Consider the following 119,872-nt stretch of genomic DNA (forward strand, 5'->3'; position numbering starts at 1 on the left):
AAACACTTGGTGCTATATCAGATGAAGAGGTCGGACTATTTAAATTTTTAATTACTTGTTGAGCGGCATAAAATAGGTAGGAGCAGATTAGTTTCTTCAATTCTTATTTAATTAGATAACACCAACACTTGATTCGTACTAAATAGTATATCCGGCGGTTTGCTAAGCTAAACCCTATAATACTAACTATCCACCTTAAGCACCAGAGATTTTTTAGTGTGCGGATAACACTGCACATCAAGTCAAGTATAATAATAAAATGGGTAAATATTAGTTTACTACCTTCAAGTCTCATGGTTTTCAACATTTGGTACATGAAGTTTTTTTTGTCTCAGAGTCATATCTAAAATGTTAATTTTGGGATAGTCTCATACATCCGTTAGTCTGTCTGTTAAGTCTCTCGTTAACTAATGACGTGACACCCATGTGGACAATGATTGGTCACCACGTGTCATTAAAGGGGTGCAGGTGGAAATTTAAAATTCAAAAAAAAAAAAACCCACCCATCTTCTACCTCCCCGAACCCTCCATCCTCTCCTCTGCAATCCGTACCCTTCTTTCTCTTCCCTACAACCCGCACTACCTTCCCTCATCTCCTCTGATCCATAGCCTGCCTCAGCTCCCTCAGCCACCACCGTAACCACCGCAGCGGCATCAACAACAAAACCACCATTAGCAGGATAAACTGCCCTGTTACAGCCAAAGCACCACCAACAACAAGATGAAGGGGTTGTTCAAGTCCAAGCCCATAACCCCCGCCGACATAGTTTGGTACACCCGAGATCTCCTTGTCTATGCTTTGCACACTCCCGATTCTCGTGAAAGCAAACGCGAGGAAAAAGTACATATTTTCCTTCCATTGTTGATTTTGTCAATCAAAATCAATTCAATTCGATCCGATTGAAATTTTGATCAGATTCTTCCTTGCTTCTATATTCTATTATCTTAAAACATTGAGAAAATTGGGATCAATTGTGTTTTCCATAAGCAAGTGGACCCCTTCTTAACCTATACATTTTTATAAATATTTACCTAGCATGCATGGCCTATTTCATGATTTGAATTTGATTTATATTATGCCTTCGTAGATTTCTATATTTATGATTTAAGAAAAATTAAGAATGATTTAAATTACTTTTACGAAGGTTATTACTTATCGAACTACATTCCATTAAAGGTGATGAATTATGGATTTACATATATGAATTCTTTGGCTTTCGATTATGATTTATATTATGGATTCATGAGATGACACTTTGAGTTTGGTGAGCTCTGGTTTTGATACGAGATTTTGAGACATGTTTTTAGTACTTATCTAGTGGGTTATCATACGGCACATCCGCACACCACAGGTATAGATGTCTATGGTCATAGGACACAGATGATGGAGAAGTGAGATATGATATATTATATACTCCTACCTTCACTAGCCACGGCTAGTGTCGGTGTGGATGTTATGCTATTTGATTCAGCTTTACCTACGGGTGATGGACAAGTATTGCCTTCGTGCGACTATGATACCTCTAGTTGAGTACTTCACATATATGATTTACAAATGTTTATAAATGTTTTTCACATCATGCTAGGGTTTTCATAAAACCTACTATATAGTATCATATATGTTTCCAAAATAGGGGGTTAGTATGTTTTGAAATAAACTAGTTTTTGTATTACTAGTATTATTGTTATAAACTTTGGTCCACTCACATTTTCTGTTTTCGCACCCCCTCAGGAGTTAGATTCGAGGCACATGATCCTAGTGTCAAGACATTCCCACTTAGGCATCTTCGAGCCTCTTCTGTGTGAATCTCATTCCTTGGTTCGTACCTTTCTATAGTAGTTCTTTCACATTATTCTTCCTTAGTTGTATGCTCTGAACACGATTTTTCTTTGGTTTAATCTGTTTTAATTACCTATTTTAGTCATATGCGTGTTTAAAATGGCTTCGTCACCCTCGGGTGTCGGCCAACATGTGCATACCCTGATATTTGGGGATATCGGGGTTGGGGCATGTCACAGGTGGTTTTTTTTTTTTTTTGAATTTTTAATTTCTATGTGGATCCTTAATGACACGTGGTGCCTAATTATTATCCACATGGGCACTACGTCATCAGTTAACGAGAAACTTAACAGCCAGACTAACGAATGTATGACTGTTCTAAAATTAACACTTTAGGTATGACTATGAGACGAAAAAAGCTTCATGTACCAAATGTTGAAAATCACGAAACTTGAGAGTAGTAAACTGAGATTTACCCTAATAAAATTGGTTGGAATCTTAAAAATAAAATTTCAACCAATTATATTATGACAGTGAATCCATCAACATTGTTCCGAATTTTCTTCTTTTGAGAAATCCTGGTAAAACCTTTGCTACATTAATCAGTTTCTTTGATTTCTTATTACATTCTTTCAGATGGGCTGAAAGGACGAAGAGAAGAAGTGGGTGCGAAGTTGAGTTGTTGGCATGCTACAGAGTACAGATGAATGATTTCAGTTCAGCAGAAAACTCAAGTATTCGTACAAAGTATTCGAAAATGATCCATCTTCAACCTATGTTGTTTGACGAAACCAATACTTGCGAAGTTTTCGTACTTTGATGCTCGAAGTTTTTTCGTTTGAAGTGGAAATGACAATGCTTACTAGCAGGAAGCCTTTCTGGTCGTTATTTTCTTCCCATTTCTTTCATGGTGTATAAAATTTGTGCTCTCTTTGGTGTGGACCGTGGTGCCTCTGCGGGTGGAAGCACAACGTCTCTAACCACATGGTAATGCAAGGTACATTGGCAATAAGGTGGAGAGGCCAAAGATACTATAAATTGCAATACAAGGCATTATATTCCCCTCACTTGTGGCTATACTTAGCCAAGCACGTGGAAGAGAATGGGATCAAATATTTATCTTGACATAAAGTTTAATATACTCTCGATATGGAGAAATTCTTGTGTATGATCGTTCGTGTCACGTTACTTGACCGCTTGCATTAGGCATTTACCCATTTTGATGGGACCAAATGCAAAGATCTCTCTTACGTGAGTCTTGGACGAACGTATGACATGACAGCATGTACTCATGCCGAAAAACTCCTCAATATTGAACAAGGGTAAGTTGTTATTCAATATACCTTAATATATCTTTTAGTTATTCAATTTGAAAACTACAAAAAACGAGATTGTGCAGAAAGAGAAACTTAATCATTTACTTATCTCTCTTACACATCTTTGTTATGCTCTTGTAGTACGTTTCTAATTCATTTCGCCTTTGTCGTCTATTTCATTTTTATTTTGCTTAACTCTCTTTAAATTTAAAATTTTCTAAAGCCTTCCAAGGTAAAGTTTTTATTGAGGCTCAGTTATTTGCATCTCATCCTCCATTTTTATACATATGCATTCAATCAGATCAATAAATATCATACTTTTGCTAAAATAAAATAAAAACTCCTAAGCCAAATGTACCCAAGTTTACCATTTAATTAATCCAACGGCTAAAACTTGATAGGGTGGGGATTTCAATTTTTTTGTTTTTTTCTTTTGGGAAATGAATTTCAAATTGGTTTTTGGGTCCGATATCGGCAAATCAAAAATTGGTCCAATGCGGTTCTTCCCTTTTCCCCCAAAAACTAAAACCCTCGACCTTTTGAAGCATGAAATTTAAATCTCTGCTTTGGGCTGTAATTTCTTTGCCTTGATTTGTAACTACGAAGAATGAATCAAGAGTTCCTTTTCTGCAGAAATTTTCCTATCGCCATGGATAGCAGTACTGAGGTGGAGATTTGCCGTCTGCTGAAGTAAGAAAACTTATCCAAGCTCCTATGGTTTGTCTATATCCCTTCGAAATTCTAGGTTTTAATTTCTCCAACTGAAATTGTTCATCGTCAACCTTCAACATGATGCAACTCTACAATTTGAAGACCCTCCGATTGGTTGGTTCAGTATTTTCTTGTGCATTTGCATCCAAACCTAAAAGATTTGTTCTTGCTGATCCAAAACCCTCAAAACTTTGTCTTCCAAATCAGATGCTTTGCAGACCCTTCACCTCAGAAATCTCAGAAACCCACCAGGATTTCAAAGTCAATTACCTCAAAAACACATGTGGGTTGTCCCCAGAAGGTGCAATTTCAGTATCCAAAAGGGTGAAGCTGGAATCTCCAAAAAAGGCAGATTCTGTTTTAGCCCTTGTCAGAAACCATGGACTATCTCAAACCCAGATATCAAAGGTCGTTAGGTCACGTCCGCAGATTCTTTCCGCCAATCTGGAGAAAATCCTTTTGCCAAAGCTTGAGTTTTTCAGTTCTCTCGGGGTTTCGAGGGTGGACCTTGCAAAAACTCTGGCTTATAATCCACATCTTCTGGCAATCAGTTTGGCAAACAGGATTATGCCCACTTATGATTTCCTTAGGAGTATCCTTTCAGAGAAAAATGTCGTTGCTCTTTTCAAGCGCTACTCAAGGATTTTCACGGAAACTCGATTCAAGAATGTGATACCAAATATTGAGCTTTTGAGAGAATCAGGTATGAGGCCACGAGGTATCTCCTTAGTGCTAACATATTGCACTCCCGTTTGATGGTGCGTCCTGAACAACTTGGTCAACTTGTGGCTGAGGTTAAGGACATGGGATTCAATCTGAAAAAAACGACTTCAGTGAATGCACTGCGTGCACTGTGTGGTAAGAATAAGTTGGTATGCAATAGATGTCGTGAAGCTTTGAAAAGGTGGGGTTGGTCTGATGACGATATTCTCTCTGCGTTCAAGAAGAATCCGCATTGTATGATTGTGTCTGAGCAGAAGCTAATGCAAGCAATGGATCTTTTAGTGAACAAGATGGGATGGTCCTCAAAAATGATTGCCAAATACCCGGTGGTACTCACTTTGAGTTTGGAGAGGAGACTTATCCCGAGGTGTTCGGTAGTTAAAGTTTTGTTGTTGAAAGGTTTGATGAATGACAACTTGAATTTGGGTTCGGTGCTGAAACCTACGGATAAGCAGTTCTTGGAGATGTTTGTGAAGAGATATCTTGGCAAAGTACCTCGATTGTTGAGTGTGTATCAAGGAAAGGTGAATATCCAGGATGCATGATCTTGGTACGTTGAATTTGTCCTTCAAGTAAGGTTTAATTTGTATTCAACGTCTTACTAAAATTTTGTAGGAATCTAATTCATGGCCTCTCTGTTTTGAGTTAGATCAATAAATGCTTTCTTCGTAGTGTTGTCAATCTCTTTCTGTTTGTTGTCCCTGATTTTGGTTAGCCTTGAAAGTTGATTGTGTCGATGTGCAGATGTCTTAGCTTTTATTAGGGTGCAATGTTGTCACTCCTTTATCCCCTGCTCCGTTACTAATAGAAACTCCTGACAATGTGTACGGCTGCTTTGTAATCATTTTCTCGTGTTATTCTTAATGGCGACGCGATTTCTGCAATGCTTTTAGAACTGGGATCTTCAGAGCTCAGGTGGCAAAAAACCCAGTTCTGGTGGGGATGTAATGGATGGTGTTTTTGGAACTTCAATCTTTGGGTGAATCTATTTACATGGCCCATTGAGTTTTTCTGATCTCAAGGGATTTGGAAAGAGACTGACTGCCTACTAACAACAATTCCCAGTTTTCCTTAAAAACTACCCCTTTCTTTTTACCTGAAGCTATCAACACGGAGAGCGTTGCAGCCGGAAAAGGGACTGCCGGGTATTTGCGCACGTCTGGAGTCTGGACCGTGTGCCTTCTGTATTTGTACATAATTTTAGCTTAACTAAGGTAGTTGGTTTCTGCAGTGTCTGTTTGAACCAATTATCCAAGCAATTAGTATGCCAACAAGCAAGCAACCAAGGTAAACGCTTAAGGAGGGATGCAGTGTAACAGTGTTTAGTAATTTTTACGTAATGCTGTTGAAAATGTTTTTACTAATTAGTTTTGCAGAGAAATATTGACTTGCATTTGTACCTTTTTCCCTAACAATCATGGCGGTGAATGGTGATGAGGGTTTGATCTGGGGGTGAAGGTGGTGACTCCATTTCTATACAAGCGATTGTCGACAGTAAATTAATTTAAACCACGGGAATGAGTATTTGAACTTGAATGCAGAGGAGGGAGCAGACTATTCCAGTCAACTTGACTAAGCTAAAGCTTACATATATTGTTGGTTATTAAATTGAATAAATCAAAAGAGAATCAAAAGACAAAAAGGAAACATGGGTGTGCGTAAGTGACAATATACACCCATATTTTTAACGGACTATACCAGTCTACGAGTCTCGTTTGGTACGTCAGGCAATACTGACTATTTCAATCGAACATACTAATTTGTACATCTTATAGTAATGACTAATTAATCGGCGTACTAACTATATCATCAAACGTTTGGTGATATCTCAGATTAAGAGGTCGGACTATAATTAAATTTTTAATTACTTGTCTAGCAGTATAGGATCAGATTAGCTTATCCAATTCTTATTTAATCAAACGACACCAAACATTGAATTCATACTAAATAGTATATCCGTGTCTAATACGGTTTGCCAAACGAGACCCTATAACACTATCCATCTTAAGCACGAGAGATTTTATAATGTGCGGTGAACAATGAGACGTCGTTAGGTATAGATAGATAGCCGTAAAGGAATTGAAAGCGCCAGAAAAACCCTACACCTAGAACCCGCAAGGGTTTTGGTCCCTTTGGTTCTGCCATCAGAAGCCAGAAATTGGTTCATCATCAACATCTAACATGGTACTGTTCTCCAATTTCAAGCACCTCAGGTTGGTTTCGTCACAATTTTTTTATACATTTGCATCCAAACCCAAAAGATTTGTCTCTTTCGATCCCAACCCCTCAAACTTTTCTCTTCCAAATCAGTTGCTTTACAGACCCTTCGCATCAAAAATCTCAGAAACCCAACACCATTTCACAGTCAATTACCTCATAAACTCATGTGGGTTGTCCCCAGAAGGTGCAGTTTCAGCATTCAAGATGTTCAAGTTGCGATCTTCAGAAAATGCAGACTCTGTTTTGGCACTTTTGAGAAACCATGGACTCTCTGAGACCCAAATCTCAAAGGTTTTCAGGTCAGCCCCAAAAATTCTTCAACTCGATCCTCAGAAAATCCTTCTGCCCAAGATTGAGTTTTTCAGCTCTCTGGGAATTTCAAGGGAGGATCTTGCAAAAGCTGTGGCTCGTAAACCAAACCTCTTGGTAATGAGCTTGCAAAACCGGATTATGCCCACTTATGATTTTCTCAGGAGTATGCTGCTTTCTGAGAAAAATGTTGTTACAGTGATCAAGCGCTCCTCGTGGATTTTTGTCGAAGGCCACCGCAAGCATTTGGTGCGAAATGTCGGGCTTTTGAGGGAACTAGGTATGCCCCAAACATGTATTGCTTTCTTGCTAACTCACTGCAGTTCTGTTTTGATGCTAAATCCTGAAAAACTTGGTAAACTTGTGGGGGAAGTTAAGGAAATGGGAATCAATGTGGAAAATACAACCTTCGCAAGTGCACTAGATACTTTGTGTGGTAACAATAAGTTGGTGTGGAATAGAAGTCGCGAAGCTTATAAGAAATGGGGTTGGTCTGAGGACGATGTTCTTTCTGCTTTTAAGCGGTGCCCAACTTGTATGATTATGTCGGAGCAGAAGCTAATGCAATCGATGGATTTTTTAGTGAACAAGATAAGATGGTCGTCAGGAATGATTGCCAAGTACCCTGTGGTCATGAACTTGAGTTTGGAGAGGAGACTTATCCCGAGGTGTTCGGTTGTTAAAGTTTTGTTGTTGAAAGGTTTGATAAATGAGAACTTCAATTTGGGTTCAGTGGTGATACCTGCGGAGAAACAGTTCTTGGAGACGTTTGTGAACAGATATCTTGGCAAAGTACCTCAATTGTTGAGCGTGTATCAAGGGAAGGTCGATATCCAGGATGCTTGATCATGGTCGAATTTTTCCTTAAAGTAAGGTTTATTTTGTATCCAACATCTTACTAAAATTATGCTAGAAGTAAATTCATTTGGCCTAGCTTTTGGGTAGGTTTATACATGCTTTCTTCATAGTATCGTCAATCTTTCTGGTTGTTGTCCCTCACTTTGGTTAGCATTGGAAACTTGAAAGTTGATTTCGTGGAATGCACAGATTTTTGGCTTCCATCAGAGTTTGATATAGTCTATTCATAAATCCCCTGGAGATTTTCTAATCTAGAGAGCAAGAGAGGTCATGGGTCAATTTTACTTAAATTGTTGTTCAATGTCTTAAGCCATGAGAAAATAATAAGTCCGTGAAAACAATTTTGCTGATGTTATTGCAGGCACTTAATTATTTGTGATTTTTTTCTGGTATATGTGGAGGAGAATAGACATCCAGCGCCACATTTGTTAGTGTGATTCTTCAAATCACCAAACAGACACTCACTTTCAGGACTGCCCTAGTACTTGCCTACATTTCACACCAAATGGACAGTGCGGTGTCGAAGTTGTTATGGAAGATCAAGGTCCCTTCAAAGGTTACCAATTATATGTGGAAGGCCCTCTCAAGTGCTCTTCCATACAAACCCAACCCTGATCATGTTACTTATTGGATGCTTGGTTTTTTAAGCTGATGAAGGATTTCAACCCTACAACATCTATGAAGATGCACTTTCAAGTCAACTTGGGAGTGATTTGGATTTGGATTCAAACTTAAGCCATGTCAATGGAGAAAGTAATTCCAAGACGATTATTGATTGCCTCAACGATGTGTAGTTTATGGAGGATCATCATAGCAGAAATTAGGCGACTGTGCCTACATTTTTGAGTGTTCGCTGTAACAGGAACGCCCTCAAAGCTGCTGCAGTGGCGTATATGAGGGTGTGTCAACGTCGGGCTTCGCAGCTTCCCCCTCTCTTGTGCTGGCTGGTAGTTTCTTTTAGGTAACCCCCTGTTGCATGTATGCTATGCCGTCCATTTGTTAAATTTGTTATATAATTTGTTGCTTGTGTGTAATAGTAATTTAAACTTTGTATTCGTTCAAAACACACATATGCATGTATATAGTAGAATAATAAAATTTTGTTAGGTCTTGAATGAAATTCGATAATTAACTGGTCTAATTCGAATTCTTCGTTGCTTATTCGATATGATTCGACAAGTGAGATTCGATAATCCAAATACATTCGATATGATTCTACTACGCTGCCCGCTCTTTGTGGTTGTATCAGTATCTTGCAAGTATGGTTATGAATTTGACTCTCACACCGGCCTAAGTTGAACTTGGCGTATAATCTTACGCAGATAGGCCGCCGTGCATCACCAGTCGAGCCATCCATGACCGGAATTCTCTTTCCCACATCAGTGTATACAAAGGAATAACATGCCTTTGTTTTTTGGCAACCCACATTGGTGGGTGTGATCCATTATCTTCCTTTAATTCCTTGTTTCGTTCATGTCGATAGGGGGTGGGGAACTTCAGTGCAGCAAGTTATATGCAACAATGTCTCTTTCTCTTCGCGTGTCAACCAATCATATGAGGAGAGATATAGAAACAATGTTGCATACGCTGCGGGCAAGTTTTTCTGCCACATTGAACGTATGCACCGCATTGCATTCTGCTCACAGAAAGATTGATACACATCGATCGCCACATCATGCAACATTCTAGCATCTTTTTGTCCCAACACTTTCATGGAATCAAAATGGCGTCTTGTTTACATTCTACTTCTTTTTTCAGGAGGTAAATTACATGGAAGCTATCAACACTAACAAAGTTCTAACAGCCGGAAAGGGGACTGCCGGGTATTTGCTCGCATCTCTACGGCGTGTGTGCCTTCTATATTTATACATAATTGTAGCAAAACTAAGGATGTAGCTGAGGGGCTTTTCAAGCATCAAGGAGCAGCACAAACGGGTTCTGCAATGTCTGTAAAACCAAATATTCAAACAATTACTATGCCAACAGTTAAGCACGAAAGGTAAACGCATAAGCTTAGTCGGAGAGTATTAATAGCGTCGATTGTAGTATAATCAGATCTTGCACAACAGCGAATCGGACTTGCATATGAAGCTTCACTCTTCAAAGTAGTTCTAGAAGATCATGAATTTTCGCAAGACAGCCAAAAAGTTTCGAGGTAGAAAGATAATAAATCCATTTTGCAACAAGCAACAGGGTGTAAACCTGCCATAACTGTTGCATTGGAGTTGGGAGTTTCATCATCTAAGATCTTTGGCATTCTAAAGTTCTATCTCTCAGTTCTAAATCGATTCGACATTCATGACATATGCAGGTTAGGTACGAAAGCAGGAACACACAAGAAATAATCCGTAAAATCTCGAAGAAAGTTTTAATCTTCCGGGACAGATTGGCCATACCTCCAAATAATCTTCAGCTGGTTGAGGTTGGACAGGCATTGTTTGATGGAGGAACAGTCGGAGTAGAAGCAGAGTCCGCATTTCTTTGGTTTGTATCACTTTCCAAATTCGGTTGTGAAATACACGGTAATGTGTTGTTCTCATCAACCCCATGATCATACAGCAACCCCCTGAAAACATGGCCGCTTATTTTCACCGTCGCCTGATACGCTAACTCAGCTTCGCCGTTACTGATCGCGGTGACTCTGTGGCACCGGAAAACTGCAGGGGCACGAACTTTATCCGGCAACGAGCGTTTGATATTTGCATCTGCAAATCAACACAAAACCAAGTTTGCCTTTGCCTCTCAGTTCAACAGAACAAAAGTTAGAAACAATTTTAATCAATAATTTAAGAAAAAGTAAAGGAAAAGGCGAGTAGAAGCTGTACTTGCATTCTGTGATGGAACAGCAACTCTTGGTCTTTTGGCAACAGAAGAAGATCCAGAAGAACCTGCAGGCGAACCATGTTTATGATTTAATTTTTAAATTTCTTAAACTAATTTTTTTAGATGAAAAGATTTATAATTTATTGTAATTTTTCCTTGATCACTGAATACAAATGTGATCTTTCAAAACCTTCTCCGCCGCCGCTACCACCGCCAACGCCAGGAACAGCAACTGTGACCATATTCTGACGCTCGCGCCGCCTGGACGCCGGTACCCACGTGCTCTTCACGTGAGTAGAGCAGTGATAGCCGTGTCCTCTGCAGCAAGTCCTGCACCTCCTGTACTCACACCCCTTCTTTGCCCTGTTTCCGCAGTCCTTGCAAGCCTTCATATTGGAGCTCTTGCCACCACCGGCGCCGTCTCTGTCATTATTGCCATGACAGTCCACAACCTGTTCATGCTGCTGAGCGCCACCATGGTTTTGGTTTCCAAAGTTGAGCATGTCCTGCTTCGAAGAGTTGGGGTCTTGGCACTTCCTGAGTCCCCAGAAGTGGGAAGTGTCAGAGTTGCCCTCGGCTATTGGTGCGTGTGGGGTGGCGGTGAGAAGAGGGAAGATTCCAAGGCCGACGCCGAGAGCGGCGGAGGACGGCAGAGGGAGGGCTGTGTGGTGTTCGGAGGAAATGGGTTGATGTTGTTGGTGGTGCAAGGAAGTTGGAGTTGGGGCAATGAGGAGGATATCTCTGAGTCCCAACATGGTTTCATAGGATTTTGATTTGATTTGCAAAGGGAGGGGGAGAGAGATGGATGGAGCTTTGAAGAGACTGCTTCTGCAACAGAATATGAACTCCCACTTCAAATAGTATGTTATTATCATTTTAATTCGCCAATGATATTTTAACACATGTCTTATTGATTTAAATAATAATATATGTGTTAATTAATTTTTCTCAGGTTTAAAAAAAGGGATAATTTGATTGCGGTCCCTAATCCTTAACATTATTTGATTAAAACCTTAATAGTATTCAAAGTTTGATCAAGGTCCCTTGACTTTGTACACCTCATTATATTACTATTAATATTTATATTTTTATAGTTTTGACATTAATTGTTTGATATTTTATGAGATTTATAATCCTATAAATTTAAAATCCCTCATTATAATACTATTAGAAACGGTTACAATAAAAAAATTCAAACATTTTAATTGAATAAATGGATAAAAACTATGTAAAAATAAGAAATAATAAATGGCAAAAGAATGTATCCATAGTGTTAAAAAAATTGGTACATTTCACATATAACAAAGTGGTACATTAATAAAGAAGAATGGGTACATTATAAATAAATTAGGGTACAAATAAAAAATTAAAAATTATGAGTACAAATGAATTTTTAAAAATATAGATGCTAAAAGAAATTAATAAATGGGTACAAAATAAAACTAAAAAGAAAATACTACAAATTTAAAAAAAAAATGTTGCAAATTAAAAGTGGGTACAAACTAAAAATATAAATTTATGATACAAAGTTTAGGCATAAAACATAAATATACCATATGTAATTTTTCTATCATTGATTAAATATACAATGTCACGTAATGGTATACACATGGGTACAATCACAAATAAAACTTTAAAAAATATGGGCACAAAAAGAAACTAATATATGGGTACAAATTAAAAATGAAAAGAAAATTGGTACAAATTAAAAAATATTTGCAAATTAAAAATTGGTAACTAAAAATAAAAATATATGATAAAAAATTTAACCATAAATATAAATATACTAATTGTAACATTTTTAACAATAAAGGAATATATTTAAAAATAAAAATATTTTATTATTCAAATAATTAATGATGTTATTAATACCCAAGGACCTTGATCAAAAATTAAAAATAAATAGGATTTTAATCAATGGAGTAATCAATTGAAAATTGAAAATTGTACTCAAAATTTTTAATTTTTTATTTGTACCCTAATTTATTTATAATGTACCCATTCTTCTTTATTAATGTACCACTTTGTTATATGTGAAATGTACCAATTTTTTTAACACTATGGATACATTCTTTTGCCATTTATTATTTCTTATTTTTACATAGTTTTTATCCATTTATTCAATTAAAATGTTTGAATTTTTTTATTGTAACCGTTTCTAATAGTATTATAATGAGGGATTTTAAATTTATAGGATTATAAATCTCATAAAATATCAAACAATTAATGTCAAAACTATAAAAATAAAAATATTAATAGTAATATAATGAGGTGTACAAAGTCAAGGGACCTTAATCAAACTTTGAATACTATTAAGGTTTTAATCAAATAATGTTAAGGATTAGGGACCGCAATCAAATTATCCCATAAAAAATAATAAAACACGTAGCATTTTTTAATTAGGCTAAATTAGAAAATGAATATATAAAGCACTCACTAGTGGATTTTTATCATGTCCGGACCTTAATGTCCGAAGTTTAAGGATCAGAGAATCTGGTCCATTCATTTGTGTAAAAGAGAGATCGGAGCCCTTTGTGTAAAAGAGAGATCGGAGCCCTTTGTGTTATGTGAAGTAAGCAAGCAGAATGAGTTAATAAGGACCCTCGGATTCAATCTTAAGTGGTCTGGATTGACTAATTTTTAGGCTTTGGACAGTGAGATCCGGAGAGGATCTCTGTCGTTCACTAGTGAATAACTAAGTATTATTTATCGTATAATATTACCATGATTTTCTCCAAATAACTTAAGGATTTGAATTTGCAGAATTAGTGTGGTTAGATAATCTTAACTTAGGTCATTAAAAAAAAACTGCTTATTTCCTAATATGTAAAAGGTCATTCGTCATTAACGGTAAAACATAGTTTGACATATATATCAATAAATCATTTATATTCTCATAAAATTAAAAATTAAAATAAAAAAAAGCTCGTATAATATATTTCAATCTGTGCTTTGTATGAGAAACAAAAATACTTTCCCATCTCAAAATCCTACTCTAATCTTACATATAAATTAAATAGTTAGGAATAAAAAAATTCTTGTGAGGTCTCCTAGAGTAGGAAGATACTAGAGGTGTTCGTTGCCCTTCAGACTATTCTGGACTAAATTAGGTTTAAAAATTAAATTAGATTAATTTAGTAAAGTTTTCAATACAGTATCGTACTAAAAATCTGGATAATTAACCAAATAAGCAAGCAAGTAAAAGGGCAACCGAAAACAGTATAAGGAAAGAGGAAGATAATAAATGACATTAATTGATCCATATTTCTACCCTGCTTACTTAGTTTTATGGAACCCAGATCCTCTCCCGATTTTAAAAAATAGAGCCCAATGATTAAATGATCCGAATCGTTGAAATTTAATTAACGATTATAATTATTATAATTTTTAAAAAATAAATTTGTAACTATTTGATCAAATTTTAATAGTCCAAATCATTATCTTCAGACTCCATTTTTTAAGATCCGAAAAGTATCTGGGTTCAGTTTTAAGGTCAGCTGCAGCGCGTTTTGGTGGGGCTGTGCTGTCTCTGATATAGTGCGCATTATGCGCGCCAACGCTCTGCAGTTTTTACTACTGCCACCTATTTTCCTTTTCAACCTTTTTATATTTTACTTTTGAGTTTTGTTACAATAATATTCTATCACCCAATAATACGAGTTATTTTCTTTAAATCCAAGTGTTTCCAAGATTTTATGTACAATATATAGTCTTTGATTTTATAGAAAATTAATATTTTAAGTTTGGCATGAATTACCATCAATGTTATCGGTATTACCTCACCTTAACAACTTATTAGTATGTTTTGGATTTTGCAACAAAATACTTTGTAATTTTTTTTTAACAAATAATATTTTCTACGTTAAGAGATAGGAGATTAGACTAAGCCTCACAATAAATAAGCAATAATGTGGTTTCAATTTACCTTTGACAAGAGTCAAATCTAAGACATTTCACTTATAAGTAAAGTTGAATACTACTAGACCGTAATGCTAAGTGGTAACTGATATAAATTGAAACATCTCATATATAAGTTGAATTATTATTACATCATATTTTGGACATTGCTATTCCATTTTTATTTCCTACATACTCTGTTAATTTTTGTCATATAATATTCTTCAACTCATTCGTTCCGACAGCTCAAAATTAAAAAAGTGTATACAAATTATAAATATATGTGTAGATAATACCATCTTACATTTTCAATGTATTACTTTATTTTCAAATCCTTTTGCCTTTTGAAAAAAAAAAAATTGCTTACTTTTATGTGTAAAATAGCTATTTTTATTATTTTATAGGAGGAGGCTGAGTGGGTTAGGCAGTAGAGATGTGGACCGACCTACCCTAGCCTACATAGGTCAAGTGTAGATTTGTAGGGGTCTAGGCACTAGGGTGGTAGGTAGCTTAGGCAGAGATTGGGCTAGGTTGATAATGATGGGCTATAATAAAAGCAATTTTTCTTTTCATTTTTGGTAAAATTATTTGGTGGCTTGGTGCTGCATTATAAGACTGTGTGTCTTAATATAATCCGGTAATTATTACGCAATGAACTTGCATTATGAGTACTTATTTTTACCATTTTATCTTCTAAGCTAGGCATTATGAACAGGGGTGTGATATTCATATACCTCATTTTACTTCTCACACACCTTTTTAATTTTCGATCGTCGGATCGGATGAATCGAAGAAGATCAACGGACAGAAATTATCAAGGGGTGTGTGAGAAGTAAAATAGGATGTGTAGATAGCACACCCTATGAACAACGCTTGGCTATTTAAGAATGAGTAAGAATTCTTACTCAAATTTTTGTGTTCGAATCATAGAGCTTTATATTTATAACTATAACTGTTGATTTTAGGAATCACTTTATAAAGATCACTCTGCAAAAAAAAAAAAAAATTAAAACTAAGATCGTTTAGTCAATCTATTGTAGCACATACATAGACGGTTCATAATGCTTTTATTAATTTCGTTCATCTATTTTTACACAGTTCGATGACTTAATGACCTTAAATTAATTATTTTTTGCAGATATGATATTTTTAAAGTAATTTATAATATAAACGGTTATGATCACAAACACAAAGTTCTATAAATCAATAACGAACAATTTTAAGTAGGAATTCTTTATCTTCCATCATCCACCAAGTATTCTCCAAATTCTTATTTCGCAAACCAAACATTTTCTTTCTTTATTATTCCTTAAATGTTAGATAATTAGGCATTTCCAAGTGTGACGGAAAATTAACTTCAATGTAAAGTGAATTGAAAATTTTGAGTTCTATAAGAATAATTTTAATTATTGAGTCCAACTGAACTCATGAGTTCAAATCCAGCACAATCAATGAGAAATAGATTAGCCAATAGTAGAGTAGATATAAGTTAAATATATGAATTTGAACCACCAATAAATTGGCTATTCTAACAACTTTTTTGAAAACTAGTTATTTTCTTTCTCTAAAAAAAGTTGGTCATTTATTGCACTAAAAATATGGAATCGTTATTGGCACTCTAAACTCTCATTTTTTCATTCTAAACTTTTTATAATTAAAATAAAAAATACACTAATAAGGAGTGCAAAATGAGAGTTTTAAAGTGTTAATAACAATTTTCTAAAAATAAACCACGAGTATAAATTTTGCAATAGAATAATCAATACATTAAACTCAATTACACGAGGTAAAGATCTCGCATATTTCATGTTTATTGGTTAGCGAAGTTTGCTTTATCTATTTGTTCTTATGTAGTTTGGATGGAGGATCCCCCGACTTAATTCATGATGTCCGCCTCCAAGATCTTGATTGTTTTCAGTAAATTATCATCTCAACTAAAAAAATATACTAAACTTAGAGCTCAATTAGAAAGTGTTTTTAATGACAAGAAACACTTTTTTTTTTTAAAGATACTTTTGAAATCAATTTTTGGTAAAAATGCTAGTTAATCACGGAAAAATACTTGAAATGCTTTGAAAACCCAAAACTATTTTATTTAAAAGTGTTTTCGGTTATTTAAAAGCACTTATCAAACGAGCTCTTAATGTACCTAATTCTTATATGTAAAAATCAAGCTCACATAAATCATTGTAGGAGGCCTTGAACTGGAACAGTGATTATTTGGTTAAGCTATAATAATAACTATAGGCCGCGTGATTTATTCAAATGGTTTTCTCACTTTTAGGTCATTATGCACAATCTCTATTATGCTTGATAGCATGAATAATCCCACACAAAAGCCAATTGGAACTCTTGTTTTTTATTTTATTTATAATTTTATGTAATTTTATTTTTTTAAAAGGACTAGCTGGTGGCTTCGCCACAAAGCAAATTCTTTCGGCAGCCAGAAAGACACACATAGGCATTTCAGTGATGAAAAAAACAAATGTGTTATGACGTGGTAGATTTACACAAACTGATGAAACATTAAACACAACTTTTTTTTGTAAAAAATTTGATTGTTGCGTTTTTTTTAAATCTTTTGCTTGTGGAAGAAGAAAAAAGCTATAATTTGGAACTACATTAATTATTTAAGTTGATAAGACAAAATTGACACATCCCGACCCAGAATGTCCACTAGGACTCCGAATTGAGCTGTGTTGGCCGACATAAAAAAGGTGACGAAGCCATAAAGTGTGATGATGATGAAAATGTGAATAAATTTGAACCTAAGAGTGCCTAAATACCAGAGTGCGCTGGTGAGCGGGCATGAACCCATTCACACGTGATATAGAGTATAAGTAAAGTACAGTAAGGTAAGATAATGATTATACCAACATAAGAAGCCACCTGTACTGGGGAATGTTACGAATCCTCGTCGATACAAAAACTTTGCTACTAAAACCTGAAGGGATGCAAAATAGAAAATGTGAGTGGGCGAAAACAAAGCTTTTCATAAATTATTCACTTATCAAAAGTAATAACCCATCGCCGTAAAACCTGTATAAGTTCCCAGAAAATTGAATACATATCTATAACAAAACCATGCTCGGAATAGTAACATCCATATGTATGCCATGCTCAATATCTCAACATAATGAAATAAGTACACCAGTTGAAATAAATCCATGATGAGTGACATGTCATCCAGATCCACCTTTTGTGGCCTGTATGGCTGACCTATAGCTCATCAAATATCCTTGCACACAAGTCGGAACCACCTCTAGTGGTCTGTATGACAGGTTGGGTGTAAATAAGTACGCTCAAGTGTTACGATCACGTGAAGGCTTTGCGAAGTGTCGTAAGTCACCTACGAGTCGGAACCACCTAGTGTGGTCTATACGACAAGACTGTGCACCTAACTTGGATCTAAGGTGAGCATATGGTGCGGGAGGTGAACATCACGTGAAGGACTGTGCCCTAACCATGGGCGGGAGCACTAACATTGGGGTGCACGTTTGTAAGCTCTCAATACATCTAACTTGGCATGAATGACTCATAGGCAACCTGTACGACAGTGTCGGAATTGCTTAAAACATAAATGTAGCCATGCCATAACTCAATCATTTCAACTAATACCATAATGAAATCTGAAATTCAACCATATCATAGTATTTCCAAATATCTACATACATATATAGATATATACATACATATATATATATATATATATATATATATGGCATAAAACATATAAGCTGTAATGCCCCATTTCGAACTATTACTTTCAGGAATAATTATCTGTGATAAGCCCAACTAAGCACTAGTTTAATTAACTACCATTACTTACTATTTTTCACTTCAATTCCTCGATTCCTCACAAATTGATTTATGACCAACATTTAACCACTAAAACATAAGATTAAATATCACACTTTCCACCAATGTCCTTCACCTTGTTCAATACCCCAAACAAGGCTTTTGTCTCAATTATTTAATCTCACTTATTGTATGGCTGGATCTAACGTCTCATTAGACTGCCTACGTACCCTAAACAGGGATCAAGCCATTCGTAGTTCGCATTTATAAAATTCAACCTAAATCCAAATATCTTCATTTAATCCAACATATACTACAATTGTATCAATGTTCAAACCACAACAGTTAGGTCTCAAAAGCATAATTAGATTAACGAAATTCATATAAAAACACAATGTCGGCTCCTTGGTCGTGCGCCACAGCACCAGTAGCCGCGGGTGGCGGTCAGCCGTCCCAGCTCGTCGGAAAACTCAACTATTTCTAAAAATTCTCAAAAATTACAGAAATGAAGATCTCAAAGAGTAGAGCAACATTTATACCTGCGGCCAAAGCCAATTTGGCCGGAAAACACCTCAAACTGGCCACAAACCGCCGAAAACCCTTGTTTTGGGTGTGATTTGATTCGACCTCCAAATTCACTCCAACGCCTCAAACATAGCTTGGGCTTTGGTCATGGGGTGGAGAGAAGCCTAGTGGTGGTGGTGGTGATCGAAATTACATTCGAATTTGGGTGGATTGCCACCATGAACAGTCGCACCCTCATACGGGTGTACACTATTTCGAGGCTAAATTCTCTCAAATTTGGGGTGTAATAGATAGAGGGAGGGTCCTAAAGTGTTTCCCAGGTGGTTATGTGGTTTAGATTGTCGGAAAAATGGTGGAAAATCGCCAAAAAGGGGAAGATCCGGGTCGGGTCTAACGGTTATACGGGTCAGCCCCATTTCCTCATTTTCTTCCTCCCTCCCTTCCCCTCCTTGCTCTCCCAACTATTGGTCAGTTTCCCTCATTTCTTCTTCCTGATAAGGCAGTAGCCTTCTCCGCTACTCTTATCCGACTGCCCAATCTCTTTTTTCCTCCTTCTATTTCACTAGCTACACCCACATATATCATAAAAACCATTTTCGTAATAATAATTAAATATAGTGTAAGATAATTAATATAGTGATTCGTTCTAAATACTTTCGGGTTTGTAACTCAACAAAACTTTAACCGTAACTCCAAATTCACTTCTACTTGTACCTACACGTCCGTAAGATCGAGCTCTATCCAAACATGTCAAGAAACATGACAAAATATACGAGAATCACATACGTCCTCGAAAAATCACACTTTGCCCCTAGGGTATTTTCGTAATTTCACGTATTAAAATTATAAAACCACAACTTTCAGGGACGGACTGTTACAAAAATTCTATTTAAAAAAAAATACTAACATGCTACAAAAATGTACAGAAAAATATATTTAATTTAGGAGAGATTAGGTTCTCATCCCTCCTTTTTCTATTGCATTGATTAAAACCTTATTTCTTTTTAATATTTTATTAAGGTCCCTAGCTTTTAATAAACGTCATTATTTCAATTATTTATTATTTACATATCAACATAATTAAATTTTATTTCCAAAATATATTCATTTAGTGTTAGAAACATTACATTTGGTATATTTATATTTATGGTTAAACTTCGTATCATGTATTTCTATTTTTAGTTTGTACCATTTTTAATTGGCAACCCTTTTTCAATTTGTACCAATTTTATTTTTATTTTTAATTTGTACCCATATATTAATTTTATTTTGTGCCCATATTTTTAAAATTTTTATTTATACTATAATTTATTTCTAATGTACCCATTTTTCTTCATAAATGTACCACTTTGTTATATGTAAAATATACCTTTTTTTATGTAAAATGTGCCCATTTTTTTAATGTGAAATCTACTTATTTATTTATTTATTTGGAAACTTTAACAAAAAGCTCTCAGTACTGTTCACTTTAACGAAAAACCACATTTTTACACTAAAAAGTCAATCATGGTACTATTCACTTTACCCTTATTTTGTCCTTATCGTTAAAACTCAAAGTTTTCAATCATTTTAATTAGTTTTCCTTTATTTAGTACATATTTTATAATAAAATGTACCCTTTTCCAATTTTTTTGAACACTATGGGTACATCCGTTTGACATTTATTATTTCAAAGTTATATTGTTACCTATTTTTATCTATTTATTCAATTTGAGTATTTTCTTTTCATTGTAATCGTTTTTAATTTATATGAGATTTTAAATCCTATAACATTTTAAGTAGTTAATAATAATATCAAACATATGAAAATACATATTATTAGAAATAATGAGATATATAAAGTCAAGGGATGAATACCATAAGATTTTTACTAAAAAATATTAATGACTAGTGTCACATTCCGGCCCGGGACGGATCACTTCCCGGGCCCGTTCCACCACCTTAGCACGATATTGTCTGCTTTGGGTTTACCATTCCCTCACGGTTTTGTTTTGGGGAACTCACGAGCAACTTCCCAGTGAGTCACCCATCCTGGGAATGCTCTGGCATTCTTCTCGTTTAACTTCGGAGTTCCTACGGAACCCGAAGCCAGTGAGCTCCTAAAAAGCCTCATGCTAGGTAGAGATATGAATATACATATAAGGCTTACATGATCCACTCTCCTGGGCGATGTAGGATGTTACAATCCACCCCCTTAAGGCCCTGATGTCCTCGTCAGCACACTTCCGGCTAAGGATTGGCTCTAATACCAAATTATCACATCCCGACCCTGGCCCCCACAGCATCCTGGGCTCGACTCCGCCGTATCGCAATATTGTCCACTTTGAGCCCTGATCATGCCCTCACAGTTTTGTTTCTGGGAACTCACGCAAGCAGAACTTCCTAGTGGGTCACCCATCCTGGGAATGCTCTGGCCTCCTTCTCGCTTAACTTTGGAGTTCCTACGGAACCCGAAGCCAATAAACTCCCAAAAGGGCTCGTGCTAGGTAGAGATGAGAATATACATATAAAACTTACATGATCCACTCTCATGGACGATGTGGGATGTTACAACTAGGGTCTGGATCTAAAGTCTCCCTATAATTTATAAAAAATATTAAAAACAAAATTGACAAAAAAAAAAAAAAAAAAAAACCCAAAACGTATTTGTGCAAGTAACTCTAATTACTAGGACCCTAAAGTGCAAACCACAATCCAACTTTCAAGTATCAATCATGTCAAATGTCCCACCGAGCTACTCTTGGACATTCTTTTGCCAACACAATCCTCTTCAGATCTTTTTGGTGATGATCTTACAAATTTATGAATAGTATTTGTTCATCGTATATCGTGTGGTCAATGTTAGAAACTGTGTTTAATTTTAAATAAATTTATTTAAAATAATTTCTGACCTTATAATATACAATGAACGGCTCACAAAAATGATCTGACGAGGATCCGGATACATTCTTTTGCACTCCATATCCCAAGGATTTTATATCATGCATGTGTGTTTAGCAATCATAGTATACACCCAAGTTTTTCTTTTTCTGTTTTTAGCAACAACCATAACGAATGTGATATAAAAGCATGATAAATCACAACATAAGCCCGTGTTTTTTTTTTGTTTTTGATACCCTGCCATTCCGAATGAGAAAGAAAAGCCGTGCAAAATCACGACACATCATAATTTTACATTGGGATATGATATCCACACACCCATTTTTACTTCTTCCACACCTTTTTAGTTTTCGGCCGTCGGATCGGATGAATTGAAGAAGATCAACGGACAGAAATTAATAAGGGGTGTGTGAGAAGTCAAAAAGGATGTGTGGATAGCACATCCCTTTTACCTTTTTTCCTCATCAAGCACCTTTTTTTTTTTTAAACTTTAACGAAAAGCTCTTGGTATTGTTATTTTAACAAAAAATCACATTTTTACACTAAAAAAATCAATCATGATATTATTCACTTTACTTTTTATTTTGTCTTTATCGTTAAAACTCAAAATTTTCAAGTTATTTTCATTAGTTTTTATTTTTTTAATCATTTCTTCAGCACCCCAAATTGAGCATGGGCCTGGACCCAATAATTTAAACTCGGGCCAACCCATCGACAAGCACGATACCGTTGTGCAATATGCAACATTTTGGATCTATCACATATCACCATATATAGATGATGAGTCATCAAAACGTTTTTTAGGGCAAGTACGATATTCATTAGTGCGAAAACTATGTGTATATATCGGAGGATAGGGTGCATATCAATGGGCCTCAATAAAAATTTTGCTAGGAATTTCAACCCGATCGAAGGAAAAAAGAACATCCCGCATCAATCAAATTACATACTTGTACTATCCTAAAAAGAACAAGATCTGAAATTACATATGGAGCTTCCTCAAACCAAATATGTTGTGATGTTCTAATGTCAATCCCAATTTTGCTAATCTATGAGCCACTTTGTTTGCCTCCCTGCAAGAATAAGAAAGTTTCGTGTGGGGATAGAACACATAAAAAAGCGGGCATCCTTCACAACGTGCCCCACTGAAGAAGGATCATCAGCCTCCTCCTCGCCCCCGTTCTTGCCTGCAAGCTAAGCAAACAATTAATGCATCAACAACCAGTTTCCAGAATAGATGGCCATAAGGCTCTATTCTAACAGCCTCACATATGTCCTTAAAAGTGCCACTTTTCCCAGTTTATATTAAATGAACCTCCTACTGATTAGAATTTGTACATGAAGCACTACCATGGTTCAGAGTTGTTACCAAGAATCTATCATATGATGCCTGCTCCAACCATCCTCCACCAGAAGTAAGCTACACCGTATCATCAATTTCTCCACGGTATCTTCCTCTAGAACAGTTAATGAATCAGATGGTTGCCTCCGTGATGGATGACCCTGCAGTATCCAGATAATAAAAATCAATTATTATTCAACCACAAATAAAGTAACAGTTTGTTAGTCACTCAAAATAGAAATAGCACGTTAGATCTCCCCAATTTACAGAAAGAGTGAACTTGAACTTGCCACTACAGCACTTCAAAGTTATAAGTATCACAAGCAGACGATAGTGCCTTACTAGCTCCGCTGTCATACATTTTGCCGGTTGACTATTCCAACCATCCAATATTCTGGCCTTCCAATCTATTGATGATCTAGTCTATGTTGAGCAGCCTTAACAGATGCAAGCTGAAAGCCACTGGAAAAACAGAAAGGATCCTCACATATATGCATTTAACTTAGATTAGTTTTAAGTAGAAACTACATTCATTTCGGACAAAGTACCTGTCTTCGTGCAGCCCTCGTTCCCCGCTTGATCATGCTGAAATGGCCAGGAACGTGTCCCTCAAACTTCTTAAAATCTGTAGATACAGTAAACATGAGACCATACATTGCTAAGATTAAAGGCTTGGACTGTTCGCAGACCTTATCCAAAGTTAACTAAATATGTATGTATATACAATTACATAAATACACGCACAGACACAAATTACACAAGGATGCATACATATAATTGATAATCTATACTTCTACTCACTCTGAATGCAATATCCATACTTACAACCTCTCAATCGAAATCTAACGGTTGACGTCTACATCCTGGTAGAGAGAACGTTTCTTTTTTGGAAAATTATCAGTTATTGGATGAAGGCTGGAGAACAAAAACATTTGTACTCATTGGTGAAATGTAAATCATGATTAGGAGGACCAGTAGATATGTACCAACTTATAGGCAGGTTCATAATATTCTGACTATATATATAAGTTACGTTCAAAATACGAGGACCTGTAATTAATCTTGAATGTAACATAGATTGCATTGCCATGACCAAAGATAAATTAGACACAGTGCTGAATTACAAGAATAATCAATTAACAATGTACTACGGGCAATTTGATTGTCGTAAAAGGAGTGTTTGGATGAGGGATTTGAAAGTGCCGAGGGCTTTAGGCTAAATTAGTTAAAATTCACTACAAAATATTAGATGGAAGGATATGAAAGACTAGATGCAATGCATCGAGAAGGATTTGTAAATGACAGCTTGAAAGGAGACATTTAAAAATACTTTGTTTGTGTGCAATGATCATGTAGTGCGTTTCAATATCTATGTCTACTGCTTTGTAGATGAAGTCCCTCATCCAAACAGAGTGAGAGAACTAGGAGTTTTAGCATACACAAGTCACAAGTCATGTGTTATCTGTCGACGTGATAACAAAAGTCCCTCACCTCCACTATAAGGGCTTGTGACATCATTATGTGTGCATTATCAGATTCATTGCCCTTCTGTCTATGATAACCTCTGGGAAGACTATGAAGACCCTGACAACAGAATATCTACGCATCAAAATCCAAAAAGCCCCATAAGCGAAGCATTTTCAAAATTTCAGACTATATGAGCACAAGCATTGCAGGTGATCCGGAACGATGTGTCAAAACCTGTTAGCGACGTCTACATTAAACTCCTGAAAACAATGGTCGTATTGTAGGGTCCTCACGGAACAACCTTGATATAACAAACAAGTAAGGCAGACTGTGCTGCCCTTCAATAGAATACCAAGTATCCTTACATACATGCATCTATCTTAGATTAGTTTATGTAGAAAGTATATTCATTTTGGACAAAGTACCTGTCGATTGATCTATCAATAAAGTTAGCAGCATGTGCTGCCCTTCAAGAACAAATTCCCTGGTTGATCCTGCTGAAATGGCCAGAATAAGTTACTTTCAAAATACGAGGACCTGTAAATAATCTTGAATGTAACATAGATCTATCAATTAAAAGGCAAAAGAATACCTAAGTTACAAGACTAATCAATTAACAATATACCACAGGCAATATGATTCTCTTAAACATAAAGTTGGGATGAGAGATTTGAAAGTGTCAAGGGCTTAGGGCTAAATTAGTTGGAGGGATATGAAAGACTAGATGCAATGCATTAAGAGGGATTTGTAATGACTGCTTGAAAGGAGACATTTATAAATACTTTGTTTATGTGTGTAATGATCATGTAGTGCATTTTAAATGTCTATATCCTTCATCCAAACATAGGGTGAGAGAACTAGGAGTTTTAGCATACACAACTCACTGACATAGGACAATACAAATTAAGGCAAAACAAACAGATGTCAAAATCCAAAATGCCTTACTTCTTTGAGTCATTATGTGTGCATTATGCCCTTATCAGACCCCTTGCTTTTTTGTTTATGAAAACTCTGGGAAGACTATGAAGATCGTGAGGAAAGAATATCTCCGCATAGAAATCCAAAAAGCCCCATAAGCGAAGCATTTCCAAATTTCTGAGTATACGAGCACAAGCATTGCAGGTGATCCTGAACCATGTGGCAAAACCTGTTTGCGATGTCTACATTAAACTCCTCAAAACAACGCCCGTATTGTAGGATTCTCACAGAACAACTTGAAATAACCAAGAAGTATGGCAGACTTCCATAACGAGTGGAGATATAGAGCTCATGGTTCAGATTGATGCCTTGCATTGGTCCTTCGGAAACCCTGAAATAAAATTAGAAAAGGAATCTTGTGACTTATTGCTCTTTTCTTAATTTATTCATATTTGTCCAGCCAATCAAAGTGGTAACAAGTTAGAAACCTTGATTCTAAGTTCCAAATGTAGAATATCAAAGTACCTTGATTCTAAGCGAAGCATTTTCAAAATTTCAGACTATATGAGCACAAGCATTGCAGGTAATCCGGAACGATGTGTCAAAACCTGTTAGCGACGTCTACATTAAACTCCTGAAAACAATGGTCGTATTGTAGGGTCCTCACAGAACAACCTTGATATAACAAACAAGTAAGACAGATTGTGCTGCCCTTCAATAGAATACCAAGTATCCTTACATATATGCACATATCTTAGATTAGTTAATGTATAAAGTATATTCCTTTCGGACAAAGTACCTGTCGATTGATCTATTAATAAAGTTAGCAGCATGTGCTGCCCTTCAAGAACAAATTCCCTGGTTGATCCTGCTGAAATGGCCAGAATAAGTTACTTTCAAAATACGAGGACCTGTAAATAATCTTGAATGTAACATAGATCTATCAATTAAAAGGCAAAAGAATACCAAAGTTACAAGACTAATCAATTAACAATATACCACAGGCAATATGATTCTCTTAAACGTAAAGTTGGGATGAGAGATTTGAAAGTGTCAAGGGCTTAAGGCTAAATTAGTTGGAGGGATATGAAATAAAATTAGAAAAGGAATCTTGTGACTTATTGCTCTTTTCTTAATTTATTCATATTTGTCCAGCCAATCAAAGTGGTAACAAGTTAGAAACCTTGATTCTAAGTTCCAAATGTAGAATATCAAAGCTCATAAGAATTAGAAACAAAGAGAAGATTTCAGAGAGTTTTACCTTCACTGGTTTTCTCCAACTCCCATTATTTCCATGTCAAATGGGGAAAAATCGTGTTTAATCCTTTCTTCTCATCGCTATTGAATGTCGATGTCAACTCGAGCTCAACCCTTTTCCATACCTCATCTAGAAAAGATGGTCCTGATTCAAAGATGAAGAAATAATGATTTATAAAGCGATCTTAATTACTTGTGCAAGTTTGACAATCTGGACCTTTTCCTTTTGTTATGATTCACGCATATAATCCATCGACAATGATCATGAAACAAGAAAAGAAAAGGAAACGTAAGTTACACTCCAGTATTCAACAACTTACGATGGAATCTGTAAGAGTGCAGCAGCCAGCCAAATTCACACGTTGTTTTTGTGCAGAAACATATCGGCACCTATGTAAAGATGACAGATGCAATGAAAGATGAGTAAGCATTCCACCGTATTCAAACCACAACAGTAAGAGGAAAAAAAAAAACATCATCAAGGAGTTACCTCGTCCTGTGCAGGAGAATCATATTGGTGTCATAGCTAGCCAGAGCACCCAATAACTTACTTGGAGTTACCTCGTCCTGTGCAGGAGTTACCTTGATTGATTCTCGTTTGATTGCTTCAGTCCAAATGCTAGAAATAAAATAAGGTGTTTATGAGGATTAAAGGGTGTGCAAATATCACTTCCCCAGATTTATGATCCAACTATTCGGAAGCTGGCCAGCTTCTCAAGAACGCTTTCTCCTCCGAATCAGCAGTGCCATACAGAGAGAAATCCAAAGAAGGAAACGACTCCCATATAGGAGTTTTATGCAGAAACTGGGGCAGCCTAATACTGGCAACGTGGATGCAAACCTACTTTCTCTTCTGATGTCTAGAAACTTCAATTAACCTCAGGACATGAGCTCCATGCTTTCTTCAATGCTTTCACAAGGTCTAGAAGATCTGCGTGTTTTCTTCGTTGCTTTCAGGAGTCTGGGGAACCTGCAAGTTCTCTTCATTGTTTGCAAACCAAGTTCTGGAGGGCCTCTGGCTTCTCGCCCGTTCTTGCCTGCGAGCTAAGCAAAAAAATTAATGCATCAACAACCAGTTTCCAGAATGCATGACCATAAGGCTGTATTCTAACAGCCTCACTTATTTCCTGGCTATAACATAAGTCAATAATTTCCTTTCCGGAATGAAATAAACTTAAAAGTGCCACTTTTCCCAGTTTATATTTAATGAACCTCCTCCTACTGTTTAGAATTTGTACATGAAGCGCTATCATGGTTCAGAGTTGTTACCAAGAAAATTTCTATCATATGACGCCTGCTCCAACCATCCTCGACCAGAAGTGAGCTACACCGTATCATCAATTTCTCCACAGCATCTTCCTCTAGAACAGTTAATGAATCAAATGGTTGCCTCCATGATGGACGACCCTGCATCATCCAGATAATAATAATACATTATTATTCAACCACAAATAAAGTAACAATTTGTTAGTCACTCAAAATAGAAATAGCACGTTAGATCTCCCCAATTTACAGAAGGAGTGAACTTGAACTTGCCACTACAGCATTTGAAAGTTATAAGTATCACAAGCAGACAATAGCGCCTTACTAGCTCCGCTGTCGTACATTTTGCCGGTTGACTATTCCAACCATCCAATATTCCGGCCTTCCAATCTATTGATGATCTAGTCTATGTTGAGCAGCCTTAACAGATGCAAGCTGAAAGCCACTGGAAAAACAGAAAGGATCCTCACATATATGCGTTTAACTTAGATTAGTTTTAAGTAGAAACTACATTCATTTCGGACAAAGTACCTGTCTTCGTGCAGCCCTCGAGAACAAATTCCCTGCTTGATCATGCTGAAATGGCCAGGAACGTGTCCTTCAAACTTCTTAAAATCTGTAGATACAGTAAACATGAGACCATACATTGCTAAGATTAAAGGCTTGGACTGTTCGCAGACCTTATCCAAAGTTAACTAAATATGTATGTATATACAATTACATAAATACACGCACAGACACAAATTACACAAGGATGCATACATATAATCGATAATCTATACTTCTACTCACTCTGAATGCAATATCCATACTTACAACCTCTCAATCGAAATCTAACGGTTGACATCTACATCCTGGTAGAGAGAACGTTTCTTTTTTGGAAAATTATCAGTTATTGGATGAAGGCTGGCGAACAAAAACATTTATACTTCAAAAGAATACCTAAGTTACAAGACTAATCAATTAACAATATACCACAGGCAATATGATTCTCTTAAACGTAAAGTTGGGATGAGAGATTTGAAAGTGTCAAGGGCTTAAGGCTAAATTAGTTGGAGGGATATGAAAGACTAGATGCAATGCATTTAGAGGGATTTGTAAATGACTGCTTGAAGGGAGACATTTATAAATACTTTGTTTATGTGTGTAATGATCATGTAGTGCATTTTAAATGTCTATATCCTTCATCCAAACATAGGGTGAGAGAACTAGGAGTTTTAGCATACACAACTCACTGACATAGGACAATACAAATTAAGGCAAAACAAACAGTGTCAAAATCCAAAATGCCTTACTTCTTTGAGTCATTATGTGTGCATTATGCCCTTATCAGACTCCTTGCTTTTTTGTTTATGAAAACTCTGGGAAGACTATGAACATCGTGAGGAAAGAATATCTCCGCATAGAAATCCAAAAAGCCCCATAAGCGAAGCATTTCCAAATTTCTGAGTATACGAGCACAAGCATTGCAGGTGATCCTGAACCATGTGGCAAAACCTGTTTGCGACGTCTACATTAAACTCCTAAAAACAATGCCCGTATTGTAGGATTCTCACAGAACAACCTTGAAATAACCAAGAAGTATGGCAGACTTCCATAACGAGCGGAGATATAGAGCTCATGGTTCAGATTGATGCCTTGCATTGGACCTTCGGAAACCCTGAAATAAAATTAGAAAAGGAATCTTGTGACTTATTGCTCTTTTCTTAATTTATTCATATTTGTCCAGCCAATCAAAGTGGTAACAAGTTAGAAACCTTGATTCTAAGTTCCAAATGTAGAATATCAAAGCTCATAAGAATTAGAAACAAAGAGAAGATTTCAGAGAGTTTTACCTTCACTGGTTTTCTCCAACTCCCATTATTTCCATGTCAAATGGGGAAAAATCGTGTTTAATCCTTTCTTCTCATCGCTATTGAATGTCGATGTCAACTCGAGCTCAACCCTTTTCCATACCTCATCTAGAAAAGACGGTCCTGATTCAAAGATGAAGAAATAATGATTTATAAAGTGATCTTAATTACTTGTGCAAGTTTGACAATCTGGACCTTTTCCTTTTGTTATGATTCACGCATATAATCCATCGATAATGATCATGAAACAAGAAAAGAAAAGGAAACGTAAGTTACACTCCAGTATTCAACAACTTACGATGGAATCTGTAAGAGTGCAGCAGCCAGCCAAATTCACACGTTGTTTTTGTGCAGAAACATATCGGCACCTATGTAAAGATGACAGATGCAATGAAAGATGAGTAAGCATTCCACCGTATTCAAACCACAACAGTAAGAGGAAAAAAAAACATCATCAAGGAGTTACCTCGTCCTGTGCAGGAGAATCATATTGGTGTCATAGCTAGCCAGAGCACCCAATAACTTACTTGGTATTGTACGAAGTAATTTATGTAAGCAAACACTTGTTGCTATTGGATGATATTGTCCTGAAATTTAATTGATTGATTAATTAAACACAGTATAGCTGACAGTAAACAATTGAAGTGAAACTTTTACAGAATCTGAATCTCGTGTGTACGTACCTGACATTGACTTGAGATCTCAATTGATGATGACTTGCTTGCCTATCTTGATGCAAGGAATGTGAGCTATCTTGCTCCACTCTTCTCCCGTCTTCTCCTGACACCTCTTCATCAGAGAAGGACAGTTGTAGATGCGCAAACAAGAGAGCGATGCCAGCAAATCCTCTTTTGGCAGGAATTTGAGACTATCACACTCGTAAATTTGGAGCTCTTGAAGAGAAGTGAGGTGTTGAATTCCCTTTCCCTCCAAAGATTTCAGACTCGTAAATTTGGATGATAGCGTCCTGAAATTTAAACAAGTATGTTTTTTAATGGTGGTATAGTTGAGTTAAACAGTTGAAAAGTTAAAACTGATTGATTAATTAAACACTATATATAGATGACAGCAAACAATTGAAGTGAAACTTTTACATGATCTGAATCTTGTATGTTATTCTATGAAAAATGGTGCTATGTACGTACCTGACTTTGAGTTGAGATCTCAAATGATGACTTGGTCGCCTATCTCGATGCAAGGAATGTGAGCTATCTTGCTCCACTCTTCTCCTGTCTTCTCCTCACACCCGTAATACATGTGTTACACGCGAGATATTGACAAAACCCTCATTAATTATTTCCTCACTAACAAGGCGATAATTTTGCCAGGATCATACATCCAAGAATATGACAACCTGAGTACAAACGATTTGATTATTTTTGCATCCCAAATACCACATATCCTATGATTTCATCCAAAAACAGTTCAGAATATTCATCTAAAGAACTTAGTTATGAACAGAGGAGATCCACATGATTTTACGATGAAGTACAATTTGACAAAATAATTCATGATTTACATAAGAGTAAACGTGTTACCAGTACCACTGCAGCACTTGAAAGTTAAAGTATCACAAGCAGATAATAGGGGCCTTACTAGCTCCGCTTTTTTCCATGTGCCGGTTGACTCTTCCAACCATCCAATATTCCGGCCTTCCAATCCATTGATGATGTGGTCGAATCAACTAGTATATAAAAGTATGGCATTAAATATGAAAATGCAGAATGTGGCAGGGCTTATATCTCTGGTTTTATTAATCTTGTTATATACAGGTAGAAAACACTGGATATCTGGCAAAACATTTCCAGGATGAAGTTCACATAAAGTCCGTTTTTTCCCAGTTTGCATGAAATTCCTACTAAGTAGGTTTGTTCTGCTATAAGCAATAATGTACATGATCACACAACTGAGGTTCAGAGTTGTTACCAAGAAAATTTCTAACATACGACGGCCTACTCCAACCATCCTCTATCAAAATTAGGTTAAGGCGTATCATCAATTTCTCTGTGGCATCTTCCACCAAAACAGCTAATCAATCAGACAGTCGCCTCCGTAGGGGACGATCCTGAAGAATCCAAATAAAGGTACTTTATTAGATTTGGTATCAAAGTCGGATGTCATCTTACATATAGAAATTAGGAAACTTACCTTTTTGTCCTGCTACAACTTTAGATATTCAAGTGATTGCTAATAAAGTCCACAATGGTAGAAAAGAATGATGTAATGTCTTAATTCCTTCGGATCAGCTTCTGGGAGAATAAGATGTTCACAAGCTGTGACAAAGAAGCCTTAGCAGATGCAAGCTGAACGCCAGTGGAAAAATACCAAGTATCCTTATATATGTGCACTTAAGTTGGATTAGTTTTAAGTAGAAACTACATTCACTTCGGACAAAGTACCAGTCTTCTTTATACTTGATCTATCAATAAAGTTAGCAGCACGTGCTGCCTTCAAGAACAAATTCCCTGGTTGATCATGCTGAAATGGGCCAGAATGCGCCCTTCAAATTTTTTTAGATCTGTACAAACAGTAGACTATGAGACCAGATGTAGCTTAAGGTTAAAGCCTTGTACACGTCCGAAGATCAATTATGCATGTAAATAAAATTATATAAAGACAATGTCACACACAAACAAATGTACACAAAGATATATTTAATCTTTACCTTGACTCACTTTGAGCACAAAACCCATGCTTACAACTGCTCAATTGAAATCTCATGGTTGACATCCTAGCGCAGAGACCTTTATAAATACTTTGCTTATGTTGTAATGATCATGTAGTTCATTTCAAATATCTATATCTAAGGTTTTGTAGTTGATTTCTAACTAATTTATCCTAAATTCTTTAATACTTTCAAATCCCTCATCCAAACGCAGGGTGAGAGAAGTAGGAGTTTTAGCATACACAACTCATTGACATAGGACAATGCAAATCAAGGCGAAAAAAAACAGATCTGTCGACATGATAACACAAGTCACCTCACCTCCACTAAAACGGCTTGCGAAGTCATTATGTGTGCATTATCAGATTACTTGCTTTTAACCTCTGGGAAGACTATGAAGATCATGACGAAGCATTTTCAAAATTTGAGTATATGAGCACAAGCATTGCAGGTGATCCTGAGCGATGTGTCAGAACCAGTTTGCAACGTCTACATTAAACTCCTGAAAACAATGCCCATATTGTAGGGTTCTCACAGAACAACCTTGAGACAACAAACAAGTAAGGCAGACTTCCGTACTGAGTGGAGAGATAGAGCTCATGGTTCAGAGTGATGCCTTGCATTGGTCCTTCAGAAACCCTGAAATAAAATTAAAAAAGGAACCTTGTGACTTATTGCTCTTTTCTTAATTTATTCATATTTGTCCAGCCAATCAAAGTGGTAACAAGTTAGAAACCTTGATTCTAAGTTCCAAATGTAGAATATCAAAGCTCATAAGAATTAGAAACAAAGAGAAGATTTCAGAGAGTTTTACCTTCACTGGTTTTCTCCAACTCCCATTATTTCCATGTCAAATGGGGAAAAATCGTGTTTAATCCTTTCTTCTCATCGCTATTGAATGTCAATGTCAACTCGAGCTCAACCCTTTTCCATACCTCACCTAGAGAAGACGGTCCTGATTCAAAGAAGAAGAAATAATGATTTATAAAGTGATCTTAATTACTTGTGCAAGTTTGACAATCTGGACCTTTTCCTTTTGTTATGATTCACGCATATAATCCATTGATAATGATCATGAAACAAGAAAAGAAAAGGAAACGTAAGTTACACTCCAGTATTCAACGACTTACGATGGAATCTGTAAAAGTGCAGCAGCCAGCCAAATTCACACGTTGTTTTTGTGCAGAAACATATCGGCACCTATGTAAAGATGACAGATGCAATGAAAGATGAGTAAGCATTCCACCGTATTCAAACCACAACAGTAAGAGGGAAAAAAAACATCATCAAGGAGTTACACAACTCACTGACATAGGACAATACAAATTAAGGCAAAACAAACAGTGTCAAAATCCAAAATGCCTTACTTCTTTGAGTCATTATGTTTGCATTATGCCCTTATCAGACTCCTTGCTTTTTTGTTTATGAAAACTCTGGGAAGACTATGAAGATCGTGATTCGTGAGGAAAGAATATCTCTGCATAGAAATCCAAAAGGCCCCATAAGCGAAGCATTTCCAAATTTCTGAGTATACGAGCACAAGCATTGCAGGTGATCCTGAACCATGTGGCAAAACCTGTTTGCGACGTCTACATTAAACTCCTAAAAACAATGCCCGTATTGTAGGATTCTCACAGAACAACCTTGAAATAACCAAGAAGTATGGCAGACTTCCATCATGAGCGGAGATATAGAGCTCATGGTTCAGATTGATGCCTTGCATTGGTCCTTCGGAAACCCTGAAATAAAATTAGAAAAGGAATCTTGTGACTTATTGCTCTTTTCTTAATTTATTCATATTTGTCCAGCCAATCAAAGTGGGAACAAGTTAGAAACCTTGATTCTAAGTTCCAAATGTAGAATATCAAAGCTCATAAGAATTAGAAACAAAGAGAAGATTTCAGAGAGTTTTACCTTCACTGGTTTTCTCCAACTCCCATTATTTCCATGTCAAATGGGGAAAAATCGTGTTTAATCCTTTCTTCTCATCACTATCGAATGTCGATGTCAACTCGAGCTCAACCCTTTTCCATACCTCATCTAGAAAAGATGGTCCTGATTCAAAGATGAAAAAAATAATGATTCATAAAGTGATCTTAATTACTTGTGCAAGTTTGATCATGAAGCATTCCACCGTATTCAAACCACAACAGTAAGAGGAAAAAAAAAACATCATCAAGGAGTTACCTCGTCCTGTGCAGGAGAATCATATTGGTGTCATAGCTAGCCAGAGCACCCAATAACTTACTTGGTATTGTAAGCAAACACTTGTTGCTCTTGGATGATATTGTCCTGAAATTTAATTGATTGATTAATTAAACACAGTATAGCTGACAGTAAACAATTGAAGTGAAACTTTTACAGAATCTGAATCTCGTATGTACGTACCTGACTTTGATTTGAGATCTCAAATGATGACTTGGTCGCCTATCTCGATGCAAGGAATGTGAGCTATCTTGCTCCACTCTTCTCCCGTCTTCTCCTGACACCTCTTCTCCAGAGAAGAAGAGTGCCAGATTCTCAGACAACGGAGCGATTCCGGCAAACCCTCTTTTGGCAGGAATTTGAGACTATCACACTCGTAAATTTGGAGCTCTTGAAGAGAAGTGAGGTGTTGAATTCCCTTTCCCTCCAAAGATTTCAGACTTTTCATTCCAGAGATTTGGAGAGTGTGAAGAGTGGTAGGGAGCAGCTGTTCCTCGAGCACCGCCACCAACACATCCTCGCTTCTCCAGATCGTAAATGTTCGAAGGGAGACAAGTCGTTGCAAACCCCAGTACTCCACTGAAGGCCTCAGTTTCTCACAACCGCTGATTCCAAATGATTGTAGGTTGGGAGGCAAACCTCCTTCTGCAAATGACTCAACATTTGGACCATCAGATATCCACAAATCTCGAAGGGCGGTGAGGGTGTGTATTCGATCGGGCAATAACTTCAAATTCTTGCAATTACCGACTGTAAAACTAGCCAGGTTGGGAGTGGGCAACCTTCTCCAATGGAAAGAGACCAGATTTGGACAAGAATAGATACAGAGAGCACCGAGATGAGTGAGATTTTCAACATCAGCTCCTTCTCCAATGGAAAGGGATTCTAGATTTTCAATGCCGTAGAATTGAAGAGATGAAAGTTTGGGGAAAACGCCCAGCGGGAAGGACCTCAGTGAATCACAGCTGCCGGTCAAATCCAAATGTTGAAGGGATGTCAATTTGGCCATCATCTCATGAGATAGGAATTCTAATCTCCTGCAATTAATTATCTCAAGAAATGTCAATGTAGTGGGTAGACCATTTCTAGGGAACGACAAGAGGGACCCGCAATCACGGAGAGTCAATTTTTGAAGACGACTGCTCAGGTGCGGCTGCAAGCAATCTGTGCGACTCAAAATTTGAATATCAAGCCCGGAAAGCGAGGACAGCGACTCCGTCTCTAGTAACGACGAGAGACCAGGGCATCCTCTTATTCGCAGATCCTGAAGAGATTGTCGCAAGGACTCCGTCTCTAGTATCCATCTACTTCTAGTAGCCCTTTCATGCAGAACCCCACAATCCAACACTTCAAGCTTTTTCAAGCAAGGAAGATGATCGGGCAAGTTTCCCCTCAGCTTCGGACAATTCTCTAAAACCAGCTCCTCGAGACGAGGAAAGTCCGGACATTGACCTCTACCTGGACTTCGCAGCCATTCTTCCCATTCTGGCATATCTCCAAATACCAGCTTCTCTAAAGAACGAAATGGCTGAATTAGAGAAGTTCCATTGACACCATAAAACTCAGCACCAATACCCATAACACATTTCATGTTGCTAATATAGAGCTCCTTAAGAGCAGGCAACTGCCCAACTGGTGGCAACGACCAACAATTACTAAAACCACAAAGGCACATGACTTTTATGTTGGAGAAGGAAGAGTCTCCCAACCAATTCGGAAAGCTTGTTCCACCATAACATCTAATGGCCAGTTCCACCAAATTTACAGAAGGTTGTAATCTTTCAAGTACATTTCTCTCTTTTATGGAATCATCTGCATCCTCTCTACCCCATGCCAACTCTATTTGATTGAGATCTTTCTTATCCTTCAAATTGGCCCGCAAGACATCCATAGCATCGACTACATTCTCTAGATTCAAGATAGAAAATTTCCCTCCAAGATTGGGTAACTCCCCCAATTCCCCAATGCCGCCAGACCTAGTAGATGTCCCCAACACATAAGCAGTGAGTGTTCTCAAACTTTTTAGTCTGCCCATTCGCACCGGCATCTCTTTTATACCAGTATATCCAATATCAAGATGGCGCAGATTAATCAGTTTCCTCATGTCTACAGGCAATTCAACAAGAGAGGTACAACCTACCAACAATAAAGTTTGCAAATTGTAGAGACTACTCACGGTATCTGGTAACCTTTCAATTGCAGTGTAAGAGAGGTCAATGTAGCGCAAATGTATGTGGTTACCAATGCAATCAGGTAAGCTACTGATGTTCTTATATCCTGCCAATGATACTGCCCGTGAACATTTTAGCGTTGGCAACAAATCATTTGGAACCTTACTACTTACATAGTAATGCCCATATTCGTACCTTAAAGACATGGGTAAGAAGGTGCGCAAATATTTAACTCCATTTAATGGTTGAAACTTTTTAGCGTCATTAAATCTTCCTTTCGCATATGACAAATGTCGAACTCTTTTAGGAACTTCATGTGATCCTTCCTCATCCATCCTAAAACAAAATTCTCTAGACACGAACAAAGCCAAGTCATTAATGAGATCATGCATTGTGAATCCATGCTCCTCAGTTCTTGATCTTTGAATTAGTGATCGTGATACTAATTCATTAAAATAGTTCTTGCCAACCTCCTCCATTATTTCCTTGCCCTGCGCTTGTGAAATTAAACCCGCTGCCATCCAAAGTCGAACTAAATTATCCTTCTCAAATTCATAGTCCTTGGGAAAAATTGAGCAATAAGCAAAACATTGTTTTAAATAAGTAGGGAGGTAATGAAAACTCAATCTTAAAGATGGAAGAATACTAATCTCTTGTTGTAGTTCCCAAAGATTGCTATTCAATAAATGATTCCATTTCTTGTGGTTCATGTTGCAACTTAAGAGACCTCCAAGTGTTTTCGCAGCTAAAGGGAGACCATTGCACTTACGTGCAATTTTTTTTCCAATTTCTTCCAAGTCTGGATGTGCACTAGGGTTTTCATTTCTAAACGCATGTTTTGCAAGTAACAACCAACAATCATCATGCGACAATTGTTCTAAAGATTGAATAGGAACAGTGTGCACGATGGATGCAACACTTTCGTTCCTTGTTGTCACAATGACCTTACTTCCCCTCGCCCCATAAGTGAAAGGAGCTTTTAGAACACTCCAATCGTTATAATTGTCATTCCAAAGGTCATCCAACACAAATAGATATCTCTTTCCCATTACATGTTCCCTAAGATCAACTTGAAGCAAGCTCATATCTGACTTATCACAGGGTTTTGAAGCAATTGACTGAAAAAGGGTTTTAGTGACCCTAAAAGCATCAAAATCTTCGGAGACACACGCCCAAGCTCGAACATCGAAATGCTCTTTCACACTGTCATTATTGTAAAGGAGCTGAGCAAGGGTTGTCTTACCAACTCCTCCCATTCCCACTATCGGGATTACAGATATATTGCCGCCGCTTGCATCATCAGATAGCAGCAGTGTTTTCAACTTCGCTTCATCTTCATCCCTACCGTAAGTAGAGAATTCATGCTCAACGAAGGAAGTTGTGGGAGTTCTTTGTGAAACCTTAACCCCGACACCTTCTCTAAGACCGAGCACATCTGTCTGTTGTGCAAGGTGTTCCAACCTTTGAAATAAGGTTTGTATCCTACCATTCATGCCTTGATAAAAAGGATTAAGAGAAGTAGAGAGGAAGTTCCACACCTGGGTTTTCTTAGTTGAAAATTCAGCTTCCACCTTGCTTCGCAAAACTTCAGTATCGATCTCGTCCAGCAGGTCCTCGGCATCGAAGACAGCATGTTTGAGCTCGTCAAGCCACTTTCCCACACGGTGTTTCTCCATCTGCTTCTCCTCTGCATCATCAAGCACTGCATCAAGGGCCAGAAACCTCAGCTTCAGTTTCTCCAGGAGTGAATGATCAAGTTTTTTTCCCCGGAAGAAGTCCATCAACTCCCCAGAACCGATCTTGTCGCACAACGTCCGAATGGAAGCAGAGAGGAATGCCTCTCCAATCAAAGCTCCTGCCATCTCTCTCTGTTTTTTTTTTTTTTGGAACAAAGTATAAATTTCAAAGAAGTGTTCCGGTGAGGAACTATAAGAGCTTTTATGGTTTATTGTAATCTCAATTTTGTTTCAGAAAGAGATGTCTTGATTTATTTTAGGTCAATAATGCAGGGGGCCTCACACGTTCCTAAAAAAAAGTTGTTTCATTAATCATTGTTTTTTATATAATTTAATAGGTTGTCTTGTTTTGTTTTGGGAAAGGTAGTTTCCTAGTAGTTGGTGTGGAAATTCTGGGTTGGGTGACTTTTGTTTTATTCTTCTTGTATGTGTTTTTCATAGATTCTTTCCAGGATATTCCACCAAATATGAAATCTTTGAAGATGTCAAACTCTTTCGTGTATTACTTTGTGGAGAATTAGGTACTTCTGTGAGTGACAAATTTTTATTAGATAATGTCAGGAATGCTAAATTTATAAACAAAATTTTAAAAACTAAATGACATTGAAATTGATGATTAGATCATTACTTAAACGTTGATAAACGTGCTCATTTGACATATCATTTAGTTTATAAATTTTATCTATAAATTTTGTCTCTCTAACATTACCTTTTTTTTACTGCTGCTCCTTTAGACACTACAATGTTTTCGTATGGACTTCTTTTTCTAGCTCGCATAGGTTCAACATTTAAGGCTGCTGAGTTAATCATCACTCAGACTCGTGTTGATTTCTTTGAATATACTGTGGCATTTTCCTCTGCTTTAGAACCATTAAACAGTTTATGATGGCAAAGTGTCTCTGTAAACTAAAACAAAGAACTAGGTTCGTAATCATATACTCAATCCATTATGTCTTCTCACTACTCGAGCTCAAAATTAATAGTTAATTTATGTGCCTTGGGATGTTAATTCATATTTGAGTCGATACTAGAAGTCGTGTTCGTGTATGATTTTTCATTTAATTGGATTTATTTTTGCTTACCACTTTTAAGTTGTGAAGAGGTTAGAATGTCCGGAATACGAAGCAGAACACCATATGTTATTATACAATTAAAAGTAATTTTTTAAGTATTTCTTCAATTATGTGATGACGTATGATGTTCTTCCAATTAAATAAATAAAATAGATAGAAATAAAAATTCTTGCATGGTCTCCGTAGTCTAATCAAATAAGTAAAGAAAAGGCAAACGGGAACCAGTAGCAGGAAGGAGGAAGCTAACAATTGACATTAATTAATCCATATTTCTTCTGCAAAATGCTCTGCTACTCTACTTTAAGGTCAGCTATGAGTCCCTCATTTTGGTCGTTGACGTAGTGTGCATTATGCGCATACCTCACTATGCAGTTTGTAATATTGCCACCGATTTTCCAATTCAACCTACCAACGAAGCAGCTTCCTACTTACTACCTTTCCAATGTGAATGTGATAAAATAGAAGGATTAAAGTTGAAACGAAATTTTATCTCTCTTTCATTGCAACTCTATTTGGTTAGACAATATGTTTTTTTGTTATTGATGCGTTACTTTTTTGTATACTAAATGTATTCATAAATCTCATGATCTAGATGGGCCAAATCATCGTCACATCATATTATTATTAGTTAGGAACAATTTAGCTATAAATATTCACCTTTTTTTTCGGTTACATAATAAAATGATTCTCTTGGACACATCACTTTTCTTTCTCTTTTTCTTTTTTTGTGAGAAAAATAAAAACAAGCACATCACGTAAAGTGTACGGATGAAACACAATTCCTTTTACATAAAAACTTATTAATTAGCTCTACAAATCTGCACGAAATCAAATTAACCACTAGTATGCCATCAAATGTACATGTTTGGATTTTTATTTTTATACAACAACATATATACACTATAAATTGACACCCAAAAAAACCCATAAAACACCATAAAAGAATGTGAAGCACATAAAAAAATGCTTTTCTCTCTGGATCAGGATCCTCTCCTGAGCAAATGGAGATGATCCTCCTGACCGTGTACATCGGACCGTTCAAATGTTATCCAACGGTTACAATTATTATAACTTTTAGTGAAGCCCCCTGTTTGTAGCCGTTGGATAAATTTTGAACGGCCCGATGGGCCCGGTCAGGAGGATCCTCTCCATTTGCTCAGGAGAGGATCCTGATCCTTTCTCTCTACCTACAAAGTAGTTTCCTAAATACTAACTATTTTTCGTTGTGATCGGAATACGGTTGGTACATCATGTGTTTTTATATAAGTGGCAGAAAATTTGATTTTTTAAGTTATTAAATTTTTAACACACATATCTCATTATTTATATAGTGACACGTGATGTACTACCCCATGTACCGATCACACTGAAAAATCTCTTGTGAATGTGGTCAAGTTGAAAGATAGGGGCCTTCTTGGGAACTACATTTCAAAAGTGGATATTAATTTAAGGGTAATGTTAGGAAAGTTAAATTTGTAAAGTAAATTACATGAAAGTTAATGATTATATTATTACATGAATGTTGATTAACGTGTTTATTTTTTAATGATGACACATTAATTACTTTACAAATTTAATCTCTTCACATGACTTTTAATTTAAAGGAGATGAAGTTTCATTGCAAGCTGCTACTTACTACTTTCGATGTAATAGCCACAACCGATTGAAAAATATTGTTTGTTGGCACGCGATCTTTAATTTAACAAAGAATTTGTCTTATTAATTTGTTTTGTTTTACTTTTTGGAACTTTTTGTTTCTCTTACCAGTGACCAACTCATTATGATTTGTCTGTATTTTTTTAAGTTGAAACATCTCATATATAAGTTGAACAAAGTTTATTTTCCAATGCATTTGAAAATTTGTTTACTTTTTTAGGTGTAACTTTATGATAGCAGGGGAGGCTGAGTGGGTTGGGCAGATAGGGTTGTGGACCGACCAACCCTAGCCTATAATATAGGTCAAGTGTAGATTTGTAGGGCTCTAGGCATTAGGTGGTAGGTAGCTTAGGCAGAGATTGACCGTTTGCCTGGATTGATTAATTAAACCTATTTACGCAAACCCTAAACGCCAAACCACAAATCCAACTTTCAAGTATGAATCATGTCAAATGTCCCAACAGAGCTGCCCTTCGACATTTTCCTCCATCCCAAGGATTTGGTAACACGCCACACCAGGATCCTCTCCTATAAAAAAACTAAGTCTGCTGAGCAGGCGATCGTGGTCATTGAAATTTAATCTAACAGCTATAATTATTATAATTTTAGAGGATCTATCTGTTTGTAACCATTAGATTAAATTTCAACCACCACGATCACCTACTTAGTAGACTTAGTTTTTTAAGATCATGAGAGGATCCCGATCCATAAAAAATCACAGCTTACACCCAATTTTTTTTTTAATTTTTGTTTTTAAGTTTTCTTTAGCGTCCAACCAAATTGAGCACGGACCTGAACCCAATAATTTAAAAGAAAAACTAATGAAAAACGTTTGAAAATTTTGAGTTTTAACGATAAGAACAAAATAAAGGGTAAAATGAATAATACCAGGATTGACTTTTTAGTGCAAAAATATGATTTTTCGTTAAAGTGAACAGTACCATGAACTTTTCGTTAAAGTTGCCTAATTTAACGGCAGCCCGTGGATGACACTTGCACAATACCGTAGTGCAATAAGCAACATTTTTTACGTAGCATATATCAACATTTATGAACAGACATCAAGACGTAGTAACATAAAAACAAGGCTCATACCAAAATGTCTTCGGAAATTATAATAATAGACATCAAAATGTATTAACTTAAAAACAAAGAAATAATATTCGCACACGAATTTTCTCTTTCTGAACACACATTATTATGTTCCTTGATTGATTATCTTTTGACTGTTTCAATCCAAATGTAAAAAACAAACCGGGACCGCGTGCGGGAAGATTAAGGGTGTGCAAGAATCACTTCCCCAGACTTATGATCCAACTATTCAGAAGTTGGCTTTGTCCTCCGATTCGGCAGTGCCACACAGAGAGAAATCCTAAGTAGGAAACGACTTCCATATAGGAGTTTTATGCATAAACTGGGGCAGCCTTATACTGGTAACTTGGATGTAAACCTACTTTGTCATCTGATGGCTAAAAACTCTAATTAGTTTCAGGACATGGCTCCATGTTTTCTTCAATGCTTTCGCAGGGTCTAGGAAACCTGCATGTTTTATTCATTGCTTTCAAGAGTCTGGGGGACCTGCAAGTTCTCTTCATTGTTCGCAACCAAGTTCTGGAGGGCCTCTGGCTCCTCGCCGGTTCTTGCCTGCAAGCTAAGCAAACGATTAATGCATGAACAACCAGTTTCCAGAATGCATGGCCATAAGGCTGTATTTTAACAGCCTCACATATTTCCTGGCAATGACATAAGTCAAAATTTTCTTTTTGGGAGTGAAATTCACTTAAAGTGCCACTTTTCCCAGTATATTTAATGAACCTCCTACTGATTAGGACTATCATGGTTCAGAGTTGTTACCAAGAAAATTTCTATCATATGACGGCCTGCGCCAACCCTCCTCAACCAAAAGTAAGCTACGCTGTATCATTAATTTCTCCACGGCATCTTCCTCTAGAACAGTTAATGAATCGGATGGTTGCCTCCGTGATGGTTGACCCTGCAGTATAAGATAATAATAATCTAGGGTAATTCAACCACAAATACAGTAACAATTTGTTACTCGCTCAAAATATATATACATCAATTACATAAAGAGTAAACATGTTACCACTGCAAGGAAACCGTGCTCTCATTTTTGTGTGTGGTCATCGTCACTGCTGCTCTCTTCAACCCACTCCAAGATGCCAGTGACATCAAGGGAAGATGTTAAACATCATTCCCCTGTTTTCTCTCTGCATCAATGAAGTGGCATACGTTAGTCCCATCATGTTGTCCTGACTGATAAAATATTTGAATGCAATATACAATAAGTGTGATGGGTTTCTGAAATATATGTGACATATTGACAAAACCCTCGTTAATTATTCCCTCACTAACTAGGGGATAATTTAGCTAGGATTATATCCATGTGAATACGACAACCTGAGTACAAACGATCTGATTGTTTTTGCATCCCAAAAAAACCACAAATCCTATGATTTCATCCAAAAACAGTCCATAATATTCATTTAAAGAACTTAATTATAAACAAAGGAGATCCATATGATTTTACAATGAAGCGAAATTTGACAAAATAATTCATCAATTTACACGAGTAAACATGTTACCATTGCAGCACCTGAAAGTTAAAGTATCACAAGACGCCTTACTAGCTCCGCTGTTGTCCATTTTGCCAGTTGATTCTTCCAGCTATTCAATATTCCGGCCTTCCAATCTATTGATGGTCTGGTCGACTCAATTAGTAAATAAAAGCCTGGCATTAATTATGACACTGCAGAATGTGGCAGGTCTTGTATCTCTGGTTTGTTCATCTTGTTATATATATACAGGTAGAAAACACTCGATAGCTGACAAAACATTCCCTGGATGAAGTTCACTTAAAGTCCCCTTTTTCCCAGTTTGTATGAAACTCCAACTGATTAGGGTTTGTACTGATATATGCAATAATGTACATGATCATGCAACTATGGTTCAGAGTTGTTACCAAGAAAATTTCTAACATACGATGGCCTGCTCCAACCATCCACCATCAAAATTAGGATAAAGGCGTATCATCAATTTCTCTGCGGCATCTTCCACCAAAACAGTTCATGAATCAGGCAGTCGCCCCTGTAGTGGACGATCCTGAAGAATCCAAATAAAGGTACTTTAATAGATTTTCTATCAAAGTAGCATGTCATCATACATATAGAAATTAGAAAACGTACCTTTTTGTCCAGCTACAACTTTAGATATTCAACTGATTGCTCATAAAATCCACAATGGTAGAGAAGAATGCTGTAATCTCTTAATTCCTTCAGATCAGGTTCTAGGAGAATAAGATGTCCACAAGCTGTGACAAAGTAGCCGTAACAGATGCAAACTGAAAACCACTGAGAAAATACAAGGTATCCTTATATATATGCACTTATCTTAGATTAGTTTATGTAGAAGCTACATTCATTTTGGACGAAATACCTGCCCTCATTTATGTTTTATCTATCAGTAAAGTTAGCAGCATGTGCTGCCCTCAATAACAAATTCCCTGGTTGATCATGCTGAAATGACCAGAATAAGTTACTTTCAAAATGTGAGGACCTATAAATAATCTTGAATGTAACATAGATCCATCAATTAAATGGCAAAGGAATACCTAAACTACAAGAATAATCAATTAACAATATACCACAGCCGATATGATTCTCTTAAATGGAACATCTGGATGATGGATTTGAAAGTGCCAAGGGCTTAAGGCTAAATTAGTTAAAACTCACTACAAAAGATTAGATAGAGGCATATGAAAGACTAGATGCAATGTATCGAGAGGGATTTGTAAATGACTGCTTATGTTGTAATGATCACCTAGTGCATTTCAAATATCTATATCTAATATTTTGTAGTTGATTTCTAACTAGCTTATCCTAAATTCCTCAGTTCTTTCAAATCCCTCATCCAAACACAGGGTGAGAAAACTAGGAGTTTTAGCAAACACAACTCATTGACATAGGGTAATACAAATTTAGGGAAGAAAAAAAAAAAGATGTCGACATGGTAACGTAAATCACCTCCACTAAAATGGCTTGCGAAATCATTATGTGTGCATTATCAGATTCCTTGGTTTTCTGTTTATTATAACCTCTGGGAAGACTATGAAGAATATCTCCGCATCGAAATCCAAAAAGCCCCATAAGAGAAGCATTTTCAAAATTTCCAAGTATATGAGCAAAAGAATTGCAGGTGATCTTGAACAATGTGTCAAAACCTGTTTGCAACGTCTACATTAAACTCCTGAAAACAATGCCTGTATTGTAGTGTTCTCACAGAACAACCTTGAAATAACAAATAAGTAAGGCAGACTTTCATACCAGGCAGACTTTCATACCGAGCAGAGATATAGAGCTCATGGTTCAGAGTGATGCCTTGCATTGGTCCTTCGGAAACCGTGAAATAAAATTAGAAAAGAAATCTTGTGACTTATTTCTCTTTTCTTAATTTATTCATATTTGTCCAGCCAATCAAAGTGGTAACAAGTTAGAACCTTGATTCTAAGTTCCAAATGAAGAATAAAAGTCCTTCATAAGAATTAGAAACAAAGAGAAGAATTCAGAGAGTTTTAAAATCAAAGTGAGGTGTTGAAAATCAAAGTGACGTATTGACATATTGACAAAACCTCATTAGTACATGCGTTAGTCCCATCATGGATTTCTGTAAATACACGCTAGATATTGACAAAACCCTCATTAATTATTTCCTCACTAACAAGGTGATAATTTTGCCAGGATCATATATCCATGAATACGACAACTTGAGTACAAACGATTTGATTATTTTTGCATCCCAAATACCACATATCCTATGATTTCATCCAAAAACAGTTGAGAATATTCATCTAAAGAACTTAGTTATGAACAGAGGAGATCCACATGATTTTACAATGAAGTAAAATTTGACAAAATAATTCATGATTTACATAAGAGTAAACATCTTACCAGTACCACTGCAGCACTTGAAAGTTAAAGTATCACAAGCAGATAATAGGTGCCTTACTAGCTCCGCTTTTGTCCATGTGCCGGTTGACTCTTCCAACCATCCAATATTCCGGCTTTCCAATCCATTGATAATGTGGTCGAATCAACTAGTATATAAAAGTATGGCATTAATATGAAAATGCAGAATGTGGCAGGACTTATATCTCTGGTTTTATTAATCTTGTTATATACAGGTAGAAAACACTGGATATCTGGCAAAACATTTCCAGGATGAAGTTCACTTAAAGTCCCATTTTTCCCAGTTTGCATGAAATTCCTACTAAGTAGGTTTGTACTGCTATAAGCAATAATGTACATGATCACACAACTGAGGTAGAGTTGTTACCAAGAAAATTTCTTACATACGACAGCCTGGTCCAACCATCCTCCATCAAAATTAGGTTAAGGCGTATCATCAATTTCTCTGTGGCATCTTCCACCAAAACAGCTAATGAATCAGACAGTCGCCTCCTTAGTGGACGATCCTGAAGAACCCAAATAAAGGTACTTTATTAGATTTGATATCAAAGTCGGATGTCATCTTACATATAGAATTAGAAAACTTACCTTTTTGTCCTGCTACAACTTTAGATATTCTGATTGCTAATAAAGTCCACAATGGTAGAGAAGAATGATGTAAACTCTTAATTCCTTCGGATCAGCTTCTAGGAGAATAAGATGTTCACAAGCTGTGACAAAGTAGCCTTAGCAGATGCAAGCTGAACGCCAGTGGAAAAATACCAAGTATCCTTATATATATGCACTTAAGTTGGATTAGTTTTAAGTAGAAACTACATTCACTTGGGACAATGTACCTGTCTTCATTTATACTTGATCTATCAATAAAGAGGTCACACTTGGTGCGATGGCAAGTGCCTTCGCCCATGAGCGGTAGGTCTCGGGTTCGAGACTTGAGAGCAGCCTCTCCATAAATGGGGGTAAGGCTAGCCGACATTCACCTCTCCCAGACCCTGCGTAAAGCGGGAGCCTTGTGCACTGGGTACGACGACCTTATCAATAAAGTTAGCAGCACGTGCTGCCCTCAAGAACAAATTCCCTGGTTCATCATGCTGAAATGGGCAAGAATGCACCCTTCAAATTTTTTTAGATCTGTACAATCAGTAAACTCTTGGGAGCAGCCTCTCCATAAATGGGGGTAAGGCTAGCCGACATTCACCTCCCAGACCCTGCGTAAAGCGGGAGCCTTGTGCACTGGGTACGACCTTTTTTTGTACAATCAGTAAACTATGAGGCCAGATGTACCTAAGGTTAAAGCCTTGTACACATGTCCGAAGATCAAATATGCATGTAAATAAAATTATATAAAGACAATGTCACACACAAACAAATGTACACAAATATATATTTAAACTATACTTTGACTCACTTTGAGCACAAAACCCATGCTTACAACTGCTCAATTGAAATCTACTGGTTGACATCTACATCCTAGCGCATAGAACATTTCTTTTTTGAAAACTTATTAGTTGTTGGATGAAGGCTGGTGAACAAAAGCTTTTCTACTCATTGGTGAATTGTAAATCATGATTAGGAGGACCTGTAGATATGGTACCAACTCAGGTCCATATCCACAATATCTGACAACATATATGGTACCAACTTATAGGCAGGTTCATAATATTCTGACTAAAGATAAATTAGAAACAATGCTGAACGAAAAGGTTGTTCACTCTTCAACTAAATGACAAAGGAATACCTAAATTACAAGAGTAATCAATTAACAATATACCACAGGCAATATGATACTCTTAAATGGAACGTCTGGATGAAGGATTTGAAAGTGCCAAGCGCGGGCTTAAGGCTTAATTAGTTAAAATTCACTACAAAAGATTAGATGGAAGGATATGAAAGACTAAATGCAATGGATCGAGAGGGATTTGTAAATGACTGCTTGAAAGGAGACATTTATAAATGCTTTTTTATGTGTGTAATGATCATGTAGTGCATTTCAAATATCTATATCTAATGTTTTGATTTTTAACTAAATGCAATGCATCGAGAGGGATTTGTAGTTGATTTTTAACTAATGTACCTAAATTTCTGGTTACTTTCAAATCGCTCATCCAAACACCGGGTGAGAGAACTAGGAATTCTAGCATACACAACTCACTGACATAGGACAATGCAAACCAAGGCAAAAAAAACAGATCTGTCGACATGATAACATTAAGTCACCTCATCTCCACTAAAACGGCTTGCAAAGTCATTATGCGTGCATTATCAGATTCCTTGCTTTTCTGTTTATGGTAACCTCCGGGAAGACTATGAAGACCGTGACCAAACAATATATCCGCATCGAAAAATCCAAAAAGCACCATAAGCTAAGCATTTTTAAAAATTCTGAATATATGAGCACACGAATTGCACGTGATCCTGAACAGTGTGTCAAAACCTGTTTGCAATGTCTACATTAAACTCCAGAAAACAATGCCCGTATTGTAGGGTTCTGATAGAACAACCTTGAAATAACAAACGAGTCAGGCAGACTTCCATACCGAGTGGAGATATAGAGCTCATGGTTCAGAGTGAAGCCTTGCATTGGTCCTTCAGAAACCCTGAAATAAAGCTAAAAAAGGAATCTTGTGACTTAATGCTCTTTTCTTAATTTATTCATATTTGTCCAGCCAATCAGAGTGGTAACTGGTAACCAGTTAGAACATTGATTCTAAGTTCCAAATGCAGAATATCAAAGTCCTTTATATGAATTAGAAACAAAGAGAAGAATTCAGAGAGTTTTACCTTCACTGCTTTTCTCCATCAAATTGGGAAAATCTTGAATGTCCATGTCAACTTGAGCTCAATTCTTTTTCATACGTCATCTAGAAAAGATAGTCCTGATTCAAAGATGCAGAATTATGATTTATAAAGTGATCTTAATTAATTGTGCAAGTTTGACAATCTGGACCATTTCCTTATGTTCTGATTCATGAATATAATCCATCAATAATGATCATGAAACAAGAACAGAAAAGGAAACGTAAGTTACACTCCGGTATTCAACAACTTACGGTGAACTTTGTAAGTGCCGCATCCAGCCAAATTCACACGTTGTGTTTGTACAGAAACATATCAGCACCTATTTAAAAATGACAGATGCGCTGAAAGATGAGTAAGCATTCCAACGTACTCAAACCACAACATTAGGAGGAAAGAGAAACATCAAGGAGTTACCTCGTCCCGTGCAGGAGAATCATAATCGTGACCTAGCTAGCCAGAGCACCCAATAACTTACTTGGTATTGTAAGAAGTAGTTTATGTAAGCAAACACTCGTTGCTCTTAGATGATATTGTCCTGAAATTTAATTGATTGATTAATTAAACACAGTATAGCTGACAGTAAACAATTGAATGGGGTGTATTCAATTGAGATTTTGAGGGATTTTAATTCTTTTAATGAATCTAGGGTATTTAATAAAGATTTTAAATGATTCTCTGAAATTCAAGGTGTATTCAATTATAATTTTAAGATAGTTTATTAAAATCCTTAGAAATCTAAATATATTCAATTAAGATTTTAAAGAAGTTTATAACATTCAAGTGTATTCAATTAGAAATTGATTTTAAAGAATTTGAGAAAGTTGAGGAATTGGAGAGAATTGGAGAGATTTCGTAGTGTGTTTTAAGCATCCACAAATTTCACCTCTCCACATGAGATTTCGAGGGAATTGAATCAAAATTTTATATGGAATCTCTACAAATCAATTGAATTCCATAAAAATCTATGGATTTATAAATCCATTAAAATCTCTCAAATTAATCTCATGTGGAATTAAATCAAAATTTTATATGGAATCTCTACAAATCAATTGAATTCCATAAAAATCTATAGATTTATAAATCCATTAAAATCTCTCAAATTCTCAATTGAATACAACTTCGAATTTCAAAGTGAAACTTTTAGAAAATCTGAATCTTCCACGAAAAATGGTGCTATGTACGTACCTGACTTTGAGTTGAGATCTCAAATGATGACTTGGTCGCCTATCTCGATGCAAGGAATGTGAGCTGTCTTGCTCCACTCTTCTCCCGTCTTCTCCTGACACCTAGGGGTGGGTTCAAAAAACCGAAAACCGAAAAAAATCGAAATCCAAACCAAACAGAAACCGAAAAAACCGAACCGAATGAAAAAACCGAACCGAATTGAAAAAATCGAACCGAACCAAATTCTTTTGGTTCGGTTCGGTTTTAGTGATCTATAAACCGAACCAAACCGAATTAATTAAATTAATTTTTTTATTTAATTATTTGTTTTGGGTATTAACTCCGCCTCTGTCTTACATGGCCGGTTCCAAGCCCGGATAAAGGAGGAGGGGGAGGGCGTCAGGTAGTCGACAGCCGGCACTCCATGATCACGTCGAATCCTTATGAAAATGAATCCAAAACAAAATCGCGCTAAAGCTAGGGCGTCACCCGTAAGTGGCGCGCTGTGTGGCCCGAGCACAGTGATAAGTGAGCAAGGGTCGCTGTATCTCCATCGGCACCCAGATGCAGTGTTAAATGAGCAAGGGGGCCATAGAAACTTCTTTTCGAACGACTCCACTCAAAGTTGTTTGGGAGCATATGCTCCTATCAACTTTACCCGGGACACACAAAAGAAGTACTTTGATCCTATTAGACGGGGGATGGTGAAGAAGCTAGGACAGAAGGGTAGAGTTCAAGAGAGCAAAATGCGTTTAGGAACGTGGAATATAGGAACCTTAACGGGAAAATCTATGGAAGTAGTGGAAGTTATGGTGAGGAGAAGGATAAATATTATGTGCCTACAAAAAACTAAGTGGGTTGGTAGTAAGGCAAAGGATCTAGAAAACTCAGGGTTTAAACTTTGGTATTCGGGCACAAATAGAACGAGAAACGGTGTTGGCCTCATCGTGGACAAGACCTTGGTACAAGATGTTGTAGATGTCAAGAGGGTAGGAGATAGAATCATGGCAATCAAGATTATAATAGGACAAGAACTTATCAATGTGATTAGTGCGTACGCACCTCAAGTAGGGTTGGATACGAGTTCGAAGGAGAAATTTTGGGAAGATCTTGGAGACTTGGTGCAAGGAATTGCTCAGACGGAGAAGTTATTTATAGGAGGAGATTTAAATGGACACGTGGGCAGGGAGACAGGCAACTATGGAGGTTTTCATGGTGGCCATGGTTTTGGGGAGAGAAACGAGGATGGGGAAGCTATCTTGGATTTTGCAATGGCATATGATCTCTTCTTAGCCAACACCTTCTTTAAGAAGAGAGAAGAACATGTGATCACCTACAAGAGTGGGTCGTCAAAAACACAAATAGATTTTCTTCTAATGAGGAAAGGGGATCGTATAACTTGTAAGGATTGCAAAGTTATACCAGGAGAGAGCGTGGCTAATCAACATCGCTTGTTGGTGATGGATGTACATATCAAAAGAGTAAGACAAAAGAACAAGACTTGGAAGTGCCCAAGGACTAGATGGTGGAATCTAAAAGAAGAAAAACAAGCCATTTTCAAAGAGAAGGTAATCACCCAATGTGTGTGGGATAGAGAGGGGGAAGCTAGCCAAATGTGGGATTCCATGGCTAGTTGTATCCGAAAAGTAGCAAAAGAGGTATTAGGAGAGTCCAAGGGCTTTGCCCCACACCAAAAGGAATCTTGGTGGTGGAATGAGGAGGTACAAACGAAAGTGAAGGCTAAGAAGGAATGTTGTAAAGCCTTATACAAGGAGAGTACCGATGAAAATGGTGAAAGGTATAGAAAAGCGAAGCAAGAGGCGAAGAAAGCTGTCAGAGAAGCTAAGTTAGCGGCTTACGACGATATGTATAAACGACTAGATACCAAAGAAGGAGAGTTGGATATCTATAAACTATCTAGAGCAAGGGAAAAGAAGACAAGGGACCTAAACCAAGTGAGGTGCATCAAGGATGAGGATGGAAAGGTTCTTGCTACAGAGAACGCGGTTAAAGACAGATGGAGAGGTTATTTTCATAATCTTTTCAATGAAGGACATGAAACGAGTGCTTCTTTAGGGGAGTTGAGTAACTCAGAAGAGTGTAGAAACTACTCTTTTTATCGTCGAATCCGGAAGGAAGAAGTGGTTGTAGCTTTGAAGAAGATGAAGCATAAAAAAGCAATAGGCCCAGACGATATACCAATCGAAGTGTGGAAACTTTTGGGAGAGACAGGTATAACATGGCTCACTGACCTTTTCAATAGGATTTTGAAAACGAAGAAGATGCCAAATGAGTGGCGAACGAGCACTTTGGTGCCTATCTATGAGAATAAGGGCGACGTACAAAATTGCATGAACTATAGGGGTATTAAGCTAATGAGTCATACAATGAAGCTCTGGGAGAGAGTCATTGAGCATAGATTGAGGCAAGAGACACGGGTTTCGGACAACCAATTCGGGTTCATGCCAGGGCGCTCAACCATGGAGGCAATTTATCTCTTACGAAGATTGATGGAAAGATATAGAGATGGGAAAAAAGATTTACACATGGTCTTTATAGATTTGGAAAAAGCGTATGATAGGGTCCCAAGAGACATTCTTTGGAGGATTTTAGAGAAGAAAGGAGTACGAGTAGCATATATCCAAGCTATAAAGGATATGTATGAAGGAGCAAAGACTGCCGTAAGAACTCATGAAGGACAAACCGAAAGCTTTCCCATAACTGTAGGATTACATCAAGGCTCATCCTTAAGTCCTTACCTTTTTGCGTTGGTAATGGATGAGTTAACAGGACATATTCAAGATGATATTCCTTGGTGTATGCTTTTCGCAGACGATATAGTGTTGATAGATGAAACTCAGGAAGGGGTAAATGCAAAGCTTAACCTTTAGAGAGAAGTGTTGGAATCTAAAGGTCTTCGCCTAAGCCGATCAAAGACAGAATATATGGAGTGCAAGTTCAGTGCAAATGGAGGTCAAAATGAGTTAGGGGTGAGGATCGGAGATCAAGAAATACCAAAGAGCGACCGTTTTCGTTACCTAGGATCTATCTTGCAAAAGAACGGAGAATTAGATGGAGATCTCAACCATAGAATACAAGCTGGATGGATGAAGTGGAAGAGTGCATCCGGCGTGTTGTGTGACCGCCGTATGCCACTGAAGCTCAAGGGAAAATTTTATAGGACGGCAATAAGGCCGGCGATGCTGTATGGCACAGAATGTTGGGCGGTGAAACATCAACACGTACACAAAATGGGTGTAGCGGAGATGAGAATGTTTCGTTGGATGTGTGGGCACACGAGAAAGGATAAAATTAGGAATGAGGATATCCGGGGTAAAGTAGGAGTAGCCGAAATTGAAGGAAAGATGAGAGAAAATCGGTTACGGTGGTTTGGACATGTGCAAAGAAGACCTACTGACGCTCCAATTAGAAGATGCGACTATGGGACAGAGGTTCAGGGCCGAAGGGGTAGAGGAAGACCTAGGAAAACTTTGGAAGAGACTCTAAGAAAAGACTTAGAGTACTTGGATCTAACAAAGGACATGACACAGGATCGAGCACAATGGCGTTCTAAGATTCATATAGCCGATCCCACTCAGTGACTTGGATTTTCCAAGTCTCCAACCGAGAAATTTTCCTCACTCGGGAAATTAAGGGAACACTACCCCAACCTACATGCTCCACTCAGAAAGCTTCAACATACAAGCTTCAACAAAAGAAAATTCAAAGAACTTAGCGAAGAAGGCTTTGGTGTATTTAACACAATACGTTGAAATGAAGGAAAGCTTATTTATTGATATCCCCGATAAGCTACAAATATGTACATATACATGAGTCAAAATAAACACACAAGAGGGAGCCTTCACAAAGGTTGCTTAGGAGAAGTCTCAGCAGTCGGTAGAGCTCCAGAAAGAGAAGGCACCAGAGGGGGATCATTTGGAGCCTCAGTACTAGACATAACCCTAGAAGGAGGAGGCATCAGATGTTGATCATTTGGAGCTTCATTACGCGGTACAGCCCCAGAAGACGAAGGCAATAAATGCCTTTGGAACAAACCCAAAAATCTCTGATGATCAAGTAAAACCTGACCATCAGTTTCCTTCATCTGGTCAAGTTTCATCTTCATGTTTGTAGCATAGTCATGTGCGAGCCGGTGCAACTGTTTATTGTCATGCTTGAGCCCTCTAATCTCCTGTTTGAGACTCATCACTTCAGCCGCCAATGATTCAACTTGGCGGGTTCGAGCAAATAGGCGTTGGGCCATATTAGACACAGAACTTGCACACTGAACACTGAGAGCCAGCGAATCCTTAACAGCTAACTCATCAGACCGTTTGGAAAGTAGTCTGTTATCTTTGGGAGTGAGAAGGTTCCTGGCCACCATCGCAGCGGTCATATCATTCTTCATCACGGAATCCCCAACGGTAAGAGGACCAGTAGGGGAGACGAAGGATGGGCGCCATATGTTGTCTGGAGAAGGAGGGGCTGCCTCTTCAACAAGGTTCAAGTCAAAACGACGGTCGGAGGGGCCAGACATTTTCAAAGGTGTTGAAGAGAGAAGAGGTCGGACAAATCAAGATCTTAGAAGTGCAAGAATGAAGCTTCTACTGGTGGAGATTCAAGTGTGCTTTGGAACTTAATGCCAGCCCCTATAAAAATCTGCACTCGACGGAGCTTCAGAAATCGAAGAGGCGCCTGCTCAGAAATCGAAGAGGCGTTTGCTTTCTCAAAAGCTGGGCTGCTTAGAGATCACGAGGGTTGATCTCAGAAATCGAAGAGGCGTTTGCTTTCTCAAAAGTTGGGCTGCTCAAAGACCACGAAGGCCGATCTCAGAAATCGAAGAGGCGCTCGCTTTCTCAAAAGCTGGGCTCCCAAGAGACCACGAGGGCCGATCTCAGAAATCGAAGAGGCACCTACTTTTCTAGCCTTGTCAGCACCTGTCACACGCACACTCAGCTTTGCGGAAATTATGGGCATTTTGTCGAAGACTTCTGGGGAAGTAGAAAACACATGAATCTTACTGTTCAATCACCCACTTCCCACACGCAACAATAGCTCATGGGTACCACAGATAACTTTGCCAAAGTTCTCTGCCAAAGTTGAGCACGTGAAGCTTGCAGCTCCCACTACATCGCTCTGACCAAGAAGGGTAAAAGAATAGCAGAGAAACAGCACTAACAAAGTTTAGACCCATAAATTTTGAAGGTCTAGCTACCATATTATTACCCACAAGGGTAAAGGAACAGTACCACTGCTGGATAATTGGAAAGTCCCTGTGTGTCAACCTCTGTGCTTCGTGGCAAGGTAGACTAGCAAACATGCCCAACCTTTACTCACATTCGAGAAAACACTCCCAATAAGATTGCTTGCTCCAAAATTGAAGAGGCACCGTCCTCCGAATCTCGAGAGCCAGACTCCCAACATGACTACTTTATTAAAAATCGAAGAGAGGGTAAAGGAACAGTACCATTGCTGGATAATTGGAAACTCCCTGTGTGTCAACCTATGTGCTTCGTGGCAAGGTAGACTAGCAAACATGCCCAACCTTTACTCACATTCGAGAAAACACTCCCAACAAGATTGCTTGCTCCAAAATCGAAGAGGCACGCCTTCCGAATCTCGAGAGCCAGCCTCCCAACATGATTACTTTCTCAAAAATCGAAGAGACACTGCTCCCCGAATCTTCGAGAGCAAGACCCCCAGCATGATTGCTTTCTCAAAAATCGATGAGGCATCGTTCTCCGAATCAATCGAAGAGGCGCTCGCTTTCTCAAAAGCTGGACTGCTCAGAGACCACGAGGGCCGATCTCAGAAATCGAAGAGGCACCTACTTTTCTAGCCTTGTCAGCACCTGTCACACGCACACTCAGCTTTGCAGAAATTATGGGCATTCTGTCGAAGACTTCTGGTGAAGTAGAAAGCACATGAATCTTACTGTTCAATTACCCACTTCCCACACGCAACAATAGCTCATGGGTACCACAGATAACTTTGCCAAAGTTCTCTGCCAAAGTTGAGCACGTGAAGCTTGCAGCTCCCACTACATCGCTCTGACCAAGAAAGGTAAAAGAATAGCAAAGAAACAGCACTAAAAAAGTTTAGACACATAAATTTTGAAGGTCTAGCTACCATATTATTACCCACAAGGGTAAAGGAACAGTACCACTGCTGGATAATTGGAAAGTCCCTGTGTGTTAACCTCTGTGCTTCGTGGCAAGGTAGACTAGCAAACATGCCCAACCTTTACTCACATTCGAGAAAACACTCCCAACAAGATTGCTTGCTCCAAAATCGAAGAGGCACCGTCCTCCGAATCTCGAGAGCCAGACTCCCAACATGACTACTTTCTTAAAATCGAAGAGAGGGTAAAAGAACAGTACCATTGCTGGATAATTGGAAAGTCCTTGTGTGTAGACTAGCAAACACGCCCAACCTTTACTCACATTCGAGACAACACTCCCAACAAGATTGCTTGCTCCAAAATCGAAGAGGCACCGCCCTCCGAATCTCGAGAGCCAGACTCCCAACATGATTACTTCCTCAAAAATCGAAGAGACACTGCTCTCCGAATCTCGAGAGCCAGACCCCCAGCATGATTGCTTTCTCAAAAATCGAAGAGGCATCGTTCTCCGAATCTCGAGAGCCAGATACCACAGACCACTTTTTCAAAGTGCTCTGACAGAGTTAAAACATGTGAATCTGACAGCTCCCACTACCGTGCTATGACCAAGCAGGGTAAAGGAATAGCATTACTACTTGTTGTTAGGGAGACTCCTATATATGTCGACCTCCATCCCCAACGGATAGGCAGACCTTCAAAAATGCTCAACCCTTCATCATATCTGAGAGGGCACTCCCAACGAAGCCTTTCGAAATATTCAGCTTTCTTTCCCCCTGATAATACCTCTGCAAACAAGCTATACTAGAGCAAGAATATCTCATATCATCAGGGTTAAAAGCAAGAGTATCCCATATCATGCTTTTTCCTTGTCTTTTCCTTTGGCCTTGTTTTTACCTGCAAGACAAGGAGAAAGAGAGCAATCAGTCAGCACTTGGAATCAAGCTTCCAGCCAGGAACTGACTGCCTGGAACCCCTTACCTGATTACTTACCTGGCATTGCTCTCGAGTACTTATCTTCAACATCTTATGTTTCCAGGGAAGATTCCGCATCTGCTTGAGGAACAGATAGGGCAAGTGCGAAGGATACAAGGAAGCATGTGGAGACAAGCGTAACAGCACACGTGCCGATACATCCATTACTCTGTCAAAAGCAAAAGTATCCCATATCAGCAGGGTGGAACGTACTCTAGATTTGATGGACTTGTTTTGACCCTCAAATTCTTCAGTCGGCCTTATACTCTGGAGGAAACCAGAAAACCCTCCAGCTCAGTTCAAGAATAAGCCTGTGGAAAGTTACTTCTTCAAAAGCAAAAGTATCTCATATCATCTCTTCTCATTTTTCTTCTCTTTATCCTTCATGCTGTTGCAAGATGGGGAGAAGGTGAACAATCAGCCGGAGCTCTGATTGCTTACCTTGTCTGTCACCTCTTTCAGCAGACCCCCTAGCTCGGCGACTTGGGGGACTCCTACTACATGGTTTGTATCGCGCTTGACCAAGCCTGAAACTACAAGTAAGCTTCAAGTGAAATTGATACATTACCTTGTGCATCTCCACCAGTTAAAGATACCACCTCTGGATGGAGGAAAAGTACTTCCAGAGAAGATGCCACATCTACCTATGAGACAGATAAGGCAAGTCAAGACGACACCACACTCCGATACTTAGAAGTTTCGTGATTACGAGATCATTCTCCCACAATATTTCCTAATGTCATTTGTACTAAATCATTCACTTGTACTCACTAAAGGAGAGCTTGAACCTATGTACTTGTGTAAACCCTTCACAATTAATGAGAACTCTTCTATTCCGTGGACGTAGCCAATCTGGGTGACCCACGTACATCTTGTGTTTGCTTTCCTATCTCTATCCATTTATATACTTATCCACACTAATGACCGGAGCAATCTAGCGAAGATCACAACAAGCGACCGTTTTCGCTACCTAGGATCTATCTTGCAAGAGAACGGAGAATTAGATGGAGATCTCAACCATAGAATACGAGCTGGATGGATGAAGTGTAAGAGTGCATCCGGCGTGTTGTGTGACCGTCGTAGGCCACTGAAGCTCAAGGGAAAATTTTATAGGACGGCAATAAGGCCAGCGATGTTGTATGGCACAGAATGTTGGGCGGTGAAGCATCAACACGTACACAAAATGGGTGTAGCGGAGATGAGGATGCTTCGTGGGATGTGTGGGCACACGAGAAAGGATAAGATTGGGAATGAGGATATCCGAGGTAAAGTAGGAGTAGCCGAAATTGTAGGAAAGATGAGAGAAAATCGGCTCTGGTGATTTGGACATGTGCAAAGAAGGCCGACTGACGCTCCGGTTCGAAGATGTGACTACGGGACAGAGGTTCAATGCCGAAGGGGTACAGGAAGACCTAGGAAAACTTTGGAAGAGACTCTAAGAAAAGACTTAGAGTACTTGGATCTAACGGAGGACATGACACAAAATCGAGCGCAATGGCGTTCTAGGATTCATATAGCCGACCCCATTTAGTGGGAAAAGGTTTTGTTGTTGTATTTGTTTTGGGTATTATTTTCTAAACCCAATTTGTAAGTTAAAATATGCTAAACCCAATGTGTTGCCAAACTTTAAGCTCAAAATATTAAAAAAATGCCTATAAAAACTCTAAACCCTAACCTATTATTTCTCCCCCATATAAGGTTACGGAACCAAACCTCCTCCTGAAGTACCTACATCCATCTCCATAGCACTGTCTACTTCTGCCCCAGCTTTCTTTTCCAAAACTACTCTCATATAACATGTAACAGAATCCATAAACATTTATTTCGGGTAGATTACTTGGGTAATTTGTTATGGAAAAGAATCCAACACATACTAAATAAATCCACCCACGCATTACTTTTACTAATCAAGTTGTCAACATGCAGTTACAAGCAAACAACCGTGATCTTTGAACAACATCGTATAATTTAACTTTTCTAAGTCATTTGTACAATTTTTATGTTGTGAGGTTGTTAGTTTGGACTTTGGAAGACTTGATTGATGATTTTAGTTCAACTTTAAATGTTTATTTTCATTGTCTTTGATTCTAGTTAGAATGCTTATGTTATGATTGTGTTGGATATGTTAAAATTTAAAATTTCAATGTTTTTCATTTTTTGAAAAAAAAAAAACAAAAAACCGAAACCGAACCGAAACCGAACCGGAAAAAACCGAACAAAAAAAAATGAACCAAACCGAACCGAACCGAAATTTCGGTTTGGTTTCGGTTTTGGCAAAAAACCGAACCGATTTAAACCGAACCCACCCCTACTGACACCTCTTCACCAGAGGACTGCTGTCGATGCTCAGAAAAGAGAACGATGCCTGCAAACCCTCTTTTGGCAGGAATTCGAGACTATCACTTTGTTATATGTAAAATGTACTCTTTTTTTTAATGTGAAATCTATTTATTTATTTATAAGGAACTTTAACGAAAAGTTCTTGTTCTCTTTAACGAAAAATCATATTTTTACACCAAAAAGTCAATCATGGTAGTATTCACTTTACCTGTTATTTTGTCCTTATAGTTAAAACTCAAAGTTTCCAAGTCATTTTCATTAGTTTTCCTTTATTTATAATGTATACATATTTTATAATAAAATGTACCCTTTTTCAATTTTTTTGAACATTATGGGTACATCTGTTTGACATTTATTATTTCAAAGTTATATTGTTACTTGTTTTTATCTATTTATTCAATTAAATTTTATGAGTATTTTCTTTTTATTGTAATCGTTTTTAATTTATATGGGATTTTAAATCCTATAACATGTTAAGTAGTTAATATCAAACATATGAAAATACATATTATTAGCAATAATGAGGTATACAAAGTCAATGAATGAATACCATTAAGATTTTTACCAAAAAATATTAATGACTAGAGTCTGGATCTAAAGTCTCCCTATAATTTATAAAAAATATTAAAAAATATTTACAGAAAAAAAAAACAAAAAAAAAAAAAAAAAAAACCCAAAACGTATTTGCGCAAGTAACTCCAATTGCTAGGACCCTAAAGTGCAAACCACAAATCCAACTTTCAAGTATCAATCATGTCAAATGTCCCACCGAGCTACTCTTGGACATTCTTTTGCCAACAGAATCCTCGTCAGATTTTTTGGTGAGGATCTTGCAGATTTATGAATCGTGTTCGTTCATCGTATATCGTGTGATCAATGTCATAAACTATTTATGTTTAATTTTAAATAAATTTATTTAAAATGATTTATGACCTTATAATATACGATGAACGGCTCACAAAAAAGATTCCACGAGAATCCGGATACTTTCTTTTGCACTCCATATCCCAAGGATTTGATACCATGCATGTTTGTTTAGCAATCATCGTATACACCCAACTTTTTCTTTCTTTTTTAGCAACAACTATAACGAATGTGATATAAAAGCATGATGAATCATGAAAACGTTTTATTAGGACAAGTACGATATTCATTAGTACGAAAATTGTGTATATGTCGAAGGATAGGATGCATATCAATGGGCCTTAATAAAAATCTTGCTGGGAATTTCAACCCGATCGAAGGAAAAAGGAACGTCCTGTATCAATCAAATTACATAGTTGTGCTATCCTAAAAAGAAGAAGATATGAAATTACATCTGGAGGTTCCTCAAACCAAATATGTTGATGTTCTAATGTCAATCCCAATTTTGCTAATCTACGAGCCACTTTATTTGCCTCCCTGCAAGAATAAGAAAGTTTCGTGTGGGGATAGAACACATAAAAAAGCGGGCACCTTTCACAACGTGCCCCACTGAAGAAGGATCATCAGCCTCCTCCTCGCCCGTACTTGCTTGCCAGCTAAGCAAACAATTAATGCATCAACAACCAGTTTCCAGAATGGATGGCCATAAGGCTCTATTCTAACAGCCTCACATATGTCCTTAAAAGTGCCACTTTTCCCAGTTTATATTAAACGAAACTCCTACTGATTAGAATTTGTACATGAAGCACTACCTTGGTTCAGAGTTGTTATCAAGAAAATTTCTATCATATGCTGCCTGCTCCAACCATCCTTCACCAGAAGTAAGCTACGCCGTATCATCAATTTCTCCAAAACATCTTCTTCTAGAACAGTTAATGAATCAGATGGTTGCCTCCGTGATGGATGACCCTGCAGTATCCAGATAATAATAATCAATTATTATTCAACCACAAATAAAGTAACAGTTTGTTAGTCACTCAAAATAGAAATAGCACGTTAGATCTCCCCAATTTACACAGAGTGAACTTGAACTTAGTTAAAACTAGGAAATAAACCCGCACGTTGTTGCGGGAATCAACTGTTTCAGGCGTAACTGCATGAAGAAGACACATTTCAAGCGTAACTGCATGAATAAGACACAAAGTCAGCAAGTAAAGCTCATATTCTTAACAGTGTTATTTTAACAACAATTTTGAGTCCTACTGCATTCTATGTCCAATAGGAATTTAATTGCTTTTCTATACCATGGAGTGGTGCCGAAAGATTATTTCTTGGAGTTACTGATGAAAGATCTGGAAAATACTCAGTGGTGTTTTTTGCAATAGGCGTGCAGCAACCAAAAGTAAGGTTATATTTCTATCTATTTAAATGGCTGCCATATTGTTGTTTTTATACATGTCTACGGCGGGATGGATGATGATTACAACACGTTTAAGTTGATGTCTTCTCATATTCGTGTAGAAGAATCATATTTGCAACATCGTTTGTCATTCTTGAAGAAAGAGGAAAATATTAGTTTTAAAAAAGGGAAAATTTCTAGTGCTCAGAGTTATATGTTGATGGGAACCACTGATGCAACAGGAACTCTAGAAAAGAATAAAGTTTGTGTTCTTCTATATGTACAATTTGTGGCATTTTTTTTAATCCCTCATGTTACACAATTAGTAGGATGAAAGTGAATGTTCAAGTACTTGTTTAAGTAGCTAACTTCCGAAGCAGAAATATTAAAAGCAAAAAATATGCAAAAAGGTTGTTCCCATAAGAAACTGAAGAAACAGAAACAACATGCAGTTAACACTTTGTTTGCTCCTGCAGTTAAGATGGTTAAATATATGTGTTGCAAGCTAGCCACTTGTTTTAGCATTAAGAAAAAACATTTCCGAAGCACAAATGTTAAAAGAAAAAAATATGCAAAAGGGTTGTTCCCATAAGAAACTGAAGAAACAGAAGCAATATGTAGTTGACAGTTCGTTTGCTTCCGCAGTTAAGATGGTTAAATATATGTCTTGCAAGCTAGCCACTTGTTTTAGCACTAACAAAAAACATTAAAAAGTGTTTCGTTCTTGTTCCAGCACCTAAGTTTTTAAGCACAAATTTTCAACCAAAAAAACATGTAGCACATCCTGTAGCACTCGATGATGAAGATTGTGGGTGTTCACTTTTTTTGAGATCGGACATCTTCCACACTATAGCAAAAAAACATAAATAATAATTTAGCAGACACTGCCATCATTGATATTATGTAGATGTGGGTGTGAAAAACAAATTATAATTTACCTATCTTTGGTTTTTTTGGCCTGAGTTTTTGTCTTGAGTGCGGCTATCGGTACTTTGTCGGCCGGTTCAATTTTGGGGACAACCAGATTGTGGAATTCTCTAGCAATTCTTGCAGAATTGGTTGTGTTTGTTTGCTGGGGGCGAGGTTTTTTGCTGTTAATGAAGGTAAATTTTATAAGGTTAAAGAGAAACATGATAGCCATGGAGAAGAGTGCGAAAGAGTGGTGCAAAAAGTTTTGTAGACAGTTTTTCATGATTGGCTAGATTTACACTGAAGAGAAGCAAGTATAGTTATTAAGATTGACACATGACAACATTTATTGTCAGAAAAACTTTACCTGTCAGGTTTGTCCGTTTGATCAGGGAACAATACTCTCTTTGAAGTTATGGCGGGTGCAACTGATTTGGGTTGTTGATCTGGTTGTTGGGAAGGTGTCAATGGGGCGGGGGTTGCTTGACTGGTAATTTGTTTGCCTAGACTGGTAGCGGGTGTTTGTGGTATGACTGAGGCAATTGTTGGGTTGGAGAGCGGTTGGTCTTCAACCAGTCCATTAACGATGAAGTCTGTTTTTGCAAAGTCGGTGTTTTGCTTTCCAAAAGAGAGTTGAAATGTTTTTGAGTTGCCGACCAAATTGTTAAGAATTGGTGGCACCACGAAAGGGTCCTCGTGTCCGTTCTCTATCACCAAAGTGTAGCAAGAAACGCCAAGCATCTTTTCGGGTTGCCTTCCTATCATGAGGAAGTTGTGTTGGTTCGTGTTATCTTCGACAATCAGATTGATCTTGAACCTGTGCAAGAGGAGGATATTTTGTGTTAGACAATCATACATTCTAAGCGAAAGTTGGTAACCAAAATGGAGAGGTCCTACAATATCCATTTCGTCACTGAACTTATTGAATTCAACATACCAGTTAACATTAAACTAAAGAAAGTATGCTACAATATTTAAAAGCGGTCATAAGACAATAGCTGAGAAAACAGCCATTCCTCCTAAGCGGTGTAAATTTTATTGACTTATTACATCAAAGCAGCATTCACGTATCATCATTATGGTTGTTTTGGAAACTCTTAAGTTTCTTCTTTAAAGGTGGGAAAAACACTATAGGTGTAGACTATCCTAAACACATTATAGCAGGAATATTTACGATAATGTCACTAATACACTCCCAAGGGTCAAACAGTAGTCAAAGTATAATGGAGATGGAAACCACTGTAAAGTTATTTGTATGCACGCATTTTAGATCATGAATCAAAGACCAACATATGCATGAGAGTGAATGCAAAAATATATGTTGGCTGAAGAAAGCTGTGTGCTCGTCACATGTTCTACCTTCTCGTCGCATAAAATATCATAGATATAAAAGCATTATTATGTGTGAATTTGATAATCATAAGAATTCCAAAAAGGACTCAACAACTTAATATAACCGTTAGACGTAAAATAGATGCAAAAGATTATTACCATGGTTCGGGTAATTTGTTTATCAAACCATGTTCGTTGCACTGAAATGATCCAAACATCTTCTTTACAACTTTATGGCAGGATGGGCAAGAGTTGTACCACCAACCTCTGGCCAAATCGAAGTCAACAACAGTCGCTTTGCATGTGAAACTTGCATTCTGTTATTGAAACATAGGTTTTAAAATGATCATCGACATTTAATCATCACCTTGGAAACATGGTGTATAAACGAATACACACTCTGTCATACTTTTAATATCTTGGTTATTGGAAGTTATCAACAACATATTTGTGGACTGCTTGTTCACTTTGATTGTTTCTCCTATTCATGTTAGTTATTATTCTAAAGCCTATGTTTACATAAATATTAAGCGTGATAACCATAAAGAAAAGGTATCTGATAGCTTAATGAACTTTACATGTTGCATTTGACTTTTCTTTTGAGATGTCTTAGGGGTATCATATATTCATTAATCATTTAAGCATCGCTTTGGAAACATGGAGTAAAAACGAATAGGCACTCTGTCATACTTTTAATATCCTGGGTATTGCACGTTGGCAACAGCATATTGGTGGACTGCTTGTTCAGTTTGATTGTACTTCTCATTCATGTTAGTTATTATTCTAAAGCCTATGCTTACATAAATATTAAGCATAATAACCATAAAGAAAAGGCATCTAATAGCTTAATGAATTTTACATCTTATATTTGACTTTCCTTTTGAGATATCTTAGGGATATCATATCTTCATTGATCTTGATATTAAATAATTGATTTCATTCCGGGGCATTATAATTGTTGGTGCGTTTTTTTTTGTAACAGTTTGAATTTTTTGTAACAGGTTGGTAATGAGAGACTAACCTTGTGCAACGTAGGATCAAGTAAAAGCAACTCGTCTATCGTTTTTGGTTCAGAATCAGCACCAATAACATGCCTTGTATACATGTCAGTTGAGCTGGGCAAGATCCGCATAGGTGATTTTAGATGCTCAAACCTATTTTTTGCATGGTTTGGGTGAGAAAGATTAAACTAAAAAATATAAATGCAAAAGTTCTTAAAGAAGGGTTGTTTATTTACCTGCGCTTGTATTCAGAGAGTTGTGGAATGTCCGGATTGAAAACATAAACGGTTGATCCTGTGCTTCCAAGAACAGGCTTTCCTATAGATAAAAAGAGAATAATGAACAAATTGAAACTTTAAGCAGTTTAATAAAGCATGTCGGGGTATGACCTTGGTATTGTTTAACTTTGAGGCCTATCAAAGCAACAAACACGGGTGGCAATAACGATTGTATTCCATTGTCCTCAAAATTTGTCGCAGTCTCTCCCCATAAGGTGATCCTTACTGTTTCACCCCTGTAAATAATTAAGAAGGTGTCAGTCAGTTATACGTTACGTCTACGGTGTCATATGTGAAAATTGTAATCAAAGTTTAACGCATATAGAAATTACCTGATATTTTGGAGATTAAGATTTCTCTTCTTTGCAATTCTTGTGCGTTGGATGGTTACCTCTTCAATCGGCTGCACAGCTGTCAAGCAACCAAATATATCTATAGACGATGTTCATTAGCGAGAATGAGTGTGCACCAAAGCCAACAAAAAAATTAAAATGATTCTCATATTTTGGAGTGGCGCTGAAGAGTAAATTTGTTACCTGTAAGTTCAACATCCCTATCGATTTTTTCGTAAAGCTGCTCAAGCTCAATTTAATTGAACCATTGCATCGGGATTTCCTGGCTTGTTTTGTCAATAGGAACGATTGTGGTTTTGCTATTCAATTCAATTATGGCAGCATGAGGGACAACCTTGCTTGATGTCCTGTTGTGAACAACACGAAATTTGTTGATTTCGTATGCTTCGCCAACCCTTAGATGGTTAAAAAAATATTGCATGTCTCGACTGTTCATGGTTGCATGAACCGCATCCCCCTTTCAGAAGAAGAAAAATAAAATCAGACAGTATACTAAATGAGCAGGAGAACATTTAACGCAAAAGGTTATGGAACCACGTAAGAAGTAAGCGTAGCATAGTGGTACCTACAGAGATAACATGTAAGATCATATGGAAGATAATAGAGAAGATTACTTTAAGAATGAAATTCGCAGCAATTGAAGCAACTTTGTAAATATATATTTAGTTTCATTTGTACAGGTAGGAAAAAAGAAGAAAATAAATTAAGGAAAAGAATAGTTGGTAGTTGATACTCAGCTTCGTTTGTTCAGTTAAAAAATCTTCCTCAAAAATAACAAAATATAATCTCTCTAGTGAAATATAAAGAGAGCCGAATTGTGTATGGTGCACCATGAATATTTTTGTTAATAATGCAATTTATTTTAAGCCATGCTATTATACGGAAAAAAATGGAATTTTGATTTGTTGTCCACCTGCATTAACTGGTTAAATGCAGCCTCTAAATGAATGTCGAGGGCTAACATTGAATCTAGCAAAACAATTCGCCAAATATTAATTATGCAGAAATGATGTATAATTGTGTAGAGGATTTGGTTCACGAACTTTAAGATAAGTTTGATCACAAAAGTGTGTTGTAATAATTGTGTGCACATTTTGATACACGAAAATAGTAGTGTTTGACGACAGGTTAAAAGGTGTAAGAATCTTACTTGTTTATCAACAAATACACAATCAAGACTTGTAGGTTGAGGATCATTTCCGATGCTCTTCGTGACCCATATCCTACAAACCCTGATCTGGAGTTTGTTTCCTGGTTGGTACGGCGTCAGAAAACTAATTGGCATCGCATCCATTAATCTAGCAAAAGATGAAAAATTTAGAAGCAAATTAAATTCAACATTGAATAGGGTGATTTATGAAAGAAATGGTGGAGCCATGTTTACAAACAAAAAAAATAACAAAGGGACAAAATGTGAACATAAACGTATACCTGTATGTAAATGTTTCAATACATCTTTATAAACAATGTTTTTTGTATAACCGTAAGGCATGTCACTATTGTGAGCAATAACAATTTTGAGACCCTTTTTTGAGGTGACCCTGGATAGCGTAACATAGAGTTGTCCATGAGAAAAAACAGTCTGCGATAGAAACAAACCAACCATTTTCAAGGATTGTCCTTGACTTTTGTTGATTGTCATTGCATAACAAATTTTTAGAGGGTATTGTCGTATTCGCACAGTAAAAGGATATTTATGCTGAGATGATTCAGTAATGATCCTGGGGATATAAACTCTTTCGCCAATGTTTCTTCCCGTCATGATTTTTGCTTGTACAACTTTGTCGTTCAATTGTGTTACAACCAATCGTGTTCCATTACACAGCCCTTGACTTTGATTTAAATTTCTGATCAACATCACTGGGGCACCAACTTTCAAAGACAACTTGTGGTGCGGCAAACCAGGTAAATCAAGTTGGTTTAGAAATTCTATTGGATAAAGCATATCTAAATTTTCAGAATTTTCTGTTGCAGAAGACACCGAATCAAAACTGAGATAAGTACGACTTTCGCCAGGTACTATACCCAACACAAAATCGTTGATTTCAGTTGCTGTATCATTTCGTGGCGTCACAATAGCTCTTTCTTTCAGATATGAGACATCTCGAAAATTTGCTTTGAAATTTGTATACACAGCTGAAACCATGGCTTTGATGGGATCGTCATCAAAATGGATAAGGAATTGGTTTGGAAATTCGACCCAAGAGCTTTCTTCATCAGCTGAAGATATAGATCTGGCAACAGTACCATTTCCAATATCTAGTATCCACTTTGCAAAATCAGCGAGTTCTTTTTTTTTCACTTCGTTCAGACCTGTTTTCGAAAGCCTCATGTTTTGCTTAAGGAAAAATATAGTTAAATAGGACCAAAGGTATGAACTCGTAAATGAAGCTTGGACGATGTCAGCAACACTTCCGCTTGGAACAACAGGAAGAATTTGCCTGAAATCACCTCCGAAAAGAATTGGTTTACCTCTAAATGGCAAATGGTCAAAGCCTGGTTTTGACCCTTTAAGAACATCACGAAGAGATCTATCTAGAGTTTCAAAACACCGTTTATGATTCATGGGGGCTTCATCCCAAACAATAAGAGTAGCGTCAGTGATTAGTTTTGCAAGATGAGTCCCTTTTTTAATTTCACAAACCGAACAATTAGTGATGTTGATAGGAATTTTAAATCTAAAGTGAGCCGTCCTTCCACCAGGAAGCAAGAGGGAGGCAATTCCAGATGAAGCCACAGCTAAAACAATTTGATTTTGGGATCTAATTCTAGTTATGATGGTGGTCCACAAAAAAGTCTTGCCTGTTCCACCATGACCATGCACAAAAAATAGGCCAGATCTATTGTTGTCAATCGTCTCCATGACGCTGTCATAAACTAATTTTTGCTCCTTGTTTAATTGGCCGATCAGGAGTGAGTGCTCTTGTTTTAGTGAGTTAGCATCATAATTTAACTCTTCTCTCAAACTCCTAGCTTTAAGTCTATCCATCATTAGATTATTTGGTTGTGGTAGGTGATGCTTTGATAGAGAACTATTTGAAGCTGTAAACAACTTTTCTAACTCGTACAAAAGCGAATTTCTAAGTTCATCCTGATATTTAGAAAGATCTTGTAGCCCAAAAGCGTTATGCATGTTCTTGGAAATGTCATCGCACATGGTTTTCCAATGTGCTTCAAACAAAGCTGATGGATCAGTGACATCACAAAAGAGCACCAACGTGACAAACAATTGCCTCAATTGGAAAGATGATGCAGTGATAACTGCTTTTAACATAGCGCTATTCCATTCCCTATCATCTCCCAATAAACCAAGGGACATGCATGCAGCTTGGAATGTGGGTTCAAGAACCTCTTTGACGGTTTTTAAATGGTCAAAACTAAAGATGCCTTTCTGGTAGTTTAGCAGCAACCTCAAATAGTATAATTCACCAGCAGCAGGGTGAACATACGCAACCCTACCTAAAGATCTGCCTTGTTTTCTACGGCTCCATTGTTTCTCATCATTTTTCCAAACATACTTCGTCGGAAATTCAACATAAGATAACTTACGTGCATCAGGATCTTGGACATTGGTTTCAAACCATTGCGTTAACATTGTTCTTTCGAGATTAGGGTGGTTGATAACATAGTTTAGATCATCGGTCTCTCTAAAAACAACGTTTTGGTCAGATGGAAGGTGTACAGACAATCTTTCAACCGATGGTTCCCTAAAATGAATGTGAAACAGTAACAATCTCCAAACAGCTTCGTAAGGGCATAAATATCTACAATTTAGATAAGCCACAACCTCATCAAACTTTTCATCCTCAAAAACAGCTCTAGCCCGATCAACACCTTTAGTTATGTACTTAAAAAGATACTTGATGAGTGTTGATTGGCAGCATGATTCAACATTTATATGCGCTTGATAATTCAATAATAGCTCACGATTATAAGGGACAACAAATGCGTTATCAAGCTTGATTCCTTTTTTTAGAACAAACAAATTTTCTATATCCCGACGCTTATATGCAACGAAACCATCATCAGAAAAAGTGGTTTCACTTGTGAAAGGTTTTGGAAATTTTTTTGAACATTTGTTTTCTTTCATGCATGGTGAAAATCGATTTGCAAGACCACATGGCCCATGAATCATGTATTGTGAAACTGCATCGTACCCAACTTTGTCAACATCTGCATCAGGAATCTCAACCGAAATGATAGAATCAACATCGTAGGGAGAATGACATTTATAATGTTTGTTCACCCAGACCAAGATATGACAATGAGGAAGACCCCGTTTTTGGAACTCCACCGTGTAAATCACTGTTTTTAAATAGAGAATGCAAAGACATCAAAACAAAACACTCTAGATATGTAATGATTAGATAGATAAACAAAGAAAGGGAAAATTTTGGCCAAGAGCGATTAACTAACCTGATTCGACATCGCCAAAAGATTTCCCTGATTTGATGAATTTAATCATATGGTTAAGCTTTGCTTTAAAAATTCGGGAGACTATATCAGGCCTGTCTTCAGGCCTACAACCAGGTTTATCACGTAGATCTTCAATAATTTCAGGCCATTTAGCATTGCAGGTGAAAGTGATAAATAAATCAGGATTTCCAAAGTGACGGCATATGGCCATCGCATCCTGATAATTATTTATCATATATCTAACGCTGCCAGTAAACAAAGTTGGCAAAATGACTCTCTTGCCAACACCAGAACTGCTTGTATTTCCTTCTTTGAGAGCTTCATGAATTGCTTTAAGATTTTATGTTCTAAAAGAATCTTGATTTGTCCTAATAAAATCTAACCTATCTTCTTCAAGCGTGGCATATGCATCAACTAAATATTGTTGAAACAATCTACCACCTTTCAATAGGGTGTCATTTTGTCCTGGTCTATCCTGAATTTGATAACCTAGAAACGCTCTCAGTGATACTCCCCCAGTTTTTGGTTTTTTCCCTTTATAATCTGGATTCCAAGGAAGGCCTTTCTTATTCCCATCTTCACCGTAGGGGAAAAGAAGAGGATATTGTAGTGCCATGTACTTAGGATGTAACTTTGTGATTCTTTGTAGGCCATGCGTCCTATGCTCCACAATGATATCTCTTTCAGTGTGGAATTCGCCGATATCCCCAACAATCATCTCGTCACACGCCGGCAAATTATATTGTGCATCATGGTTAGCCTGTGCACCGTATAAACGCATACGTAAATGACTTGTGGACCCTTCATCAATCATATCTCTAGCGAGCCTAAAAAGCTTAACGACCTCATTACAGTCGTCTAGCATTTTAATGAGGCTATCAACAACATGATGGTCGAGTTTTTCAACCGTTTCTGATCCACTAAAACAACCAATACGATTACTGACTTCATTTTGAGTATCATGAATGTATAGTTGTGCAAATTTAGGATTTTCGCCCTCCAGAGGCAATAAAGAACCCATCAAATGATGCACTTGACTATTAATTTTAAAAACATAAGGACCCCGACCCTTGTTGATTGATGCATCGACTTTGGCTCCCATTGATGTTAATACCATCATTGAATTATACGATCTAATATTTGTTTTAAATTGCAAGCTGTTTCGAGAATTTTTGGGATTCAACAAATCATCCAAATATGGAGGGGTGGGTTTAACGCGTGGGAATTTTACTTTTTGACTCATGCAACACGTGGTGAACTGCAAGGTATAAGATGAAGCATTCTTGGCGGACTGTTCTGTAGACCAAAACAGAGCACCGCAATATTGACATTGACAATTTCTTAAGCCAAAATCAACATATTCTGGATCAATCCCTATAAAAACAAAGATTAACAGAAGCATTCATCAAATCGACAACCTTAAGTTAACTGATGGAGGAAACTTAACTTTTGAAATTAGTAAGAATGAGAATAGAGTTATGTTGAAAGATTGCGTACTTTTTCTTTTTTTTTGATAGTTGGCTTGTCCGGTTATCAGCGGGTTCAAGCCAGAATGATTGGTTTGAGCATGAATGGCTAACAAACTGTGCTCATTGGCACGATCAGCAAGGAAAACCGGTACAGAAATCTGATGAGAACTTGTCCCAGGTTCGAAATGTGGGTTAAAAACACCACGCATGGGAATATTTTGTTTTAAAGCTGATGCAAATGTTTGGGGAGGGCTGTCTTGGTTGTTCAAAGATGTTGAAACATCATTATCTTGATCGTCGTAAGCGGTGGGAACATCTTGCAACTCTGAATTATTGAGATCACCATCCGCAACAACCGCATCCAAATAGGCACGTTGAATTTCAACGGCCCTTCTAGGTCGCCTTATTCGTTTAGACATAAAACTATACAAAGGGGAAAAAAACAGAAACAGTAGCGCACTCTTTAATAAAAGCAACACATCAACGAAAGAACCATCTAGACCAAATGAAATTAGCAGCGAGCTATAACCCATTAAAGCAAGAGGTGATTGAAAACACAAACACATTCTAAACATAACAGTAAAAACACAATCATAATGAGATTAGATTAGAACAAAGAATAGAGAAACTTAATATGCGGCTGTCTTCTTGAACAGCATTGTTTCCCGTTGAAACGGTAAAAGGTATGAATAAAGCATGCAACGATTGCTAAAAAAATAGCGATAAAGAAGACCAACATAAAGATCAAACAACAAAGCAACCATAAGGTCTCAAAAGAGCAAACAGAAATGAAGAAGGTGATGTTCCTTAAAGGTGCAGAAATCTAACCGATATAGAGACGGGATTGTAGCTGGGCACAAATCCTACTGAGCAGTAATGCAAGTTTGCAACGATTAAAACAAAAGTTGTAGAACCTACAAAAAGGAAGAGAAAATATAAACGCATATATAATTGGAACGACGTATGTTTTAATACTTTAAAGAAATTACATGCATCAAAAGCCTTTAGGTTAGCAAAAGTTTTTAGGTTAGCAAAAAAAAAATGAATTGCCTGAAATAGAGACGATCAGGATTTAAAACGTTTAAATTTTGTCCTAGGTTGACTAATTAGATGCAAAAGTGAGACAGCATGAACAATTTAACACCGAGAAAGACCAACAATACTAAAGCACAATCGAGCTAATAATAAAAAAAGCATATAATGCAAAAGAATAACAACAGGGCAAAACACTTTTGGTTGATCTTACAACAGGCTAACGGGATAAGATAAATCACCAGATATTGCAACCATGACAAAGTCCGGAAGGCAAGATAATGGACTTTTGCTCTAGTTAAAAAAATATTAGCATGTGTTACAAGCAATGTAATGTTGTGATGTAGTTTCATTCTTTTTCACAAAGCTCTCAATTTGGACTCTTATGAAATGTTGAGTTTGATACAAATTATTAATGATAGAAATACTCTAGCATGTTTTGAGTTTAAGCGCATCACTTAACGATGCCAGCTCATCTATAGATTGACTAATTGTAATTAGCTTCATGACGCAGTTTTTATATACTTACACGAATAAAAACTGACAAAGCATGTAAAATCAAATTGATAGTAAAAGAATTAGGTAAATCCATTCAACAACTACTAATCAAATTGTAAAAGTGAGATATGCGTTTTTCTAGGTTTAATAAAAGCACCAAAGTAAAAGGTTTTTATATGCGTTATGAGAAAAATTCATTACGGCACCAAAAATCGTTGATCAAAGCAAAGGCAAAAAAAGCAAGAGCCACACAATTGATGCTCTTCATCATCGTGGGGTAAAACTCTAGCTAAAGAACATGCCGCACCTACTTGGGGGATAGGCAAGGCAGGAGAAGATACCACTCCAGCATACGAACAAATACCGCTAGAGAAGATACCATATCTGTTTGGGGGAAAAGTGGAGAAGCCACCATTTTTGCCTGGGAGGCAAATAAAGCAAGTGAAAATGATACATCAGCCGTGGTGATTTTGAACAATATGCTCCAGGATCAAATGATTCAGGTGTTGAATCCTCGTAAATGTTGATATGAGATCCATAGGCATTTGAATAGAACACTAATGGGGCGGGTCGTGTGGAATTATGATGTGTTTGTAGTACTATTTACAAATACAATGACACTTATAGACGCTCCGGTTATTTTTGAGTTCGTGTTGGTTTGTGTCCGTAGTGTGTAACGTATGCATTTATAGTTTAATCCATATATTTTCACATGCTGCTATATGCTCTGTTTTTAATAAAAAAATAAATTTTAAAGATGGAGACATGCAACGCGAAACCTACAATTAGATCTGGATCACAAAATGGCAAAAAAAAAAAAGGGAGTTTTAATGAAAAGAGCTTGGTACTATTCATTCTTAACCATAAGGACATTTTATGTATGAAAAGTCTATAATAGATCAAACTCTTCTCTTTATTTACTCTTATGCCATTACATGCGGACCACAACGATGTTGACATTTCTGTCTGGAAATACATTATGATGCTATTCATCTTATGCTAATTTACAGCTAGTTCTTCAGGCTTCCATCATGTTGTCGATGTTATGCAGCTCTTCTTCTGACAAATTATTCCAATACTGTTCATCGCATTCTACTAGCTCTGCATCTCTTTCTCTATCTTCTTTCACCTTGTAATATATTTCCGCTGTTTCTTCTTTGAAATTTTGGGGCTTCCAATAAGGCTGATGACTGATTCTTGTCTTGCTGTAAATATACATCTCTTCTTCTTCTGCTACTAGTACCATATCATACCTAAAATCTTCAAACTCATCTAAAGCAAACATTTGGATCCCTCTAAATTTTAAAATATCTTTGTATGAAGGAGTCCACCTATGTGAGGAGATAGGGTTTAGTCTAAAGGACTCTTCATTGATCATGGCTATATGCCTAGCTTTCTCCTTATGCATGTGTACATACCAATCTGGAGGACTACTAATAAAACTTATGCAAATTTCTTTCCACCTTTCTAAATAGTCTTCTGCTACTTTAATAAGCTTTTCAGGAAATGATTCTAGTTGAGAAATACGGTTAATAAATATTTTATCGAGATAACCAAACTCTAATAGTAAGGCAGGGGTGACTTCTACCTCATTATGCTTTTTCTGATGCTCATAACTAAAATGCCATGATTTAAAATCTCTCATGTCAATCCTGGCCACAGCTACGCTAACTTCTGGTTTACAAATACAATTCTCTGTACTATCACAAAGACATGGAGGATACATCTTTGTAATAATATCCATCCCTGGTTTTGGATCAAAGATGGACTGATACAAGGCGCATTGTAATTGTAATTGTAACTCTTTCATGGACTGTGATGCTCTGCTCAGGATCTCATTTTGCATATCTGTTGGCATTATTCTTAGTTTTGCTTTTGAAATTTCTTCTAATAAAACATCGTCTAATATTAAGTCTGAAGATATATTTCTAAGAAAACTTTCATATTTTTCTTGTTTTTCTTTGTCACTCAGAACCTGATGCTGATCATTACTTTGATGTTGCTCCATTTCAACGTCTTCTTCTAAGAGCTCAATCTTAATTTCTTCTATGGGTTCATTAGCCTCTTGTTCTATGAGTTCAATAACCTCTTTTCCTTTATGCTGATCAATTTCTAAACCTATTTTTAATTCTCTTTTCAAGGTGTCACTTGCCTTTTGCTGCATTCTAAGAGATTGGAGTTCTTGGTTCATTTTGGTAAACTTACCAAGTAATGACTCATGGTCCCTAGAAATGGCTTGAAGATTGTGCTCAAGAGAATAAATATGCTGCTGGTTTTGGTGGAAATTAAAATTAAAGCTATCAAACTCTTGTTCCAAGGCTCTAATTAATTTTTCATGGCCTAACCTCATACTTGGCTGCTTAATTTGGATATTCCAGAAATTATCTAAGAGAACCTGCTGCCTATCAGAAAGCCCCGGTACCCTTGACCTGTATCTCAGAGTTGGATTTCTGATTCCTTCAACAATATTGCCATTAAAGTTGAACGTGGGTACTGGTGGTGATGCTGGTCTGCTCATGCTATTTTGAAATCTACTGAATGGTGGAGGTTGATGGTGCATCATCATGCCATTGAAAGAAACTCTTCTGCCTTGCGGCCTTGTGCTATTTGCTGATGATGGTCCACGATATTCCATACCTGTTCAACAAATTAATCTTGATAAGATATCAGCTAATGTATTGTCATTACCTTTTATATGTTCAAAAATTGGTTTAAAACCATTTCCTGTAATTGAATCAACAAAATTAACCCATCTTCGAGCTGCCTGTTTATTAGCATGTATCTTGTTATAATGAGAAACTATATTTTGACAATCTGTTCTAATCGTAAATACTTCATTATGTAAAAATAAAGAAAATGTTTCAAGTGAATTAATTATCCCTAAAATTTCTAAATCTGTTGATGGTAATCTTGACTGTACATCACTAAACTTTCCTGAGGAATATCTACAAACTTGTTCGTCAGACTTTGGAGACTCCCTATGCTTTTTCTGGTATAGTATACCTGCCCATCCTAATGATGAAGCATCTGTTTCGACTATCTTATAACTATCATCTAATGGTAATGTTAATGGCTTAAGTTTAGTAATTTCTTATTTTATTTTCTGAACTAATTTAATATCTTCACTATTAAAATATTTTTGTCCCGTTTTGCTAGTTTTACTATGTAATACTGCTATTTTTCTTCCTAAATCAGGGATAAAATTTCTTGCATAATTTAGCAATCCTAAAAATGCTTGTAACTGTTTCTTATCTTCTAATTTGTTTGGAAATTCTAATACCTTTTTAGCTATATGATATTGTAATTGTATCGTACCTGACTTGATATACATTCCTAAAAATTCTATATCTTGCTTTTCTAATGCTATTTTATTTTTGCTAATCACAATCCCATTATTAATAAATTCTTGTAAAACTATCTCTAAATGCTTCCTATGTTCATTTCGATTTTTACTATGTATTAAAATATCATCTACATAAACACTACAAAAATTATCATATTTCTTGAAAATTTGATCCATCTTTCTTTGAAAGATCGATGGAGCATTTTTAAGTCCAAATGACATAACAAGCCACTCAAAATGTCCTTCTGGACAAGTAAAAGCTGTCCACCCAATTGATTCTTCTGCTAATCGTATTTGCCAAAATCCTGATTTACAATCAAATTTACTAAAATATTTACTTTGTTGAATTTTATTTATAAGTTCATCTTTATTTGGTAACTTATAACTATCTTCATATGTATTATCATTTAATCTCTTATAATTATAAACTATTCTAGCCTTTTCTCTTTTTAGCTCTGAATGTTTTCTTACTACAAATGCTGCTGATCTGTGTCTGGACTTAGAGGGTCTAATTACTTTTAAATTTAACAACTCTTTTATTTGCTGCTCAAACTCTTGTTTATCTATTAGACTACAAGGCATATCAGCCGTCTTAATGGTTAAATCTGGGTTAATTATATCTAATTTTGCTAGTATTTTATTTTTACTCCAATGTAACTGTGGGTCTTCTCCTATAATCCTAGTTTGTTCTGCTAATTGTAACAATTCTTCTAAACTCTTTGGTTTGTTTAACTGTAAGATTTCTATACGGGTTCCTTCATCTATAATTGGATATTCGTGTTCAAATATTTCTTCATCAAACTCAAACTCTTTTAGATTATTATGCTCATCATTTTCTTTTGAATTTTCCAAATAATAATTGTCTTGACTACTAGATTCTTCTATACTTATACTTTTGTATGCTTCTATGGTATTACTTTGGTCAGTTATTGTAATTCCTCTTTTGAAAAATGTTATGCTAGGGTTCATAAATAAAAAACCTTGTAAACTTTTCAAAAAGTTTAAACCTGGAATGAATGGGTATGATCCTACTGGTGAGACAATGTTAATGGTAGGTTAAATTGTTGATTTTCCACTTTAATGGACTCATTATTAATGCAATGTGTTAAATAGACTGGTCTTTCATCAAACTGCGTTATTTTCACTGGTTTTGCTAATTTTTGTCTATACTTTTCTGGTACTAACTCCTCTCTTATGACACTCTTAGTACTTCCTGTATCTATCATAGCTGTTGTTTGTATCTTATGTTCTTTTGCCAATTCTATTTCACAATTTATGGTAATTAAAGAACTATTTTTTAGCTTTTCTATACTATAAACAGTATTTCTTAATATTTCAATACTTTCTTGTGATTCTGCTGAATTAATTTCTAATAACTTATTATTATAACAATTTTCACACAATATTGAATATGTATTATAGTATTTATTTGCAACTAATTTACTACACTCATGACATTTTTCTGGCCAACCTAAATTAATGTATTTATATTCTTCTTCATGTTGTTCTTCTATGAAGGCACGCATATACTCTTCTAAATCACTATTTGTGCTACTTGAATCTTCTGAGTCTGAATCTATCATGTTAATACTCTCCATACTATAAATACTCTCATTATCACTTAAATTATCTAAACTGTATATTGACTGAATATCCTCATCTTCTTCTAACTTAAGTAACTCCATCAAATGTACTTTCTCTTTTGACTGTTTACCTAGTTTTGGACATTTAGGTCTAATATGTCCAGCTTCTCCACATGAATAACATTTACAATTACTCTTATCTTTTGGTGCTTTATATTTTCTAATCCAAGGTCTGCCACTTCTTTTTCTAAATTGTTTTGGAATATATTTTCTCTTCCTATATGTTCTTGAAGGTCTTATACTGAAATTCTTATACTGTTTGTAGGGTTTATATGACTTATATTTCTTTTTGTGTATTTTCTTATGCTTATTTTTCTTATGACAACCATACTGTTGTGGTAAATCTATGTTTTTACAACTCATGTAAAATTGTTTCCTAATTTGTCTCTTAGCTTTTATTTGACTACACTCTTGTCTAAGTATATCGTATACATGTTGAATTCTAGGTCCTATTGCAATATCATTTTTCTTTGGATGTTTTTGCCATTCATTCCAAATCTTTTCTCCTATTGGTCCTTTTATTTTTGTCATATAAGTATCTAATAAATTAATATCACTAATTCTACCTGTTCTACCTAAATATTTAAAGAAATCAGTGGTATATTCAGCTATATATTGTAAATCACAAATTTGTAATTGTTCTAAATTTCTAATTGCTCTTTTCTGCTCTTGTTCACTTCTGTCATCTAATCTATTATGATCTAAAAATTCTTGTTTAATCAAAGTAACAAAACCATCAATATTAAAATGTGTTTTAGCTGCCTGATGCTGTTCTGGATTTTGGACTTTCCATGACTGGAAATAATCAAAAACTAAACCATCTAAAGTATGCTCAAAATAATCTAGCATATTTTGTGAATTACTAAAATCTAACATCAATGCTGCATGTACGCAACCTTTTTTCCCATCTTTCAATTGTTCTCTCCCAATCTTGTGGATCTACATTGTCTAAGTTTAATATATTACCAGCTATATTAATTTGTTCTAACCCTCTCAAATATGGAATCCTATTTTTTCTAGGTTTTATCATGCTTTCTTCTATGTGGTCTACTCTTGCTCCTTCATTATAATGTTCATTTGTTGGTCTCAAAAATTGTTGATCAGTTCTACTTGCTTGTCCTGGATTTTCTACTCCTGATGTACTACTTTCTTCTGCTGGATTACATTCTTCTTTTAATTCTAATAAATTATTATATTCTTTTGATCCTAAAATATGTTCTACTCCTATTTCTAAGATTAAATTTTTCATCTCCTCATCTGAAATTTTATGTAGTCCTAAATCATATGTCTTATATTTTTCTAAATACTTTTCTTCATCTAAATGATCAATATCTTCTATAAGCTTGTCTACAATATGATCAAAGTTTTGCTCAACTAAATTAATATCTAGATTATCAAAAGCCATATGTATATTCTCATTTTCGATTTCACTCTCATCCTCTTCTATTTTTTCTAGTTGTTTATAATTACTAAACCTAATTGTTGCTTGACCTGTACTAGTTTCATATATTTGTACTTTATCTGGTTGTCTATTTTGTGCTACTTGTAAATTGGGCAATGTCCACTGAGTTCCTTCTAAAAAGCTATTATCTACGGGTTTTGCTTCTATCATATTTACATGCTTACTGCCAAATGTTTGAACTAAATTTTGAAACTCTAAATTAAACTTATGATTATATCTATCAGACACTTTACCTATATACATTAAGCTAATACACAAATTTTTATATTCTCCTTTCATATTATAATTTTTTGTTCTTATGCTCACTTTAATATATTTACTAAATTCATTAATCGTCATAACATAATTTGGAATGCAACCTATGACTGCTAAGTTTGAACTTAAGTCTACTTCAGCTGTTGCTATTGCTGCTTGTTGGTGATTATCTCATCTATCATCATATATGTATACTAAAGCCTTTGTACCTACTTGTGCTCTGGTTAATCCTGCTATTCCAATTAATATTGTTCCTATATGAATCTGACTAAAATGTGATTTTCTCAAATGAGTAACTGCTTCTTTACTAATTAGATTAAGTGTGACTTCTTTATCAATACAACTAACTTCATGTTGACTGATGCTGCTTACAATTCTACTTCTGTTTTCAAATAAACCTAGTTGATACAAGTTATATTTATTTTTCTGTGTTCTCTCAAAACCTCTTCGAATAAATTCTTGTGCTTCTTCTTCATTTGGATAAATATCTTCCGCTCTAACTACTTCTTTTCCTTTTTTCCTAAAGAGTTCCATTTTCTATTATCAAAAGGATTTAGCTTAGGTCTTCTATTATTATTTGCACTCAAAGTTACATTTTCTAATTTATTTAGCAAGGATGGTGGAAGTGATGAAGATGCGTTATGTAAAACTTGGTTTATTTCTGCTATTTGTTCTTCAACTTGATCTAATTTTTCAGCTAGACTTAAAACTAATTGGATAATCAAATTATTTTGCCTAATGGGAATATTACTACTGGATACTTGTGTTGAAAAATCTGTTAATCCTACTGGTTCTTTATCTAATTTACTAATTTCTTTCAAAGCTTGAATATATTTTCTGCTAGTTCTAGAATCTGTCATTAAACTAATAATTTGTCTATTTTATTATGCAACTTATCTACTTGTTCTCTCAACTCCTTTTGTACGAATTGACTTTTTTGAACTTCTAATTTTAGTTGTTCAACTATTTCTAATGACCTAAGTTCTACTTGCTTTGGCTTATTATCTATGAGGTCAACAAGCTCTTTTATCTCTCTTTTGCTAGGAAACCTTTGAATATTTTTATTATTATCTTCTAACTGAGATGTAATATAATCTAAATTTTGTCTAATTATCTTTATGGAATTTTTCTGAAAATGTTCTAACAACTGGTTTAACAAATGATTATGCTTATTATTTTCTAATTTTATATTTTCTGCTTGACTAATAATAAGATCTATAATACTATTGGCTTGCGGATTTTCTTCACTGTGCAAAATATGATTATGCTTTCTTGATGGAAAATAACAAACTAAACTATTTTGGTCTAAAGTTATTTTTCTTTTTTGGGGTTCACTAATTTCTAAATTAAGATAATCTATCATATACTATAGTCTACCTTTCTCTAAAGTTACAACTAATTGGTTTCTTAGAACCTCTCTTTCTTCTCTCAGGGCCTCTAAAACTTGGTCAGTTACTCTTTTTGCTTCTAAAACTTTATGATGCACTTCAGTGTTATTATATTTACTAATAAATGAAGGATGTTCAAGATAACCAAGATAAAACTTTTGCTTCTTCAAGGTCCTGCTAATTCTTTTGGATATAAATGATAATCTTCTCTTTATGCTATTTATAGTTGGATGTCTAGGACAATAAATACCTGGTAATTGTGGTTGACAAGGTCTACAGGGACAATAATATCTGTTATTCATACAAAATAAACAAGTGCGATATCAGTTGCTTTAATGACTTCCGTCCTCAAGGTACTTTACTATTATAATCATATTATTAAAATGCTAAACTTGGCTCTGATACCAAATTCGAAAAGCATGCACGGTTAAATAGTCAGATGACCATTATAACAACTAGACATAGAACCTTGCACATGGAACTCGACATGTTTCAGCATGACGGCCACTCACAGTACAATTATAAGGCCTTAACGGCTGAACTCAGAGGTACAAAGAACTCAGAGGTACCCTGGTTAATGTCTAGTTATTTGTATGGCAAGTATTCAACTATAACAGAGTGCTCGAACAAAGTATGATCGTCAGTTTAGCAGATTAATAATATAATCACAATAGTGTTTCCCTGTTTTGCACTAGAAGTCTAATTAAACAAACACACTAAAGAAGGAAAAGAAAACTTACTTAAGACTTGAAGATTGCTTGAATATGTACACTTGAACTTTTATTGATATATGGAATGTTTACAGAGATGGTTGTTTACAAGAAAGTGATTACAAAGAAGTGTTTACAAGGATGCTATGAAGACTACGAATGCTTGAGTGTATGGTGTTTTCAGATATTGAGATATGTGTGTGGTATTCAGGTGTTGAAAGAGGTCGTCTGTATGGGAGGAAAGACTCCCTTATATACAAAATCTAAATCTTTAAAATAACATTTCATCTATTTACAATTTTCTGAATAGTGACAGCACACTGTTTCTGAAAACTGTCAGCACTGTTTCTGAAAGCTGGCTATCTTGTCTTTGCTTGAATGTCATGTGAATTTATGTTGTCTTGGTTGCTGCAGAGTTTGCCACATTTTCTTTTGCATGTGAATCTGTATTGTCTTGGTTGTTACATGTTTGCCACATATTCTTTTGCATGGAAATGTTTTCTGAAAATGTCAATCTCCTTTTTCTTCTTTTGGATGTATGCACTTGAACTTTGCAGAAAACTGACCCAATCTTGTACATATGTGTGAAGGGTAGGATTGGCATTTTTGAAAAAATCTGTCCTTATGATTAAAAGTAAAGTTTTGAGGGTGTTTTGGTTAGTTTTCCAAAAAAAAAAATCCTAATCTAAACATCTGTATACTAAAACCCCATTTAAGCAGCCATTAACATCTGATCCAGTACTTCAGCGACTCACTAACCCGCCATACCGTCATGTCTCATCCCCTCTCCACCACTGACTAAACAAACTAAAGGTGCAATTGGATAACAAATCCACTCAATTTTAGCAACCTTGCTACATACATTAGCTTTGTTCAGCATGAGACGATATAAGCAAAGGAAAAAGTCGATGACAAGAGCGGCCAGCTCACTATGAAAACTAAAACATCAAGATAGCAACGGCTTTAAAAGTGTAGAACCAGCAAAGAAGCATCCGCTAAAAGATCCTATCAACAACAACATAAATGGCATAAAAAATAAGAGAGAAAAAAAATCCCAGCACGATAAGGTTATTGCTAGGAAAAATCATTTATCAGTAAGATAGAAGTCTACCAAAAAGGTGCAAAGAAGAGTGTGAACAACAGTTTATCCTTAAAAGAATATAAGGGTCAGCAAAATACATTTATCAGCAAGATAGAAGTTGACCAAAAAGGTGGAAAAACAGAGTATTAACAACAGTTTATCCTTAAAACGGTTAAAGGCTTATCTGTTTACATTATTGCCCTTATGACCGAACAAAAAAAGTTTACATTGCCCTTATCTTATCTAAAGACCCACCCCTTCTCTAGACATTTAAAACTCCAAAGGCCGTTGCGGCGGAGGCAAGCAAGAGCAACAAAACTCCAACCTTTTTCCAGCTAGCAAACATGTGGATGCCATTGGAAAACCCCAAAAAGCGTTGTGAAAGTGTTTTATCCAGCATAACTTTTTCTTTCGGCGGATTACTACGATTTGCAGGTGGATACATAGTATGGACCACCAATTTGTTTCGGTTTGCACCCCTACCATAAACACGCAAACCCATCCTTGTTTTTTCTATTTTCACTGAATTCTTTGTACCAGGTCGCGGGGCAGTGTCAGAATATCTCACTAATGTCCCTCGATTTCGTTCATCGTGTCGAGCCTTAACCAGTACCTTAAATTTTTGACAAAAACTCCTCCTAGAATCTGTTGTTCTCTTCGATTGATCTCTTGTACCATTTTATTTACCCTGAATCAAAATTTAAACATAGCGTCAATATTTCTGTTTTTTTTGAAGTATCTTTAAGCTTGTGAGTTGAAGTATAACACCATGAAAAACTTAACAACTCACATTAATAAAGTAAAAATATAAGATTACCAAAAGTTACATATAAATTAAAAAAAAACACAATCAAAAAGCATTTTGACAGTGTTTTAGATCAAATTTTGAAGTTTTAGCCGATAAAGAAAATACATAACTTAAGTATTTATGAGTTAACGATACTTGTAGTTTTAATGTTAATATCTATGAATTTTTCTAAACATCTTAGTTGCATTCATGCATTGTTAAAAGGTTACTCATTTTCCTAAGTATAGAAGTTGTGAATTTTTTTTTTAAAAATGTATAGTTCGTTTTGAGAGCGCAGTTGTGAACAGCACATATTAAAGAAGTATGTGACGACTGGTGAGTGTGTGTGTGTGTATGTGTGTGTAGTGAAGCATTCACTTGAGATGCTTAAGATAATATTCGAGCAAACTCTGGCCTCAAGGTTTTACTTACCTCAAACCTAGCCTTGATCTTCTCTTAATTCACTGTTTATTAACATGGCTAAAATCATTTTCATTTGCAAATGCAATATCATATTAATTGTGCTGCTACGTCTACTCATATGTTCTATGTAGCATATGAATTCTACTCAATACCCTAACATTACAGTGAAAATTAATTGATATTATAAAGAAGTTGAGACTTTACCAAAGCAGCAAGGCAGCGGTTGCAAAATTCAAAGGCTAAAGCTTTCACTTTGTTTCGATTTGCAAAATACCAAAAAAGATATTTACAATCGAGGAAAGAAAACACATTTCACTAAAGAATGCACTTCAGCCATTATCAAATTGTCAACCGAGCGAAACGCATAAAACCATACACATATACACAGCTGAATTCTATTCTTTTCAGCAGTTCCTGGTAAAAAAACCAAACCCCCTACAGAAAATCAACAAAAACAAACCCTGGTCGTATGACTCTTAGGCCTAGTCAAATGATCCTATTCCATATCCAAATGGGTTTTCTTAAAAAAACCAATCTCTCAGTTATCCTTTTCTTTTCTTCTTTCAAAAGTCAAATCAAGACCAAAGTTTCACAGATAATGTATACCCAGAAAAATAAAAAGCAAAATTAATGTATTTCAGAAATGGACATCGGGTCGATGTTGAACCTTTAAAATCTGTAAACCCAGCGAATCAAATGAGTAAAGAAAAAGAAATCGAAATCCTACTGTTCTGAATTCATTCTTCTGTTTGCTAATCTAAAGATGAAGGGAAAGTTATCATAGTTTCACTATGCAAGATTTCTTTATGCCAGATTTCATTTGCAGGCACCAAAACACGCGCAAAATTAAAGTTGGGGTCTTCATACTCTATTGGGTATCTGAAGTCATGTGAAAGCTCGGAAATAACCAAACCAACATCCAATTTAGTACACACCTAAGAAAAACTTAAGCAAGAAAATATATCCAACTGCTCAATCAATAATCAAACACAGTAATACAATCATTGAAAAAGTCTCAATCCTTTATCAAAATTGAATTAATAAAATTGAATGTTGGGGTCAAAATAAAAAAAAAGTAATTTAATTATAGTTAACTAATCAAGGTTAAGATTAATCAAAAAGCTTGAAAGTATCATATCTAAAATTACACCTCAGGCTGCAAGTAGAATCAAAACCATGGAAGATCAAAACCACTAACCTTAAACACAGAGGTCTTCGTAGGCTTCAAAGAAAAGTCACCAACTCGAAAAACCCGATCTCCTGAAATCGAAAACAAAATCATATTAACCATCATCACCCAGAATCCAAAGCTCAACAGCTTGAATCAATTTCCATACATGAGTTCATTACATGCACAAATGCAGCGTTTGGTGTGTGAGAAAAACAAAAGAAAACCCTTTTGAAAAGGTTTTCTTTCATTGAACAGAAAGATGAAAGTAACATTTCACCACGACTATGTTAATTGAATACAAATTTTTTTTTGTGATTATTAATTTAGTATGGATAAGGATTAAGGGTGGCTAGTACATGCAAACTTTCAAGCATGACTTTGTTGTCGGAGAGGTTATGTCATGAAACCAAGTTTTAGTTTTATAGATTATGCCATGCAACCAAGTTTTAGAAATACGTTAAGCACACAAAAAAAATAAAAAAATCTAACCTGTTCTCAACCTTGGGCCTAGTGCTATATCGTTTCAACATTCAAAAAATATCGGTAAGGATCTGAGTCGGAACATAAGTGCTTACAAACTGTCTATTGGTAGTAAGTTTTTGCGACACTGAGTTGAAGGCCTAATGAAAGATTCTGAACTATTTTTGCATATGAAAGCAATAAAACAGTTGTTGGATGATCATCATATAGGGCCATGGCTAGCTCCCCACTATATGTATATGCAGAGAACAGAAAAGGAGGCCAAGATGTTAACCTTGAAACTCACCCCTAAACCTGCTTCTTTAAATACATTCCTTTGGTTTCACTCGTACTCAAAAACCGCAAAAGATGTTTCCCCAAAAATAAAACACATCTCTCACTAAGTCTTGATCATACTGTTTCCACACACCCTTTCATATTATTCTCCCTTCAAAACCTTTATCTACCACTCTACCCTCTCCACAGCCATGAGCTTCCCTATTAGATGATAGGTTTGAGTTCGACCCTGAGGAGTGCAGTATTGAGAACGGCAAGTGGGTGTTCAAAACCAAGATTTTAAAAAGCAATCTATCAACAGATGAGCAAAACAATAACTAAAAGAGCCTTCTAACACCCTTATCACATAAATACAGAAGCAACAAAGTACGGAGAAACAATCTAGTAACAGAAATACATAAGCAACCAAGATTTGCAAAAACAATCTATCAACAGAGGAGCAAAACAACAACTAAAACAGCCTTCTAACACCCTTATCACAAAAATATAGAAGCAACAAAGTATGGAGAAACAACCTAGTAACAGAGAGATATTCAAAGGATGTAAAGCAGAAAGGAACCTCAGTTTGATTTGTTGAGAAGGAAACAGGAGCAAAGCATGAAGAAACACAGAAATGAGCAGAGTGTAACTCCCAAAGTTATAAAGACACAAACCTGACTCTAACAGTGCACGAAACAGTGCACTAACCAGATTGATCTTCCTAACACCCAACTAAACGGGCTATAAAATTCCTTTACAACTTGATTGAAACTATAAAATGTTAATCACAGTTTTAACAAAGCAAATGGCAAACCAAACAATAAACAATGATTTAAAAACAGTGTTTGAGCTGTTGAATCAGAGTACAAAACCTCTAAATATCCCTGCCACTCAATCAAATCATGCTTTCTGCCCTCTCTGTCTCACTCTCCATCCTTCTTTAAAAACATTGGACAAAATCCATAAATCTCTCCCACAACCCCAGAAACTGCATGCAACCATGTCTTCCCCATTAATTGTTGCAGAAATGGCATCCAGCTGGATCCAAAATCCCGAAAGGAACCCTACCCCTAGCCCTCCCCACTCGCCTCGCCGTCTCTCTGCGCACCCTTTGCTGTCGACTCTTAAAACCAAACTCTCAGGCACCCCTACCCTTGATTCGCTCATCCTACCCCTCTCTCTCTCCTCCCGTCTTTCCTCACATCCCGTTTGAAACGCACGACTCTTCTCTCTCTCCTCTTCTCTCACCCACGACTCTTCCATCTCTACTCTACTCTCTGCCATTCTGCAAGCTACACTGGATGACTCACGGCATTCACCTCACCGCATTCCTATCCCTACCGAAACCAACCAAATAAACCCAGCAGCCACAGGCCAAACCAGCAAAAGGCCATCTGCCCAAACCCAAAAAAAATCCCCCAGGCCGAACCCAAAACTTCCACAAAGCCCACTCATTAAACCAATGGTATGGTTGTAATTAAACTGAAATTCAGGTGCATGAACAGTAAGGAACAGTGACAATTCCAATGCTTTCTTTAGACTAAAGTAATTCACTACAAAATATTAGATGGAAGGATATGAAAGACTAGATGCAATGCATCGAGAATGATTTGTAAATGACAGCTTGAAAGGAGACATTTAAAAATACTTTGTTTATGTGTGTAATGATCATGTAGTGCATTTCAATATCTATGTCTACTGCTTTGTAGATTTTTTTTTTTTTTTTTTGAGAAGAAACAATATTATTAAACAAAGTGAGAGAACTAGGAGTTTTAGCATACATAAGTCACAAGTCGTGTTATCTGTCGACGTGATAACAAAAGTCCCTCACCTCCACTATAAGGGCTTGTGACATCATTATGTGTGCATTATCAGATTCCTTGCTTTTCTGTCTATGATAACCTCTGGGAAGACTATGAAGACCCTGACAACAGAATATCTCCGCATCAAAATCCAAAAAGCCCCATCAGCGAAGCATTTTCAAAATTTCAGACTATATGAGCACAAGCATTGCAGGTGATCCGGAACAATGTGTCAAAACCTGTTAGCGACGTCTACATTAAACTCCCGAAAACAATGGTCGTATTGTAGGGTCCTCACAGAACAACCTTGATAACACAAACAAGTAAGGCAGACTGTGCTGCCCTTGAATAGAATACCAAGTATCCTTACATATATGCACATATCTTAGATTAGTTTATGTAGAAAGTATATTCATTTCGGACAAAGTACCTGTCGATTGATCTATCAATAAAGTTAGCAGCATGTGCTGCCCTTCAAGAACAAATTCCCTGGTTGATCCTGCTGAAATGGCCAGAATAAGTTACTTTCAAAATACGAGGACCTGTAAATAATCTTGAATGTAAGATAGATCTATCAATTAAAAGGATACATTTATAAATACTTTGTTTATGTGTGTAATGATCATGTAGTGCATTTTAAATGTCTATATCTAATGTTTTGTTGATTTCTAACAAATTTATCCTAAATTGCTTGGTACTATCAAACCCTTCATCCAAACATAGGGTGAGAGAACTAGGAGTTTTAGCATACACAACTCACTGCCATAGGACAATACAAATTAAGGCAAAACAAATAGATGTCAAAATCCAAAATGCCTTACTTCTTTGAGTCATTATGTGTGCATTATGCCCTTATCAGACTCCTTGCTTTTTTGTTTATGAAAACTCTGGGAAGACTATGAAGATCGTGAGGAAAGAATATCTCCGCATAGAAATCCAAAAAGCCCCATAAGCGAAGCATTTCCAAATTTCTGAGTATACGAGCACAAGCATTGCAGGTAATCCTGAACCATGTGGCAAAACCTGTTTGTGATGTCTACATTAAACTCCTAAAAACAATGCCCGTATTGTAGGATTCTCACAGAACAACCTTGACATAACCAAGAAGTATGGCAGACTTCCATAACGAGCGGAGATATAGAGCTCATGGTTCAGATTGATGCCTTGCATTGGTCCTTCGGAAACCCTGAAATAAAATTAGAAAAGGAATCTTGTGACTTATTGGTCTTTTCTTAATTTATTCATATTTGTCCAGCTAATCAAAGTGGTAATCAAAGATGGTCCTGATTCAAAGATGAAGAAATAATGATTTATAAAGTGATCTTAATTACTTGTGCAAGTTTGACAATCTGGACCTTTTCCTTTTGTTAATTAACTCGAGCCAAATTCACACGTTGTTTTTGTGCAGAAACATATCGGCACCTATGTAAAGATGACAGATGCAATGAAAGATGAGTAAGCATTCCACCGTATTCAAACCACAACAGTAAGAGGAAAAAAAAAACATCATCAAGGAGTTACCTCGTCCTGTGCAGGGGAGAATCATATTGGTGTCATAGCTAGCCAGAGCACCCAATAACTTACTTGGTATTGTATGAAGTAATTTATGTAAGCAAACACTTGTTGCTATTGGATGATATTGTCCTGAAATTTAATTGATTGATAAATTAAACACAGTATAGCTGACAGTAAACAATTGAAGTGAAACTTTTACAAAATCTGAATCTCGTATGTACGTACCTGACTTTGATTTGAGATCTCAATTGATGATGACTTGGTCGCCTATCTCGATGCAAGGAATGTGAGCTATCTTGCTCCATTCTTCTCCCGTCTTCTCCTGACACCTCTTCTCCAGAGAAGAACATAACTGGAATCCCAGATGACGGAGCGATGCCGGCAAACCCTCTTTTGGCAGGAATTCGAGACTATCACAGCGGTAAATTTGGAGCTTTTGAAGAGAAGTGAGGTGTTGAAGTCCCTTTCCCTCCAAAGATTTCAGACTTTTCATTCCATAGATTCGGAAAGTGTGAAGAGTGGGAGGAAGCAGCTGTTCCTTGAGCACCGTCTCCAACACATCCTCGCTTCCCGAGATCTCAAATGTTCGAAGGGAGACAAGTCGTTGCGAACCCCAGTACTCCACTGAAGGCCTCAGTTTCTCACAACCACTGATTCCAAATAATTGTAGGTTGGGAGGCAAACCTCCTTCTGCAAATGACTCTACATTTGGAAGACCAAACATCTCCAAATGTCGAAGGGCTGTGAGGGTGTGCAGTCGATCGGGCAATAACTTCAAATTCTTGCAATTAACGACTCTAAAAAGAGCCAGGTTGGGAGTGGGCAACCCCCCGTGGGGAAAAGAGACCAGATTTGGACAAGAATAGATGGAGAGAGAATCGAGATGAGTGAGATTTTCATGATCAGCTCCTTCTCCAATGGAAAGGGATTCTAGATTTTTACTGCTCCAGATTTCAAGAGATGAAAGTTTGGGGAAAACGCCCAGCGGGAAGGACCTCAGTGAATCACAGCTATTGCTCAAATACAAAGTTTGAAGGGATGTCAATTTGGCCATCATCTCATGAGATAGGAATTCTAATCTCCTGCAATTAAGTATCTCAAGTGATTTCAATGTAGTGGGTAGACCATTTCTTGAGAACGACAAGAGGGGCCCGCAATTACAGAGAGTCAATTTTTGAAGACGACTGCTCAAGTGCGGCTGCAAGCAATCTGTGCGACTAAAAATTGGAATCTCAAGTGTGAAAAGCGAGGACAGCGACTCCGTCTCTAGTAACGACGAGAGACCAGGGCATCCTCTTATTTGCAGATCCTGAAGAGATTGTCGCAAGGATTCCGTGTTAACAATGAGAGACCAGGGTATCCATCTACTTCTAGTAGCCCTTTCATGCAGAACCCCGCAGTGGAACACTCCAAGTTTTTTCAAGCAAGGAAGATGATAGGGCAAGTTTCCCCTCAGCTTCGGACAATTATGTAAAACCAGCTCCTCGAGACGAGGAAAGTCCGGACATTGACCTCTACCTGGACTTGGCAGCCATTCTTCCCATTCTGGCATCCATCTGAATTCCAGCCTCTCTAAAGAACGAAATGGCTGAATTAGACAAGTTCCATTGACACCATAAAACTCAGCACCAATACTCATAACACATTTCATGTTGTCTATATAGAGCTCCTTAAGAGCAGGCAACTGCCCAACTGGTGGCAACGACCAACAATTACTAAAACCACTGAGGCGCATGACTTTTATGTTGGAGAAGGAAGAGTCTCCCAACCAATTCGGAAAGCTTGTTCCACCATAAGATCTGATGGTCAGTTCCACCAAATTTACAGAAGGTTGTAATCTTTCAAATACATGTTTCTCTTTCATGGAATCATCTGCATCCTTCCTACCCCATGCCAACTCTATTTGATTGAGATCTTTCTTATCCTTCAAATTGGCCCGCAAGGCATCCATAGCATCGACTACATTCTCTAGATTCAAGATAGAAAGTTCCCCTCCAAGATTGGGTAACTCCCCCAATTCTCCAATGCCGCCAGACCTAGTAGATGTCCCCAACACATAAGGAGTGAGTGTTCTCAAACTTTTTAGTCTACCCATTTGAACCGGCATCTCTTTTATACCAGTATCTCTAATATCAAGATGGCGCAAACTAATCAGTTTCCTCATGTCTACAGGCAATTCAACAAGAGAGGAACAATGAGACAACAATAGAGTTTGCAAATTGTAGAGACTACTCACGTTATCTGGTAACCTTTTAATAGCAGTGTAAGAGAGGTCAATGTAGCGTAAATGTATGTGCTCCCCGACGCAATCAGGTAAGTGACTGACACTTTTATATCCTGCCAAAGACAGTGCCCGTAAACATTTTAGTGTTGGCAACAAATCATTTGGAACCTTACTACTTACATAATCCCAATTTGACTTCCTTAAAGACATGGGTAAGAAGGTGCCCAAATATTTAACTCCATTTAATGGCTGAAACTTTTTAGCAGCATCAAATCTTCCTTTCCAATATGACAAATGTCGAACTCTTTTAGGAACTTCATGTGATCCTTCCTCATCCATCCGAAAACAAAATTCTCTAGACACGAACATAGCCAAGTCATTAACGAGATCATGAATTGTGAATCCAGTTCTTGATCTTTGAATTAGTGATCTTGATACTAATTCATTAAAATAGTTCTCGCCATCCTCTTCCATTCTTGCCCCGCCCTCAACTTGTGAAATTAAACCCACAGCCATCCAAAGTCGAACCAAAGTATGCTTATCAAATTCATAGTCCTTTGGAAAAATTGAGCAATAAGCGAAACATTGTTTTAAATAAGGAGGGAGGTAATGGAAACTCAATCTTAGAGATGGAAGAATACTATTTGCTTGTGGTAGCTCCCAAAGATTGCTATTCAATATATGATTCCATTTCTTGTGGTCCATGTTGCAACTTAAGAGACCTCCAAGTGTTTTTGCAGCTAAAGGCAGACCATTGCACTTACGTGCAATTTTTTTACCAATTTCTTCCAAGTCTGGATGTGCACTAGTGTTTTCATTTCTAAACGCATGTTTTGCAAGTAACAACCAACAATCATCATGCGACAATTGTTTTAAAGAGTGAATAGGAACAGTGCGCACGATGGATGCAACACCTTCGTTCCTTGTTGTCACAATGACCTTACTTCCCCTCGCCCCATAAGTGAAAGGAGCTTGTAGAACACTCCAATCGTTATAACTGTCATTCCAAAGGTCATCCAACACAAATAGAAACATTTTCCCCCTTACTTGTTCCCTAAGATCAACTTGAAGCAAGCCCATATCTGACGTATCACAGTGTTTTGAAGTAATTGACTGAAGAAGGGTTTTAGTGACCCTAACAGCATCAAAATCTTCGGAGACACACGCCCAAGCTCGAACATCGAAATGCTTTTTTACCATGCCATTGTTGTAAAGGAGCTGAGCAAGGGTTGTCTTACCAACTCCTCCCATTCCCACTATGGCGATTACGGATATATCGCCGACACTTGCATCATCAGATAGCAACAGTGTTTTCAACTTCGCTTCATCTTCATCCCTACCATAAGTAGAGAATTCATGCTCAACGAAGGAAGTTGTGGGAGTTCTTTGTGAAAGCTTGCCCTTGACACCTTCTCTGAGACCGAGCACATCTTTCTGTTGTGCAAGGTTTTCTAGTCCTACAAGTAACTCTTGAATCCTACCATTCATGCCCTGGTAAAAAGGATTAAGAGTAGAGAAGAAGTTCAACACCTGGGTTTTCTTCGTTTGATATTCAGCTTCCACCTTGCTTCGCAAAACTTCAGTATCGATCTCGTCCAGCAGGTCCTCGGCTTCGAAGACAGCATGTTTGAGCTCGTCCAGCCACTTTTCCACACGGGGTTTCTCCATCTGCTTCTCCTCTGCATCATCAAGCACTGCATCAAGGGCCAGAAACGTCCGCTTCAGTTTCTTCAGGAGTGAATGGTCAAGTTTTTTTCCCCGGAAGAAGTCCATCAACTCGCCGGAACCAATCTTGTCGCACAGCGTCTGGATGGAAGCAGAGAGAAAAGCCTCTCCAATCAAAGCCATTTTTTTTTTTCTTTCTTTCTTTCTGGAAACTAGTAATCTGAGAGAAGCGTTTTGTGATGGAAACTCAAGCTTAAACTCTTATGAAATTCACATCTGAGACGACTAGAGATTGTCTTGGTCAATAATTCAGTGGACCACGCACGTTAAAGCATAGAGAGAGAATTTGTGGTCGTGCTTTGTTTGCTAGTGGAAAAGTGTAGGCTAAAAACGTGTCGGTGGCATGGTTAAGCGAGTGGAAAAATAACAATGGTAATATCGTTCCGCCCATTTTATATTTTGAAAACGTTGCATGAAAACTTACCAAATACCATCAAATCTTTACATATATAAAAATAATTATGATATCATTCACCAATTGATTTCTTATCTGATTTCTCAATCAATTCTTCAAAATTTCACAACCTTTCAACGTTGATAGTAATAATTGAAAGTTAATATTAATATCACAAACAAATAAAATAGTAATACATATTGCTAATGTCACAAGATTTTTTTAACAAAAAAAAAATGAGCTGGCCAATAATTCAGTGGAGTACACACGTTAAAGCATAAAGAGAGAATTGGTAGTTGAGCTTTGTTTTGTGGGTGGAAAAAGTCTAGGTTAAAAATGTGTCGGTGTGATGAGTGATGGTTGCTTTCTTTCAACTTTCCTAAGGCAACATCGGTGCAATGGACTATTGTCATGTGTTCAGGGATGAGTGCTTTCTTTCTACTTTGCTAAAGCAACATCGGTGCGATGGACCATTGTCATGCGTTCCACTAATATTTGTATGTCCTGTGTCACTCTTTATAAGTTCCACTAATATTTGTCTGTCCTGTCACTCTTTATAACTTACAAGAGAGTTCCTATAGTTCTAGAGTGGGCGCATGATGTTGCTGAACTAAAAACTGAAATCGAAATGGTTACAAAACAGACCCTAAGTTTCTCTCCTTATTGAGTAAATTTTAGTTAGGTGTATCATGCATGTAGATTTACACACTATGTAGATATATGATTCCACGTAATTTTATTATTACTCAATCACAAATGAGGTAACAATTTGTTATATACATCAATTTACATGAGAGTATCACAAGCAGATAATAGACCCCTTACTAGCTCCGCTGTCGTACATTTTGCCGGTTCATTCTTCCAATATTCCGGCATTCAAATTTACTGATGATCTGGTCACTCAATACAATTACTACATAAAAAACTGGCACCAATAGGAATATGCAGAATGTGGCAGGACTCATATCTCCGGTTTTGTTCATCTTGTTATATACGGATAGAAAACACCGCATGTCTAGCAAAACTTTTCCAGGAAGAAGTTCACTTAAAGTGCCGCTTTGCCAGTTTACATGAACCTCCTATTGATTTGGGTTTGTACTGCTATCTGCAATAATATATACGAAGACTACCATGGTTCAGAGTTGTTACCAAGAAAGTTTCTAATATATGACGGCCTGCTCCAACCATCCTCCATCAGAATTAGGTTAAGGCGTATCATCAATTTCTCTGCGGCATCTTCCTCCAAAACGGTTAACGAATCAGACGGTCGCCTCCGTAGTGGACAACCCTGAAAAATCCAAATGAAGGTACTTAAAATAGATTTGCTATCAAAGTCATACGTCGATATACATGTAGAAATGAGAAAACGTACCTTTTTGTCCTGATACAACTTTAGATATTCAAGTGATTCCTCATAAAATCCACAATGGTAGAGAAGAATGCTGTAATCTCTTAATTCCTTCGAAAAAAAAAATGAGCTGGCCAATAATTCAGTGGAGTACACACGTTAAAGCATAAAGAGAGAATTGGTGGTTGAGCTTTGTGTTGTGGGTGGAAAAAGTTTAGGTTAAAAATTTGTCGGTGTGATGAGTGATGGTTGCTTTCTTTCTACTTTCCTAAAGCAACATCGGTGCAATGGACTATTGTCATGTGTTCAGGGATGAGTGCTTTCTTTCTACTTTGCTAAAGAAACATCGGTGCGATGGACCATTGTCATGCGTTCCACTAATATTTGTATGTCCTGTGTCACTGTTTATAGGTTCCACTAATATTTGTCTGTCCTGTCACTCTTTATAACTTACAAGAGAGTTCCTATCGTTCTAGAGTGGGCGCATGATGCTGCTGAACTAAAAACTGAAATCGAAATGGTTACGAAACGAACCCTAAGTTTCTCTCCTTATTGAGTAAATTTTAGTTAGGTGAATCATGCATGTAGATTTACACATTATGTAGATATATGATTCCACATAATTTTATTATTACTCAATCACAAATGAGGTAACAATTTGTTATATACATCAATTTACATGAGAGTATCACAAGCAGATAATAGACCCCTTACTAGCTCCGCTGTCGTACATTTTGCCGGTTCATTCTTCCAATATTCCGGCATTCAAATTTACTGATGATCTGGTCACTCAATACAATTACTACATAAAAAACTGGCACCAATAGGAATATGCAGAATGTGGCAGGACTCATATCTCCGGTTTTGTTCATCTTGTTATATACGGATAGAAAACACCGCATGTCTAGCAAAACTTTTCCAGGAAGAAGTTCACTTAAAGTGCCGCTTTGCCAGTTTACATGAACCTCCTATTGATTTGGGTTTGTACTGCTATCTGCAATAATATATACGAAGACTACCATGGTTCAGAGTTGTTACCAAGAAAGTTTCTAATATATGACGGCCTGCTCCAACCATCCTCCATCAGAATTAGGTTAAGGCGTATCATCAATTTCTCTGCGGCATCTTCCTCCAAAACGGTTAACGAATCAGACGGTCGCCTCCGTAGTGGACAACCCTGAAAAATCCAAATGAAGGTACTTAAAATAGATTTGCTATCAAAGTCATACGTCGATATACATGTAGAAATGAGAAAACGTACCTTTTTGTCCTGATACAACTTTAGATATTCAAGTGATTCCTCATAAAATCCACAATGGTAGAGAAGAATGCTGTAATCTCTTAATTCCTTCGAAAAAAAAAATGAGCTGGCCAATAATTCAGTGGAGTACACACGTTAAAGCATAAAGAGAGAATTGGTGGTTGAGCTTTGTGTTGTGGGTGGAAAAAGTTTAGGTTAAAAATTTGTCGGTGTGATGAGTGATGGTTGTTTTCTTTCTACTTTCCTAAAGCAACATCGGTGCAATGGACTATTGTCATGTGTTCAGGGATGAGTGCTTTCTTTCTACTTTGCTAAAGAAACATCGGTGCGATGGACCATTGTCATGCGTTCCACTAATATTTGTATGTCCTGTGTCACTGTTTATAGGTTCCACTAATATTTGTCTGTCCTGTCACTCTTTATAACTTACAAGAGAGTTCCTATCGTTCTAGAGTGGGCGCATGATGCTGCTGAACTAAAAACTGAAATCGAAATGGTTACGAAACGAACCCTAAGTTTCTCTCCTTATTGAGTAAATTTTAGTTAGGTGAATCATGCATGTAGATTTACACATTATGTAGATATATGATTCCACATAATTTTATTATTACTCAATCACAAATGAGGTAACAATTTGTTATATACATCAATTTACTAGCTCCGCTGTCGTACATTTTGCCGGTTCATTCTTCCAATATTCCGGCATTCAAATTTACTGATGATCTGGTCAATACAATTACTACATAAAAAACTGGCACCAATAGGAAAATGCAGAATGTGGCAGGACTCATATTTCCGGTTTTGTTCATCTTGTTATATACGGATAGAAAACACCGCATATCTAGCAAAACTTTTCCAGGAAGAAGTTTCACTTAAAGTGCCGCTTTGCCAGTTTACATGAACCTCCTATTGATTTGGGTTTGTACTGCTATCTGCAATAATGTCTACGAGGACTACCATGGTTCAGAGTTGTTACCAAGAAAGTTTCTAATATATGACGGCCTGCTCCAACCATCCTCCATAAGAATTAGGTTAAGGCGTATCATCAATTTCTCTGCGGCATCTTCCTCCAAAACGGTTAACGAATCAGACGGTCGCCTCCGTAGTGGACGACCCTGAAAAATCCAAATGAAGGTACTTAAAATAGATTTGCTATCAAAGTCATACGTCGATATACATGTAGAAATTAGAAAACGTACCTTTTTGTCCTGATACAACTTTAGATATTCAAGTGATTCCTCATAAAATCCACAATGGTAGAGAAGAATGCTGTAATCTCTTAATTCCTTCGGATCTGCTTCTAGGAGAATAAGACGTTCACAAGCTGTGACAATAGACACAATGTTCAGATAACAATATGTGGACATAATATGTGGCAGCAGGCACAATATGTCCAACAGTGACGATAAAATGAAAATTTCAAATTGAAGTACAAGAATTTAACTTGAAAAGTCAAATCCTACCATTAACTAAAAATCACCACGGGACCTCAGACAGGTTAGAGATGCTTCTACAACTTTATTTAAAGATGGCTATGGATAACATGTTATTTTACTTGAAATGACTTATTGGTAAGGAGTCGGACCCTGTCCTCCAGAAAATGCAACTACAATTGTCCCAAGACATTCCCGGTGACATCTCAATCTATCTTACCGCTTCAACAGCTTCAAGAAGCATAATCTATTGACTTTGACATTACCTTCTTGACACTGGGATTAAATAAGATTCAATAAATGCGTACCAGATAGGGCACGCCTCATATCCCCAAAATGTACACTAGTCCAAACACCACGATCTAGTCTATGTTGAGCAGCCTTCGCAGATGCAAGCTGAAAGCCACTGCAAAAATAGAAAGGATCCTCACATATATGCACTTAACTTGTATTAGTTTTCAGTTGAAACTACATTCATTTCGGACAAAGTACCTGTCTTCATTTATGTTTGATCTATCAATAAAGTTAGCAGCACGTGCTGCCCTCAAGAACAAATTCCCTGGTTGATCATGCTGAAACGGCCAGAATGCGTCCTTCAAATTTCTTAAAATCTGTACATACAGTAAACTATGAGAACAGATATAGCTAAGATTAAAGGCTTGGACACATGTCTACACACCTTATCAAACATTAACCAAATATGTATCTATATACAATTCAATGCCTTAAAAGGCAAAGGCATGGGCGAGACGTTCCATGGATAACCCCGCCTTCGCCTCACGAGACCTAAATTTATATATATAATACTTTGTAAAACAAATATTCATTGTCATTCAAAGATGCACCAGTCGCAAACAAGTTTAACTCACATCATAAACAAGTTTAACCAAGCAATCAAATGTACACAAAGACACAAGCATACACACAAATGTACACAAAGATGCATGCATATAATCGATAATCTATAGTTCTACTCACCAAAATCTATGCTTACAACTGCTCAATCAAAATCTAATGGTTGAAATCTACATCCTAGCAGAGAGAACGTTTCTCTTCTTTAAAAAAAAATTAACAGTCGTTGGATGAATGTTGGTGAACAGAAACTATTGTACTCATTGGTGAATTGTATATCATGATTCAGAGGACCTGTAGATATGTTACCAACTCAGGTCCATGTCCATAATATTCAGACTAAATATACAAGTTACCTTCAAACTAGGAGGACCTGTGGGTAATCTAGAGCACATGGAACCAATTTGAATAACATAGATTGCATTTCCATGACCAAAGATAAATGACAAAGGAACTAATCAATTAACAAAATACCACAGGCAATATGATCATATCGCTCATTTAAAATATCTATATCGAATGTTTTGGGGTTGAGTTCTAACTAATTTATCCTAAACCTCTTGGCATTTTCAAATCCCTAATCCAAACACAGGGTGAGAGAACTAGGAGTTTTAGCGTACACAACTCGCTGACATAGGACAAAAAAAATTAAGGCAAAACAAACAAATTTCAACATGAAAACATAAGTCACCTCCACTAAAAGGGCTTGCGAAGTCATTATGTGCACATTATCAGATTCCTTGCTTTTCTGTTTATGATAACCTCTGGGAAGACTATGAAGATCATGAGGAAAGAATATCTCCACATCGAAATCCAAAAAACCCCATAGGCGAAGCATTTTCAAAATTTCTGAGTATATGAGTGAAAGCATTGCAGGTGATCCTGAACGATGTGTCAAAACCTGTTTGCAACATCAACATTAAACTCCTGAAAACAATCCCCATATTCTACTGTTCTCTCAACCTTGAAATAACAAATAAGTAAGGCAGACTTCCATACCGAGTGGATATATAGAGCCCGTGATTCAGAGTGATACCTTGCAATTGTCCTTCGAAAACCCTGAAAAAAAGGGCAGATAAAAAATAGTCAGCGAAAGCAAGAATTTTGCAGCGAGGGGAAGAGCCAAGTTGATACACAGATCCTGATTTATTTAAAACAAATGATAGCTTTTCTGCTACAAAGTAATTGTTTCCCGATATCAAGTTTATCTTAGTTTCTCCCTGCCAGATTCCTTCAACATTATAAGTTCGGCACTTTTGCAACACAAAGGCTCCCAACCAAGCTAAAATTTAGTTAAAAATAAAACGAATCCTTAGAGTTTTTAAGTTCAACTTTGAATCAACTACAAAGGAATAATAATCCATGTTACTGCAAACAAAAACTCTATCAATCAACATACCTTATTTACGTACAAATAGTTTTCCAAACTCTCCAACAATTTCTCAGGCGAGGATCTAAATGAAGAGTTGTAGTGAGAACAATAGTCCATGGAAAGATCACCAAACCTACTAATAAAAGCATCCACCGGAAGCGGAACTGAAGAATGTGACACAAGGGAGTCATCTTCTGCTGCAATGTAAAGAGCTGTTTTCCCCAAATCAACACATCTATTGATGGTAATGCTGGTTTCCCTCTCTATATCAGACAGATGGCGAATTTGTGAGCAGAACCCCTCCCTGGCCTCCTGGTTGTTTCTCAATTATAAATCAATCAAAATCCAAACTAAGTAAACCCCATTGCATAATCAAGGCATACATAGTCTTTACCAAACAAATACAAAAAGACATTGCATCATAACAAAGTATAAAATTACTCCCAAAAGAAGTGTATCATTTGACCTATGCACGAGAACAGTTAATCCAGCAAATGAACATAATTATCCAATTGACAGTTGCGATAGTCTTGACCTAAACTGGGTGGTCGGAAAAATGTATTGTGCAATGTAATTTACAAGGTGTCTAATATGATACAAAACAGTTTTGCATTAAAGTGGGAAAACCAGAAAAGTAAGGAAAACAACTTATCTAAATTTTTGAGGTAGGTCACGATAAAATAGTATATCATTTTAAGAAACAGTTTATACCTTGCACCTCAACACGCCACATTACTTTTAGAAGGCTTGGTACTCTCAACCTCTCTTGACTCCTAGAAAATCAATAGAACCTAAAATGGATGAAACACTACCATACATAACTGAGAGAAGCTCATCCGAAACTAGAGCTAGAAACGCCTTATTTCATTTTGTTTAGCTCGCTGTTTTTATTACTTCATCAATAATATAAAGGGAAAACTTGTTTATATTACTTCATCAATATGCTTCAATTGTACCTACCAAAAGCAATGTGAAGTTCCTTGTGTTTATTTTTCTTTCCGCTAGACAAATTAAAGACGATGTTCTCGTTAAAAACTAAACTCCAATAAGAATGGCATGGTTAGCATTCTTTGTTAAGAAATAACGGAAATAACTGAAACGACGATAACATGTTTCTTGCATCATCATGGTTTGATCATTTCTTGAAATTATTCTCACTATGATACCTCAATTTCATTTCAATTTATTATGCAAATTACCCATTTTTTATACATGTTGTAAATTATAGCCAACTAAACATATGAAACTGATATATGATTATTTTCCAGCTCAAGAAATGAAATGGGAACATATGCTGAACAATTACATTAAAAATTGGGGAAAAAAAAACTAGATTAAAGTGAAACTAATGCATTCATTTCATCAATTTAAAAATAATAATTAAAAAGTTAAAATTAAAAGAAGAACAATTTATAATTTATCAGGAAGAAGCAGGTAAATTTCTTACTCTGGCGAGGGAGGTGAGGGTTCCGGAAGAATCGAGAGCATCGTGGAGCACGAAATTGAAGTCACTGCCGACGTCGGATTGGGAGCGGCACGAGAGGCGAAGAGGGCGAGGGGATGATTGGTATTTCGAGAATTTTGAAGAGGAAGAAGAAGATGAAGAGGTTGTGAGAAGCGAGTTCCTGAGAATCCATGGGGAAGAAGAAGAGGAAGCACCCAACCAAGTCATCGTTTTCTTTTACCAGAAAAATTCTGAGATATCGAGTCAGTTGGTGGTTGTTTCTATATCGGATTTTATTTTATTTTACTTTTTGGTTGGATAATTTCTATATCTGATTTATCGAGTTATTTTATGGGAATTATCTGTCTAATTTGGACCACTTCTCTTCTCTTGTTAGGGGTTCTATATTAATTAATTATTTATTTATTTTGAGTTTTTTTTTTTTTTGTTTTTTTTTTTCCCAAGAGGAAGCTCTTTTCATTAGGATGAGTTTTTCCTCAATTTTATTTCGGGACCCATTTATAAAACTTCGATTACTTCGGTGATTTTTAAATCATTTCAAAATGGTAGTAACATACCATTTTTTGTAATTCCTTTCTATCAAATAATTGTATGAATGGTTAATTCCTCCGTAATACACTTTACTTTTGATTTTTTTTAATCATTCGCTAATATAATATATCACTCTTTAAAAGATCATTTATGCAAAAAATTATTAAAACATGAGATTATTTAGTCATCAAAATATATAAAAAATGATAGACGAATTTGGTAAAAACATTATGAACGGTCCATCTATTTGGTATAATTGATCGACTGAATGACGTTTTATTTTGTTGATGCACAAAATCAGCGAAGACTTTGGTACAACAGAAAGTGTCAGGTTTTGTGACCTTCGCTTGGTTGCTTCGGTCACTAGTGAGGATAAGTACGTAAATGAATAGAGACAGAGAAGCAAACACAGGATGTACGTGGTTCACCCAGATTGGCTACGTCCATGGAGTAGAGGAGTTCTTATTAGTAGTGAAGGGCTTACACAAGTACAAAGGATCAAGCTCTCAATTTAGTGAGTTCTTGTGAATGATTTAACACAAAATGGCATTAGCCAATATTGTGGGGGAATGACCCCTATTTATAGAAAAACTTGTAGCTTTGTCACATTGACATGTGTCATGTTATGATTGGTTCTTGATGTCGACACGTGCTGCGCTCTGATTGGCTTCTAATCTTGACACGTGTCGAGTAGTGATTGGCCTCCTGGTCGGAGGGGAACTCTTGTGGGTCCTTGACAGTATAGCGTTGGCCGGTGCTCGGTAGTTTCGGGATTGGTCAAGTATGGTACAAACAGTGCTCCCCTAAGTTCCCGAGTGAGGGAAACTCCTCGGTTGGGGACTTGCAAGATCCAATCCCTTGAGTAATCACGAAACTTCTAAGTACCGAAGTGTGGTCTGATCTTCATCTGCCCTTCTCTGGAAGTACCTTTCCTCCATCCGGGAATGGTGTATTTAGCTGATGTTGACGCACAAGGTAATGTATCAATTTCACTTGAAGCTTAGTTGTAGTTTCGGGCTTAGTCAAGTGTGATACAAACCCTATAGTAGGAGTCCCCCAAGTCGCCGAGCTAGGAGATCTGCCGAAAGAGGTGACAGACAAGGTAAGCAGTCAAACTTCCAAGTAAGCAACCCAGGATCAGAGGTTTGACTTAGGCTTCCGGTTGATTGTTCTCCTTCTCCTTGTCTCTCATTCAACTGCCAGGATAAGGAGAAGCAAATGGATAAGAGATGATATGAGATACTTTTGCTTTTGAAGAAGTAACTTTCCACAGGCTTATTCTTGAACTGTGCTGGAGGGTTTTCTGGTGCCCTTCAGAGTATAAGGCCGACTCAAAAATTTGAGGGTCAAAACAAGTCCATCAAATCTAGAGTACGTTCGACCTTGATGATATGGGATACTTTTGCTGTTGACGGAATAATGAATGTGGTATGGAAAGGTGTCGTGCTGTAGTGATCTGTTTCAGCTCACCGTTGAACCTTCTGCTTCAATCTTTTGCATGGCAGAAGTGGTGTGCAACCTTTGCATTTAAATGGTCCTTCAGAACATTCCTTCATAGTGACTCATCCACGCTTGGCAGCTTCAGTGTAAAGAGCCAATATCTGATCAACTGTCATGAGGTATTTGCCGGTGGAATTCGTGACCTTGACAGCAGTTGAGGATGAGTACTCGAGAGCAATGCTAAGTAAGCAACCAGGCAAAGGCTCCAGGCAGTCAGTTCCAAATTGGAGGTTTGATTTCAGGTTCCGACTGATTGCTCTCTTTCTCCTTGTCCTGCAGGTGTGGACAAGGACAAAGACAAAGATAGGGAGAAAGCATGATATGGGATACTCTTGCTTTCGACCCTGATGATATGAGATACTCTTGTTCTTGGTGTGGCTTATTTGCTGAGGTATTATCGGGGGGAAATAAAGCTGAGTATTTCGAGAGGTTATGTTGAGGGTGCCTTTTCGAATGCGAGAAAGGGTTGAGCATTTTTGCAGGTTTGCCTGTCCGTTGAGGAGGGAGGTCAATGTATATAGGGATTTCCCAATAACAAGTAGTAATGCTATTCCTTTACCCTTCTTGGTCACAGCAATGTAGTGGGAGTTGCCAGCTTCACGTGTTTTAATTTTGTCAGAGCACTTTGAAAAAGTGGTATGTGGTATCTGGAAAGCTGATATTACGTGTGAAGATTACAGACAAGCTTTATCTAAGGAAATCTGGCTCTCGAAGTTCTGAGAGTTGTGCCTCTTCGGTTTTCGAACAAGCAATCCCGTCGAGGATCTGACTTTCGAGATTCGGAAAGCGGTGCTACTCCGGTTTTTGAGAAAGTAATTATGTTGGGAGTCTTTTCTCGAATGTGAGTAAAGGTTGGACGTTCTTGCCAACCTGTCTTGCCGCAAAACACGGAGGTCGACACACATAGGGACTTTCCAGTTGTCAAGCAGTGGTGCTGTTCCTTTACCCTTATGGGTAATAGTAGGGTAGCTGGAACTTCGAAATTCTCGTGCCTAAACTTTGTCAGAGATCTTTGACAAAGTTATATGTGGTACCCGAGGAGTTGATGGTGCATATGGAGAGCGGTGATTGAACAGTAAGATTCACGTGCTTTTTACTTCACCAGAAATCTTCGACAGATTGCCCGTAATTTTCGCAAAGCTGATTGTGCATGTGACAGGTGCTGACGAGGCTGAAAAAGCAGGTGCTTCTTCGATTTCTGAGATCGGCCCTCGTGGTCTCTGAGCAGCCCAGCTTTTGAGAAAGCAAACGCCTCTTCGATTTCTGAGATCGGCCCTCGTGGTCTCTGAGCAGCCCAGCTTTTGAGAAAGCAAACGCCTCTTCGATTTCTGAGATCGGCCCTCGTGGTCTCTGAGCAGCCCAGCTTTTGAGAAAGCAAACGCCTCTTCGATTTCTGAAGCTCCGTCGAGTGCAGATTTTTATAGAGGCTGGCATTAAGTTCCACAGCACACCTGAATCTCTACCAGTAGAAGCTCATTTCTTGCACTTCTAAGATCTTGATTTGTCTGACCTCTTCCTTCTTCAACACATTTGAAAATGTCTGGACCCTCCGACCGTCGTTTTGACCTGAACCTTGGAGAAGAGACAGCCACGCCTTCTCCAGACAACATATGGCGCCCATCCTTCATATCCCCTACTGGTCCTCTTACCGTTGGGGATTCTGTGATGAAGAATGATATGACCGCTGCAGTGGTGGCCAGGAACCTTCTCACTCCCAAAGATAACAGACTACTTTCCAAACGGTCTGATGAGTTGGCTGTTAAGGACTCTCTGGCTCTTAGTGTTCAGTGTGCAGGTTCTGTGTCTAATATGGCCCAACGCCTATTTGCTAGAACCCGCCAAGTTGAATCATTGGCTGCTGAAGTGATGAGTCTCAAACAGGAGATTAGAGGGCTCAAGCATGAGAATAAGCAGTTGCACCGGCTCGCCCATGACTATGCTACAAACATGAAGAGGAAGCTTGACCAGATGAAGGAATCTGATGGTAAGGTTTTACTTGATCATCAGCGGTTTGTGGGTTTGTTCCAAAGGCATTTATTGCCTTCGTCCTCTGGGGCTGTACCTGGTAATGAAGCTTCAAATGATGAACCTCCAATGCCTCCTCCTTCTGGGGTTTTGTCAAGTACTGAGGCTCCGGATAACCACCCTCCGGTGCTTTCTCTTTCTGGGGCTCTACCGACTGCTGAGACTTCCCCTAAGCAACCTTTGTGAAGGCTCCCTTTTGTTTGTTTATTTTGACTCATGTATATGTACATATTTGTGGCTTATCGAAAATATTAATAAATAAGCTTTGCTTCATTTCAATATATTGTGTTAAATACACCAAAGCCTTCTTCATAAAGTTCTTTGAATTTTTGCTTTTGTTGAAACCTGTATTGTTGAAGCTTTGTGAGTGAAGCATGTAGTTTGAGGTAGTGTTCCCTTAATTTCCCGAGTGAGGAAAACTTCTCGGTTGGAGACTTGAAAAATCCAAGTCACTGAGTGGTTGTGAGACTGCCGAGTATTAAGGTGCAGTAGCATATGGTGGGAGTCCCCCAAGTCTTCAGGCGAAGAGAGTTGCCGAATGAGGTGTCTCGCTTGTTACTAATTTGTCAAAGTAACGAATCCTTGTTTCGATGTCACACATTCGCATATGCCTTATCTAAAAATATTTCCAACTTTTGTGTGTTTGATGCTGCATGCTATTGACTAGACAAGATCAAGTGCAATTAGTAGCTTTTCTCTCTTTTTCATCTTTTCTTTGGTGGAATTGCTTTTCGTTTCCACTAATCAGCCTGAGTGGATGCAAGATAACACCATTCTCTATAGCTCAGATCGCAAAGTCGTCTTCATGAAAGTTGTTCCTTATCTTGTGAACTACAACATCTCCAAATTTGAGATCTATCGGAGTAGTACAACTCCAGAAATTCAGGTATGATGAGTAACTGTTCATCAATTTTCTGTTAACCCGTCAGACTTGTTGTGAGCTTCTAAACTCCATTTTTTCTTGTTCATCTCAACATACTTTCTTCATCGAAGTTGTTCCTCACCTTGTCAGCTACAACATATCCAAATTTGAGATCCATCGGAGCAGTACAAATCCAGAAATTCAGGTATGATGAGTGACTGTTCATCATTTTTCTGTCAACCTGTCAGACTTGTTGTGAGCTTCGAAACTCCATTTTCTCTTGTTCAGATCAACATACTTTCTTCATCGAAGTTGTTCCTTAACTTGTGAACTACAACATATCCAAATTTGAGGTCCCTCGGAGCAGTATAACTCCAGAAATCCAGGTATGATGAGTGACTGTTTATCATTTGTCTGTCAACCCGTCAGATTTGTTGTGAGCTTTGAAACTCTATTTTCTCTTGCTCAGATCAGCATGCTTTCTTCATTGAAGTTGTTCCTCAGCTTGTGAACTACAACATATCCAAATTTGAGATCCCTCGGAGCTGTATAACTCAAGAAATTCAGGTATGATGAATGACTGGTTAGTATTTTTCTGTCAACCCGTCAGATTTGTTGTGAGCTTCGAAACTCCATTTTCTATTGTTCAGATCAGCATGCTTTCTTCATTGAAGTTGTGCCTCATTGTCTCTTTCATAACATATCAAAAATTCAGAATGAACTAATGGTTAAATATTTCCAGATCTTCGAAACATCATAGCAGCTTCGAAATCTGCAAGAATCCGACTGTCATGTTTGGAGCTTCAACACTTTAATTTCCGTCGCTCAAACAGAAATGGTTCCTTCTTGAAAGTTGTTCATATGCTCAAAAACTATAGGGTGTCCAAAATTCAGCTCCATTGGAGAAGAGCAGAGGTTGCAGAAATTTGATAGATGAAAGGAGGCGGAAGAGGGAGAGAGAGAAAAAGTCTCTTGGGTTGGATTTCTATTTTGGGGCAGATTCCAAGTTTTGTAGCACCTTCATTATTGATGAATTGCTTGTACTTTTGTCCATTATGAAACTTGGGACTTTGGCTTGTTGTTGGATCTATTATAATATGTTTGGAAACATATACATAATTGCTTGTTTGGTTATGACAGGGATGTTGTGGGTGTAGAACAAAACAAATGTTTGTGTTGACCTGTGTTTTTGTACAAGTTCAAGGGCATCTTGGGTTTTGTGAACAAAATTTGTTTATTTGGAGCAAGGTTTTGTGTTGAAGCTTTGTAGGTGAAGCTTTGGTGTTGAAGCTTTCTAGGTGAAGCTTTGATGGTGAAGCTTTCTGGGTGAAGCTATGTAGGTGAAGCTTTCTAGGTGAAGCTTTTTTAGGTGAAGCTTTGTAGGTGAAGCTTTTTTAAGTGAAGCTTTTCGGGTGAAGTTTTTTGGGTGAAGCTTTGTGGGTGAAGCTTTTTAGGTGAAGCTTTGTGGGTGAACTTTTTTAGGTGAAGCTGTTTGGGTGAAGCTTTTTGGAGGTGAAGTTTTTTTTGGGTGAAGCTTTTTTAGGTGAAGCTTTTTGGGTGAAGCTTTGATGGTGAAGTTTTTTTTGTGAAGCTTTTTGGGTGAAGCTTTGGAGGTGAAGCTTTTCGGGTGAAGTTTTTTGGATGAAGCTGTTTTTTTTTTTTTTTTTTTTTTTTTTTTTTTTGGGCGCTTGACACGGTCTTCATTTGCTTGTTTTGTAGTGACTGTGGAAGACGGATTGCTTTCTGATTGAGAAGGGTTCCGGCATCGCTTTGCACCATCTTCATGTGGGTAATATAGGAACTTCCTTATGTTTTGATCATGCATGTAGTGATAGAATTTGTTTCTTCTTATTGTAGATGTCAGAGCCTGGAAGTTCTAGTGATGAGGGCTCTTCTAGCTTTAGCTCTAAGTCTGAGTCTGCAATGTCGGAGTCTTCAGGGTCTTTGTTAGAGTCCGGTACTAGAGAAACATTGGATGATCTTCCCAACCGTCAAACTTTAGCTATTGCTAGTTCTTCCTCCATGGCGTTGGGTGAGGGGGTTGTTTTTGATGCCATACCCATAGTTCGCTCTGAGTTCACAGCAGACCATCTAAAGAATAACTTGTTAGATAATGAGAAGCAGGTTGAGGCGCTAAGGCAGTCATGTAATATCCCTCGTAGTGTAGGGATACGTTTGGTACATGATGAAGAATGGCCTTCTGAGCCTCCCCAGGGTCATGTTATGTTCTACACCCAGATATTACTGACTTTAGGGGTGAGACTACCTTTACATCCGTGGTTGCAAAAGATGTTATCTTTGATCGGATATGCACCTGGGCAACTCAATCCTGGTTTCTGGGATACTTTGATTGGATTTTATATCATTTGGATGGAGTGTGGGTTGTGTGAGCCTTCCTTCCATCAGTGGCGTTACTGTTACAAGATGCGCCCAGCAAAATCATGCACTGGTTATGCCGAGTGTGCATGTCGGAGTGAGAGAGAGCGTATTGTGTATGGTAAGAAAAAGGCATACTACACATGGAAAAACCGTTGGTGCTTTCTGTATAATGATTGGGAGTATGATAAGGGTGTCACGCCTGAGCGACGTGTGCTTACTCACTTCCAGACTGTAGGTTGTAACGTATCAACCGTTCGTACTATTTGCTATTTGTTGTGGTCTTTTCTTGCTTCTAACACTTTGCTTCATGTAGTGACGCGGGGCACCATCCAACTGTTTGGGCAGGAGCTATCTGACATAGAGAAGGTGTTGAGGGTGCCCAAAGAGGATAGACACTTAAGCAAGCTACGACCCTTATTTCGTCGGTACGGTTTCCAACCCTTAGTTTCCGAGAGCCAGGGACGATCGAGTAAGTTGCATCCTTCATGTAAACTTAGCTCAATTCCTTACTTTATTTGGAAAGTTGTATTTCTTATTTTGATTTTCCTTATGCAGTGGAGAAGGTAAGCAAGAAAACAGGGACTAGCACCAATAAAAGGAAAGCACCAGTGTTAGTTCCTTCGGAAGACATCCTACCGCATAAGAAAATTCATAAGTTCCGAGGGGAACCATCCGTTAGACCTAAGTCCCAAGATGGGGTCCTTAAGGGGCCTGCCTTTAGGAAGACTGGAGTCGAGGCCGTTGAAAATACTGCTGCCGTAGTTGTAGGAGAAGGGAGCCGACTGTTGCCTCCTCCTCTTACTATGGAGCACACTGTCCAGGAAAGTGATCCTGGTTCCCGCCATGAGGGGAAAGGCAAGGAAAGAGCTGGCAGTGTCCCGTGGAAGGACTTGAGGGTTGCCACGCGGCCAAAGGATTTTGGGGATATCAACAATTGCTTGGCAGGGCGTCGATTCGCCTTCGATGAGCTCGGAGAGCCCTTAGCTAAGGATGAATCGGATTGCGACCGGATGTTGAAGCTGTCTTCATATGTGAGTGTTACTTTGTCATTTCCTTACTTTTTCCTCTTTATTATCATTATTTAGGTAGTGATGATCGTCTTGCCATGCAGGTCATGGCCGAGTATCACGACAGACTGCAAGAGGTTGAGCGGTACAAGGCAAAACTGAAGGAGAATAAGCAGCTTGTGGACGAGGCCCGAAGGAATAAGGGACACTTATTCCTACTCTCTTCAGCTGTGTCAGGTATGGGTGTGCCGCTTGAAAGTCGTTTCCCACAGACGGCCTTATTGGAAGATTCAGATATGGGTGTGCCGCCGCTTATGGAATATATGACATTCACTTGGCGTTGGTTACGGTTATCCCTTTGAGGGTGAAGAAGGAATTGATCAATTTTTCCTTCTCGTGCCAAAGCTTCAATACGATCACGGAGGATGATACATTTCTCGCTATCATGGCCGTTATGCTCATGGTAGCAACAAAACATGCCCGCGTTATTCGGGGGCGTGTAATCTGGGTGCCTCGGCTTTGGCTTTGGTATCAGGTGAGCTATGCTGGGGTAAATGGCCGCGCATGTGGCATTCAAGGGCGTGTATGTCTCATACCTTGGGGTAGGGGGTATCTTGACGCGGGTTTGACCCACTGCATTGACTGCCTGGGGGCGAGCGTTATTGTGGCGATACCCTTGGTTATCGGGATAGTGTCCCTTATTCTTTTTACTGGAAGGAGAGTGGTGAGGATGGAAATCCTTCCTCTTGCCTTGAAATTGATATGTCTGTTGATTCGGTGAAGCATTATGCAAGGCATGGGGAGGTGCCACTGCTGTTTGGAAAGTCGAGGTCTTCTCATTTAGGTGAGTCTGGCTTTCACCTCCCACTTGTTGATAAAGGATGGTTGTAGGGGGTTTCTCCTGATATGTCTTTGCCTCGGCGGAGGCATGGTTATAAGCCTGCGCCATCACCTCAGAGTAAGTCTTCCAAGTATTGGCATTGATCATGTATTTAAAGAAACAATCACGTAGGCCTGCCGTGAAGGCTTTGAGGGCAGTCTTGTCGTCTGCCTCGGCACACCGGGAGTATTCATGGCTGAAGCGGCCAGCATACATACGTAATGACTCGTCTGGCTTCTGGCGGATAGTGTACAGGTCATCTGCAGAGTGCAAGCGATCGGTTTGGAAAATGTGTTGGGAAACAAATAGTTTCCTCAATTCCTCAAATGAGTCTACCGTCTCAGGTGTAAGACGACAATACCAATTTAGAGCTCCGCCAGAGAGGGTGGAGGGGAAGAGAAGACATCGCTCTTCGTCGGTGTGCATCCGGTATGCCATGGTGGACTCAAAGAGGTTAAGGTGCTCAATCGGGTCCTCTTTTCCAGTATAAAGTTGCAAGCCAAGCTTCTGCTTTGTCTTTGCTTGAAGGGGGTGTTGAGGATCCTCCTTGTAAGAGGGCCAGGCCTGGGTTGGTTCCAGTCAGGTATTTCAGCCTGACGTTCAGCCTTCAACTTGTTTACTTCCTCAAGAAGTTGTAGGACAAGGGGGTCATGAGCGGAGTTATGTGCCACTGGAGCTTTCTTTCGTAAATCTCCATCTCCTCTTGGAATTAGGAAGGTTTGATCAAGGGCATGTGATTTTTCCCTGGACTCGCTGTACTGGCTTCCAGGGTATGTCTGTCGGAACACCTCTGAGTCCCCTGTACCCTCATGTCTCTCTAGGACTTGTTGCACCTTCCCCAAGTTGGTGGCCGGCTCGGGCCGTGGCAGGGGACCGAGTCTCTCAGAAATCCTTGGGTCATTGATCTTTGAGCTTATATGGATGGAATTCTCTCGACGTTGCTTCAGGAAATCCCGACAATCGCGAAAGACGGCTTTCGATCCTTCTGCCCCTTCAGCAAAGAGGTGTCTCCCTCCGCTTCTCATGGTTCGGGTCGAAGCAACTGGGTTAAGAGAAGCCTCATGTTGATTATCAAATCGAGGGGTAATTTGTTCCCTATCAGGGATATCTATGTCGAATGCATGTGACCCTCCATGTTGGAGGGCACCCAGTTGATGGTTGACTTCCACGGGGGCAACAAGCTCGCGTGTCTGAGCTTGCCTAGCTTCGTGAAGTGTCTCGAAGAGCTTCTCATATTGCTCCTGGAGGACCTCATTCCTCATTGCTATCTTGTTGTTCTGAGCTTCCAACTCATCGACTTTAGCTTGAAGAAGAACTCGTTTTCCTTCCTTCTTTCGTTGTTTCGCACTATGTGCAAGGGGGGTGTCATTCTGTGTGCTGTGGCTTCCTTCGCTTCCCATGCTGGAGAGGGATGCCTGATCAAAAGAAAGTGTACGAATGATAGAAACCAGCTTGACACAGCTGAAGAGAGTAGGAATAAGTGTCAATTCCCACAGACGGCGCCAAATGTTGATGCACAAAATCAGCGAAGACTTTGGTACAACAGAAAGTGTCAGGTTTTGTGACCTTCGCTTGGTTGCTTCGGTCACTAGTGAGGATAAGTACGTAAATGAATAGAGACAGAGAAGCAAACACAGGATGTACGTGGTTCACCCAGATTGGCTACGTCCACGGAGTAGAGGAGTTCTTATTAGTAGTGAAGGGCTTACACAAGTACAAAGGATCAAGCTCTCAATTTAGTGAGTTCTTGTGAATGATTTAACACAAAATGGCATTAGCCAATATTGTGGGGGAATGACCCCTATTTATAGAAAAACTTGTAGCTTTGTCACATTGACATGTGTCATGTTATGATTGGTTCTTGATGTCGACACGTGCTGCGCTCTGATTGGCTTCTAATCTTGACACGTGTCGAGTAGTGATTGGCCTCCTGGTCGGAGGGGAACTCTTGTGGGTCCTTGACAGTATAGCGTTGGCCGGTGCTCGGTAGTTTCGGGATTGGTCAAGTATGGTACAAACATATTTAATTTTTGCAGAGGGACTTTACATATCGATTTATAATATAAACGGTCTCAATCGTAATCAAGAAGTTTTGTAAATCGGACATGAAATAAAATGAGGAGGAACTTCTCCTCAGGCTCCTTTATGAAAAAGATAGACCATTTGAACTTGAGACACAATATTTTTTTAGCTAAACTCCCCTCCCCCTTAGTGTAAAAATGTCAATGTACTAAAAAAAAAAACTTAATTGTCAAAATGATTAATGTGTTATAGTCATTTGGCCAATTTAGTTCCCATGTTTTCAATTTGGCCAATTTAGTCCTCTTGTTTATCTCTGTTAGCCAATTAAGAACATTCCATCCAATTTTTGCTAAAGAATTTATAAAAAAAATATCATAACCTATTATAAAAAATCAGTTAAAATAGAAAGAAATATAACTTCAAAATGAAATAAAAAATTAAAAAAACCCACTTTGCCATCCGCCTTGTCCTTGACCTAAACACCAACCCTAGCCACACACGCAGGCAACTTGACGAACAAGTCTCTAGATCCACCTCAACCCACCTGCCACCGCATGAGTTCCTTCATCATAGTCACAAGAAAATTAACTATGACCAAAATTTACTATAAAAACGCAAATCAATGAGAAATATCACGAGGACTAATTGACCTAATGACTAAAACACATACCATTTTAACAGTTAAGCTTTTTAGTTTAAAGAAATCTTTAATGTTTGAAAAAGACTACAACAACAACAACAACAACAACAACAAAGCTTTTTCCCACTAAGTGGGGTCGGCTATATGAATCCTAGAACGCCATTGCGCTCGGTTTTGTGTCATGTCCTCCGTTAGATCCAAGTACTCAAGTCTTTTCTTAGGGTCTCTTCCAAAGTTTTCCTAGGTATTCCTCTACCCCTTCGGCCCTGAACCTCTGTCCCGTAGTCACATTTTCGAACCGGAGCGTCAGTAGGCCTTCTTTGCACATGTCCAAACCACCGGAACCGATTTTCTCTCATATTTCCTTCAATTTTGGCTACTCCTACTTTACCTCGGATATCCTCATTCCCAATCTTATCCTTTCTCGTATGCCCATACATCCCATGAAGCATCCTCATCTCCGCTACACCCATTTTGTGTACGTGTTGATGCTTCACCGCCAAACATTCTGTGCCATACAACATCGCTGGCCTTATTGCCATCCTATAAAATTTTCCCTTGAGCTTCAGTGGCCTACGACGGTCACACAACACGCCGGATGCACTCTTACACTTCATCCATCCAGCTTGTATTCTATGGTTGAGATCTCCATCTAATTCTCCGTTCCCTTGCAAGATAGATCCTAGGTAGCGAAAACGGTCACTTTTTGTGATCTTCGCTAGATTGCTCCGGTCATTAGTGTGGATAAGTATATAAATGGATAGAGATAGGAAAGCAATCACAAGATGTACGTGGTTCACCCAGATTGGCTACGTCCACGAAATAGAGGAGTTCTTATTAATTGTGAAGGGTTTACACAAGTACATAGGTTCAAGCTCTCCTTTAGTGAGTACAAGTGAATGATTTAGTATAAATGACATTAGGAAATATTGTGGGAGAATGATCTCGTAACCACGAAACTTCTAAGTACTGGAGTGTGGTATCGTCTTGACTTTCCTTATCTGTGTCATAGGTAGATGTGGCATCTTCTCTGGAAGTACTCTTCCTCCATCCAGGGTGGTATCTGTAACTGGTGGAGATGCACAAGGTAATGTATCAATGTCACTTGAAGCTTACTTGTAGTTTCAGGCTTGGTCAAGCGCGATACAAACCATGTAGTAGGAGTCCCCCAAGTCGCCGAGCTAGGGGATCTGCTGAAAGAGGTGACAGACAAGGTAAGCAATCAGAGCTCCGGCTGATTGTTCACATTCTCCCTATCTTGCAGGTAGCATGAAGGATAAAGAGAAGAAAAATGAGAAGAGATGATATGGGATACTTTTGTTTTTTAAGAAGTAACTTTCCACAGACTTATTCTTGAACTGGGCTGGAGGATTTTCTGGTTTCCTCCAGAGATAAGGCCGACTGAAGAATTTGAGGGTCAAAACAAGTCCATCAAATCTAGAGTACGTTCGACCCTGCTGATATGGGATACTTTTGCTTTTGACAGAGTAATGGATGTATCGGCACGTGTGCTGTTACGCTTGTCTCCACATGCTTCCTTGTATCCTTCTCACTTGCCCTATCTGTTCCTCAGGCAGATGCGGGATCTTCCCTGGAAGCATAAGATGTTGAAGATGAGTACTCGAGAGCAATGCCAGGTAAGTAATCAGGTAAAGGGTTCCAGGCAGTCAGTTCCTGGCTGGAAGCTTGATTCCAAGTGCTGACTGATTGCTCTCTTTCTCCTTGTCTTGCAAGTAAGAACAAGGCCAAAGGAAAAGACAGGGAAAAAGCATGATATGGGATACTCTTGCTTTTAACCCTGATGATATGAGATATTCTTGCTCTAGTATAGCTTGTTTACAGAGGTATTATCGGGGGGAAAGAAAACTGAATATTTCGAAAGGCTTCGTTGGGAGTGCCCTCTCAGATAAGAGGAAGGGTTGAGCATTTTTGCAGGTCTGCATGTCCGTTGGGGATGGAGGTCGACATATATAGGAGTCTCCCTAACATCAAGTAATAATGCTATTCCTTTACCCTGCTTGGTCATAGCACGGTAGTGGGAGCTGCCAGCTTCACAAGTTTTAACTCTGTCAGAACACTTTGAAAAAGTGGTCTGTGGTATCTGGAAAGCTGATGTTGCGTGTGAAGATTACAGACAAACTTTATCCAAGGAGATCCAGCTCTTGAAGTTGGGAAAGTGTTGCCTCTTCGGTTTTCGAACAAGCAATCCTGTCGGGGATCTGGCTCTCGAGATTCGGAGAACGACGCCTCTTCGATTTTTGAGAAAGCAATCCTACTAGGGGTCTGGCTCTCGAGATTCGGAGAGCGGTGTCTTCGATTTTTTAGAAAGTAATCATGTTGGGAGTCTGGCTCTCGAGATTCGGAGGGCGGTGCCTCTTCGATTTTGGAGCAAGCAATCTTGTTGGGAGTGTTTTCTCGAATGTGAGTAAAGGTTGGGCATGTTTGCTAGTCTACCTTGCCACGAAGCATAGAGGTTGACACACATGGACTTTCCAATTATCCAGCAGTGGTACTGTTCCTTTACCCTCTCTTCGATTTTTGAGAAAGTAATCATGTTAGGAGTCTGGCTCTCGAGATTCGGAGGGCGGTGCCTCTTCGATTTTGGAGCAAGCAATCTTGTTGGGAGTGTTTTCTCGAATGTGAGTAAAGGTTGGGCATGTTTGCTAGTCTACCTTGCCACGAAGCACAGAGGTTGACACACAAGGACTTTCCAATTATCCAGCCGTGGTACTGTTCCTTTACCCTCTCTTCGATTTTTGAGAAAGTAATCATGTTGGGAGTCTGGCTCTCGAGATTCGGAGGGCGATGCCTCTTCGATTTTGGAGCAAGCAATCTGGTTGGGAGTGTTTTCTCGAATGTGAGTAAAGGTTGGGCATGTTTGCTAGTCTACCTTGCCACGAAGCACAGAGGTTGACACACCGGGACTTTCCAATTATCCAGCAGTGGTACTGTTCCTTTACCCTTGTGGGTAATAATATGGTAGCTAGACCTTCAAAATTTATGTGTCTAAACTTTGTTAGTGTTGTTTCTTTGCTAATCTTTTACCCTTCTTGGTCAGAGTGATGTAGTGGGAGCTGCAAGCTTCACGTGTCTCAACTTTGTCAGAGAACTTTGTCAGAGAACTTTGGCAGAGTTATATGTGGTACCCATGAGCTACTGTTGCGTGTGGGAAGTGGGTGATTGAACAGTACGATTCATGTGCTTTCTACTTCGCCAGAAATCTTCGACAGAATGCCCATAATTTCCGCAAAGCTGAGTGTGCGTGTGACAGGTGCTGACAGGGCTGGAAAAGTAGGTGCATCTTCGATTTCTGAGATCGGCCCTCGTGGTCTCTGAACAGCCCAGCTTTTGAGAAAGCAAGCCTCTTCGATTTCTGAGATCGGCCTTCGTGGTCTTTGAGCAGCCCAGCTTTTGAGAAAGCACACGACTCTTCGATTTCTGAGATCGACCCTCGTGGTCTCTGAGCAGCCCAGCTTTTGAGAAAGTAAACGCCTCTTCGATTTCTGAGCAGGCGCCTCTTCGATTTCTGAAGCTTCATCGAGTGCAGATTTTTATAGGAGCTGACATTAAGTTCCAAAGCACACTTGAATATCCACCAGTAGAAGCTCCATTCTTGCACTTCTAAGATCTTGATTTGTCCGACCTCTTATCTCTTCAACACCTTTGAAAATGTCTGGCCCCTCCGACCGTCGTTTTTACTTGAACCTTGTTGAAGAGGCAGCCCCGCCTTCTCCAGACAACATATGGCGCCCATCCTTCGTCTCCCCTACTGGTCCTCTTACCGTTGGGGATTCCGTGATGAAGAATGATATGACCGCTGCGGTAGTGGCCAGGAACCTTCTCACTCCCAAAGATAACTGACTACTTTCCAAACGGTCTGATGAGTTGGCTGTTAAGGATTCTCTGGCTCTTAGTATTCAGTGTGCAGGTTCTGTGTCTAATATGGCCCAACGCCTATTTGCTCGAACCCGCCAAGTTGAATCATTGGCGGCTGAAGTGATGAGTCTCAAACAGGAGATTAGAGGGCTCAAGCATGAGAATAAACAATTGCACCGGCTCGCACATGACTATGCTACAAATATGAAGAGGAAGCTTGACCAGATGAAGGAATCTGATGGTCAGGTTTTACTTGATCATCAGAGATTTGTGGGTTTGTTCCAAAGGCATTTATTGCCTTCGTCTTCTGGGGCTGTACCGCGTAATGAAGCTCCAAATGATCAACCTCTGATGCCTCCTCCTTCTAGGGTTCTGTCCAGTACTGAGGCTCCGAATGATCCCCCTCCGGTGCCTTCTCTTTCTGGGGCTCTACCGCCTGCTGAGACTTCTCCTAAGCAACCTTTGTGAAGGCTCCCTCTTGTTTGTTTATTTTGACTCAAGTATATGTACATATTTGTAACTTATCGGGGATATTAATAAATAAGCTTTCCTTCATTTCAACGTATTGTGTTAAATACACCAAAGCCTTCTTCGCTAAGTTCTTTGAATTTTCTTTTGTTGAAGCTTGTATGTTGAAGCTTTGTGAGTGGAGCATGTAGGTTGAGGTAGTGTTCCCTTAATTTCCCCAGTGAGGAAAACTTCTCGGTTGGAGACTTGGAAAATCCAAGTCACTGAGTGGGATCGGCTATATGAATCTTAGAACGCCATTGTGTTCTGCCATGTGTCATGTCCTCCGTTAGATCCAAGTACTCTAAGTCTTTTCTTAGGGTCTCTTCCAAAGTTTTCCTAGGTCTTCCTCTACCCCTTCGGTCCTGAACCTCTGTCCCATAGTCGCATCTTCTAATCGGAGCGTCAGTAGGCCTTCTTTGCACATGTCCAAACCACCGTAACCGATTTTCTCTCATCTTTCCTTCAATTTCGGCTACTCCTACTTTACCCCGAATATCCTCATTCCTAATCTTATCCTTTCTCGTGTGCCCACACATCCAACGAAGCATCCTCATCTCCGCTACACCCATTTTGTGTACGTGTTGATGCTTCACCGCCCAACATTCTGTGCCATACAGCATCGCCGGCCTTATTGCCGTCCTATAAAATTTTCCCTTGAGCTTCAGTGGCATACGGCGGTCACACAACACGCCGGATGCACTCTTCCACTTCATCCATCCAGCTTGTATTCTATGGTTGAGATCTCCATCTAATTCTCCGTTCTTTTGCAAGATAGATCCTAGGTAACGAAAACGGTCGCTCTTTGGTATTTCTTGATCTCCGATCCTCACCCCTAACTCGTTTTGGCCTCCATTTGCACTGAACTTGCACTCCATATATTCTGTCTTTGATCGGCTTAGGCGAAGACCTTTAGATTCCAACACTTCTCTCCAAAGGTTAAGCTTTACATTTACCCCTTCCTGAGTTTCATCTATCAACACTATATCGTCTGCGAAAAGCATACACCAAGGAATATCATCTTGAATATGTCCTGTTAACTCATCAATTACCAACGCAAAAAGGTAAGGACTTAAGGATGAGCCTTGATGTAATCCTACAGTTATGGGGAAGCTTTCGGTTTGTCCTTCATGAGTTCTTACGGCAGTCTTTGCTCCTTCATACATATCTTGTATAGCTTGGATATATGCTACTCGTACTCCTTTCTTCTCTAAAATCCTCCAAAGGATGTCTCTTGGGACCCTATCATACGCTTTTTCCAAATCTATAAAGACCATGTGTAAATCATTTTTCCCATCTCTATATCTTTCCATCAATCTTCGTAAAAGATAGATTGCCTCCATGGTTGAGAGCCCTGGCATGAACCCGAATTGGTTGTCCGAAACCTGTGTCTCTTGCCTCAATCCATGCTCAATGACTCTCTCCCAGAGTTTCATTGTATGACTCATTAGCTTAATACCCATATAGTTCATGCAATTTTGTACATCGCCCTTATTCTTGTAGATAGGCACCAAAGTGCTCGTTCGCCACTCATTTGGCATCTTCTTCGTTTTCAAAATCCTATTGAAAAGGTCAGTGAGCCATGTTATACCTGTCTCTCCCAAAACTTTCCACACTTCGATTGGTATATCGTCTGGGCCTACTGCTTTTCTATGCTTCATCTTCTTCAAAGCTACAACCACTTCTTCCTTCCGGATTCTACGATAAAAAGAGTAGTTTCGACACTCTTCTGAGTTACTCAACTCCCCTAAAGAAGCACTCATTTCATGTCCTTCATTGAAAAGATTATGAAAATAACCTTTCCATCTGTCTTTAACCGCGTTCTCTGTAGCAAGAACCTTTCCATCCTCATCCTTGATGCACCTCACTTGGTTTAGGT

At 37.8% G+C, this 119,872-nt stretch overlaps 7 protein-coding genes and 5 long non-coding RNA genes across 30 annotated transcripts; 5 read left to right on the plus strand and 7 right to left on the minus strand.

Annotated features, from left to right (window-relative positions):
* The first annotated feature begins 485 nt into the window (after nucleotides 1-485).
* Nucleotides 486-5,211, plus strand: LOC108171471 (uncharacterized). Its single transcript, XR_003770066.2, has 4 exons — nucleotides 486-771; nucleotides 1,733-1,819; nucleotides 2,417-2,801; nucleotides 5,023-5,211. It is a non-coding gene; the product is annotated as an uncharacterized lncRNA (long non-coding RNA).
* Nucleotides 5,212-6,552: 1,341 nt separating this feature from the next.
* On the plus strand, nucleotides 6,553-8,633 carry LOC103411292 (transcription termination factor MTERF15, mitochondrial-like). The gene is made up of 2 exons (XM_008349936.4): nucleotides 6,553-7,928; nucleotides 8,279-8,633. Exon 1 carries the CDS (start codon nucleotides 6,712-6,714, stop codon nucleotides 7,903-7,905), a length of 1,194 nt encoding a protein of 397 aa, XP_008348158.2. The 5' UTR covers nucleotides 6,553-6,711; the 3' UTR covers nucleotides 7,906-7,928; nucleotides 8,279-8,633.
* Nucleotides 8,634-9,610: 977 nt separating this feature from the next.
* LOC103411302 (protein LATERAL ROOT PRIMORDIUM 1-like) lies at nucleotides 9,611-11,680 on the minus strand. 3 transcript variants are annotated; one of them, XR_011578537.1, is made up of 4 exons: nucleotides 10,931-11,680; nucleotides 10,747-10,805; nucleotides 10,314-10,622; nucleotides 9,611-9,864 (listed from the first exon to the last, which is right to left on the minus strand). XR_011578537.1 is itself a non-coding variant. In XM_008349956.4 (4 exons), exons 1-3 carry the CDS (start codon nucleotides 11,613-11,615, stop codon nucleotides 10,327-10,329), a joined length of 1,044 nt encoding a protein of 347 aa, XP_008348178.3. In that variant the 5' UTR covers nucleotides 11,616-11,680; the 3' UTR covers nucleotides 9,611-9,864; nucleotides 10,314-10,326. The 3 variants fall into 3 exon arrangements, 2 of the variants coding, with proteins under 2 accessions (XP_008348178.3, XP_070673975.1); XM_008349956.4 differs by having other exon boundaries at nucleotides 10,743-10,805; XM_070817874.1 differs by having other exon boundaries at nucleotides 10,737-10,805.
* On the plus strand, nucleotides 9,784-10,506 carry LOC139193953 (uncharacterized). The gene is made up of 2 exons (XR_011578538.1): nucleotides 9,784-9,916; nucleotides 10,229-10,506. It is a non-coding gene; the product is annotated as an uncharacterized lncRNA (long non-coding RNA).
* A 10,981-nt stretch (nucleotides 11,681-22,661) lies between the features above and the next one.
* On the minus strand, nucleotides 22,662-93,877 carry LOC103426977 (putative disease resistance RPP13-like protein 1). 17 transcript variants are annotated; one of them, XM_070817875.1, is made up of 21 exons: nucleotides 89,916-93,873; nucleotides 89,697-89,819; nucleotides 89,507-89,597; nucleotides 89,266-89,361; nucleotides 88,997-89,198; nucleotides 88,606-88,677; nucleotides 88,205-88,297; nucleotides 28,619-28,703; nucleotides 28,413-28,532; nucleotides 28,094-28,231; nucleotides 27,315-27,868; nucleotides 27,145-27,214; nucleotides 26,829-26,969; nucleotides 26,367-26,435; nucleotides 26,093-26,175; nucleotides 25,595-25,958; nucleotides 25,075-25,146; nucleotides 23,731-23,807; nucleotides 23,473-23,644; nucleotides 23,210-23,343; nucleotides 22,662-23,034 (listed from the first exon to the last, which is right to left on the minus strand). In XM_070817875.1, the coding sequence occupies exon 1, from the start codon at nucleotides 93,760-93,762 to the stop codon at nucleotides 89,935-89,937; it is 3,828 nt and encodes a 1,275-aa protein (XP_070673976.1). In that variant the 5' UTR covers nucleotides 93,763-93,873; the 3' UTR covers nucleotides 22,662-23,034; nucleotides 23,210-23,343; nucleotides 23,473-23,644; nucleotides 23,731-23,807; nucleotides 25,075-25,146; nucleotides 25,595-25,958; nucleotides 26,093-26,175; nucleotides 26,367-26,435; nucleotides 26,829-26,969; nucleotides 27,145-27,214; nucleotides 27,315-27,868; nucleotides 28,094-28,231; nucleotides 28,413-28,532; nucleotides 28,619-28,703; nucleotides 88,205-88,297; nucleotides 88,606-88,677; nucleotides 88,997-89,198; nucleotides 89,266-89,361; nucleotides 89,507-89,597; nucleotides 89,697-89,819; nucleotides 89,916-89,934. The 17 variants fall into 17 exon arrangements, with proteins under 17 accessions (XP_070673976.1, XP_070673990.1, XP_070673986.1 ...); XM_070817889.1 differs by lacking the exons at nucleotides 22,662-23,034; nucleotides 23,210-23,343; nucleotides 23,473-23,644; ... (9 more) ...; nucleotides 28,413-28,532; nucleotides 28,619-28,703 and adding exons at nucleotides 83,308-83,945; nucleotides 85,666-85,727 and having other exon boundaries at nucleotides 88,155-88,297; nucleotides 88,606-88,674; nucleotides 88,997-89,179; XM_070817885.1 differs by lacking the exons at nucleotides 22,662-23,034; nucleotides 23,210-23,343; nucleotides 23,473-23,644; ... (9 more) ...; nucleotides 28,413-28,532; nucleotides 28,619-28,703 and adding exons at nucleotides 83,308-83,945; nucleotides 85,666-85,727 and having other exon boundaries at nucleotides 88,205-88,414; nucleotides 88,997-89,179.
* On the minus strand, nucleotides 42,536-48,639 carry LOC139193955 (uncharacterized). The gene is made up of 11 exons (XM_070817890.1): nucleotides 47,265-48,639; nucleotides 47,017-47,168; nucleotides 46,796-46,934; nucleotides 46,411-46,556; nucleotides 45,787-45,852; nucleotides 45,487-45,683; nucleotides 44,650-44,814; nucleotides 44,061-44,566; nucleotides 43,551-43,674; nucleotides 43,301-43,439; nucleotides 42,536-43,097 (listed from the first exon to the last, which is right to left on the minus strand). The coding sequence occupies exons 5-7, from the start codon at nucleotides 45,845-45,847 to the stop codon at nucleotides 44,662-44,664; spliced, it is 411 nt and encodes a 136-aa protein (XP_070673991.1). The 5' UTR covers nucleotides 45,848-45,852; nucleotides 46,411-46,556; nucleotides 46,796-46,934; nucleotides 47,017-47,168; nucleotides 47,265-48,639; the 3' UTR covers nucleotides 42,536-43,097; nucleotides 43,301-43,439; nucleotides 43,551-43,674; nucleotides 44,061-44,566; nucleotides 44,650-44,661.
* LOC114823729 (uncharacterized) lies at nucleotides 61,283-76,010 on the minus strand. Its single transcript, XM_070813166.1, has 14 exons — nucleotides 75,721-76,010; nucleotides 71,961-72,268; nucleotides 70,760-71,750; nucleotides 70,377-70,621; nucleotides 67,392-70,265; nucleotides 65,940-66,018; nucleotides 65,719-65,843; nucleotides 65,566-65,647; nucleotides 65,350-65,482; nucleotides 63,934-63,947; nucleotides 63,364-63,813; nucleotides 63,079-63,178; nucleotides 61,501-61,657; nucleotides 61,283-61,344 (listed from the first exon to the last, which is right to left on the minus strand). The coding sequence occupies exons 1-14, from the start codon at nucleotides 76,008-76,010 to the stop codon at nucleotides 61,283-61,285; spliced, it is 5,910 nt and encodes a 1,969-aa protein (XP_070669267.1).
* A 913-nt stretch (nucleotides 93,878-94,790) lies between the features above and the next one.
* Nucleotides 94,791-95,546, minus strand: LOC139193958 (uncharacterized). Its single transcript, XR_011578542.1, has 2 exons — nucleotides 95,406-95,546; nucleotides 94,791-95,321 (listed from the first exon to the last, which is right to left on the minus strand). It is a non-coding gene; the product is annotated as an uncharacterized lncRNA (long non-coding RNA).
* Nucleotides 95,547-96,027: 481 nt separating this feature from the next.
* LOC139193957 (uncharacterized) lies at nucleotides 96,028-96,783 on the minus strand. Its single transcript, XR_011578541.1, has 2 exons — nucleotides 96,643-96,783; nucleotides 96,028-96,558 (listed from the first exon to the last, which is right to left on the minus strand). It is a non-coding gene; the product is annotated as an uncharacterized lncRNA (long non-coding RNA).
* Nucleotides 96,784-97,215: 432 nt separating this feature from the next.
* On the minus strand, nucleotides 97,216-102,071 carry LOC103411379 (uncharacterized). Its single transcript, XM_008350030.4, has 8 exons — nucleotides 101,747-102,071; nucleotides 100,327-100,611; nucleotides 99,927-99,986; nucleotides 99,619-99,828; nucleotides 98,568-98,686; nucleotides 98,384-98,481; nucleotides 97,842-97,966; nucleotides 97,216-97,757 (listed from the first exon to the last, which is right to left on the minus strand). Exons 1-8 carry the CDS (start codon nucleotides 101,969-101,971, stop codon nucleotides 97,596-97,598), a joined length of 1,284 nt encoding a protein of 427 aa, XP_008348252.2. The 5' UTR covers nucleotides 101,972-102,071; the 3' UTR covers nucleotides 97,216-97,595.
* A 4,556-nt stretch (nucleotides 102,072-106,627) lies between these two features.
* On the plus strand, nucleotides 106,628-107,816 carry LOC139193954 (uncharacterized). The gene is made up of 4 exons (XR_011578539.1): nucleotides 106,628-106,706; nucleotides 106,971-107,068; nucleotides 107,152-107,249; nucleotides 107,425-107,816. It is a non-coding gene; the product is annotated as an uncharacterized lncRNA (long non-coding RNA).
* Nucleotides 107,817-108,386: 570 nt separating this feature from the next.
* LOC114823730 (uncharacterized) lies at nucleotides 108,387-109,890 on the plus strand. The gene is made up of 3 exons (XM_070813170.1): nucleotides 108,387-109,530; nucleotides 109,617-109,838; nucleotides 109,883-109,890. Exons 1-3 carry the CDS (start codon nucleotides 108,540-108,542, stop codon nucleotides 109,888-109,890), a joined length of 1,221 nt encoding a protein of 406 aa, XP_070669271.1. The 5' UTR covers nucleotides 108,387-108,539.
* The last annotated feature ends 9,982 nt before the right edge of the window (nucleotides 109,891-119,872 follow it).

Source organism: Malus domestica, chromosome 02, assembly GCF_042453785.1.
Source record: "Malus domestica chromosome 02, GDT2T_hap1".
NCBI lineage: Eukaryota > Viridiplantae > Streptophyta > Magnoliopsida > Rosales > Rosaceae > Malus > Malus domestica.

Coding starts and splice junctions, on each gene's coding strand:
- LOC103411292 (XM_008349936.4), top strand. CDS start 6,712: ATGGTACTGTTCTCCAATTTCAAGCACCTCAGGTTGGTTTCGTCACAA.
- LOC103411302 (XM_070817874.1), bottom strand. CDS start 11,615: ATGATAATAACATACTATTTGAAGTGGGAGTTCATATTCTGTTGCAGA. Junction 10,806..10,930: donor TGGTAGCGGCGGCGGAGAAG/GTTTTGAAAGAT, acceptor GTTCGCCTGCAG/GTTCTTCTGGATCTTCTTCT. Junction 10,623..10,736: donor ATCACAGAATGCAAGTACAG/CTTCTACTCGCC, acceptor GTTGATTTGCAG/ATGCAAATATCAAACGCTCG.
- LOC139193955 (XM_070817890.1), bottom strand. CDS start 45,847: ATGCAAGGCATCACTCTGAACCATGAGCTCTATATCTCTGCTCGGTAT. Junction 45,684..45,786: donor TCGGTATGAAAGTCTGCCTG/GTATGAAAGTCT, acceptor CGTTGCAAACAG/GTTTTGACACATTGTTCAAG. Junction 44,815..45,486: donor CGCAAGCCATTTTAGTGGAG/GTGATTTACGTT, acceptor GTATTTTCTCAG/TGGTTTTCAGTTTGCATCTG.
- LOC114823729 (XM_070813166.1), bottom strand. CDS start 76,010: ATGGAATATCGTGGACCATCATCAGCAAATAGCACAAGGCCGCAAGGC. Junction 65,844..65,939: donor CTTAATCTCCAAAATATCAG/GTAATTTCTATA, acceptor AATTATTTACAG/GGGTGAAACAGTAAGGATCA. Junction 63,179..63,363: donor CAAACGGACAAACCTGACAG/GTAAAGTTTTTC, acceptor CTTCATTAACAG/CAAAAAACCTCGCCCCCAGC.
- LOC103426977 (XM_070817875.1), bottom strand. CDS start 93,762: ATGGCTTTGATTGGAGAGGCTTTTCTCTCTGCTTCCATCCAGACGCTG.
- LOC103411379 (XM_008350030.4), bottom strand. CDS start 101,971: ATGACTTGGTTGGGTGCTTCCTCTTCTTCTTCCCCATGGATTCTCAGG. Junction 99,987..100,326: donor ACTATTTGTACGTAAATAAG/GTATGTTGATTG, acceptor CCTTTTTTTCAG/GGTTTTCGAAGGACAATTGC. Junction 98,687..99,618: donor CGCAAGCCCTTTTAGTGGAG/GTGACTTATGTT, acceptor CTGTATGTACAG/ATTTTAAGAAATTTGAAGGA.
- LOC114823730 (XM_070813170.1), top strand. CDS start 108,540: ATGTCAGAGCCTGGAAGTTCTAGTGATGAGGGCTCTTCTAGCTTTAGC. Junction 109,531..109,616: donor CGAGAGCCAGGGACGATCGA/GTAAGTTGCATC, acceptor TTCCTTATGCAG/TGGAGAAGGTAAGCAAGAAA.